This window comes from Talpa occidentalis, unplaced genomic scaffold, assembly GCF_014898055.3.
Source record: "Talpa occidentalis isolate TD23 unplaced genomic scaffold, MPIMG_talOcc4v2.1 talOcc4.2, whole genome shotgun sequence".
In the NCBI taxonomy this organism is placed as follows: domain Eukaryota; kingdom Metazoa; phylum Chordata; class Mammalia; order Eulipotyphla; family Talpidae; genus Talpa; species Talpa occidentalis.
In genome coordinates, this window is record NW_023602073.1 from 123,830,018 (window position 1) to 123,974,196 (window position 144,179).

Below are 144,179 nucleotides of genomic sequence, written 5' to 3' on the forward strand. Positions count from 1 at the left end.
AATTTTAAAGCAATCTATGCTAGAATATTGTCTATAATAATGAAAAGGAAAAGCTGCATCTAAAAGACTTTGTGATGACAGAATTAACTGGGCAGAGTATCTTGTTGCTAAAATGAAATATTACAAGAAGACACCCAAGATATCATATTATTGTTGAACCATGAATAGAAATGGAAATGAGAAAAATAAAATCCTTTAAATATTAAAGAAAGAGGGGAAAGGCAATGAAGTAGAAAAAAGAATGGGCATAGTGATAAAATTTGTTTTAATTGCATTGAAATATTAGAAAAATAAATGTAAAGTTTGGGTAAGAGAATTACTGAAGTCCTGACTATAGACTTGATAATGGGAATCCTAAGAAACTGATTTATTTGTATGAGAGAAAGGAAGGTGTGTAGGCTATGGAAGGGAACCGGTAAGAATGAAAATTCTTAAGAAGTAAATGAAAGATGTGAAACAGGAGACAATGAGTAAAGATTTCGCTATTTCAGTTATTTTAGCAATTTAAAATTTCTATAGAATTAAAATGCTCTTAATTAATAAAAAAGAAGCCCTTAAATGAATCTTTAAAAGTATCTGAACCATAAGTTGTAGTGTTTTGTTTTTTAAAAAAAGATTTATGTTATTTATTTATGCATACAAGAACTGGGGTACACACCAGAGGTGTGGGGGTTGGGGGGAGGGTGGGTGAGAGGATTCACCAGAGACTAGTAGGGAGCAGAACAGGCAGATCTACTGAAATACACTGCTGAGGGGAGCAGCAAGCGAGACAGGGGAGGTCTGCAGTGCCATGTGGGTTAGCTCCCTAGCCGGGGATTGAACTCATGTTGCAGTGACTGTAGATAGCTTAATAGTGCTGTGACCTAATCCCTTGCGCCACCAGGGAGGCCCCTAAGTTGTAATGTTTTTTCAGTGTGTTTTTAAGAAGATAAAGGATGAAGAATCAGGGAAAATAGGAAATTAAAGGAGTTCCTGAAAGAGACTGATGAGATCTTTTTTTTTTAAATTATATTGAGAATATAAAAGTTCATTAAACTTTTCTCTATTACTAAATGATGTCCTTTTTTCCCACAGTGGCACCTCAAGATAGGAGGGAGCCTTTGAGAAAGAAACAAAAAGAAGCTACTACAGCTCTCTTTAGCCACTGGACCAACTCTCCAATGTGCCCAGGAACCACTGCTGGTTGTGGAGGCGAGAGGACCAGGGAAGGTGAGTGAGGCTGAAGGATTGTGGTTTTAACTGGAAGGAGAACTCATTTCATAGAGAGCTTATTAGACACACCATTGTAGCTGCTTTTCTGTATCTTAGTGAGGTAGAGAATACTATTCTCATTCTTTGAAAAGCCACCCAGAAGTTAAATAATTTGTGAGAATTCAAACACCTAGTAAGTAGCAAATCTAGGGATTTGAGTATAACTATGTCTAAATCCAAGTCTGTAATCTTTCTCTAACTCTTTCTAAACTTATCTGTAAAATGAAATTATGGGACTAGCTATTCCTTAACAACTCTTTCAACTCTAATATCTCCACTGTTTATTTTCACTGGACAACTCACCTTATTCTTTCATCACTGGTAAAGAAGTTTTAAATTAAGCACTTTGATTTTAACTATCGAACTTCCCTTACTTTCTGAATTCCTTCATGCTTCATACTCATACTTCTTCATTTACAAATGCATCCATAACTTAGTGAACGTTTAGTAAATATGACATTTGTCATTTTGAAAATTAAATTCTGAGAGAATCTTTGTCTATTCCTTGAAAAGTAGTAGCAGAGGTTATAAATTAACTGAAAAATGATCAAGATAGTAATGAATTTGTCATTACTGAATTTCTCAATTCAGATGATATCATTTCTTCTTTTACTCCAGGGATATACCAAAGGTGTGCTTAGGAATTTTGTTTTCTGCAACAGAGTTTTTAAAATAAGTCATATCTAGGGGCCTTCCTCCTGGCCCAGGGGTTAAAGTCTCAGTGTTATCAAGCTATCAAGCTGCAGCAAGAGTTTAATCCCCAGCCAGGGAGCTGGCCCACATGGTGTAGCAGACCTTTCCTGTCTCACCCGCTGTTCCCCTTAACAGTGCATTTCAGTAGATCTGCCTGTTCTGCTCCACACTCTGTCTCTAGTAAGTCCTCTCACCCCTCCCCTGCATCTCTGACCTACACCCCAGTTCTTGTATCCATAAATAAATAAAAATAAATCTTTTTAAAATAATAATAAAATAAATCATATCTACAAAATCATATCTACAGAAATTTCATGAAAATCTACTCTGATCTTCTCATTTTACACATAAAATAACCAAGGCACAGTAACATTAGGGTGGTAGAATATTCAGTAAATGCATGGGCTTGGTTGGGGATGAGACTGTTAAGACTAAAGGTTGACTCTTATTAGCGTTGGTTTCTATGTCTGAGTCTCTGTAAAATGATGCTGGAAAGTGGGGTTAATGATAGTACCTATCTGACAGAGTGATTGATATGATTAAATAATTTAATGTATATAAGTCACTTACCATAGCTCCTATCTCAATGTTAATCTCATTAAATGTTATTGTTATTAACACTGCCATTTTTAATCATCACCAACACTATCAATAACTTCATCATAATCATCATTGTTATTTAGGGTTAGTAAAGCAACATTTGAATCCAGGTCTAATGAATCTTACCTTAATATTCTTTCACTTTAGTTTTACTCCACAGAATTTCAAGTTCATGATACTGCAAAAAACTATGGTTTGAAAAAATGCCTTCCTCTTGGGTATCAGTCTCAACACTAGAAATTCTGTTTCTGTAAATATGGCACAATAGGTTACTTTCCACAACTCTGCCCATACCACAGTTAACTCAGATGAGTATTTTGGTAAAAAGACAACAGCTTTTCTTCACAAATGCAAATACCAATATGATAGAGTTGAGTCAATAAATACACCATCATTTGAAGATACTTTGAAGTTGACATTTTTCATCAGTCTGTGGCACAACTACTCTCTAATCCTGTATTTTTTGGGTGATAATAATAATAATGCCCACTTGCATAGTACTGCAAAGCTTTTAGAAAATACTTCACTCACATATTCCTTTTGATTCTCACTCATCGCTGTGCAGTAGAGAGTGCAATTATTATTCTCTATTTATAGATAAGGATAGTGACATGAAGGAAGGATTGCTTAAAAAACTCAGTTGCAGCAGCCATGCCCACAGTCAAACACAGAAATTCCAACTCCAAGTGCAAGTGTTCTTAGCAGAGGATAAACTTGACACTATTTCAATTAAGTAAGAACACTTGCTGATTGATTTCCTACATTTACAGAAAATTATTCACAAGACTCTCAACAGTAATGTTTATTGTCAGAACAGGTTCAAGTATGAAAGAGTTGCTAAGTGAATTGTTAGAGTAATTGAAATACACTAGCATCCTGTGAAATAAATTCGTAAATTTACATAAATATTAGCCTGTCCTTTTGTAGTCACTGCACTCCTGTCAGAGAGAATTTGAAGACAGAGCTAAGACTCTTCTGTAAGGCCTGGATGGGTGCATAGCAAACTTTCTGTGAAAAAAAAAAATAAGAAAAGAAAAGAAACCCCACAGAGCAAGCAAGCAATGGTCATCTTTCTAAGTTGTTATCAAGACTTCTGTGCAACATCTGATTCTGCAATCTGTCATTGCCCAGAGCCAAGAAATAAAGAGACAGAGGGAGTCAAGTCCTCTGTAGAAAGCAGCGGAGTCGTTGGGGGCTTTGTTCCCTTCCTTCTGCCAAATGGGATGGGACTCTGGCAGCAACACTTTGAATAAATCGTGAAAACAGTTCTAAAAGCCAAGAAATTACTTCATGAGGGAGAGGGAGGGAGAATAAGAAGGAGGCGCTGGATCCCTGGAGCAATCAATTTATGTGCTGTGGTATGAGATTTGATTATCTTTATCTGATTTGTATAACTTCAAATATTATTGGTCACAAAATATACTGCATTTCTAAGATCTCTGACTCACTTTTTAACCCAATTATCTATCTCTGCGTACTGGTTATAAGTTCAATTTCCCCCCAACTAATTTAATATATATTAGCTCCCCTGTCCCTAAGAGTATTAGCTTGTCTTTTATTAAGTAGCATTGTCTTTCACTTTTTAATTCTTCAATGCTAATTCATTTTTCAATATCAAACTAACACAATAACAGCAGGTTAGAGTAAAAAAAATTGTATTTGATTAAGGGAGATGTGTATTAAAGCCCTGGTTGTGTCATTAATTAATTAATGACTTGGACCAAACTATTTTTAATCCCTCAAAACTCAGTTTTCTCCTTTTTTCAGAAAATGTTTATTTTACTTTCTATTAATTTAATATATAAATACAAATGAATTTCTGACTTTCAAGAAATCCACAGGACTCCCCACACTGTCAACCACTGAGGTGGTATTCTTAAAGTTACTATACTCTTTGAACTCTAACAGGAGAGTAAAAGAATCTAATGTTTACAGCACATAGAGCTAAGACCATGTTTATTCCAAAGTGTTCTACTCCCAGTGAATTAAATAAATTGAAACAAAATCAGTAAAGATTTTATGATTTATTCATATCTCCTTGTTAGTAACAATTAGCTACCAAAACCTACTGAACCAGCAAAAGCAGTAGTAAGATGGATGTATATAGGGCCTCCATAGTGGCGCAAGGGGTTAAGACACAACCCATGAAGCTACCGCAGCCACTGCAACACGAGTTCAATCCCCGACCAGGGAGATACCCACATGGTGCAGCAGACCTCTCCTGACTCACCCGCTGCTCCCCTCATCCCCTCAGCAGTGTATTTCAGTAGATCCGTCTGTTCTGCCCCCCACTCTGTCTCTGGAGAGTCCTCTCACCCCCTGCACCTCTGGCCTGTACCCTAGTTCTTGTATGCATAAATAAATAAATCTTAAAAAATAAAAGAGGGATGTATATAGCAATATAGGTCTGCATTAAGAAAGATCTCAAATAGTCTAATCTTACACCAAAAGAAACAAGAAAAAGAACAAAGGAAACCAAAAGTTATTGGAAAGGATATAATAAAAATGAGAGAAAGTAAAATAGAACTCAAAGAATTAAAAAGATCAGTGGAAACAAAAGCTAGTTCTTTGAAAAGATAAACAATATAAACAAGCCACTGGCTAGGCTCACAAAGCAAAAAAGGGAGAAAACCCTTGTAAATAGAATCAGAAATGAAAAAAATTATAATTATTATTTTCAAATATTTAAAATTGAATATTATATCCATTAAAATATTTCTTACAAAATATCTATCTCAATCAGGAAAACCCATGTCATAAACTTTCACACTTCCTAGGTCCTAGATCGTATTTGAAGCACTCAGGATCAGGTTACATGACCTATAAGAAATAACATATTCTCTATATTTTTTAAGTCATATATCTGACCCATACTGAAATAGCTTTTTTTAATTTTTTTTATAGAGGCATGTTTTATTTATTTATTTGTTTGTTTTTTGTTTGTTTGTTTTTGTTTATAAAGCACTGGGTACAGTCAGAAGTGCGGGAGGGTGAGAGAATTCACCAGAGCCAGAGCAGGGAGCAGAGCAGGCAGAGGGACCGAAGTACACTGCTGAGGGGAGAGCGGGCGGCAGGAGAGGTCTGCGCGCCACGTGGGACCCTCCTCCGGTGGCCGGGGATCAGCCGGGGATCGAACCGCACCGCAGAGGCCGTGAGCAGCTTCTCAACCCAGTGCTCAACCGCTGCGCCACCGGGGAGGCCCCTGAAATAGCTTTTAAATCAAGACCGGGATATTTATTGAAACGGTTTTCAAAATGAACCTCCAAAACTATATTACTACTTAGTGCTTTTGAATACGTAATCAACCCAGAAGATGCAGATCAAGCAAAACTCAATGACGATCTGGTAGGTTTCTTACAGAAGGTGTTTGCTTTGCTTTGGGCAACGTCTTATGTCTTTTCATAAAAGCTGGTGAAAACCACATGTAGACTTCTTCCCTTCTCAGGCATGAGGTAGAATTTCAGGAGAACCTACTGGGTCAAGTTTGCTTTGCAGAGCAGTGGACAACAGATGTAAGCCAAGGAGTAAAATCTACTATTATCAAAGGATTACCAGTCACTCTTAGAGAAATATTATTTAACAGAAGATCTGAAACACAACTATAAAGACAGACAGGAAATTAGGCAACAAGTCAGGAGCTAAAGAGATCATAAACAGGTCGGAAATCAGAGTGGAAGGTGGTGGCATGTAGTGAAAAATTATGATATTGCTATTGTTACAGGGCAGGGAGAGGGGCTCTCCAGACCCCCCAAACCTGCCTGCTCTAAATAGGTCTGCCATCCACCACATCAACACAAAACATGTGAGACTTTCATGGAAAGGAACTTTAATATGATTAGTAAACAATACAGAAAAGACAATATAGTTTCTAAACCAAGCACCCAAATTTACCCATCCCCTTGTGGGTAAAAGTCCACCCAAATGGGATTGGCCCAGAGCAAGGCCCGAAAGTCTGCCACAAGTCTAAAGCACCTTCCAGTGGGGATCCACAGAAAAGGATCAGAAACAACCAGACAAGTCTGGGAGGAAAAGAGCAAAATCAAAACCAAGATAAAAGCTGCCATTGTCACCTCCCCACAGGTCTCTCACCTGCATTTGTTTCAACCAGTCCATGACTAAAGCAAGCACAGTTTCTTCACGTGTCTCTCAGCTCCATGTGCCTCCTCCAGATCTCCTTCTGGCTCTCCATCCTGCTTCCTCCCTTCCCCCGTCTCTTCTCCAGCTTTTTCTCCTCTCTTTAGCTACACCCTCCCTTGGTTGGGGCAGAGAACCTGGAACTGCCCCTTTTCCTGGGCACCCCCCTCTTACATTATGTTGGCTGTGAATGAATGAAGCAAACCTGCCATGATTTTTTTTTTTTAATTTAACGGCAAGTATATTGATCAATTTAAAGGAGTTATTAGGTTGGACATTTACTATCACAGATAACCAGTGGAAAGGACAAAAGTGTCAAATCCTCTTAAGATGTTCTGGCCCTGGGGCCATCTTTGCATCATTGCTCTGACAAAATAAGTAATAGGCTCCACAAACTATTCAATAATTTAAGTTTATAATATAGAGAGCAGAGACACATCTCTGACAAATTTTGTTTGTCCATCGTCTCTCCTATTTTTTCACATCCTGTGAGGACAGACATTTTCTATCTTTTTTTTTTTTTCAGACTGTCTTTTCAAGGATGTTTGTAAAACACAGAGCCTTGGAAGATAAAGAAAGTGTTTCTCACCAAAGCAAAGGGCAGGTTTGCCTGCTGTTTTATGTGATGAAAAGTGTATTCACCTTTAGAATTGAGGGGGAGAAATGGTCACTGTCCATTGTAGAGACTCGGGTTCTCTAATCTTAGGACCCGTCTCTAATACAAGTCACTGAGTGAACAGGGAGAGCCTCATTCTTGCACTGCCTAGTGGGAACTGGAATGTGGGGAACAAACACAAGAAGACGCTGACACTCTGGCCACTGCTATTATCCAAAATAAGAGTCTTTGCTTCTAAAGCAAGAGTCTTGTGTGTTGTCAGCAACTATGAAACTATGGCCCAATAATCGTTAGCTTGCAAGGTGTATAAAACTTTAGAAGAAAAACTAAAATGACTTACTTGTAAAAGGACTATCTGGATACTTGTTCTTTTTAACTGCCTTCTTGTGAGAACTTTACCATAGGCTTTGGGAGAACTTGAAAGGTTGTCCTCACCACTATGTGTACTTATTATAATGCTTGTCTAAATATATTTTAGATACTAAAAATACTGACTTTATGTAAGTTTACTTCAGAAGCCTATGCATATGTACAGAACAGGTGGATCGACTGAAATACATTGCTGAGGGGAGCAGCAGGTGAGTCAGGAGAGGTCTGCTGCGCCATGTGGGTAGCTCCCTGGCAGGGAATCGAATTCATGCTGCAGAGGCAGCAGAGAGCTTCATAGGTTGTGTCTTAAACCCTTGCACCACCAGGGAGGCCCCCTAAATTCATTCTTACCTAAAGATACATTGAGGATATTATCTCCACCCTAAATGAGATATTCTTTTAGTTGATAAAACTTGAGTCTAAAAGTTCTATAAATTATGATCACAAAAAGGTGTAGGTCCCTCACCTACACATTTTTTTGTGATCATTCATTTTTTTATCCCTGTGGACATAGTATCTGTTCCAAAAATAAATAAATACAAGTTGGAAAAAAAATTTCCCTTTGACTTTGTGTTTAACTCAGTCATCCTTGATCTCTACTCCAATATCATGAAGTTCTTTTTTTTTAAGGATTTATTTATTTATTTTATACAAGAACCGGGGTACAGGCCAGAGGGGTGGGAGGGTGAGAGGATTCACCAGAGACAGAGCAGGGAACAGAACAGGCAGACTGACAAAATACACTGCCGAGGGGAGCAGTGGACACTACAGGAGAGGTCTACTGTGACATGTGGGACCCTTGCTGGCCAGCCTGGATCGAACCAGCACTGTAGAGGCTGCAGACAGCTTCACAGCTCAGCCGCTCAACCACCTGCACCACCAGGGGAAGCCCTAAGTTCTTTTGTTTTTAAACTTCCTTGGCATGTTCAGCACATTTGCAAGTCTCAAATGGTAAAATCTTAGAATTGAATCACAACAGGGTAATCCTCAGGGAAAGGGGAGGTTTCAGGCTCTCTGGCCCACCCTCAGGAAGGGTGGAGCTGGGTAGGGAGGTGAAGCTAGAAAAGACTGAGAGAAGGACTGAGAGGTGAGAAGACCTGGCTGAGGAGAAGCAGAGAGAGATGGTAAGGAAGAAGACTGGAGGAGCCACATGGAGCAAAGAGACATGTGAAAAAGCCATCCTTGCTTCTCAGCCTGGAACTTGTGCTGAGAACTTGGGGAACATGGAAGGAGACAATGCAAAGGGACAGAGATATGGATGATATTCCTGCCGGGAAGTTAACAATGACAGCCTTTATGTTCACTTGAATTTTGATTTTACTGTTTTCCTTCTAGATTTGCCTGGTTCCCCACCAAAAGGTGCCTTAGACTTGTGGCAGGCTTTCAGGCCTCAATAGCTCTGCTTTGGACAAACCCTGTTTGGCTGGATATTTACCCACAAGGGAATGGATAACTTTGGGTGTTTAATTGGAAACTATTTTATCTATTCTTTCTCTTCTCTTCTCTCTCTCTTTTTTAAAGATTTATTTATGCATTCAAGAGCTGGGGTACAGGCCAGAGGTGTGGGGCAGGGGGAAGAAAGGCAGGGGTGGGGAGGATTCACCAGAGACAGAGTGGGGAGCAGAACAGGCGAAATGACTGAAATACACTGCTGAGGGGAGCAGCGGGCGAGACAAGAGAGGTCTGCCTCACCATGTGGATTGCTCCTTTGCTGGCCAGAGATTGAACTCGTGCTGCAGAGCCTGCAGATTGCTTCATAGTGCTGTATCTTAACCCCTTGCGCCACCAGGGAAACCCCCTTCTCTTCTCTTTATTGCACATTAATTGTATTAAAATTCCTTTCCATTAAACTACATTTAGAGCAGGAAGGTTTGGGGATCCCAGGGTACCCCTCAACCTATTATTTTTCAATTATCAGATCTATACCACTTGTTTGTCCAAATCAGTAGTGTAAGCCTTTTATTAAAAACTGTAGAGAATATAAACCATAACTGTATGATGCTCATTATAAAGATTCCTTGAAATCTTTAAAACTTTTATAGCTTTAAAGTTATCAGAATTGTATTTCAATTGAGCAGTCACCCTGGAATATAGTTTGAGGAAGATACAGATGGAGATGATGAAGGGAATAGCTATAATATATAAATATGAGGAAAGACACAAAATACAGGAACTTGAGTAGAATGTAAAGCAAAGAGGAAGAGTTCAGCAAGTACCAGAGCAGTCCATGATGAGAGGAAACAGAAGGGGGAGAGGTGACAGTGTAGGTGGTGGCCTGAAGCAGACTTGCTAGTATTTCCCAGGCTTAGACTATTCTCTTTTATCACTTTATTGTTATAAACAACTCAATCAATACAAATACAAAACCCTATTCCATTCAACAAATCCTTGCCAACACTCAGTACGTTTCAATTTAAACACAGCACATAGATGTTTACGTTCAGTAGAGAAATTTGAGAATTTTCATCAGGATATACAAAATTTGAGTCTGGAAGTCTGTGGTCTAAAAAGTCCTCCTACTCAAAAGTAAAGGCATTATCACTAACAAGACTGTTCAAGGACTGAAATATTTCTGAGACAATGGGAAACAAGGTACTCACCCCATCTACTCTATGTGTGAATCAAGCTATCTTTTTGGCTACATAATATTGGCCAAGATCAGATTTATGTGCTTACTTCTTGGTTTCACACACACACACACACACACACACACACACACACACACACACGGAATTGTTTATTTCAATAACTGTACTTTGGAATTTATGGTTTTGATTTTTTTTTTTTCAAGACTGCCTGCAAGGGCCCTCTGTAAGTAGGTTTCTTATTTCTCTCAATGGAAGTTTTCAATTAGAATTTACATTTTAAACTGCAATTTTCCTTTTAGTTTATAATTTTTTATTTCACTATTTATGCAATAAAAGTCATTGATCACCTACTGTAGTTAAAGTATTTTACTCAGCACAGAGTACAAAATGATGAATAAAACAAAATCCCTGCCCTAAAGGACTTAAAGTGGGCAGTTATCTTTGGAAACAGACCATCACAGAAACAAACACATATTGCTACTCTAACAAAAATATTTATGTTGTTAGCTGGTTTTATCTTGCCACATTTATTAAGCGATTTGACCTATCAGAATAAAAGACATCATATATATCATCATTACTACAGTTTGCAAAGCTGAAAGTGAAGCAACATCACAAATAAGTTAGGCTCATTATTTTCATTCATTATTATTAAATTGTAAAGTACTAGAAATAGAAAAAGCAGCCTGGATCAAAAATTAGTTATAATGACATAACTGATAGCTTTTCTATTTTGACTATAATCCTGACTCTCCCGTCATGTACTTGGTTATTTTGACTTGGTCATTCTTTCTGCCTGTGTGAAAAAGTTGCTAGGTCACACTCATCTTACTGTAAATTCATTGCCTTCATGAAGTTGCATTTGTAACATGTGAATCCAAGGGAAATTTCAACAAGCATAGCCAAGATAGAGAGAAAACATAAATGTCGAAGATCCATTCTATAGTCAAGGAACAGTATATGTCATCAGATTCATTTATTGTTGAGGTTCAAGTTTATGATAACTACCTTTGTTGTTATGTACAGTATAATTCCTACATTGACTTATCAGACATATTACAACTAAGAAATCTGCATCAGATCTACAGAAGTGAATCTTGGCCATGTAGATAAAAATGAAAAGCGTTGGGCCTCTCCTGGTGGTGCAGCAGTTGAGCGCAGGGCTGCGAAGCTGCCCGCAGCCTCTGCAGTGCCGGTTCTATCTCTGGCCACCGGCGAGGGTCCCACATGGCGCGCAGACCTGTCCTGCTGCCCGCTGCTTCCCTCAGCAGTGTACTTCGTTGGTTTGCCTGTTCTGTTCCCCGCTCTGGCTCTGGTGAATTCTCTCCCCCTCCCGTGCTTTTGACTGTACCCAGCGCTAGTATAAATAAATAAATAAATCTTTTAAAAAAAAAGTTTATTTTGTACCATACTAAAATCCTATATTTGCCCGTTGCTTCAGATAATCAAGCCTCCTTACGTTCATTCATATATGAGCTGCATTTAATATTTGAAACAGCACTAAATGGGAAAAAAAAAGTAAATGAAATCTGAATATAAGCATCTAATTTTCACCATTCTTTGCAACTATTATCTCCTCCAAACTTATTTTAGTAAACTGCTAAGACACCCAATCTTTAACCAAATTAGGGTGTCTGGTCCCCTTACCCATCTTTTCTCTACTAGAGTATTAACTGGTTGATTATCCCAACATACATTGTTTCAGTTGTTTCTGTATACAGTATATGCATCCATAGCCTCACACTTTCATTATGTTTGAACAAATCCATGGTCCATGATGGTTTTGCAGTACTTACCTATTACTTGTATCAAATCTAGCTTCTTCTTTATTAAAACCCAGGAAACAAGGATACAGTTGCTTATTGTGAAAATTGTGGTCCCTATAAAATTCTGGTTTCTGGCCTCAACTAGGTCTACAATGTTGTACTTGACCCTGGCCTTTGCCCCTCCTTCCGGTTCATTATGTTAGTGACTCCAAATTTTCACATCTTTCCTTTGGCATTATGTTCTGTCCCACCAACTGCAGCCCTCACAAATGATTTCCTCCTAAAAACCTCCCTGTCTGTTTTTATTGTAAATGCACATTCACAAGAAAGCTTCAGGGAATTCAATCTTTCCCTCCATTTGCTTTGTTACTATTTTGGAGAAATCCGTGATCATTTCTTTCCTGGACTATTGAAAATTTCTAACTTATCTTCTTGACTACAGTTTTGCTTTTCCCTGTCATCTACTCCCTTGTATACAATATATCTGTTCACTCTAATCTACTTCCATACGTTGGTAGCTCCCAAACTTGCATCCCCTGTATTGACTGATCTCCTAAACTAAGATCCATAGCTCCAACTACTTTCTAGATGTGCCCAAATAGACATTCAACAAACTCAATATATGTAATATGTCAAGTACTGAATTTTTTAATTTCCTGCCCTGCAACCACCTCATAGCCCCACTAACCACTCCCACCCCTGCCCCATCCCCACCACTACCACACACACTAAGTCATGGGATCAATAATGCAAGTTTAAATCTGTTACTCATTGTAGGTCCCTTCTTATTCACCAATCTCCCCCAGGCATTAAGTACAATTCATTGCTAAGAATTGTTTTACCTCCCAAATATTTCCTGAATCTATCATCTTCTCAGTAATCCTCTTAGTAATGTCTAAGTGTTCATCATTTTTGGTTATAATCTTGGATATAGTCTACTATCCTGCTTCCTCAATCTACTCCCCATGGATGTATCTATCTTAATGACAGATAGAGCAATATTTCTAAAACATTATATATATCTATATCTATATATATGTGTGTGTATACATATATAAAATTCAGTATGAAAAGTCTGAAATTTCTGATTAAGCTCACTATTCACCATCTGAAAGAAATGAGAAGATAAATTAACACTGGGATTTAAGACTGACAGTAAACTAACACCAGATTTTAAGAACATTTAGGAGGAATCTCCACTAAATGTAAAGTCAGTGGCACTCACCATAAACAGGAGGAAAGAATATGCATTTGCTAAATACTAAACACATGTCAAGTAATCCAATTAAATCCTTTGTATAGGAAACTAATCATCACAACTCATTTGGACCAGCAGTGTACTAGCCAGGATTACCTGTAAGTCCCTGGTGGTAGGTGCAGATTTTTGAAGCTGAGAGAGAATTTCTTCTATCCACTTCCCAACCAACCATTAGGCCCTCTCTTTCTATATCTTATTTAGTACTGCAAATTCTAAGAAACAGTTTAGGGAATAGAGATAGGCCCAATAGTAGTGGCATGTTTATTTAGAGAATGTATACTTCTTACAAATATGTTATAAAAGGTGTAGGTAGAGATAAGATATGTGGAAGTGGGGTTTATAGATTATAGTTTTTAAGGTACTTATGTGCTCAAAATGACATATAGCAGCCAGTGGAATATAAAAGCAGTTGACATCTTAGTAGCTTAGTAGCAACTCCAGATAAACAGTTGCAGATAGTGAAAACTGAGAAAAACCCCCATGCACCAATCAGCTATTATGGCCAAACATCTGAGAAGTAGACCATTTTAAGGCAAACAGACTCTGAAACCAAAGGGCAATGCACATAGCCAATGTGATGGCAAAACCAAGAGTAAATAAATAGAAAAATAAAATAAAACAAGAAAATTGGACTTCTGTGTAAAACATGAATGGCAACCTGAGAAAGATTACATTAAATTTAAAGTCCAAAGGGAAAAAAGAGGATTTAGAAAAACTAATTTAAAATGTAAATATTTGGTATTTTAAGTAAAGCATACTAAGTCAGAACGTTTATAAAATGGAAGAGAAATACATAAGGGTGGGATGAAAAGGCACAAAAAGTAAGATATAGATGACACAGAAAGGATTGCTTTTTTAAGTTAAAAATACAATAATAATAAAATTTCACTTGCAGATTCACTGAGAGTTTCACTTTTCTATGTAATGTGCATTTTTTTTTTTTTTTTTATAGAGGCATGCTTTATTTATTTGTTTGCTGGTTTCTTTGTTTGTTTTGTTTATACATGCACTGGGTACAGTCAGAAGCGCGGGAGGGCGAGAGAATTCACGAGAGCCAGAGCGGGGAGCAGAGCAGGCAGAAGGACCGAAGTACACTGCTGAGGGGAGCAGCGGGCGGCAGGAGAGGTCTGCGCGCCATGTGGGACCCTCCTCCGGTGGCCGGGGAGCAGCCGGGGATCGAACCGGCGCCGCAGAGGCCGCGCGCAGCTTCGCAACCCAGCGCTCAACCGCTGCGCCACCGGGGAGGCCCTAATGTGCATTTTTTTAACCTTGGCAAACAACACTGAATAGAATTATAAAGACAAAAAGAAAAATTCATTAGTAATAATTTAGAAAGAGTTCACTATGTTTTAAATAAGTGCCTTATTTTTATGCCTCAGCTCTAAAGTAGCTTTTTTGCACTCTAAATCTTTTTTGTAGTTTCTTTATTATTGCATATAAGACCTAATCTTTTCCCTTTTCTAATTCAGGATCATTAGTGGGTTTTCTAAAGTCAATAGCTAGATCTCTGTGTTAAATGTTCCACAATAGATATGTCTGTAAGCCTTCAAAGTCCTCACCATTTATCCTTATGAAATTTTGGTAAGACAAAGAGGGAAGGTCTTTTTTCTCTTCCTTTATTTCTATCCTTGATATAAACTGTATCCAGAAGCTTATAAACACATGAGGAATAAAAACCATGCAGGATAAAGACAGCAAAGCTTGCCAGGAACACTTTCATGGATGTAAGTAGCCCATTGGTTACTATGGCAGCTACTCTTTGGCACTAAATATCTTTTAAGGAATTATCTTGACACTGGCCTTATAAGTCTTTGTAGATAAAAGTAATAGCTATGATGTGTTCAGTTCTAGATTCTTAATTTTTTAAGGCATTACTGTCCATATTCCAAGATATTCAAGCACTAATACCATCAGTTATTCATTTTAGAAGCTTCAAGAAATATTTGAGCTCAGTATGTATAAACTCAGTCAGTTAATTTATACTTCCTGGCAATTAAAAGAAAAAGAAACAAAGAAGTAAGGAGGGAAAGAAGGATAGGAAGAAGAATGGAAGGGAGAGAGGGAGGGACAAAAGAAATCTATGATACTGACACAAATCTATGACACAAATCTATGATACTGAAATACTGAGTTTAAGTCAATTCTATGACAACCTAATAAAATTTATGTCCACCTTATTAATATTGCTTATATTATGTTATATCAATTACTACCACTTACATCTTCATCAATAGTATAAAGAGTAAGCTAAAATTGAAGCTAGCTCTGACGGCAAGGAAAAGAACAAACCACACATGTTACAGGAGCAGTCAGCTGCTCCTTAGGAAAGTCTTAATGACTTTAATATTCAAAATATCCCCCTATCTTTTAAAGGCACACCTCAGACTGTAAAAGGATTGCCCAAGAAAATATAGAAACTGTCAAAAAAATCTTTTATTATGTGATTCTAATCAAAATTTTATTGTGAAAGATTAAAATACCTTTTATCTCTGTCACATCAGTAGTTTGATTTTATATAAAAACATCTCCATCCTACAATGAAGATTTAGACCTGGAAGTTAAGTTATTAAAAAATCTTTGCAGTCTACATTCTGGTTAGATAGCGCATACTCTCAGTTTAATAGAACTCCAAAAGAAGCAGTTGAGCAGAACATAAATGCAACATGCAGAACTAAATTCTGGGCTGCCATGAACTCTTACCTGAGCTCATTCTTGCAAATCATCTTTATCCCTTTCTGATACTGTATTTCTATCAGCTCTTTAACAGCAATCTTTTTGACCCTTTCTGACTCTGTAATTGGTAAATGTGCCTTCTTTGCTTCATTGCCAGTAAGATACAATATTCAGATGTAATTTTAGATGAGGATAAAGTCTTATCACTCCAGTCATCACAGTGGTTCAGAGGACACAGAATGAAGGCGTTTAGAGGAAGGAAAGTTAAGCAATTTGGATGAAGCTCTGCCTTCAGCCCTGGAGCTGAGAGGCAAGAAGAACACACCTAAGCAGAAGAGGAGGAAGGACACTCTGTCTATGCCCACAGATAAAGCCACGAGTGTTCATGTCATGATAATGTTAAGGGCATGTTGATGTATCAAGGCCCACCTACCCAAAAATTTCAACTCTACCACTAGACATTTCATCCTTCAGATGTTATGCTTTTGTGATGACCAACGGAGGAATCCACATTATACACTGATACACAAAAAGAATGAAAGGACAGCCCCTTGAACACAGAAACACAGAAAAGTTAAAATAGAGGAAGAAAGGGGCCACTGAGAGGGTAAGTAACTGTCAGAAAAGTAAGGGAAAAAAAAGAATTCCATGTATGTCACTTTTTTCCCTAGATAAAATTCCATAACTGATTAAGGAAAAGGAGTAATGAGAATCAAAGCAAACAAAACATGTATTGAGCACCTAGTATATACATTTTTATGCTTAAAGCTACATGGAGGAAATGAAATGTAGAAATCAAACTAGTAGAGAAAGAGATGTAATGACAGATATCAAAGGTACAACAATAGGAGACTGTGAAGCAAAAACTCCTAATACATTTTATAATAAATTTGGAATTTTTAACTCCACTTTGAAGATTTGATTCTGTCATGATTTGAAAATAAACTGGTAGATGAGAAAAATGATGGTTACTCATCATCATCAAGGTCTACATTTATAGGAAATTACATGAAAATGTTACACAAATCTTAAAAACAGTCATTCAAAATCTGCTGAGTAGAAACCAACTTAGAGTTGCCAGAGAACAAAATTGAAGCTATATGATTTCTTAGTAATAAATATATAAAGTACAGAAGAAAAAAAACCAAAATATTTTTTTCCTTCCTCGATATCTAAAAAGAGAATTTCTTAAAATGACTCCCGCACAAACACAAGAGTCATCTCATCATCAAGTATGAAGTCCAAGGAATTGCAATTAGTGATGAGCTCCATGTCTCCTTAAATAACTTTTCAAAAACTAGGCATTCTTTCAATAGAATTCTTTTATTCACTCTGTCATCAAATTTTGTTGAACTTCTTCCATGGGCAAGCTATGAAAAATGAAAAATGTCAAGATTAAACCACTGGATTCTTACACTTCAGAAATTTGAAGAGTTGTTGAAGAGGTAAGCCATGTCCAAAAGACAACTATAAAGCAAGGCAAAAGATGTTAATTGGCAAAAGGAAAATTATAGCAACATGCCAGGAAAGTTCAGAGGAAGCAGAAGTCATTACACAGTGTTGAGGGACAAGTTAATCATTTTAGAATTTCATTTAGAATTTTAAAATTTCACTTTTTGTGGAGCACACAGATGTCTGAATCAGGCCCTAAAGAACATGTAGGATTTCTATATAGATAGAAACTGAAGGAATTCCAAATGAAAGAAACAGGGCAGTAAAAGGGTCAAATGTTAAAAAGCCCAAGATGTATTTAGGGGAAGAACTTATTGTCCAGTGTATATTTAGTGGTGATAGAAGTAATTACAAATAAAATTCTTGACTTCCATGATTTTTCTTGGAGCTAGAATTAATAGATTTTTCAAAAGAGGATAGTGCACAAATCATAAAACTATCTTCATAAAATCATACCGTAAAAGCACCTTTAGCTCAACCATTCTCTATTTTAGCAGAATTGGAAAACTGAGTTTCAAAAGGATAAATTACATTGTCGGGTTCATACAGCTAATTTATGGCATTGTTGGAGTTTATTGTTCTAGTCTGACAGGAAGATTTTCCTTGGTCTATAAATATGCCCTCACAGCCTACCTCTCACTCTCTCCCCACTTATGCCAAAATGTGCATTGGTTCAGAGGCTGACCCAAGTAACCCGTGGCCAAGGGGAAGGGTATTTTTTTTGTAAGGTATTAATTGGTTCACCCAGGAAGTCAGTATCTACCATGTCCTCATTAGCTCCTTGTTGTAATAAACTCTTGATTAACTAACAGGGTTAAAACTGTATTGTCACCAAGAAAAGGAATTTTAAAAAAGAACCAATAGCAGTTGAAATGCATTAAACATAACTTTCTTAGATTTGACTCCCTCTAGAGTATGTTAGAGGAAAAGACTTGATCCACTGAATTCTTTTTCAATACGCATTCTAAAACATGGGAAGTTCTTAGTACAATATTTTGCTTCCCCCACAAAATCCACAAAATTCTTTCTTCTTTAAAAAAGGCAAAAACAATCGAGTCTTCCTTAATAGATAGAGCTGAAATGTTTCCATTGAATAAACTATTGATTCTTATCCAACTCACCTACTAGTACCAGTCAACTCTAAAGTGAAGCAATTAAATACTGACTGTTTGGTTAGCTTTAAAATTTCTACTTCACAGTAATAGTTTTTGTATGATATAGGGAGTGCTTTTTTTAAACAAGCTATCATTTAATAAATGATATCCAATCAAATAAATCTTTATTTCTACGATTTAAAATTCACTAACTAAACTGAGCGAAGTTCAGTTTTTGATACATAAATGAACAAACAGGCCTTCATAAATGTGCAAATGTCTTATGTTCTATTGTGAAAAGATATACACTTATGAGTTTCTATTGGGAAAAAAGGGAAATCGGGGACTGGTTTATCCTAAAATCTTGGCGCTTGAATATATTTAAGAAAGATCTTTCACATGTTTTGCATTTTCAATCTCAGGTAGAGCTACTCAACATAAAAAATTTCTCAAAATTATCAAAGCACTAAATATCATACATCAAACATAATAGAAACATTTATGAAATCCCTAATGGGAATAATACCCATCCTAGGAAAATCAAATTATGTTTGTTTCCCTTCCTATTCTATCAGGGTTCCTACAGAGAGTGTATAAATACTTTAAAAATAGTGATGATAGATAGGTAGACAGACAGATAGACATATAGAGATACAGTTATGGATATATATATTTTTTAGTGAATTTTGTTTAATGAGCTTCTGCTATCCTATGTTGGGAGATATTACTATTATAATATTGCTTTAGTACCTACCACTCCAAAATTTAAATAGTTTACAGATAGAAACTTGTAGATAATATGGGGAAAAAAGCTATAAAATCTTAATTTGAAAATATCTTAACTCGCATCCGAATTTACACAGGAATTCTACTCTGCAGGAAAACACATTTCATTTTAGGTAGCTCCCATGGTCCAAAATGACCCCCCTGTCATTCTCTCCCAGTAGTGCCTTTCCCCGTTAAACAAAAAAAAAAAAAAAAAGCTCTTATTAGACCTTGGGTCCCCAGCTATTAGTTGATAAGTAAAGTACTTTGGCTTGTCTACTAATATTAATAATTAACTTGATTGATTAATATGCTATAAAGGGGCAAAGGAAAGTCATGCTGGTGAGAACCTATAAGAGATTGGTTATTTATTTGGACACTGTGGTGCATTAAGAGTTCATTTTTAGGGCCTCCCCCGTGGCGCAGCGGTTGAGCGCTGGGTTGCGAAGCTGCCCGCAGCCTCTGAGGCGCCGGTTCGATCCCCGGCTGCTCCCCGACCACCGGAGGAGGGTCCCACATGGCGCACGGACCTCTCCTGCCGCCCACTGCTCCCCTCAGCAGTGTACTTCGGTTCTTCTGTCTGCTCTGCTCCCCACTCTGGCTCTGGTGAATTCTCTCACCCTCCCGTGCTTCTGACTGTACCCAGTGCTTGTATAAATAAATAAATAAATCTTAAAAAAAAAAAAGAGTTCATTTTTACTTCTTTGAATACTGCAAAGCAGAAGCTTACTGCCTTTCTACAGGATTGAGAAAAAAATCTTTAATTTTTCACAAGTTGCAAAATGTAATGACTAATCCGTATTATATTGTATGACACAGTTGCCAGATGGTTCCTGATGTCAAGAGACCATTTCCCATTCCACAGACTGGACTCTCTTGACTTTCTATTTATTTAAGTGACACTTGTTTGAAATTCTGGGTGCTTCTTATCCTTTTAGTCACACACTGCATCTGGGAGTCTCTGCTCTGGCACTTTTAGCACCTCATTAATTACTAACTGTAGCTAAGTCCTGCTGTTTTGCAACTCCCCTGCCTTTGTTGGGAAATCACAACCCCTTGCTAGAATGAGAAGGCCGGACAATACTTATCTGCCAAATGTCCAGTTTGGGTGCATATTACAAAGGCTAATTATCCCTAGATATGCAAACAAGATAAGATTACTCCTTTTGTCTCTGAAGTGCCTTTAGGTTTAGCACCAGGGGAAATTCCAGGAAGCATTTGCATTCAAGTAACTAATATTCAGAGAAGTTAAATGATTGTTAAAGTTATAAATGAGAATAGGTGAGGAGATAGAAAACTACCTCCTAGTTCAGAGTTCACTAAGGCACCTTGTAGAGGAAGAACCAAAAGCAGGATGCCCAGAGGCAAAACATACTCAACTTTAGCACTTACTTTCTGAATCCCCCAGTTAACTCTCAGTATATACTCAGCTCCATTGTTGCTTATTTTGTGTGCATACAAGTTCTAAAACTCCTTCCCCCAATAAATTTTAAGGCCTTTAAGGGAAGGAAGTGTTACCCTCTATTTTTTTTTTTCTGTAGCACCTAACAGATTGCTCCACACTTCTCTTTATGTAGATGCTTAAATCCATGGTGTCATCCCACTACAAAATTAAGCAAATAAAGTATAAGCAATTCTTTCAGTCAATGCAAGTTCCTCAAAGCACATTCAAAAAGTTAGTTTTGAATGAAAACTAACAATTTTTGAATAATTTGTCAAGCCAAACCTGGTATCAAGATGGCAGAAATATTGAACAGATGCAGAGCACGATCCTCACCAGCATTAGAAATGTGGTGTTGCCATTTGTATCACATTGAAAATGAAGAGTCTACATATTCTTGAAATTAATATTCCTCAATCAGGGGGCTAAATGGAGTAAAGGAATCCAAGGGATAGCTTCCCAGAGTCCTCAAGAAAACCTACTCATTTCCTCAAGAAAACCTACTCATATAGAACCTTGGACTCTCCTTCAAGTTAAGCCATTCAGATTTGCTTTCTCTCTTCCTGTAAAAGCTATTGTTATCTTCTCTGAAATGTTCCCCTTCAGCACTAGCCCTTCCCCAAACAAAGAGATTAGGAGTAGTTGAGAATCTTTCACTCATCTAGGTGCAACAGTGGCCCTTGTTAAAGATAAAGGGATGCAGGTGATTCCAGTCCCACCTTCACCTCTGATACCACCCTATCAGATATTTTGGAACCTGTATTTTCTTTTTTAAAGATTTATTTATTTTTTATTTATACAAGCACCGGATACAGTCAGAAGCGCGGGAGGGTGAGAATTCACCAGAGCCAGAGAGGGGATCAGAACAAGCAGACTGACGAAATACACTGCTGAGGGGAGCAGCGGGCATGGCAGGAGAGGTCTGCGCGCCATGTGGGACCCTCACTGGTGACTGGGGATCGAACCAGTGCTGCAGAGGCTGTGGGCAGCTTTGCAGCCCAGCGCTCAACCACTGCGCCACCAGGGGAGGCCCTGGAACTTGTATCTTATCCCACATTCTCTCCTTTCCATGTTTACCTCTCTATGTGGGTTCATTCCTTCTTGTCACTCGGTAAAATGATATAAGCGCACTGAGACCCAAAATGAGCACTTATGAGGTCACCAGGTAAAAGATATGGAACATGATATGGATTGCCAATGTTTTCCAGACTTCCTTGTTAATAAATGCCACCTCTCCCACATGCACATTATTTATCTATTTTTAGGTTCCAGGGGCAAGTATGATGAATTAGCATAGAAAAGAAGTTCGAGAATAACTTGCCAACTTGCCTAACTAAAAGAACTAGTAGGTACACGAATTTAAGAATATGCCATAGGGCCCGGAACATGAACTTTCAGGAATTGCTGCTAAATATAAATCTGAACATTCTGAAGGCATACACACACACACAGACACATTCTGGGGCATATATATATATATATATATATAGAGAGAGAGAGAGAGAGAGAGAGTGTAAATATGTGTGTTTGTATATAAATATTATATATGTAGTATATGTGTGTGTATGTGTACACATTGAAAGGAGAGAGGGGAAAATTTGAGCCTAAGTCTTTCCTTTGAATAGTAGTAACATCAGCACCTGAACTTTCCCTCTATCTTCCTCAGATCAAACTCCATTCAAGTCTCAAAGACTCGCACCTTGACTGAAATGACTTAGTTCTGCTCATTTCTCTCTAGTCTAGAATGATCTTTCTCTAGGGTTAAGAGAGTATATATAGCACAACACTCTCATTGTTAATATATTATTTTATATCATCTTCATGACCAAATTATGAGCCTCTAGTGACTTGTGTCCTGCATTCTTTTAATGTTACTTCCACAACGTTTAATAAATTTGTGCTTGCTATCCATACAGTACACACTCAGCACCTCTCACGGACTGGTGCTATGGAAACAGTAGCCAAGTGATTTTTATATATTGCAGTAATTTGAAAAAATAAATAAGTTTAAGATAGTTACTCTTTTCCCCTTAAGTAAGACTACCTATAGAAATAAAACAGGGCTAGCTTATATAGCAAATTCATATTAGACTTTGCTTTTATAAAAATAAACTTGGATTTCAGTAACAAAGCAAAGTATTAGATTTTCCTTCTATTGTTAGGATTGGTATCTCAAAAAAATGTTGACAGATTTTTTTTTTTAGCTTTTACCTATACATGTTTCAACGGCATGTGAATCCAAAGTCAATCAAAGCTCTGTGAGTCTCTGGAAAAAATGTTATCGTAACTTTAAAGAATATAAATTACCTTGGTTTAGGGACATCTCCAGAAACAACACTTTTATTAGAAAAAAACATTCTAGGGCCTCCCTGGTGGCACAAGGTGTTAAGCACAGCACTGTGAAGCTATCCACAGCCTCTACAGCATGTGTTCCATGCTGTAGAGGGAGCAACCCACATGGCGCAGCAGACCTCTCCTGACTCACCCACTGCTCCCCTCAGCAGTGTATTTCAGTCAGTCTGACTGTTCTGTTCCCCACTCTGTCTCTGGTGAATCCTCTCACCCCTCCCCCAACCCTGCACCTCTGGACTGTACCCCAGCTCTTGTATGCATAAATAAATAAATCTTAAAAAAAAAAAGGCAGGGAAGACATCCCCCCTCCTCATCATGTGAGAACCCTACCCTCTCTTTTCTTTGTAAGATTTTTTTATTTATGCATACAAGATCTGGGGTACGGGCCAGAGGTATGGGGGGGGGTGAGAGGATTCACCAGAGACAGAGTGGGGAACGGAACAGGCAGATTGACCAAAATACACTGCTGAGGGGAGCAGCGGGTGAGCCAGGAAAGGTCTGCTGCACCTGTGGGTAGCTCCCTGGCTGGCTAGAGACAAACTTGTGCTGCAGTGGCTGCGGATAGCTTCATAGGTTGCGTCTTAACCCCTTGTACCACCAGGGAGGCCCTCCACTTGGTATTCTTTAATGAACGTGAAAAATTCCATTGTTTCATCTTTCACTTAGGATCTATTGCCCACTACCAGTTAGGATCTATTGCATCTTGCCCTACAAATTATACATTACTTACTGCCTGGCTAATGCAATGATATTGTCTAACTTCTTTCCCTTATTTATTCCACTCCTGCATACATTTGCTAGGGTCTGTGATGACTGAAGGAATCCAGAATCTGATCTAAGGAAAATCTCAGTAGCCCAAAGGTTTGTTTCTCACTCATGCTGTATGTACAGCAGTCAGTAAGGGGTAGGGAGTAAGAGGAAACTTTATTACCATCACCTAGGCACTTAGTCTGATAAAGGATTGATTTTGTCATGTTCTTCTATGGTCATCACAGCATTAGAAAGGGAATGTGGTGAACCTGACCTTGCCTTTGAAGTTTTTATCTTAAAGCAAATAGTGTCGCTCCTGCTCTCATTTCTTTCAATTTATATATTTTATGCTTGACTTTAAAGGAGGTGGGGTGAGTGAGGAAATAAAGCCTTTACATGCATCCAGAAAGCACAGGGGAAACCAGTTATTTGTTGAACAATCCCATGGCTACCACACAAGGTCCTGCCAGGGCCAGCTTTATAGAGAAAGTCCCTTTGCTCACCTTTTACCCACACTTGTTATACGAGATGTCTCTAGCTCTCAATCAGAGGTATATTAGGTCCCACCAGCACAGGAAATATTTTTAGTTCATGCTCTGACCTTTGATTATAAGTTCGTTATTGGCATTTTACACAAGGTCCTACATATTCATAACAACCCTAACCCTCCTATATGAAAAGGGACATGGATGATGAACTGTCAAGAAGATACACAACTGTGAATTCTTTGTCCTACTCAACCACTCTCTTTCCTACAGTTCCAGAGGGTTTCCACTTCTTCCCTCTGACAAGGAAATCTTTGAAGTACTGATTCCTTACTACCCTATGACTTTGAGTGAAACTTTATATTTGAACCTCCAATTTTGCTTGAATATTGAAAAGAAAGTTTTGGAGTTTAGAAATCATCTATTTCAGCCTTCATTTTCTGGATAAATTTTCTTCTTTCTTATGTCACAGGGCATGTCAACTCTCAGATGGGTCTGTGTGCAGGAATTTGTAGTTACACAATCCATTGTGTAATCTTTTATATGATCTCTTCCTAATTAAAGGAGTTCAATCTATGTTTTTATTAATGCTTGATAGGGTTACCACTAGAGATCTAAGTCTGTCCTTGAGACATTTACACTTCCCTTCTGCTGTTGCTTTTTGTTGTAGCTTCTGTTTCTGCGTCACACTTTTATCTCTCATAGCCTCTTAGCATCCTTATTAGACTCAAGTCTCTCCACACTCCCATTTCATAATGTCCTGTACATATCAGACATTATTCCCTAGTCAAATGTCAGATGTTTGTTAAGAAGAAAACAGTCAAATTAAAATAACTTACTCATCCTGACCTTTTTGTAAAAGGATATTTAAAATTTAAAATAATTAAAATACAAAATAGCATACATATAATGATGTGAATAAATTCAGCAATGAGAACAACCAGATGAAAAACACATGTACACATACACAGAAAAAAGGAAAAGCAAGCTATATATAGGATTATAATTATTGGGGAGACATCCCAAAGTTATTACTTATCTTTAGAAGCCAGACAAGCCTCAAATTCTTAACTATTATACTATGAATTTTTTTTTAAAGATTTATTTATTTTTATACAAGAATTGGGGTACAAGCCAGAGATGCACGGGGGTGGTGAGAGGATTCACCAGAGACAGAGTGGGGAACAGAACAGGCAGACGGACCGAAGTACATTGCTGAGGGGAGCAGCGGGCGAGACAGGAGAGATCTGTCCCACCATGTGGGTTTCTCCCTGGCCGGCCGGGAATCGAACTTGTGCTGCAGTGGCTGCGAATTTCTTCATAGGTTGTGTCTTAACCCCTGCGCCACCAGGGAGGCCCTATACTATGAATTTTTAACAAAAAATAAAAGATAACACTTTTTTTAAAAAGATTTATTTATTTGTGCATATAAGAGCTGGGGTACAGGCCAGAGCTGCGGGGTGGGGTGGGGGGTGAGAGGATTCACCAGAGACAAAGTGGGGAGCAGAACAGGCAGACTGACTGAAACACACTGCTTAGGGGAGCAGCGGGCAAAACAGGAGAGGTCTGCTGTGCCACGTGGGTTGCTCCCTGGCCAGCCGGGAATTGAACTCGTGCTGCAGAGGCTGTGGACCGCCCGTAGAGTGGTGCCTAACTCTTGCGCCACCACGGAGGCCCGATACCACATCTTATATAATTTACAGCACAACTAAAAAGTTAGTCTAATAATCACTGATAATGAACATTTACCATAAAGTTACGTAAAATCAATGTACCATTCTTTAAAAAAAAATTTTATTGAAGTACTGTAACAGGGTGGTCCCCAGGAAAGGGGGAGGTTCCCTGCCCCACCCAAGGGAGGGTGGAGCTGAGCAGGAAGAGGAGAAGCTGCAGAAGAGACTGAGGAAGGAAGGAGCAGGATGGAGCCAGGAGACCTGGAGGAGGCACATGGAGCCTAGAGACACGTGAAGAAACTGCGCTTGTCTTTTGGTCGTAGACTGGGTGACACAGATGTGGGTGAGACCTGTGGGGAGGTGACAATGGCAGCTTTTATCTTGATGTTAATTTTGCTCTTTTCCTTCCGGGCTTGTCCGGTTGTTTGTGACCCTTTTCTGTGGGTCCCCACTGGAAGATGCTTTGGACTTGTGGCAGGCCTTGGGGCCTTGCTCTGGGCCAATCCCATTTGGATGGACTTTTGCCCACAAGGGGATGGGTAACTTTGGGTGCTTCATTTAGAAACTAGATTCTTTGCCTTTCCTGTATTGTTTCCTAGTTTTATTAAAGTTCCTTTTCATTAAAGTCTCCTATGTTTTGTGTTGATGCGGCGGATGGCAGAACCCATTTAGAATAGGCAGGTTTGCGGGGTTTTGGGCTGACCCTCTCTCTGTCCTATAACAGTACCATTGTTTATGTAGTTGTTAGTATTTTGTAAGTACAGGCTTTCCTCCTGCCAGGAATAGTCACTGTACTATAACATCACCTATAGTCTACCACCACAGTCCAATGTCCTCTCCCCTACACCATTCTTAAGTCAGGGAACTGGTTAACACAGAGGAAGTAAATTAATTAATTTACTTGCTTCCTTTCCTAACCCCTGAAGGTGAGTCTACTTCTGAGCAAAACAATTATATTTCATTAAATCTTAGAATCATGGCATTTAGTAAGATAGGGGCTTCAAGTTCCTGTGCACTAAAATGCTATTCTTTTGCCAATAAATAGTAGGCAAAAGAAAGGCCTCAGAGCAAGAAGACATTTACAGTTGTTCTTTCTTAATGAGGTGACTTCCATCTTGTATTCATAATTCTCAAGTAATTTATCTCCAGCTAAGAAAGGAAGGAAAATAATAGGCTAAATTACTCGAAATGAGGGAAGCCATTGTGACTTCCTGCAAGATCAGAATGCCCCATTTTTCCTTATGTGTTTCAAACCAGAATGGCTTTCTACTTATAGATTTAGGCCAAAAATTCATCCCAGAAGTGGCCTGGAGCTTTGCACTGATTTTATATTCTATGACCTCAAGACTAGTATTGAAACTCAACCCAAAGAAAGAACTAATCTAGAACCAGACACTCTTTACAGACAGGCTATGTGATAAACCTCAGTTTCACGCAATTCTTATTTCTATTCAGTGTCCATTTTCTGACCAATGTGAACTTTGTGTAGAAGTCAATAACCTAAGCATTAGCTCTGTGACGGGTTGAAAGTAACCAAAAATTCTTTGAGCTCCTCACATCAAAACATGGAATCTGCTGGGTATGTTCTAGAATGTGGGCTGGCTCTGTAACTTGCTTTGACTGACCAAATATAGTGAAGGTGACACTAGAGGACTTTTAAGGGGCCCTGCAGCTTCCCCTCCCATGCATCTAGAACACAGAGAATTGGTGCTCAGAGGATGAAAACCAAATGGGAAAGCAGTCTGCCATCTCTCCCAACTCAGTAAGATCCTGGTCCCAGCTGACTTGACAGATAAATGGACCTTATGAGTGATCCCAGGAAAGACTAGGAGGAGAATCAGTCAACCCATAAAAATTAAGAGAAGACAAATAGTTGACATTTTAAGGCACTAAGTTTAGGGATGGTTTGTTACACAGCACCATGGAACAAATGTAAACTCCATGAGAGAAAAGCCTTTCATTTCCTTCCATCTTCTTGCAGAATATTCACTGAGCAATGTCACCTTTAACACACACAAAAAAACCCACCTGCTAAAATGGAATAAAAGGGCAAGCATGCTAGTGTTCAAATGTCAGGATCACCAGTCAGCCAGAGTCTTTTCAATTCTTCATAATGGCTTAACATCCCTGACATCTAGGGCGTAACCCAGAGGTCATTGTGAAATAAAAATGTTTCTAGGAATCAGGGATTATCTAGGAGAAGAGGAGCAGAAGAGCAGAGCTGAGCTGAGCTAATCCTTTATCACTAATATGTCAGCTAGGAAGTTTCAGGGCAGGGAACTTCTAATGTGGTGGTGGGGGGAAGCTAGAATGTAGAATGAATGAGACTCAGCAGGGGACATTTGGTAAGGCTGAATGAACAAAACACTGGTGAGAATAGTTGCAAAGGAAAACTGGAATGTGTGGGGAATGGTAGAGCATGCGGGTGGCAAGGAGAATGACAGGCCAGACAACTGGGAAGACTGACACTCATTTTTTTGTTGGGTATGTAAATATACTCAGATACTTCTAGGAAGTAGTAGAAATGAAATGTCATTTTTCTCCCATGAGAGGAATTCAACCACAGTCTAGCTACAGCCAACTGGTCAAATCATTAACCCAACCCACGCAGACCCCCACACTGGTATCAGCCATTAACAACACTCCCACATGGTCAATACTGAACCACATTGAATTGCTGGAGGAGAAAGAGGCCTGATACAACTCTGGGAGTATGGCTGCCTCCCTAGCCAGCAGGCAGCCAGCCGTGACCACTGACCTCCACAAAACAAGGGAGAATAGAGCTTATTCCTCCACCTCGGAATCAATGCCAGTCTAAAGCAAAAGAAGGAATCCTTCTTTATCCACATGAAGCTTTACCATCAATCTTTTAAATGCTGTTGCAATACATCTTAGAGCTTATCTCCCCCACAAATAATTGTTCCTCTTTCCTCTTGCCACAACATACACATAGAATTTATCACATAGCACTTATTATAAGGAAGCTTTAGTGGTTTATGCGCCTGTCTCTTTCATTGAAAGTTTCTACTTGAGGGCAGGGCCCTCAGCACCACATTTTGTGTCTCTCAATTCTGACAGGGTGTTTGCCACATGTTCAATGAATGCAGAGGTAAGAGTAACCAGCTGACCAGAAGTAACTATCTAAGTGCATCACTAGTAATAAATGTGACCATAAATGATAGGTAAGGATGTAAAGGGAGAAAGGTGCTTTGTTTTTTTTTTTAAAATAGAGCAGCTTTGAAGTGATGTTTCCTCAAACTTGTTAAACATGCCCTTATGTGCCTCTATCTGCCATTTTATTTGTCAAAAACTATAACATTGTTTTTAACCAGAGCACCAATACAACCAGTAAAATCATTCCTTCATGACTGCTATCTTAAAGACAATGCATCAGATTTCATTTCTTTTTCCTAGCCTGGAGTTATTCATATTTAGTAGGCTCCATCCATCAACAAACACTCATGGGATAAATGGATGACTAACTGACTGAGGTGCCACATTTTACTATCCTTTCCAATAAAGTACCCTCACTAACGTGTGGATGGTACAAGATTCATTTTAGGCCTAGCAGGAAAAAAATGAATAAAAAATGGCTAAGTCAAAACATGCCTTAAGATCAATGTCATCTTTCATCCAGACTGCCTTGCTCCTTCTTTTCCTGTTTATCAACTTGTTTCTGAATTGCCTAGCTACAGTTTTGAACATGAACTGTGCTTTGCTCCTTACCTTTCTGATTCTAGTTATTTGATAAGCCTTCTGGTTTGTAACCCTTCAGCCTCACCTGATTCCCTGCCCTTCACCCAACTCAGTTTTAATCAAAGTACATTACTCTGCAAAAGCCAGATGACATAGAAGAAGCAACAATGGCTTTAAATCAGACAACATAGTTTCAAGCACCCGTTCCAACATGTATGTGTCACTTAAGGGACCTAGCAAGAATTTTTAGAAGATAATGTTACGAAAGGATTATTTATAATAGTACAGATTTACATTAAGCAGCAGGGAATGTTGAGGCACCCAAGGACCAGAAACAGTGGAAGCCATTTCTACTCTTAGGTCTAAAGAGGCAGGGAGAGCAAATATTTTTGTTGAGAGCGGGGTTCGAGCAAGAGTCACAGAAATGGGGCTGGTTGACAGAACTAGAGTCCTCCTCCCACCCCCAAAGCCACTTCCAGAATGATACCAAAGCTGGGAGGGAGCAAGAGTCCTCTTTCCTCTCAATCTCTGATCTCCTGCTGTGCTCCCATTGACTGAACTCTACCAGAAACCAAAAAAAAGAAAGCTCTGAGGATTAGTCCATAGAAGTCAACATCTAGGGGCAGGGAGGGCAGAGAAAATAAATGATGGAGGTAACACAAAATAACCAGAATTCTTTCTATATAAATTTAAGCAAGCGACTTTGTCTTTCTGTTGTCTGCTGAATCATCTATGAAATCATGCATTTGAGATTATTTCGAGATAACATAGGCCAAAGCAACTGCACAAATATTGTTCATTATAATTATTCTTCATTTGACCTTGCACTGCACTCTACACCTTATTGTGCTTTTATGGCTTTGGTAGTAACCACAGCCACTGATGCTTCATTGCTGACATGCTGAAGAGTTTTCTGGAACAAAAGCGAGAGATAGATCTTATATAAATCATCACTCGAAAATGTGAATAGGAAAACGTAAGGAGTCACATGATATGGAAAGTTCTCATTCCATCAAATCCATGTTCCTTCCTTGCATATGATTCCAGACAACAAATCGAAGTCTGCGTAGTACCTGTATGAGGTGCACAAGCCCTTTTCCCTTCTGTCTCTAGGAGCCTGCCCAAAATATGAAGCTTAAAATCTGTTCTTCCTTGGCCCAAAGTCTATAAACACCTAGAAAAATTAAACTCATCCTGGACCTATTTTGCTAGACCGGAGTCATCTAGGATTCTTGTAATGGGTTAGGCATTTCCAGAAAATCAACGAGTTTGAAAGCAGATTTCTAAATCTGGACCTATTCAATTAAACACAATTCTGTAAATGAAAGCTGTGATGTCACATAACTAGAAATAGCTTTGACATTTGCAATTACAAGTCTGTCTTTCTTTTTTGGAGATATTTTCATTTCTTTCATAGCTAAAAGGAACTCTGGAGCTCATTTGGTAGAATTCCCTCATATTTCAGATGAAAAAACCTGGAATACAAAAACAGATACAAATAAGGACCTAACCTTGATGCCCAGATTGCTAGTCTAGCACCCTTCTTACTGCAACACATATTCTCTTTATATTTAAGTTCTATAATCAAGCAAAATTTTCTGGGCTATTAAATTCTCTATATTAAGTATGGCTGGATATTCACTTTTTAAATGAGCCCAGCAATTAAATGATTTGTGAGAGAAAGAACTTTTTAAAAATAGGCACAGCAGACAGTGCTCACCACAATTTTATAAGTATCCCATAACTTCATCTGGAAGGAAGAACATTCTTTCTTGTTGACAGAAAGTAATCCATCATGGGCCTTGATTTTCTCATTTTCCTAATGCTATATAAACATTTAATCATTTTAAAAATTGCTATAATAATTGTCTCCTTTATTTCTCTCTCTAAAAATAGTAGTTGTCCTTCATGTACTCATTTCAATGGCTTTTAAATACTGCTGTCTGCTCTATATTTCAGGGATGACTTCGAGCTGTGTCAGTTACACAGGCCTGGCCAGCAGTACCCTGTTTGACTTACTCACTCAGATGTCTCCAGATCTGAGTAACTGGAGAGTTGAGCATTTTCAGGATCTGCATGTTAGCTGTGTGGTATAATGACTGATGTCAGCCCGAACTTTGCCAAATATCTCTCATCACTACTAGTTATATCCCATTCCAAACTATTGGGCTTGCTCTCTCTTTCTGGAGCACACCCCCTTTCACATATTTGCAGTATGGATTCAACAATATGACAATCATTTTCTTCCCTTAAAGTGCCACTGCTACAAAGGACAAAAATAACTTGTTACTGTTGTCACTGCCTGGTGGGGAGGGAGAGGGGAGTAATAAAGGAGAGATGAGACATTGTAGTAACTAGTCTGCATGTATTTAATCCCCTATCTTTGTCCAAACACTATTCTATTCTCCTGGCTCAACTTCCTTAAACTTCCTGGGAATTGAGTATTTTCTGGAGAACAATAACAAGCAAATGTTGACTTCTATACTGAGCCTGTGGTTTTTATCGTGCCTTTAGACTCAGGACCTAGAAACCACTGGCAATCACAAGCTTCTGTAAGTATTATTTTCTTGATTAAAATAATATTAATAAAAGCACTATGTTGCACAAAATAGGCCAAGGCAGGCTTTCCATAAGCTGCTAGGGCAATTGAGGGAATGTAAGACTTGGCTAGGCAAGTAAACAGGCATTTAATAGTACGGGAACATGGATCAGGAAAAAGTTTTTCTAAAGCATAGCATCAAGAGAGAAAGAATACACTCGCCGTTTATTTAATGTTTTCCTTATGTTTCCTCAATACAGTGCTTATTCCTTGACAAGCTTTTCCTGCCCACTGCATCTAGTACTTCTTTTCTGAGATGGCTCAAGAACTGCAGCTTCTCACTGTTTGTTTATTTATTTACACTGCCATTCCTGCTCTCATCCAAACTAACATATGTCTGCATAACACAGTGAAAAGTAAATGTCTTTCTCCATGTTCATTTCCCTGAAGTTGTTCACCAAATTGCTTTTTTACATCCCTTTTGCAATCTCATCCCATCCGGCTCAAGTATCCTGGATTAGAAAGGCCGTCTCTGGAGTCCTTTTCAAAGGGAGCCTCCCACAGCCTTTAAATCCCCCACATTTTATGGTGCAGATATTCAGGATCTGAGGCATTAAGTAAGAAGGAAAGCAAAACTGACAGGACAGGCACAGAAAAATAGAGTAGCTTCTTTTTTGGATAATCATTATTGGAATTGTTCTGCTATCTGTAACTTTTTTGGTTCAATGTGATAAACTCAGTCTTTTGCAAGTATGTCCACTAGGTAACAGATAAAAGAGGAGTGTGTGCGTGTGTGTGTGTGCGTGCACGCACACGTGATGTACAGAAAAGAGAATTCTATCACAGAAAGAGGAATGTTGCAAATGGGAATTCTTAAAAATAAGCCAAAATCATAATCTTCCCCATAATATCAAACCTAAAAAATATATCCCTACCTTCATAGTTCTAATACAGTTTTGCAAGGTTATAAATAATATCTTATGAAGGAATTAGGTTGAAAGGCTAGTGTCAGATTCTCATTTTTAGCACTGACAATAATGCACATTTCATTTGCCTTCCTCGGGCATGCAGGGCATTTCATTTCCTTCATCCTCTTTTCTGTGATGTATAACAACCACAACATTGAAGTGTTCAGAGAAATAAAACCATCTGAAGCAGTGCAAGCTTGCAAAATAGAGTGGATAGGAGATAACCCTATCTCCTCTCACTTATCAACACATAAATTGAAGCTAATTCAGTAACAGGGATTATATGGAGAAAAGAGGAAAGAGTACAAATCTTTTCTAAACCAAAATTATTTGTGCATAAGAATTAGCAAGGCAATTATGAATCAGGGACTTTTTCCAGGTGACTTCTCAGAAGTTTGTGTCTGTGGAAAACTGCAGTGCTACAGACGTGCAGTCCTTCAGATACTCTGTTAAATACAGCATGCAGAACAGCTTTATATTAAAATCACTTTGGGGGTCTTGCAACTTTCAACTTCATTAACTACTGGTAAAGCATCGACTTGTGCTACTGGCGAAAGAAGGTGGAAAGCTCACCATTGACTAATAAAAGCCAGGGTGTGTGCACCTCTCAGAAGTGCCCTCGGTTCTGCCACCCCTAGGTGGCCCAGGGAACCTTATTTTCTCCTGCCTCTGGGTCCCCACTTGTGCTAGGAACAGCAGAAAGTAACGGACCCTCCCCTCCTCCCCAAGAGGGAGAAGAATCTTACTATCACCCCTAGTCCCCCAGTTGAGAAACCAAATTACACAGCAAATCCTCTCCTGGAGATTGGGAAGCAGAGGGTGAGACAGCTCCGAGTTAGGGCAAGCTGCCTGCAGAGGGGAACTGCTTGAGGGGAGGGGGAATCTTCCCGAGCAGCACAATTGAATTTCCAAAAAGGATGACCTTAAGCTCATACACCTCTGCCTTCGCTCCCCCCACCCCACCCCACATCGCTGACCCCCCACCTCGGGCTAGTAACTCCGACAGAGCTGAGCGCCGGAGTCCGCTGAGCTTCCTCCGGACGACCAACCCGATGCCCGACTGCTGCTACTTTCATTGGAAGAGATGGAGAAAAGCAAGACAGGAAGGGTTCAAGAAACTGGGAAGAAGTACGCAGCCAGAAATCTCCCAGCCATCTGCCAAGAAGAGGGGCGAGGCGCGCGCGGGCGCGGGGGGTGGGAACGCAGGGGCGCACCGCCGCCGGGAGCGGGGTGCGCCCGGCCGGAGGCTGCGGAGACCCGGGGCCTCCGGAGCGGGGGGCGGGGGTCTCGCGCCCGCCGGACCTCCGGCCTCAGCACCCCAGCCGGAGCTCGCCCCCCTCTCCCGGCAAGAGCGGCCCTTCGGAGGGACTCCCCTCCGCATGTAGTGCTTCCCCCTCTCTCCCCAACTCGCGCTCGCCCGCCTCGCTGCCGTGCCCAGAGATGCGCTGCTGCAGACTCGGGACCCCTTAGGCGCCTCTCCGCGAACCTCCGCCAAATCACAACGCCTGTACTTTTCCAGCTCCCTCTTTCCCTCTTGAAATTGAAAGTTATTGAGGTCGCTCAGGGTTGTTGCTCCAGCAGTTTCCTTCCCCGCCCCCGAGCTCCCCCCGCCCCCCGCAGCCATCCACGCTCTCCCCCTCCCTTGCCCCATCCTCCCTCCCTCCCTCCCTCCCTCCCTCCCTGCCTGCCTCCCTCCCTCCTCCCCTCTGGGGTGCTCCTGAGAGCCCAGCCCGGCACTGAAGCGGCTCCTGCTCAGGAACGGGAGAAGCAGCTTGGGGTCTCTCCGCCGCCCCTTGGCCATGGCCGCGGCGCCGACGGCGCCCGCTCCCCTGCGCTCCCCGGGCCGCCGCCGCTGCAGCCGCCACCTCTGAGCCCACCGGGCCGCCCCGGCCGCCCGCCCGCCCGGATCCTGCTCGCGGCCGCAGCCGCCGCGCACCATGCTACCTGCGGCCACTCTGGCGAGGCCGCTCGCTGCTCCGGAAACCCTCGCTCGCGGCGTTGACAGCCACCCTCGCGGAGCCGCGGCCGCTCAGGGCTGGGACAATTTGAAAGTACAATAGTTGTTCTCCCAGTTCTCCCGACCCGCTTCGTGTGCCATCCCAGCAAGCCTGTCGGATTTAAGTGGAGAAGTCCGCTGCTCGCGCTCGCTCGCTAGCTCGCTCTAGAAACGCCTAACACGCACATATATTTCTGAACCATACAATCTAATTAACAATCAAAAGAAAAAGGAGAAAAGGAAGGGAACTATTACTGGGTTACTATGCACTTGCGACTGATTCCTTGGTTTTTTATCATTTTGAACTCTATGGAATACATCGGCAGCCAAAACGCCTCCCGGGGAAGGCGCCAGCGAAGAAGTAAGTGCAGGGTTTGTTTTTACGCATTTGCTCCCTCCCGCCGCGTTCACCTGTCGGGTCGCTTGGCCTGTCCTGAGTCAGCGCCCACGGCAGTGGTCCCCCCGCCCTCAACCCACGCCTCCAAGAGGAGGTAACAGTTTTAGCTTCTGGATCCACCGCGTCTCTCACGCCTTCCCCTCGGCGCCCCTCGCTTCTCCCGCATCCTCACGCGCGCCACCGCCGGGAGGACCCGGCGCTCAAGAGGCTCCCGCCCCCCCGATCACTTCAGAGCGCCACAAAGTTCGGTCCTTCCTGAGACTAGTTCAATGGATTTGTGTTTCCCTTCCAAGGTTCAGATGGGCTTTCGAGCCCCAAACTGCCCCGTAGCCTGGCGGGTGGGATGCCCCCGAAGGCTGAGAAAACCTGAATTGAGGGGGGAGGCACTGCCGCAGCGTGCGCTCACCTAACCTGGGTGCCCCGCGTGGGCAGACAGTGCCGGGCCCTCCCGCTGCGCCGGGGTGACGGGGAGCTAGCCCCGGGGTCCGCCCGGAGCCAGCCCCAGCGCCTGCGCGGCCTGCGCCCCTGGCCACTCTGTAGTGGATCAGAAGCGCGCGCGAGGCGCTCTTCGGGTTGGCGTGTCTGCGCGCTTGCAGACCCGCTAGTGGTCCCACTCCCGGGGGAGAGCACCGCTGAACCCAGCCAGAGGGTGGGAGCCGGAGGTGCCGGGTTTCCAGTTACAATCTTGCTTGTCACGCGTGAGCGCTTTTACCGTCTCAGACTCTTTCAAGTGGGTCCCCTGGGGTAGACACATACAGAGGGTGGGATGCCCCTAAAGACTCTCCCGTGCATCCTACACGCCCCTTACCCGGACTCCTGTTACTTGGAAGGTTAATTTGTGAAGGCTTCTTAAGAAAGCGAGTTTGCACTCCCTCCCACCCCCAAGGGCACCCTCAACTCAGGTTTGTCTGTCTGAAAGGTGTTGTCTACTAGAGAAGAGCGTGGAGAAGCTAGGAAGGCTCCCGGTAGCTCTGCGCGCTAGCCACTTTGGCGTCTGTTCCTGGGAGGGAGTTCTGTTGCAACTTGGGGGACGACCCAGGGAGGCTACATCGTGGGGGGCGCCGGTGTGGACTGGGAGGAAGAAATCTAACTTTGCGGGGCGCTGAGAGTGAGCTATTACCTTGACTCTTCGGACCTACGCGACGAGGGAGGTGGAGGCTGTCGGTGGCCTCTTGTCCCGCGCGCTGAGCAGCCTCCGAGAGCCAGCGGCGAAAGCCCTCGGGGCAACCGCGGGTGCGGCACGAAGTACACAGCACCAGCTTGTGTGAAATGGAGATTTAGCAATCGCTTCTCCGTTGCTGTTTGTCTCTGCCCTGCTCGACTTGAGGGTCCCTTGAAAGCTACCTTTGTGTCGTTCTCCTTGAGTACACAAGGTTTGATTCACCTGAAAATTTCCTTTTAAAAACGTGGCTGAGCCTGCGCGCCAGGGGCTCCGGCCTGGCCTCCCAGCCTCTAGAATCCCGTAGCAAGGGGCACGAGGGTGTCAGGGCATCCGATTTATTATTCTTGGACTCTTGAGTGGTTTGTATTCTGCATGACTTCTCCACCAACCCTTTCGCTCAAACTGTGGGGCCGCTCAGAGGGGTCGCCTGTGGCTCGAGCATCACCCGCATCCTGGTGGTCCCCGCCCCCTCTCCGTGCAGGGTCCGACCGTGAAATTGAGTAGTGTCGGTGGGGACCGGATGTTGGGCACAAGCCCAGACTCTTACTTTCCATCACTTTTTCAGCTCGTGCCCGTCAAGAGCCCACAACCCACTCCCTCTTTCACACCAGGGAGGACCCCGGGCCCCATAATTGTTGGGGCGGGACAGGGTCTTAAAAGTTAGAGGAGTCTCCGATGGCAGTGTTGGGATCCCAGTTTCTGTAAGAAGACTTGGGAAAATCTGCCATCCATTCGTTCCTACCTCTCCCGGAGAGGTGGACGGCGCGGGTAGCTGCGGGCTGACGGCTCCCCAAGACTGCGGGGAGCCATGGGATGGCGCACCCTTAGACTTGGACTAAAGAGCAATCGCGGAGTCAAAAGACAAACAGCTCTGCGACCTGCCTTACTCGTCTGAAGTCCAAGTCAAAGGCGCCCTCTGGTTGTGTGAAGAGGATGAGAGAGGGAGTGGGTGGGATTGGGTTGAAATTCCAATTATTCTGGGGGTGTGGGGTTGGGAAAGCGCTCTAGTAGTGGGGGACTTGTCTTATGCCTTCGCACTTGATTTTGCATTTGCGGCTGGATTTGCTGGTGCAATTCTGGGAGAGGGGCGACCCCTTGCGTCCTCGGAGGAGACAGACGAGACTTTTGGCAGGTGCAACATGGTTTTTAGAATTGGCAAGAGGTGGAGGGTACTGAGAGATCCTGGTTAAATGTCCAGAAACTCAAGGTCAAATTGCATGTGTTTATACTCGTTTCTTTGGAGGTCTGAGAGAAACATATAAATAAGCCTTTTCTCAATTAGGAGCTAGGAAAATGTTTTTAAAATGAAAAATAAGATTGTAGTCAAAGGTTTTATGCAGTCTTTCTTATTTCTCCTTCAAGGGACAATAAATAAAATGAGTATTAAAGAATATTACTTCTGGCTTGTAACTAAATAGCTTCACTTTCCTAAACTTTTAAAATCATAACAAAAATGTGAGAGAAAGAAAATTAAGGGATAAATAAAACTTATTTTTCATTTTAAAAAATGGTTTATTGAATGTTTTAGTAAAGTTTACCCAAAAAAGAGTCTCATTTGAAGTGTTAAACATAGTCAAACTGAGGAGTCACTGTTAATCCTCGGGTACAACAATTAAAATAATACCAATATTTTCCAGTTTCCCTAAAACGATTTCTATAAGATTTGTCTCTATATTGTTACAAACTAGTGATCTTGTTTCTTATTACAAAAACCACTTTAAGCAAGATTTCTCTAAGTTAGAAAATGACTATTAAGTTATAGGTGCATATAGACAGTAATTTTTTTTTTAACCTGTGAGGATTCATATAAAGATCCTAGAGAAGCTAAATTAAATTTATTCAAGAAAAAATGTAATACAATCTTATTCAAATTTCCCCAACCAGCAATGTTTTCAAAGGTAAACTTTAACTGTATGGGATGCAAAATCAAGAAACCCAAGTTGAGTTTTCAACTCATTTCCAGCTCAGCTTTTGCAAGTTGGTACAGTCAGCTTCTGAATACCTATCTCCTAGTCAAGCTAAAGCTATAATTACCATACTAATAATCACAATACCTTAATATTACACTGATTTTTATTTGAATGATTCACTTGGACCCCTAAACAGCATGTTGAAATATAGAGGTGGTATTAATATTTCCGTTTTACAGAGAAAGAACCTGAGAAACTGAAGCTAAGTAACCTACACAAAATTATACAGGCAGTAAGTTAAACATATCTCCTGCTATTTATAATACATGTTGATCCATAAAGAAGTATGGAATATGAATTATTACATATAATTGTCTCTAGACCATTATTTATTTGATATGTTTGAAGAATAAGTTGTTCTGGTTGACTGAGAATTTTTGAACTGTTATTTTTATGTATTCATTAATGATGGATGTCATAGAGCTAAGAACTAAGTAACAATAGTGACGCATGCTAAATACAATACATTGTTTGGTAATTTAGAAGATATTGTAGAATCATACTTTGCCAGAAGACTATTGTTAGAAACATCAGATATAATTGTAGTATGCTTTTAATGTGATGTCATCAATGAATTGGGTTTTAATTGCAAACAATTCCAGATAAATGGAAGTTTTGAAAAGTCATTGTACATATAATAATTACAAAGCACACATTGCATAATCACAAAACTTTTAAGTCTTTCATAAAGATATCTGAAAAAAGGAGCAAAGTAAAAGGCAAATAATTGTAATGTTGAAAAATACTAATTTATTGGAATATACTGTTCATTAATCATGGCATTGTTTCAGGTGTTGAGTTATTCTTGGAGATTTTGATATCTTCTTGGTGCTTGTACTGCAAATCCTGGAAAATGTAAAGTTAGGTGTAAGATGGCAAAATCTTCCAGTTTACAATGCATATTATAATATTAATTTTAAATTGAAATGTGTTGTAAATATTTGGTACAATGCAATTTTCTTTCCTGTCTACTTTTCTCACCAGTCTAACTTGTCTTTGAGAGAAACACTTTAATAGCTGGAGATGAGTAAAATATGCTGGAGAAAGTATACTTTGCAACAAACATATCATGTGATATCTTTATGAATCAGAACACATATTCAAGTTCCTAGGCAGTAATGGTAACATCTAAGGACAAGCAAAAGGCTTTTGGGAAGGGGGTTCCAATTTTATCAACGTTATACTATCAGAGTTGTTACTTAAAATATCCCTTTATTATATAAATTTAATTCTCTGTTTATTACTTCAGTAGAAGGATTTTTACTAACAGTAAGAATGATAATTTTTAAATATTATCTTTTTACTCCCACATTATTCTATGGAAAGTAATAAGAATATAAGAATGAGTGTGAAATTAACTTAGTGCCATAATTTCAATATTTCATTAAGTATGAAATATGAACAGTATTTCAACTTGTAAGGAGATCATTTTGCTAAATCATTTATCCATTCACTATTTCCCTGGCACTTAATATTCTACAAATTAGGTCCCCAGAAAGCGATGAATAGAAATTACAACATGTAGTTAAATTTGATTTTCACGTTATTATGGGGAAACCCTTGCCACACTACTCCATAATGAATTTATTAGTCATCTGATCATTTTAGACTATTGGAATCTGGACAAAGATCTCCAGATTGCTACTAAATGTTTAAAATATTTTCTAAGTAGACGCTAATCTTTTTCTTTTCAAATCTAATCATTCTTTTAAATCCCATGTATTGTGATAGAACCAATGATCCCTCTACCATAAAAAGAATGAATTATCAAATAACAAAACTGTTCTATATAGTGATTTACTAAAAGTCTTTCTCCCCTGTATCTCTATCCAAATGTTTCATTTTGGACATAGTCCTAACCTTTTTTCTGATTTCATCAGTATTCATTTACCCCATCCCCCCAAAATCCTTTTCCAAGTAGTGAATTCTTGAAATGCCATCAGAGTGGGTATTATGTTTCATGAAATGTAAGAATCAACTTTGGTTACCATTAGGAAAACATCATTCAGTTTTAAGAGCATGGTAAGGATCATGCAAGACAGTGTGTTGAAATTATGTTTTACTTGGTTAGGACTATTTCTTTCCTAACAGTGCATTATACACTGGCATTCTTTTGTGAATCACTATTTGAAAAAAAAATGTTGCATCATAAATTATATAGATTCTTTTGTTTTGCTTTTGATTTTGAGGGAAAATGTGGGTTGCTGTTGATTATTAATTTTTGTTAACACTTAAAATGATTGGATTTTCCTAAAATTTACCATGTCTTCAACACCCATTAAGTTTGAAATGCTTTACCATTATATCTTAACAAAATATGTAAAATACAAACTATTCATCTATAAAAGATGCTATCCATTTTGGCTGTTTATTTAATTCCACCCCTTACATCTATATATTCAGGAATATTACTAGCTTTCTGATTAAATTACTTAGCTAACAATACTTAAAAAATGGAGTGTTCTATTCTCAAGGTTTGTGGGGGTGCTGAGAATGTACTAAGTGCCATTTAGTACTAAGAAATCCCATTTCTGCTCTAACATGAAATATTTGAGCAATATATCTAAATTCTTTTCATGTGTGAAAAGGTTGATAACTTCATATTTTAAAAATATGATTGCAGGTGCCTCTTTTCTGATAAGAGCATTTCTACTTTATTTGTATACTTAGCAAGGAACCTAGTTACCATTTACTGTGACCAAACTTCTGGGATTTTTTTTGAGGAAAAAAATTCAATGTTACTAGAGAATATAATTCCCCCATTAAATATAAATTTAACAACTTTCAACTGTCTTGATGCTTATATAAGAATATTACCCAGTCTTCAATACATACACTACCTTATTAGGATTTCATCTGATCTTTAAGAACTTGATGAGTAACTAGCATTACAAGTTCATGGTAGAGAGTGGGGATAAGAAGCCATTGAGGAAGATGCCCCTGTGTGTGTTGAGAATGTAGACTGAGAATTAGGTCTGGGTTCTAGGTCCAGTACTGATACTTATATTTGCATATCCCAGACAAGTCTCCTTATCATACTATGCTAGAGTGAAATTAGGTAATTTCATCTGTGAAATTATATGATTGGTGAGAAATTTAGATCTAAGTGATTTCCATAGTCTCTTCAACTTTTAATCTTTCGTTATGAGTAAAATGTAAGCCATGACCTGGGTGCTATAATTGTTCTAAACTTAGCACTCTTTTTTTTTTAAAGATTTATTTATTTATGCATACAAGAGCTGGGATACAGCCCAGAGGTGTGTGGGACAGGGGGAGGTGAGAGGATTCACCAGACACAGAGTGGGGAAACAGAACAGGCAGATTGACCCAAGTACACTGCTGAGGGGAGCAGTGGGCGAGTCAGGAGAGGTCTGCTGTGCCATGTGTGTTTGCTCCCTGGCTAGGAATCGAACTTGCACTGCAGAGGCAGCAGATAGCTTCATAGGTTGCGTCTTTTTTTTTTTTTTTTTTTTTTTTTTTTTAAGATTTATTTATTTATTTATACAAGCACTGGGTACAGTCAGAAGCATGGGAGGGTGAGAGAATTCACCAGAGCCAGAGCCGGGAGCAGAACAGGCAGAAGGACCGAAGCACACTGCTGAGGGGAGCAGCGGGCGGCAGAAGAGGTCTGTCTGCACCTGGTGGCTGGGGATCGAACTGGTGCTGCAGAGACTGCAGGCAGCTTCGCAACCCAGCGCTCAACTGTTGTGCCACCGGAGAGGCCCAGTTGCATCTTAACCCTTTGTGCCACTAGGGAGGCCCTAAACTTAGTAGTCTTATTAAACTAAGTGGATGAAGACTAAGAATGCAAACAAGTACAAGCATTCACTTATTATAGGTCATTCATAATATGAAGGTTAATCAGTAAGCTGTCAAAGTCGAGAATGTATTAATTATGGTAATACCCATTCTTCACAATTTCTAGTGCCTGTAAACAATAGTCAGAGCATCAGTCAGCATTCTCAATCTCCAGCAGGTTCATCTTGTCCTTGGGCTTTGATTCACAGGAAATTGATTTGGAAAACCAACCAGAGAGATGCATCAGAGCTCTCCCAGCACGACAACCTGTAAGTGACCCAGGTTTAGAGTAATAAGACCATACGCTCAGACAGTGATTGAGCTGGCGAGTCATACAGTAGTAATTTATATTGATCAAATCCATAGATTTTGATAACTAATTGGATATGAAAAGAAAATAGGAGGAGATCACTGCTGGTTATTAAACCTTGGAGTATAAGGACTCAATGTGGGTGAATGGAAACATGACAGAGATAAATAAACAGACAAGTAGAAGCAAATTTGGTTAGAAATTTATTTTTCTTTTCTTCAAGGGCCATCGGACATTTAGTTACTCAGAATCAAAATTTTAGAGAATGGTTGCAGCTGAAATAAGTATTTTAAAGTCACTCACATAAAGGGAATAGTTGAATTCATGAGATAAAATCTAGTGGCACCTGTTTATTGTTATTAAAAATGTTTGCAGCACTGACATTGAGACTTATTCTTACTGGTATTATCAAAATGACATTAATTACATTAAGGTACTTGGTGTATTTTAAGAGTCTAGTATATCATCTACAACTGTGGATTCTCATTTTTATAGTACTCTTAATATATAAAAGAATGGTCACAAGTATAGTAAGTTACAATTTTAAATTAGCACATCTTCCAATTGAAGATTATATTTAGAAGTCTCATCTCCTTTGGGAATATAATTCTTTGCAGCAGATCAAAGGAAACTTGAAAAATTTTATCATAATGAAAGATAAGGTTTCTTAAGGTGAAGAGATGATTTTTAAAATACTCAATTTTAAATATTATTCCATTCATATTAGTAGGTCTAGCATCTACTCAAACTAGTGGCATTCAACTTACAAGCTGACTTCTCTACAAAGTGTGCTCTCTTAAAACTGGAGAATATTAGGATTGGCTGAAATTGGAAGGAATCCAGTCCATCAACACAGTGTGTGATTACCTCTGCAGCATCCCCCATTGAGTAATTGTCCAGTCTCAGTAACAGACAGGTCCCTGGCCCTTTCTTCTTCCTACTCAATTTTAATCTCTGCAGTAGAAACAGGTTATATTTTTTTAGTGTGTTTATTTTCTTCCTACTTCCCTTCTCAGTACTTGGCATAGGCAGGAGATTAGATTTTGTTACCTTAAAACATTTTTCTAAACTGAAGACACAATATTGAAATGTGTTATATTCACTCCCAAAATTTGTCCTCAGGAAACTAACTGGTAAGCATATTTATAATTATACCCAATACAAAGCACATTCCTGAAAATAAGTGTAAAGCAGCCCCCAGTTTATAACCACATAATACAAACCACCACACATAATATAAAATAACAGAATTTGTGAACTGCTTATTTTAGAATATAGTTTTCTTAACATATGCTTGATAAGCCATTAAGATTAAGAGCAGATAACTTCTTATTGTTATACTTTGCTCTCCTACCAAGGGACATCAGATTCAACACAGTCATCTCAACAAAGGCTGTCATATAAGTAGAGGAAGTAACTGTCACCTTTTATAGGTAAAATGTTTTGTCAAAATATGTGTAAATACCTCATGGTAAACTGCAACTCTATCATCTCAGAATCACTGTAATATTCACATATATTTTATCTTAATATACATTTATATGTATTTGTTAAAATGAGTGTTCTGATAATAATTAGTATAAAATAGCTGCCATTGAGGTGAGGGCCTGACCCTTACCTTTGATGTTCTTGTGAATATTATTTCATTTAGTACTCACAGCCATCAAGGAAGGAAGGTGCCAACTGTTAATTAGTTATTTGAGAACAATAATAACTCAAAGAAGATATGGCAGCCCTAGGATTCCAGCCCAGGTCTGACTCCCAAGCTCCTGTCCTATATTGATTTACTGACATCACCTCAACTATTGAGGTGCCTTTAGGCAGCTATGGGGGCATTTTCTTAAATCCCACCTGACTTTTTTCTTTCCCTTTCTCCTTCTCATTTAACAAACCATAGTCCTTTAAAATATGTGCTATAAAATTTGCTTATATTTTAGTTCTCTCCCCACAGTTTTTTTCCTCTATCATCTTTCTTAAGCCTGCCCTATTGATGGTTTCTAAACATAAAAAGTTGCTTTCCCCTGCCCCTCATTGGAACAATAGACCAGCACAGTTTATATGAAGTACTCTAAGATTATTATTTCCATCTATGGTGTGCATATCCAAGAGAAGATTATCTTAGACATGAGGATACAGGCAAAGTCTATAATTTTGCAGTTAAATATCAAAATCCTTCTTTGTAATTTACAACCACAATAGATATTTCACTGGCTAGTTCTTGTTATCCAGAAAAGTTATCTTTATGGTGCTTCATAAAATCTGTTATTTATATTACTTTTACCATGAGCATTAACAGTAACCTTCACTCAGAATTCTTGCTTTATGGGCCTTCATACAGTGATTTTCAAACTTAACTTCAAATTAGAATCACCTGGGAGATAAAAAAAAAACAAAACTGAAAACAAAGAAAGAAAGAGTCAATGCAGGACTCTACCTGAGACTAAATGAAATAATCTTTGGAGATGGAGCCTGGACATCTGTATTTTCAAAAGTAACCCTATGGACTGACTAATGTGTAGACCAGACTGAGAACACTTATTGGACTTTAATTCAAGAATAACTAGTTCAGTTGAGCTGCTGTTGAAAACAATGTCAGCTTCACGAGGGTCAGATGATAAAATAGACTTGTGTGGAGATAAGTGATAAGATATATGTCATTTAAACAGATAGTTTAAAATATAAAGAAATTGATTGCCTCATATTGTTTATCTGCAGGGTATTGTTAAGCTTGTAGCCCTAAGTAGTGCAGACAAGACTATCTGATAAAGAATTGTCTCAGCCAAAAGCCTAAGAAAAGAGAGCAAAGTACATACAGTAGGACTCTGATAGTGAGTTTAGCAAATATTGGCTTCACAGAATAAGATCACTGCTTCTAGGAGAAGGATGGTCCAGGGCACTTGGCTTGCTGCTGCACTCACATGGGGGAAGCCAGGCACTCCACTGGAAAACTGTAGAACTTAGGGTGTCAGCCACACCAAAGTTTTTTCAGAACTACTTAATAATAAACAACTCTTCATGCCTTAGCAGATAAGTGGTAATGTGCCCTAGAGTTCACTTTTCTTTTAGGGAAAAATGTAAATGAACTGCCTAACAAGACATAAACATCCTTTTTAAATTATTTTTTTTAGTTTCTACAATTCCTGACTAACCCTAGATTGACTACTGGTGATCAGTAAAACTGCTATAAATAGCATGATTTTAACTCTGTCCTAATGGGTTAAGTTTTGTGGTAGGCTGTTTATTCATGAACTTACTGTTTCTACTTCAATCGCAATGTGCTCTTCTTTAAATGGTTGTCTCCATTAAATCTTGTTTATTATTCTTTTCTAGTCCATGAAGCGTTTTCAAACCTTGTCAGAAATGAGGGAAAAGCTGCATGTAGGAGCGAGGTGGAAGTCTGGGCTTCCTGTCAGACCTAATTCTGCTTGTTAAAGGGGCTCTTTGGGAGAATTTGGGTTCTAGTGAGTCACTAGACCAAATCCCAATAACCACAATTGCCAAAAGTAATTAGACTGAGGAAAGCCAGACTCCTCGGGAGGAGGGTCATCACAGCGCTCTTGAGCCATTGCTCCGTGGTCAGACCTCGTTACTTGTCCCAAAGGATTGGGAGCAATCTTGAGTTACAGAGAGCAGGAAATCCACCAGAAAACAATGCTTTCCACCATTTTTTTTTTCCTCAATAGGTTATTCAGCCTAAGCACGCAGGAGATAGAAACTTGTGGCCAGAGTACGTGCGCAGTTCATGTTAAACATCATCTTGTAAACCTCTGTCGGTTGTCTGCCTGCGCCAGTGCAGATGCAGTGCTGTCATCGCTGCAAACTCTCCTCCTCCCTTCCTGAGTAGATAAAAGAACCCAAGGAATTTAGTCTGAGTCTTTGTAAAAGAGGTGTCTGATTAAGATGGAAAGGGAAGGGGGAGAGAACTTTGTAAACATCCTAAGGTCAATTTAGATACAATATTATGAAAGTAACATTTGGAAATAAGAGAAGAGCAGTATTTTACACCAGGAGTTCTAAAACCTCTAGAGTTTGGAAAAGACCAACAGCTAATGTGTGATTTCTTGCACTGAAAAGAATACCCTTTAGAAGTGTGGTGCTGTCAGTAGTTGCTAAGGAGAAATTCTCAGTAACTAAGTGTTGCTCAAAGTTTCAACTTTCATTGTGTAGAAATCAGAAGATTGTCAAATCTAACTATGAAAAACATACAAGAAACACAAATAGATTCATAATAACCTAAGTTTGCCTTTGAAACTGTTGCCCTGGCCTCAAACACCCAGAGAGTATACTCTGTCACTTCATGTGCTGGATCTCTAATTAAACATAAAGAGCTTCCACTTATCACTACCCTAATTACGGAGAGTTTCATAGTCCTTTATGATTCAGAAAACCTTCATTGTATTTCAGTATTCCTATGACCTTAGACAATTAATTCTCTTTATTTAAACATGTGGATGGATGACAATATTTCAAATCTATGGAGAAGCAAGCGGTTAGATTCTTTTCCTGGCCAGTCTTCTCTGACTACTGGGAATATCCAGGCAACATTTGGCTAATAAGCCCTGACTTGTGCAGTAATTATACCTAATAGTTATAATAATATACTATAAATATGATCAGTTTATTGAAGCTATATATTTGGTTTTCATTGGTCTTGAAATTGACAATGAGACAATCTAAGAAAAGAAGCAGTCTAACATTTGGAAACTTAACACCAAAATTGTGACCTGTTTTATTTGTATCTTAATGACATGTAGTTTCTGCCTGGAAATATAAAAGATACAGAAAAATTGACTATAAACTAAATGAGAACATGTTGAATATATCAATATTTATTTCTTAAAGAGTTTCTTTAGAGCCTTGTTTTCCAGTTTATAACCAATCTGGTGATCCATGGTCTAAAAAGCTCCTTCATTACTTGTTGACAAGAAGCAAAGTCCAAAGGTAGTATCCTTAGTCCTCCTGGCTGGAATTTACCCATCATTTCATTTCATCCTCAAGATGGTAACTCTTAGTCCCCTTCACATGGTCTAATATCATTTTAAAAGTGTTGTCTGTCTTTCCTATAGCACATTTCTAAGACATTCATCCAGCTTTCCAATTTTTAAAAATATTCATTTATATTATTTATGCATGCAAGAGCTGGGGTATAGCCCAGAGGTGGGGCGGGGGGGGGGGGGTGAGAGGATCCACCAGAGACAGAGTGGGGAACAGAACAGGCAGATTGACTGAAGTACACTGCTGAGGGGATCAGGGGGTGAGGCAGGAGAGGTCTGCTGTGCCATGTGGGTTGCTCCCTGGCCAGGGGATCAAAGTCTTGCTGCAGAGGCTGTGGACAGCTTCATAGGTTGCGTCTTAACTCCTTGCACCACCGGGGAGGCCCCCAGCTTCCCATTTTTGTGCAGAGCTTGATGTAGAGCCAAGCTTTACTAGAACAGTGGGATTCCCTGAAAGGCGGGTTGGGCTTGTAGGATCACATGGATGCATGCCTGGCCTAGAACAAAGCAGTAGTATGTGTCATTCTATGCAGCACTGGACCTGAAGTCCTGGCCTTCATTCATGTGTGACTTCAGACCTATGAACACTATGTGCCCTTACTTTAAATTTTTATTTCTAATAAAATAAGGGAGAATTACAGTAGAAGGATCTCTAAACCAGTTCAGGCTATAGCTGCCATCTTTAACACCCATGTAGGCATCTCACTGACATGACAGGAATTCAGCTGCTGGTCTCCAAACTTAGTATATTGCTCATACTTAAAATGGAGAGCTTATGATGCCAGAAACCTTTATGTAATAGTTTTTAACCACGGGCTGCAGGGCAGAGTGCTATTGTTCGTCAGATAAGCCCAAGTGTCAAATGAAAATTGCTAAGATTTTCCAGTGCAGGATATTTTCTCCACCCTAACTAGCCCAAATGCACTTCCTCATCTATTCCCCAAATCCTAAACTGCTACTAATATGAGTTGAACTGTATTAATTTTAGAATCGTCCAAAGAAAAAATAAATACACAGACAGCCGAGTTAACTTATAAAACACTGCTGCATTTATCTTGGCAGATTTCACTTTTCCCCAGATTTCAGTCTGACTCTTACATGCTGACTCTCTCTCTCAGCAACTCGTGGAAGGAACAAGTCATTCCTATATATTAAGCGCTGTAAGGGCCATTGTACAAATTAAGTTTGCTGTTCCTTCACATTTCTTGTATAAGTTTCTTTCTGCATATACAATTTATTTACTAGGACTTTGAAATCTAAATAATCCCTTTAGTTTAACCCAAAAGCAAATGGGGAGTCATTTTTACAAGAGCAATAAATGAAAGTGGCTGTTTGGATACTTTACTTGTATTGGTTTGCACTCTGAAGTACCTTTTTGTTAATACAATCCCATCGTGTTCTAGCCAGCAGCTCCCTGAAATTCTGGGGCTGCTTAAATTATATGACCAGTCACCGGGAATCTCCCCTCCCCCCACACACCAGCTCCCTGCTCCTGGGAGTATGCCAGCTATTTTGCAGGATTCATTCTGACAACTGTTCTGTGTAAATATTTAGAGAAATCCTTTCCATTAGAGATTAAACAAAGTGTAAGTAACTGTTCCTAAATGATAGATCTTATTAATGTTTGCAACAGCAGGCCTTATGCTATCTGATGCACATTCTGATACTGTATACTGGAGAAATGCTAAGGGAAAAAGAATCAAGACAGGATTTAGATCGAGCTGGATATAATCTGAACTGCAAAATATTATTTTAAGATTTCACATAGAGATGACATATTTTAATGTGCACAGAATGTAGGGGGCATGAGTTAATTTAGATAGAAAATAACAAAAACTTGCTATTGGTGTCTTAATAGTTTAAAAAAGGTGGACTCTATGTGCCTGGGTGGTAGGCCTAGGTGGTGTGGTAACATCCACCTGAAGAGATGTGATCCTATATCTCTGCTTCATACTACAGAGTAAATCAATGTTATCACAATGAAAAATCTTTCCAAGGCGGGGTTCAATTACAGGTCTTTTTATCACCAATCCAGTTCCTGGCTATTTCTCCATCTTCTCACCAAAATGAAGTAATGCATCTGAGATTGTCTCTGGTACAAGTTCTGGTTTCCACATTATTATTCAGGGACTACTATAGGGATAGTAGCTGGGTTTTATTGCTCATATTAAATATCACTTGTTAAAATGGGGTGTCCCCTAGGCAAGCTAGACTCAAGGAATGGAAGCTTACCAGTGTTTCACTTCTGTGTTTTCCTGTTTGCATGGCATTTTCAAGTGTTTGTTATATACTAGGGGATTATGCAGCTAAGTATCAGAAACTTCATTTACTGAATTTCAAGTGAATTCTGCTATGACTATGAGTAACTCTATTGTATATTAATTATTACTGTGATGCTTGACTAGAAAGAGGTGTACATTCTTTAAGCTAGCTATGTTTTCCTACATTCCTCTGGATGACTAAAACCTACTTAAAATATAAAAAGTTATCATGTTAATTCAGTTTATTTATTGATGTTGCAATCTAAGATTTTTCATTAGTATCTGCAGTTTTTTCTTGTTTACAGGAGTAGGATTTTGTTTTAACTTTACATTTGGGCCCCACACCCTCACACCCCCATGCAAAAACATTTTAGAAAGAAGCCGCTACGTAAATAATGTTAAAATATCTACAATGGGATTTAACTCCCCTTGCATTACTTCAGACATATAATGACAATCATTCACTGTTGAATCTCCAACTGAATCCCACTTGAATCCTGTATTTGTTCAAGATTTAGCCAAGAAAATAAGAAACAGAGATTTAAGGGAGATAAGATGGAACCATCATAAAGCTTATTAGAGGAGAATGACATCTTTCTAAATGTCTTCTTTAGGATCTAGAGCTTCTTCAGTTTTGACTATAGAGAATCCAACATTAGAGGTCAAGTCAATGACTTCTAATTAGTACTCTATGATGTATTTATACAAGTCATTTAGTCTGAGAGTCATTTGCATCCACTATAAAGTGGGACTCATAACCTTTCATTTATCTGAAAGCAGGAGAAAGATCTTAGGTCCTTCCAACAGAAAGATCAAAGGTTTTTCCTTCTGGTAGCATGCTCTAAGCTCAGATAGTTGTCTGTCAAAATTTCAAGAATGTGGAATTAGAACTTGAATTCAGAAGCATGATTTTCTTTTTGTATTTTTATTGAGGTTTTTTAGACCATTTTTTTTTTCAAAAGCTAACAAGTGAAAATGAAGTTCTGTTGAGAAAAAAGTATGGGAAATGTTGCAATTAAACTTAGCCTTAATTAAAACAACATGACTGGAGGTATTAATTTAATAGCTATTTATTGAACTAGATGTATGAATTGGGTTTACAAAAAGTGAGCAAAACACATAAGAAACTACATTTGTAGTATGTCATAGTGGCTAAGGAAAGAAAATATAAAGCCAAAATTAAACAGTTACAGCTTAACATAAATTAGAACTGTTATGTTCTCTTTGTAAACTGTGTAACATTTCTTTTTAAAACTTGTTTAAATAGGATTAAAATCAATTAGATAGTTTACAAATGAGCTTAATGCACACCCATATTTTTCTCTGAAAAACAAAGATAGTAGACATCATGTGGGGTTGAAGCAGGAAGGTGGAAGGAAGATCAACTAAAAACACTGGAATTTATTAGGCCTCCCAAGCATTTCCTTTTCTGAAAATTTATGACAGGAATAGGAGTCATCATTTGGCATGACGTTTGTGACAATCATAGGAAGTATGCTATGTACTCTATAAACGTAGTTGGCATTGTTAGGTAAAGTTTATAACAGAATGGCATAGTTTGGCTGAGTGAATTTCCATTTTTGGCACATTGGCTAATATCTGTATTGAACTTTCACACTAGTTCATTAACTGGAATTACTTTTACCAAACAAACATTAAAATATTGTATGTTTAAAAATAGTGCATTTTTGTCCATATCTGGGAGGCATTTCTCATACCTTTTATGGTAACCCCTTAACTAGTACATGGAACATACAATCCAATCTACTTAAAGCATCAGTTTGGCAAACACATATCAACAAGTTATTTGGATTTTTACATAAGTTTGTTGATCTTTCCTAACATCAATTGATAGCTTTATTTATTTTTTATTTTTAAAAAAGATTTATTTATTTATGCATACAAGAACTGGGGTATAGGCCAGAGGTGCTGGGGGGAGGGTGAAAAGATTCATCAGAGACAGAGTGGGGAACAGAACCGGCAGACTGACTGAAATACACTGCTGAGGGGAGCAGGAGGTGAGTCAAGAGAGGTCTACTGCGCCATATGGGTAGCTCCCTGGCCTGCCAGGGATCAATCCAGTGCTGCAGAGGCTGTGGATAGCTTCACAGTGCTGTGCTTAACCCCTTCTGTCACCAGGGAGGTCCCAATTGATAGCTTTAATGAAGAAAATAGCCAAAATGTAGTCTTATGATTAACTTGATTCAGTTCTTTTCTGTATATTGTGACTAACTTGTGAAGAATTTTGGGTAAAGAAAGTCAAGTATTTGTATATGTGTTATCTCTTGTAACCCTCACAACAATCTCATGCTATATTATTAACCATTTTGTAAGTAAAGAATTTGAGGAACAAAACAATTAAGGAAAAATTAAGACCCAAAATGACAGAGGCAGAAATGGTAGAGCTAAGTGTATACCAGCTCTTCTGTCCTGATACACAGCTTTCTCATGAACACTCTGCTTTTCATTAAGCTAGTGAAAGGGAAATGCCAGAGGAAGCTTCAGTGCAACAGCCTGCTCTCTGCCTCTGACATGAAACTTCTATTACCTCATTGGAGGAAAAGTTGAGTCCAAGAGAGTATACCAGGTTAATTGAAAGAAGTGGTTACTTGGAAAGTGCAATTAGAAGAGTTTAAACTGTTTTTAAAACAGGAGACTGATAAGATCATAACTATTGTTCTTAAAAGATCACTAATTGCTGAATGGTAGCAGAACTGGTGGTAGGAAATGGAAAGATTGTGAACTCTTATTTAAAGAGGCAGAAACCAGAGGAAAAGGTGATTGGACATGGTTTTGTATTTCTGGCTTTAGCAATGGCTGCCATTTACTGAAATAGAAAACGCAGGAAAAAGAGTACTTGTGGATCAGGTGTACACCATGTTTTGATAAGTAACAACATTTTTGGAAATGATGTATGCAGCATAATCCCCTCATTACCGAAGAGGAAGAGAGGCCAGAGACATAATGGACTTGAGTGAAGTCTCTTAGCAGTGGAGCCAAGAAAACAACCCCTGTGGCTGTGTCTAACACCAAACGCACTCACACATGGTTCCCAGGTCTGACATTGCAGAGAAGTGCTCTGTGGATCTTCTGCAATCTGATTTCTTACTTGTTTAATGAATGGTCTTTTCAAAGAGAATTATCTATTTATTGGCTGAAAATTTATTTTCAATCACTGGTTTTTTAAAAGTTTATTTTATTTTATTTTATTTTTTAAGATTTATTTCATTTTATACAAGAGTCGGGGTACAGTCCAGATGCGTGGGAGGGTGAGAGGATACACCAGAAACAGAGTGGGGAACAGAACAGGCAGACTGACAAAATACACTGCTGGGGGAGCAGCGGGCGAGACAGGAGAGGTCTGCTGCACCATGTGGGTTGCTCTGAGGCCAGTGGGGATCAAACCGGCACTGCAGAAGCTGCACGCAGCTTCATAGCGCTGCGCTCAACCGCCTGCACCACCAGGGAGGCCCAATCACTGTTTTTTTTAATTCCTTGAGATCCCATGTTTCTCTAATCTATCATGATGATAGGGCTCAATTTAAAAAATCACACCTTTTACACATATCCTCATTAAATGTAGTTGTTACTTTTCTCATTCTATTTCTGGTGATGGTTGATAAACTATCATTATTAAGAACAGCATAGCTATATAATTTTTTATGGTTTATAAGATGTCTCATCATTCTCTTACTTGATCTTTTCACTGCCCTTGCAAAATGGGCAGAACAGTTTTGTCACTTTACAGACAAAACTCAAAGTTGCAAAAAAAAACATGTTTATGCATCACAAAGCAAGTAAGTGGCAGAACCCAGTCTTAAATTTCTTCTGGGGAGATATTTGTTTTGTTTGATTACAAGTTCATGGCCTTCCCTTCTTTGCCACAGTCTCCATGTAACTACTGTGAAGTTCCTACTATTAGTATAATTTTTTCTTCAGGTTTGACCAGAAAGGCATGTAAATCAGGGGACCAGATAGCTAAGAAGGTAAATTTATAGATCATTAAGGTCTGTTTCCATTTGTATACTCATGTAGGAGCCCCTCCAGGACGGGAAGAAGAGTTACTACTGAGGGAAAAGTTGCTAAATAAGCTATTTTTTTTTTAAAGATTTATTTATTTATTTATTTATTTATTTATTTATTTATTTATACATACAAGCACTGGGTATAGTCAGAGGCACGGGAAGGTGCGAGAATTCACCAGAGCCAGAGCGGAGAGTAGAACAGGCAGACTGACAAAGTACACTGCTGAGGGGAGCAGTGGGTGGCAGGAGAGGTCTGCACACCATGTGGGACCCTCGCCCAGCGGCTGGGGATTGAACCGGTGCTGCAGAGGCTGTGGGCAGCTTCGCAACCCAGCACTCAACCGCTGCACCACCAGGGAGGCCCTAAATAAACTATTTTTTAAAAAGACTTATTTATACATAAAAGAACTGGGGTGTAGGCCAGAGGTGTAGGGTCTGATGGGATTCACCAGAGACAGAGTGGGGAGCAGAACAGGCAGATCTACTGAAATACACTGCTGAAGGGAGCAGAGGGCGAGACAGGAGAGGTCTGCTGCGCCATGTGAGTTAACTCCCTAGTCAGGGATTGAACTCATGTTGCTGTGGCTGGCCATAGTTTGATAGTGCTGTGCACCACCCTGTACCACCAGTGTTGCTTTAGATGCTCTCTCATGAGAAGGCTCACTGATCAATTTTAATTTGTGCATACTCTCAGGATCCTAATTCATTACCCCATATCTAGCAGAAATAATGCCCTGTCAGTGAAATAACAAAATGGGAAAGTTGTTTTTCTTAATCATGTTGTAAAATGTCAGTCTCTATTTTTAATTTCTTTTAGCTTTTAAGACCATTAGGGGAGCTACAGACTGAGAATTTTATCCTTAGATTTGAAGGGAGCAGAGGGCCCTAAATAAGCTATTTTAAAGGCTGAACACACCTATTTTCGATTCTCGCTGGCCGGCCGGGATCAAATCCGCACTGCAGAGGCTGTGGGCAACTTCACAGCGAGGCGCTTAACCCTCTGTGCCACCAGGGAGGCCCAGCTCTCCAGTATTTTAGCTGAACTTGACTTTGGAAGCAATTAAATTCCATACCTAAACTCATGCATACTCAGGTGCAATGGTTGAACTGTTTGGTTGGAAGTACTCTCCCCCAACTTTATCTCCTGAGCTCAAATAATGCATGAACAACTATTCCTAAAACTCCATCATCATTCAAAAACATGTTTCCTTGTTATCTTCCACAAAAACTTCTTAGCTGCTATTGACGCTCACCAGTTTCAGACACTTAGATTTTGTCTTAATTTGTTCTCTCCTATACTTCTTTCTATAAATTTTAATTTTCAGTCAAACCAAAAAAATCTTCAAGAGTGCCACTAATAAGTGATCCAAATCAAAGCATCAAAACTCCATTAAGTGTCAGGGGTTTTTGTTTTGTTTTTTAAGTGAGGTGTGTGTGTTTTATAAAATGAAGGAGTCTATTTTATGTACCTGTTAATATACCAAGACCTGGCTATGTGTTTGGAATACAAAGGGATAGAAAGACAAGTCCAAGTCCTCAAGTTCTCAAAATACTCATTTTACCTGCTTTTCTCCCTCGCGTTATCATCTATCTCTACTTTGGGATCTGACCACAAAATGTCATACACCTGATTTTTTTTTAAGTTGATATTTATTTATGCGTACAAGAACTGGGGTGCAGGCCAGAGTCGCAGAGAGTGAGAGGATTCACCAGAGACAGAGTGGGGAGCAGAACAGGAAGACTGACTGAAATACACTGCTGAGGGGAGCAGCCAGGGAGACAGGAGAGGTATACTGAGCCATGTGGGTCACCTCCCTGCCTGGGGATCGACTTGTGCTGCAGTGGCTACAGATAGCTTCATAGTGCTGATGCTTAACCCTTGTGCTACCAGAGAAGCCCCACACCTGATTTTTAATGAGTGCCTAGAAGTATGCTAGGTGCTTATATAATCATTGACTTAACTCCACCCCCAGCCCCACCCCGGTATCTATCAAGAAGGGATTCACATGTTAAAGATCAGGAAATTAGGACTTAAAGATGTTAAACAATGTTTTGTCTAAGTAAATAATCAGAATGTGAATTCCATGACACATATTATTGGTTTTATTTGTCTTTGAATTCTCACTAAGTAGCCCAGTGCCTGAATGTTGGATAACTTCTTTAAATGAATAGCTGGATGAAGATAGGTGTTGATGATTGGGCTAGGAAATATCAGAATTCAGTGTGAGTCCAGACTAGTTCTCCACCACCCACTCCCTGTGCTCCTCAGGGCCCCTTTCTGAAAGAGGTAGTAATACAGCAAGCTGGGCACATAGTACAAAAAATATGTCCTGCTCCGAAAGGTGCATGTCAACACTTTCTGTTCTGTCAGCAATTTTTATGAATCTAGGAGAAAAATCAATGTATTTTCTCGGCTCAAGATTTTAGGCATGATATATAAAGCTTCATTTATTTAATGGTATACCCACTATTTGCACATCTTCTTGTGCCTGTTAAAATACCACAAGTCCCTCGCCTGCTGTTTGCTTATGCTAAGGCTTCAGCCAGCAGATATGCTACTTTCGTATGCTATGTGGCAAGAAGATCCAAGTTTGTTCATAATATAACAAAGTAGAGTTTGTTTTTAGCACAAACTGAAGTTTGTTTCACTCAAGAATGCGAAGTTAGTAGTTATGGAATCACACCCATGTAGATTCATTACCATTAAACTATCACATTTTCTGTTTATGTTGATTCTAATTAGTTCTCTCCTAAAAAAAGTGGAGGGGGGGTAACTCTCTCAGCCAGACCAGCACACATAATGATTCCCACTGTTGGATGAACACTGTTGGATCTGTCTCATGAAAAATGCTGTTATTACCACCCACTAACTCATCAACAGATCCTGGCTCTCTATGGAATCTGGGTCTTCGTTACCCCCATCCACACCCTCTTGTCCTCTCTTCACCTCCATTTGGGAATATGGCCACTTGGAAAAGGGGAAGCTTTCCTGTCCTTAGCAAAAGCTTAGCAAAATCAGTATCTTAATTTTACACTCATAGCTGAGTGCATCAACTTTACGATAGATTTTTTACTTGTGATTAGGAAAAAGCAACTTATTTGTGGTTCTACAATTGCTTTTTGTTGCATTTTCGGCAGCAGAATCAACTGCTGTTATCTGTTTAGCAGCTCACAGGAAAACTAATAAGGTTTTCATTATTTTTGAAAGATGAACTTTGGAATTAGCCTACAGGTTCTTAATTTATTTTATGAAAAAAAGCATAATAATTGAGATTCTGAAGGGAAGATAGCTTTAGAAGTGAAAAAGATTGTATAGCTGCCCTAAATTAGACCGTCAATATGCAAATGGCAAGAATTCAGAATGATACAACAAAGATTATATGCAAGATTGCAAAACTTTTTCTTTATTTGTTCTTATGACCTCTTATATATTTCATAACTTGCCTGTTTCTCCTCACCACCACTGCCCCATGTACACTCTAGTAAATGAGAATGAAAATTTAAAACCCCAAGGAAAACTAAAATTCCTGCTAGAAGGAGATGGGAGGAACAAAGGACAAATGAAATGTTCCCAGGAGCAAAGAACATGTAGATGGATGCACAGTCTTGAATGTAAACTCAACTTGAATGTAAACTCCCAAGTTGTAGTTAATTAAAAGTCTCTCTTAATATTAAAAATTAACAAGAGAACATTTTTTTTCATGGACAACAAAATGCTGGATCTACTCCATGACCCCCCAAATTAAGAAAAAGTAAATAACTATCAGGTAAAATGTGTTCTATTCTTTCCTTCTGATATTTACTTAGCAATGCAGAGCCTAAATACACTTGACCTATCTTCTCTGCTATTTACGTTAGTCCTCAAAAGTCCAGAGGGCCTGGCTCTACCTCATCTAGTGCCACTCACGGTGTTGCAGCCTCATTGGTTTGCTGTGAGCTGCTTCTCATGCCCCGTTCTTTCTAACAATCTTTGCACTGCAAATGCTCCACCTGGAATACTCTCCCTCAGATTTTTATGGCTGATTCTTCCTCATTCTCCAGGTCTCAAGTCTTCTTTTTCATAAGGGGCCTACCCTGACCTCTGTGTTTAAAGGGGCTCCCCAGAGTTAGCCTGTCTCAACCACCTGTTTGTTTCCTTCACAACACTTATCACAACTTTTAATCATTTAATTCTATGTTTACTTGCTTATTAACAGATTAAAGTCACAAAGTCAGGAACTGGATGTCTTGTTCACTGCTGCATTTTCTGTGCAATGGGTAGTACTGGGCATAGAGTGAGGTCTTAGAAATTGAAGTTGAGAAACTTGATCACAGTCTCCCTCATTCTTCTACTATGGAACCCAGTTTTTGTCTAGCTCTCATTTCTGGTCCTGATTCTGTAGCCTCTGGATAGGCAAAGCACAGCCCTTGGCCATCAAGTTGGCATCTGTCTACAATAGTCATCATATCTTAGATTTTAGAATTCCTACATCTGCCATCATTTGCTAGCCATTTTCTTAATATTTCGAGCTGGCTTGATTTTAGTGGAAAGTCTAGCTAATTGCTACTTAATGTTAGGTCTGTTTTATTACTGTGGTTTTATTTCAAAGTATTTATAGAATATAAATATTAGACTCCCTTCAGGAAATTATTATTCAGTAACAGAAAAAGAAAGATTTTTCCAAGTTCTCAAAGAAATAGTTTCCATTAAAAACAGTATGTTTCTCCACATAATAATGGTGGAGCCTTGACTGGGCTGTGTTCAGCAGCTGGTGAACACATTCCTTTCTGAGACAGTTAGGAATTTGGTGAACCCATTGGTATGGGAACATACTTTCAGATTACTCAAGGTTGATTCACTGAGACCAAAGATACAACACTCTATTATCCTCACTGCTGTAAGTCAATTAATGTGTGTGCTATTGACTTTGATAAAAGGCCAAACAGAATATGTTGTCATGTGTCTATATATGTATATTTATACACATATGCATGTGGGCACACAAGTGTATTTATGCATTTTTAAATACATTGGCAAATTTTAATTAATGTAATGGCAAAAACATTGATTTATGAAACTATCAAATGATAAATAGTATTTTAAAAAAGCAAAATCTATATACATTTGTATATAAATGGCTCTTTCAACAAATTATTAGTCAAAATAATCATGAAGGAATATGAATAGACCTCCAGATAACATCATGTGAGACTGTAAAGGAGTTTTATATGCCAGTAAGTAATTTTATTCATTCAAAATAGTTTTTGTATATATTTTGTTATCTACACCTAACACCTTCAGATTGTTCAAATGGTAGTTCATGTAGTCATTGTCAATTCTGTTTTAAAAATTTTAAGTTGTGAACGAATAAGAAGCATTTGCTGTCAATATTTTCTTGAGTTGATTCAAGGGAATTTGAAAGAGATTGCCAAGTGATTCAAACTTTTAGCATTAGATATTTAAGCGTATATTGCCAACCATTCCAGAGAAACCATGAAACATGTCTTTTTGTGAATATCACACTACTCTAAACTTATATATGATTCCGTAACTATCAAGACTGAAGATATGATAGAAATGTGCTGTCTTAAACAAGAACATTTACTTTCTCTCTACATGAATGAATTATTGATGTAGATAGCACATAAAAAAGCTCTTGTTGTTTTAAGTCATCTATTTTATTATTCAACATTCTCAAAATATATATGATTTAAAACTTAATTTCTGTGCCAGAGGTTTATAGGCAGATCCCACTTAAAAATAATTACTGTTTTTTAAAACATAGTTTACATTTTATATTTATTGCCTTCATTCAATAATCAAAAACTTTTTTTTGAGAAGCTATTCAGTAAATTGAATTATCAAGAAAATAATGAAAAAATGAATTAAGACCAACCAGAATCCTATTTTCGAGAAGCTTCCAGTCAATGTGAGTGTCCCTATAAAAGAAGGGAACGTGGAAAAAAAGGGCATATGTAAAAATAACTTTTATTATAGAATTCACTAGATTTTTCTCCTTTACCTGTCTCTTAAGTTCACACCATAGAAAAGAGCAGGCAGTGAATATTGTGAATAGAAGAATGCATTAGGGAGAACATGTGTAAAGTTTGCTGGTTAAAATACTTTTATCAAATTTGTGAATTTTATTAATTTTTTTTGTTATCTGAATTATAAAATCAATACATCACTTCCATGTATTTAACACTTCCTTTGAACATAGTCAAACCTGTTTTATAAAACTGAAGTCTATTCAATTTTGTACTTCTAGCAGTACTCTAGCCACAAATAAATAAATGTCCATCAAAGGTAATTGGCAGCATGCAATCATGGACATCTTCCACATAGCAATTTACAATAGATGTTTGTACATCTGCATTTGTGTTTTAGAAAGGGAGTAAAGTCAGGCAAATCCTTGTAGCTTGGACTTCTGAGAAAGAGGGCTCAGTTTCCAATGCTGAAATAGGTTTGGTATGTCATAAGCATTGAACAAAACTAGTCAAAGATCATGCATTTGCCAAATGCTTTAGTACTGTTTAAAAACTCTATGACCTGGATGTTTTAACAAAGAAAAAAAAAAAAAAAACTTGAGTTAACTTTCAAAGAGCTCTTATGAGCCATTGCCTCATTTATGCACCTTAAGATTACCAAGTAGAGAATGAGCAGGAAAGCTTGTCTTGTTAGCAAATCTGAACTCACTTAGGGATCACTGACGGTACAGAAATTGAAATTTGGTTTAAATTATGCATTAATATAAATTGTTATACTAAATCTTCATGTACAAGTCAAGAAAGAAAAAATACTTTCCTCTTTACTAGTTTTAGGGAAAGACATACTAATTTCGCCATGCCGTTGACACTTTTTTTTTTTTTGAGAAATCAAACATTGTACAAAAATGAACAACGGGGCCTTCCCAATGGCGCAGCAGTTGAACGCTGGGCTGTGAAGCTGTCCGCAGCCTCTGCAGCACCGGTTCGATCCCAGGCCACCGACTATGGTCCCACATGGCACGCAGACCTCTCCTGCCGCGCCTGCTGCTCCCTTAAGCAGTGTATTTCATTACTCTGCCTGTTCTGCAACTCTCTCACCCTCCTGAGCTTCTGACTGTATGCAGTGCTTGTATAAGTAAATAAATAAATCTTTAAAAAAAAGAACAATGATGTAAAATATATATAAATAAATATTAAAAGTTGACATATTTGGAATCAGAAGTTCCCAATTTAGTTTCCATAAATTCTGCACTTTTTTCACTCACCTACTCATATTACACACCTAAAGTTCATATATATGTATACATATATGTGTGTGTGTTTATAAAGAAATTGGTATCAGAGAGCAAAGATCTTGGTTCTAAACTTTGATATAAACTCACTATTTTACAGCCTTTCTTTGAGTCCTAGTTTGTGATTTCAAAATAAATCATTGTGATAGCTTGTCCCCTTAACAAATACCAGTTAGTATGCTTAATTTAACTTTTTATGAGATGCATCTTTTGAAAGCAAACATGGTATAGAAAGTGCAAAGTATTATTAAAATCAACTGATTTTTTTTTCTCTTTTACCAAATGTCTCTTAATTTGAACTGTGCTTTCCTTTGGTGGTAAATAGCTACCATCAGATTCACATGCACCTAACTTACAACCATCCCAATATTAACCTTTATTTATTAAACATCACTTTCTGTTTATTTCATAAAATCTGCAAAGTGAGTTATCCCAAAATATGATTATATTTTAGACTTTTTTATTCTATCTACCTTTCCCCAATCTTCCAACTATAGTTTCCCCCTACCCTCAGCCCACTCCCCAGTTGAACCAGTTGACTGTGTTTATATTTTCACATCTGTCCTAGCTAAAGTTATATCATAGTAACAAAAGTGTCAGGTGCTTAAAATTATAGTTGTGTGTTTCCTTCTATTTGTTAGCTGGATTAGAAATACGCCTCTTTCTTGTTCAGGTCATAGTCAATTGATTATCATATTTGATTGACTCTACCTCCTAAATATCCCTGGAATATGCATCTGCTTCTCATGGTGTTATATTGCCTGTATTATTTTTTAAGCTATCACCAGACTTTTCCTTTTACCATTTATGAGTCTTCTCCTATGTTCTATGTCTGCCGTCCTGCCAAGGAAATTACCTTTATAATACAATTGTGAGCATGTCATTCATCACACTGAAATCCCTTTGATCTACAGAATAATTTCTTTGGTTCACCCCAAGGAAAAATTTCAATCTACCTTTTGTTTACAGTCTCTTGCCATTTCACACATCTTTGTTAGCCACTACTTCTGCGCAATCTGCATCTAATTGATGTCAGTCTCCTTGATATGGGTGTCCCCTCCTATTGTTTGCCGTGAACACATACAAACTGATACCTTCAACTGATTTTCTAAGATAAAATTCCAATGTTAGCTATACTGTGACTCTTCCCTATAACTACCTCCATCATTTATAAGAGAACAAAAATATTATTTGAAAAAAGTGATTCAGAAATACAAAATGAAGTTATTGTTAGAATCCAGGAAAAAAAGTGTGACAAAGTAGAATTCCATTTTTTATTTTGGTATCATAAGTCCTTAAGGCATAATGGATTGTTACAGTCAGCCCAGACCAAAGTTTTCTGTGGTTTCCATATAAAAAGTAAAAGTTCATGTCTTAAAATGAAGTCTGGGAAATTTGCATCTAGTTGTATAACTCTGACTGTATAATCTGAGTGATCCTTTACATCATTCAAGAAAGCAATCATTATGCTATTCAGCTGCAAAAAAATCTAGAATCCTAGAACATGAAATTCAGCATCTCAATTTTTCTCACTTCCCACTGCATAGTACTTACACCTTTCTGAAGAAATTAACTTTGTCATCATTTGTACATGCCCACATACAAATTCCCTTATGAAAAACAGATAAAGAGGAATTTATCTGTTTATAAATAATTCCCAGCTTAGACAATTATATCTTCTTTGCTTTTCCATAAGTCTATTTTGTCAAAAACTTTTGACTATAAAGATAAAATATGAAAAAAAAAAAAAACAACAACAAGCAAAAAGAATGTTTGTAGCACGATGTATGAATTGACTGGGCTACAGTTAATCAGTAAAAATTTTAAAGAGGGAGTTGAGTAATGTACTGTAGCATATTTCGTAATTTTGGTGGAAACTGTTACCAATTATGCATGGGACACATACAGAATTCTGAGCCAGAGAAGTTTCTAGACATCTAATACCCACATTTTAGTGAAATTAAAAAAATATATTTATTGAAGATATATTGGTTTTTGAGGCTTTAAACATATGAATTATGTTTATATATCTTCACATCTGACCTAGCTAAACTTATATCATATTAACAAGAGTGTCAGGTGCTTAAAATTATAGTTGTGCATTTCCTTCAAGCAACTGCCCTTCAGAGGGTAGGAGGAGTTTGGCTTAGACCAAGCCAATCCATCTTCATTTAAACCCAGAGTTACTTAAAGTTCTGAGCTTGGAGTGATTTTATTTCAAATTGAGGTCCGCTTTTCCTTGGGCAGCTCTTATGACAATGTTTTACACATTTTTACCTTCAACTCTCATTTCTTCATTTGGGTAAGTCAGAGTCTGAACAACACATGTTGCTGTCTTCGTCCCTTTTCTTTCTAGTGTCTTTCTCTGCGTAAAACTCGCACACATTTCCTGTAAGTCTCCAATGCTGACTTAGTAGCTTAAAAAAATGACCCTGTAACTTGGAAAGCAGTTTTCCCTTACAAGTCCCCCAGGCCCAATAATGTCTAAACCTGCTGTGCCACTTTACATGATCACCCCACCCAACAGAGGAGCATGGACCGGAAAAGCAAAATTCCCTTCCCCCACACATTTCCTCAGTTTATTTACAAAATGTCTTGGAATGAGAATGAGCTGTTTGTGGTTCTTGTGGCTGATCCAGGGGTGGTTTCCTCTAGGCAAAGGATGCTGGTCAACCCAATGACCTCTCTGTAGCTACCCCATGAACCCCTGTGGTAAGGCTGTTTCAGCTTATGGGCGCCCCTCTAACTAAGTCTAGTGGGTTTTGTTTTTGTAGTAAAGAACTTACCAATAGCCAAAATTTATTGTGAAGAAAGCTTTAATAATAGCAATCTCCATCACACCCTATCCCTTTCACCACCCACAAAAGAGGTCAGAAATCCACTGGGATGCCTTTACACTCCTGTGCATCAACTTTTGCTTCTCATAAGGATCAAGATTTCTTCCCTTATGGATGCCTGAAAGAATAACCAAGCTATTAATGTTGTTTTTGATTAGAGACTACATTAAGATAGGAAATCATCCCAAACACCAACATCATGAGAGTTGTACCTTAGCAATTTTCTACCAGTTCACACATAGGTGTTGATGATTGGTTAATAATCATAAGAAATTTTAGAGTTGCAAAGATCTCAAGTAAACATAAATGTTCCAAATATCTGTTTAAATTTGTTCATACTTCCTGATGAAGAGTCTCAACATCCCCCTATATACATCCGTGACTCTTGGAAACCTTGGCCTTCTCAGGAATCTGTATAAGAATAGTCCATAGAGTGGACCGGTTGCATCCTCACCAAGTAGACATCTCACTACAGTAAGTGAAAATGAGGGCACAAAAACTATAACAATTCTCTCCTAAAAGGTAAAATGTTAAATGTGAATTATTATATATGCTCACATATGATCCACGTGGATATACTGGTTAGATAAATGTCATATTTTCATCACTATGTCAATTTGAACTTGTAAATACTAAACTCATATGAGAAGAAATACTTCAGGGAAGCAATATGGGTATATGTGAATAACTATGTAGTTTCAGAATCAATTTGTATTGGATCAAAGAGCAAAATTGTGTTTTATAGTAGACCATAGTTGAAAAAGATATCCTAGAACATAGTGTTCTTAACTGGAGTTAAGCCGCAGTCTATGGTGTCATCATTGCTGAAGAAATTAGAGACATGGAGACATGTGCCTATCATCCACCACATAAATGAAAAAAATCAAACTAATATGTATTATTTCAATGAATGAGCGCAGAATTACCCAGTGTCGAATCTGCCTGGCTGCTAGTTCCATGGTGTGTGTGTGTGACTTATAAATAATTGGAGACAATATATGTTTTAGTTTTTAAAAGATCAAATTCAAATAACTTTAAAATTAAAAACTCTATCTGTATGTATTAAAGATCACAGAAAAGAGAAGGGAAAAATCGCAACTCATACAACCAAATTCAAAGCTATTGAGAGAAAATGTATATCCTGGCCAGAAAGTGACATTGAAATTGTGTATCCATGATTTAATTTTTGTTTTTGTCTTTTCACATTTGTCCCCCCAGTGCATCCTAATGTTAGTCAAGGCTGCCAAGGAGGCTGTGCTACGTGTTCAGATTACAACGGATGTTTGTCATGTAAGCCCAGACTATTTTTTGTTCTGGAAAGAATTGGCATGAAGCAGATTGGAGTGTGTCTCTCTTCATGTCCAAGTGGATATTATGGAACTCGAAATCCAGATATAAATAAGTGTACAAGTAAGTGTCTGCACAAAATGATGTTTTATCTCATCCTTGGGGACTTTCCAGATTAAAGATGACCCCTAGCATTTTCGGAATATTCAATGTTAGGTAAATAATGACATTTACCTGATAATGAGTCTAAACCATACTTAGATTAAGCTGTCAGGGCAGGAAATTTTTCACCACTTGCAAAAAACACTCAAGTTTCATGTTGTTTTTCATTGTTAAAGCAATACTGAATAGTTAGTACTCGTTGAACCTATAGAAAAGTTAATGTAAGCATTAATGCCTTCTGAGTTCCTATTAAGATCACAAGATTCAAGTATATAGTGACTTAAAGAATATTCAACTAATTTGGCTTCAAGGAAGATTCCACTACAGCAACTGAAACATCAGTTTCAAATCGATGTTGGAAGCAACCTCACATCATGTCTCCTCCAGACCCCAAAAGTCTACTCCTAACATTGTAGACCAAGTAATCTTTCAAAACTTTAAATTAGGAAACACCATCTCCTGCCTGATGCACAGATAGCCCTGCCTCTCTCTCCTACCTCACATCTTATGACTGTTCCTCAACAACTCTTTGCACTAATCTCACTGGCCTTAGGCTATCCCACCTCAACACTTTTGCCATTATTGTGCTACACTCACTGTTTTGACAGCTTGGAAAACGTTTTGCCCACTCCTTTGCTTGTCTGTATTGCTCCTTTTTTTTTAAATTCAAGATTCTGCACATTTGTCACCTTTTCAGAGAAACATTCTATGACGATCTTAACCAAAATAATCAATCTCTTCTCCTTACAAGTCATTTTTCTATATCTTTTTCCTACCTTTTTATTGTTGTTGTAAATTATTTTTTCCATCACACTTGTCACTCTGGCCCACCTGCTCTGTGGTCCTGGATGGCAACATGACCTCCTTTTAGTTGACACAAAAGTTGTATGTGTTTGTGTTGGAAGATTACAGAACTGCACCCACAACAGTTTACTGAAGATCATTAAGGCGTGTTTCTCCTTTCTGTCTTACAGAATGCAAAGCTGACTGTGATACTTGTTTCAACAAAAATTTCTGCACAAAGTGTAAAAGTGGGCTTTACTTACACCTTGGAAAGTGCCTTGAAAATTGCCCAGAAGGGTTGGAAACTAACAACCATACCATGGAGTGCATCAGTATTGGTGAGTGAGGAATTCTAAGATTTAGAAAGGAATGAGAAAGACCTCAGATGACAATGTTAGGCTCTCGGGGCATGCTTCTTTAAGTCCTACTTCTAAAGAAGCTGAGGGACTGTCTCTAATGTTCTCTCCATTCTTCTTTACAGAGATGTCATCTTAGTGGTGTCCTGTAGCCTTGCCCACCTTGTACAATTTAGCTCCTCTTGTGCATTCCATTATTTCTTAGAGACTATCCTTAATTGTTTCAATTATTCAGATGGCATTATTTAAAAGTTTTCTTTATGGAGATGTATTATATATATTGGCATGGATATTTTTTCTGGGTTTGAACTAAATTTTCACTTTAGGGCAAGAATTTAACAAAACACATAGGTCAAAATTCAACCAGGGACAAAAATTATTTTCCAAGGGGAGGAGACATGTTCTCTTGATAAATCCATTAGTGCCCAGTAGGTGGAACAGACACTTAGAAACTGAAACTGGTATAGTTAAAAATCTCACTTTTTTTCTTTCATATTGCTTTGCCAAAATGTCTTGCTTACATAGGTTTTCAGACATAAGGAGAGGATTTGGACTTACTCAAACTAACAGAAGGACACAGTCTCAGGATCTGATTAATTGCAGACTGAGTTTCCTGGAGGGGAGGTCCCTCAGACAAGTTGTTTGTCTAAATAACAGATCACTGTCAGGCTATATTTTCCCTCTTTTAAATGTTGTGCAGCTACTACAACTACGAGTTTGATGAACACTTGGGAAGCAGATGCTAAACCAAATGGGAAAACAGCATGCTAAATCTCTAAGTCCCCTGGGCAAGAGCTACAAGACCCTTTGATGCTGCACTGGTGCTGGCATATGCACACAAATGTCCTCCTGATTCAGTACAAGATAGTCTCCAGGACTCCCCTGGGGTTCCCACAGACAGATCCATTAGAATCTAAAGTGCTGGAGTAATAACTCTAAAATGGTGGTGTAGCCATTTCAGGTCCATCACAGAACCTTTACTTCTAAATGAAGTTTTTGGGAGAATAAAATAAATAGATGACATTTCAAAGATAATTCCAGAAGCATCTGGAAAACAATCCTGAATCAGTTCATGGATAATTTTGTTTAGTCATTTTTTTCCTCTAGTTAATAAAAATACAGAAAAACAGATTAGAAACAGGGTAAAAGATACCTAAAAAAATACTTTGAATTGATCTCTTTGCAGGTCCTGAGGGCTGATAAGTAGAGGTCATAAGTTCCAAACTTGGGAAAATAACTGTAATATTCAAGGATAGAAAGTCAGAATGAGTTGCAGAAAGTTGGTGGTATTTCTCCATCCAGGGCGAAGGACACATATTTAGATTTTCTTAATTGTTGAAGATGCAACATTCAGGTTATTTAGGTCTTAAATATGTTAATACTTTCCTGTCTGAGAAATTATTTAATACCTGATTCTGCTGGATTAGCTATTAAAGATTATTGGCATTCTATACTACTGTTAAAACAAGTAAATTAAGAACTATATGTATTTTAGAACAGGGGCAAGCAATCTAATGGATGTTTAGTGAATCTGACTCATTAAAGAGGTCATAATAGAGCTAAGACATAATAAAGCTAACCAGCACTTTTGTTCAGAGCTGGCTCTTATTCCTTGCTTCATAAGGGACATCTCCTATTAGGCAGTGCATAACCTACAAACATTATGCAGGTCACGCCCATCAGCTTGCCCCAGAGTTTCAGGAAAAATGATGAACTATTTGATTATCACAAGGAACAATAAAGACTATTCCTTTAACAAATATTGAAACAAGGACCCAGATGACCGAAATGATCCCGAGGACACATTGTGAGTGACTGTCAGTGCTATAATTAGTACCTTCACTCTAAGCTCTCTTGTGCTCACCCAGAGGTTGAAGAATGTCACTCTCCCTTTGCTAAAATCTACACTGTATGATTTCAGTCTTACTCAGATTTTTAAATTGAGAAGAAAGTTCATAACCAGGAAATCCATCCTGATACTCCATCAGGAACCCTAGTTTGGTATCAAACCCTAGTTTGGTATCAGGTTTGCAGGTTAAATTAAACATAATTGTCTACTGAGCCCAATTCTACAGAACATATATAGTCCATTTTGTGCTCCAAATATTTGCCTTTCTATCTCTTTTCTTTAAATTTTTTTAAAAGATTTATTTATTTATACAAGAGCTGGGGCACAGGCCAGAGGTGCAGGAGGGCAAGAGGTCTCACCAGAGACAGAGCGGGGAGCAGAACGGGCAGATGGACCAAAAGCACTGCTGAGGGGAGCAGCGGGTGAGACAGGAGAGATCTGCCGCACCATGTGGGTATCTCTCTGGCTGGCCGGGAATTAAGCCAGCACAGCAGAGGCTGTGGACAGCCTGACAGCACTGCGCTCAACCCGATACACCACCGGGGGCCCATTTTTGCCTTTCTGTCATGTCATGCCTTCATCCTCCTGCTCCTCTTGGAGATCTGACCTTGTTCAAGTCATCACAGGAGGAAGATGCTCAGCTCCAAACACTGAGTTGCAAGGAACATGCCCTTGCTGTGTTCTCTATGGAACCGTGCAGCTAGTGAACAAAATGAAGAGCAAGTGAAAATGGTGTGATAAGGCCCTTACTGGGGGAATATCCAGTTCAACTTTCCTGATTCAAGAATTCCTTTTACAGCATTCCAGACTGATGATTAACCACAGCATAATCACTTCCAGGGAAAGATAGCTAGTTACTTTCTTGAGACACTCGCTTTGTTAGTGAATATGTAATTAAAGATTTCCAGTGTTAAGATGGTTCTTAATACAGAAAATAGAATACAGAAGCTGAATAGTTCTGTTTTTTCTTAATTACCTCTTAACCAAATAGTGCCGCAGTTCTACATTGTTCATTTAATGAACTAATACTTAATTCATCCTTTTTACTGTTTTTTTTTTTACATGTTTCTCAAAGTTTTCATGTTTTTCTCAAAAATATTTTTGGGGCACCAAATTTATAGGTTTATTCTACAGACTTTCTCTAGAAAAAATTCTCTACCTCTCAAGGCTTTTTAACTATTCCGTCTTATTAGAGCCTTTTACACCCTGAACTTTTAAGTTTTTAAATATTATCTTCCTTCCTCAATGAAATTATCTAAGATTGCAATTAAAATTTCATTTTTAGAACCATTCATCACCTCAGTAAGGACCCATAGGTACCGATGCAGTAACATTTTTTACTGTTTTTCTAAAGCCTAGGTATACTTTTGCCTAGACCACCTTTGCTATTGTGAAAAAGCACCAAAGTTTTAGTAACTTCCACATGTTTCCTAATATAGTTCTCTTAGTTCTGGCATTATAAAGAAGACAAAGTGATAGACCACAAATTTTAATTTTCCTAATTGCATTACTGGACATGTTTTATTTGTATATGCTAAAGATAAACTGTTTTTTAGTGACTAACATAAGATTGGGAGATATAGCTTTAATTGGCAAGAAGTTTATGCTATTATTAAGTGACTTGATTGTTCTATTCTTTTCTTTTTTTTTAAAGATTTATTCATTTTTATACAAGGGCTGGGGTACAGGCCAGAGGTGCAGGAGGGTGAGAGGATTCACCAGAGACAGAGCGGGATGCAGAACAGGCAGATTGACTGAAACACACTGCTGAGGGGAGCAGCAGGCGAGTCAGGAGAGGTCTGCTGCGCCATGTGGGCTACTCCCTGGCCGGCTGGGGATCGAACTCATGCTGCAGTGGCTGCAAATAGCTTCATAGGTTGCCTCTTAACCCCTTCCGCCACCAGAGAGTCCCGGTTGTTCTATTCTTTAATCAGAATTATAATGATAACTGAACATGAAGATTGTTTTGAAAGTGGTTCAATTAAGTTCATAGAAACTTAAGTTCACTTATCTAATCATTTCTATCTAACTGCATTGCATTCAGATACCTGAAAGTGAATGAAAAAACGTGAAAAATATAGAATAATTAACTCTAAATTTCTAAAACATTTAGGTCATATTTCTTGAGGTTGAATGAGGGATAACATTCTCATAAGGATTCTTTAAATTATCAGGCAGCAAGAGTTATTAAAGAATTGTTGTAATGGAAAGTCATATTATTTTAAAGAGTTATTATTGCAAGCTGTTTCATTTGTTGTATGCTAGGATGTTTTATTGAAATAATGTAAGGATAACACCTTGCAAATATTTCTTTCATTAGAAGGGCAAAAATGTGTTGTAAGACCTTGAAACACATGGTTGAAAAGAAGAGATTTGTACATACAGTAAAAGGAAAAAAATCTATATAAATATCTATATAAAATATCCATCTTAGAAATCACTAGGTCCAGTTAATTCTAGGAGCAGAGTTCACTTAAAATAAGAGTTACTATGCCTGAACCATAGTCATTAATAAGGGACAATGTTTAAGTACATGATAGCACAAGAAGTAGAAAAGACAGTGAGCTGCAGGCTAAAGACTCACTCTCAGTACACAAGTTCTCAAAGTGTGTTCCCACTACCTACAAATCAGCATCACTTGTATTGTTAGAAATGCAAATTCTTAGATACTACTACATTCAAGTGAAGTGCAAACTCTGGGTTTTAGCAATCTCTCCAGGTGATTCTATTGCACACTACAATTTGAGACTCAATTCTTTACCACATAATAATGACTACTCTAGCAAGTTGAGATCAAGATCAGATAGTAATTTATCAGTGCTTTAGAAATTGTAAAATATTGGTTAGTTGTGAGTAATTATATTAGTAGCTGGGAAAATCAAATCTAGAGTAAAAAGTGATCCTAATACAAGACTATGTCCGATAATATGAGCACTAAACTGAAAACATTCTATACCTGCCTTTCTGTATTTTTTGGTTTATTTTTATTTTTTTATTTTTTTTTTAAAGATTTATTTATTTATTTGTTTATGCAAGCACTGGGTACAGTCAAAGCACGGGAGGGTGAGAGAATTCACCAGAGCCAGAGCAGGGAGCAGAGCAGGCAGAAGGACCGAAGTACACCGCTGAGGGGAGGAGCGGGCGGCAGGAGAGGTCTGCGCGCCATGTGGGACCCTCCTCTGGTGGGCGGGGAGCAGCCGGGGATAGAACTGGTGCCGCAGAGGCCACGGGCAGCTTTGCAACCCAGCGCTCAACCGCTGCGCCACCGGGGAGGCCCTGGTTTATTTTTAAATCATCTTACCCAACCTGGTTCTTTAGGATACCAGCTCAGAATTTGGGCAAATATTGGTAGAAGCAAAACATTTTGTTTATTTAATAATCATGGCAAAGTTTGGAGCCAGCTAAGACTGTTCCTGCTATTCTGTTTCAGTGCACTGTGAGGCCAGTGAATGGAGTCCTTGGAGTTCATGCATGAAGAAAGGAAAAACATGTGGCTTCAAAAAAGGAACTGAAACCCGGGTCAGAGAAATAATACAGCATCCATCAGCAAAGGGCAACCTATGTCCCCCCACCAGTGAGACAAGAAAGTGTACAGTGCAAAGAAAGAAATGTCAAAAGGGAGAACGAGGTACAGTCATGCTAACAAAATGTATTTGTTGGAATCCTCATAATTTGATGCAAATTTCACTTTATTTCTTAGGAAATATCGGCTATTTTTACTCATATCTAAAATCTAGAATACATACCTGTAGGGTAAGTGGAAAAACTATCAGGCTTTTCCACCTTCCCACCATTAGCATTAATGATTGATCCCTGCGGCGCTGCATGCATGCCTGATGGTGGGCACCTGGGTGTGGGCAGGCATAGGTGGGCACACCTGGGTTGAGACTGGGCTTATAAGGGCAGCATCACAGGGACGCCAACAGAGAGAGAAAGAATAGCAGAACGAGAGAGGAGAGAACGCGAGAGAGCCCAGAAAGAGAGAAGATTCCCTGGGGGCTGGGAGGCCTGTCTGCAAGCCTCACAGGCCCCCCTGCACCCCTGCCTGCTGTGTACCTGGTAAAAGCTCAATAATAGCCTGAAAAAGCCACTGAGGGCTCCAGGGCTCTCCTTTACCCGTCTGCTCAGAACATAGAGATCCTGCACGGGACCATCCTGGCACTACAATACGAAACCAATCATGTTGGCTGTGACAGAATAGAGATGTGATAATTTCTTTAAATGAAGACTGGTATCAGAACTTCACTATTAAAAATGTGCTAACCCTGACCAAGGGGCTGCACTGCAGGTGTTTGGTCCTATATCTTTCTTTGGGGCCATATTTCTTTTATCATCCACATTCCTAATGACTAGAAATCTATTGGAGAGACTCATAAACATAAGACCTAATGCCATTTGGTACAAGACCATTAGCAACTGTCATCAACTTACTCCTGTCTTCATTACCTACAAACCAAAGTCTTGCAAGTAAGTGGTAAGCTTTTGTGGCTAAATATATATGTAGCTAATGTGACTTAGGACTTTTAAAATATTTATATGACTTAGCATAATCCCTTCCAGCTCTATCAATGTTCCCTCAAATGGCATGAGTTTGTCTTTTTTGATTACTGAGTAGTATTCTACTGTGTATATATATCACATCTTCTTGGTCCAAAATAAATCAAAAGGAGAAATACAAATACAGGATGGTGTCACTTATAGGTAGAAAATAGAGAAACCAAACAAAGGGTCAGATAAGGCCAAACTGAAAAACTAACCCTTGAATATAGACTGTAGAACTGAGGAACCAAGGGAGGAGGGTTAGGGTGGGGTGAGAACAAATTGGGAAGGAGTAATGACTATGGTGGTGGATTACAAGGCTTTGGTGGTGGGTGCACTGTAGTGATAATACCTGAAATGGGGAAGAGGCAGAGGGGTATCATATGTTCTCAAAATACAAACATGATTTAAACCAACATCTCAATAAAAAAATAAATATTTAAATAGATATGTTTTTAATATTGACCTTACATTTAAGGTAAATTATGAAAGTCATATTTTATGACTAAAATACAGATTACAGAACCCATAATTAATATTTAAAAACTATGTTAATATTAAATAATTTTTCAGGGCTTGTTCTGAAGTCTTATGATTTCCAAGAAGAAATATGCCATATAATATGATGCTTTAGGGTTATTAAATTTCTACTTAAAAAGTCTTTAGTTGTTGACCTTTAAAATATAATTTTTCTATCTTTCTCTCTTTCTCACTATTGTCCTTGGTACCATTACCAAATCATAGGTTTTGAACTCATATAACTGTTGATAGTTAGCTGGTGAGCCAATAAATAATCCTCTTGACTAGGTACAACTTCAAAAGAGCTTGGCTGCCTGTGTATTGAACTTCTTTGCTTCTTTTATTCACTCATTCATTCATCATCATTTTAAGTCTTGTTAAATGGCCACAAATCATGCTAAGTCCTGAGGATTCAGCGCTGAATAAGATACTGTTTTTGTTCTCAGAGACCAATGAAGTGTTGAGATGTTCAAGCAAATAATTATAATTTCATATAGTAAGGGAGATTAGAGGTGTGTGAGCAAAGTTCAGTGGGAACAGAGGAGAGTGGTGTGCAAATGTGAACATTGCTTATATAAGGAAAAGCTTGGTTTCACCTGTATTTTGCTGTGTTTCCTAAACCAAGAGAATTGACTGTCTTCAAAATGTCTAAAGCCTGTTGCTGCAATTAGTAATCAAGTAGTTAATATGATAAAATTCTTGAAGAGATGGGTTAATTTAAAGGAGTTTTTGTAAGTTTGTAAGCGGTTTTGATTAAAATTACGTTTAAAGAATAAAAGTTGGCAAGTGAAAAAGGTCTTTCTGGCATTTGTTACCAATTAATTTAAAACATCTTAGATTTTAAAAGTTGGATTTAGAAATCAAATATTTCATCACTCTACTTGTTGGTAAGTTCCCCTAGCCGTACATTTACTTATGTTTACTAAGTTTTCTTGAGATTTAATGACTTACAGGTGGTCTTCGCTGATATTCTTTCCTTAGATTCTACATTACTAATTAGCGTTCAGTACAGTTTGCTTTTAAAATATAAGTGAATAGAATTCAATTGAAAATTAAATTATGTTACTAATTAAGTTTATTTCTTTTACTTGAGAATGTAGTCTTCTAATATATTTTGTTAGCACTTGAGTTATACATTAACACTGAAAATGCCAGTTTTTAAAAGTAGCAAAAAGAAGAAAAGTGATACCATAAAAATATTAACATAGTAACCTGTGACAAAAGCTTGACTTAAAAGTTTCTTTCTGGTATTTTTTTTCTACCACTCTGATTGGAAAACAGTGGTGTTTTACACGTACAAGAAAAAATTTATACAACTAGGAAAATGTAGGTGCTTTATTATTTTTCAAATCTGATAATCCATGGACTTGCCAAGTAGGAAATGTGGATCTTATTTATAATCAAAATCAGATTTAGTTCCACTTTTATTTAATATTCTTTCAACATTTCACGTCTGACAAAAATTTGTCTCAATTGCCTACAAATTTAAGATAGAAAAGAAATAATTTCTACCTTTATTCTCTACTTCTCTAACCTAATAACTATTTTAATGTAAGCTTATCAGAAATCAAAAGTCCTATTTAAAACATTAAGAAACCAAATGGAAAGTATTTAAAAAAAAACTCAAAATGTCACTTTGTCAAATGTAACATCAAAATAATAACATTACCCAGAGTACTCTCTTTGAAGTTTTAAGATATATGCATGCAGATAAACATAATAAAGTGAAGATATGATTTCTCCGTACTCCTATACTCCACTTGAATAGTTATAGCAAGAGTTGCTCTCAAATACTTATTGATTCATAAAATAAGATCGTTCAGGTTCATGACATGACCATTTAGATGAGTATGCTAAGAAATAATAATTTTTAAAAAGAAATTTAGCCTAAAAATCTTGAATTCTTGAATTTAAACTTATATATATCATCCCTGCCTGAAAGATTAATAGGTAGATACCTCATATTTGGAAAAGGTATAGAGCTTGTGTTCAAGCTTTTTTTTTTTTTTTTTTTTTTGCTGTGCTATAATTGCCAAAGGCAAAGTCTCTGGGGGAAGAGTGATAAGATCCAGAAATGACTTTCCAAAATGTTCACAAAGAAGTTGAATAGAAGGAAATAGTTTTTAGTAACAGAATGGATCATTCTAGTTGTGAGATGCTTTTTATAGGTCTAAGTTGGAGAATTCAATTGTAAAATTTTACACACACACATGCTTTACTAACATTCCTCTCATAGTTATGGTAAATGAATTAAAGATATAAATGTAATTTTCCCCTAAATCTAAATTTTTATCTAATGTGCTATTTGTTCACACACTTAGGATTATTTCACTCTGTCTCTTATTTGTTTCCAATTCTCTATACATTACTAGCCTTATTAAGAAGTTAGTGCTATTCTATTTACAATAGCTAAGTTTTGGAAACAAATGCCCAAAAATAAATGACTGGATCAAGATGATGTGGTACATATATACCATGGAATATTACTCAGCATTCAAAAAAGATAAACACATGCAATTTGCAGCAACATGGATGGCACTGGAAGGGATCATGCTCAGTGAAATAAGCCAGAAAGAAAAAGAAAAATACCAGATGGTCTCACTCATAGCAGGAATCTAGAAAACTTAAATAAGGGACCAGGAAAAAGAATAACTATAAGAAAGAAAATATCAAAATCAACAAACAACTATGAACAAGAGACACTCTATGGGGGGTGGGGAGCGGGGAAAGGAGGGATTGGGGTCAAAATAAGGGGGTTGTAATTGTATGGGAAATATAAAAATAAAATTTAAATTAAAAAAAAAGTTACAAATAAACTAATATCTAAAACTCCTTAAAATGTACTGATATAGAATTAAACAAGGGAAAATGCACTTATTGATTGCCAACATATTTATTGACTTTTTTGATATACTGTGTGTAACCATTTTAGATAAGGACAAGTGAAAAAGAATAGAGAAATATATTATATTACATGTTTATATAATATACAAACCTGCATTTGAGGGAAATGGGTAGTTTTTGGGAGGTGGGAGGACAGCAAAAGGAGGATCACCAAATATGTTTCTCATTCATTTGTATATTTATTTATGAAGAGAATTTATTTCCTGTAGATACTGTGTTTTAAGGAAAATCGTAAAGAATGAAATCATTTTGTTCTTTGGCTAACTGCATGAAGAAGACTGATTAATTACATGTAATGCTTATTTTTGTGTTTTTATAAAGATTTATTTATTTATGCATATATTAACTGGGGTACAGGCCAGCAGTGGGCGAGACAGGAGAGGTCTGCTGCACCATGTGGGTAGCTCCCTGGCCCGTCACCGTGCTGCAGAGGCTGCAGATAGTTTCACAGTGCAGTGCTTACCCCCTTGTGCCACCAGAGAGGCCCTGTAATGTTTATTTTTGAAATAGAGAGGAGAGAGAAAAGCAGAATCATGGAAGTAATGGGACAGGATCTACTTTGTTGGTGTAAGGAAGAAAGAGCTTTCTTCCTAGCAGAGAAAGAGAAAAGGAATCCATTAAAATATAAACAAATAAAAGGTCCAAAGACATTTCTAGGAAAGAAACAAATGTGGGAACTCATTTATTACTTGATTTGATACATACTGTAGGTCACTCTATGTGACTTCCCTAATTTAAGTAAAAGATAAAGATTTCCTTCAGTCTGTATTGCTTCAAAAAATAAAAATGATACATGATAGCTTATAAATTGCTATTAATCCTGCCCTGAAAGACTAGTATTATAAATATGCATTATGCTTATAATGAGCACAGTATTTTAAATTACAGCAAGCTCAGTTCTTAAAATCAAGCAGATAAGATGACTCTGATTTATTCCTAGATTTACTCCTGAGTTTTAGTTGTGCCCTAAAATCTTTGGAACAACAATTACAGTGATGAATGGCTACATTTTCTACAGGAAGGATTTATATTAAATATTGATTCAGATTCAAAACAAAACATTTAGCCAAGATTTCCAGAACAGTTCATTAAAATCCAAGTAGATGGATTCATTAGCTCAAAATTGTAAGATGCTAACTGGCTTACAGCAGTTTGATAATATGCTCTCCCCACCTTCACCTCATAAAGGCAGGCCAACTGACCTAGAGACACCTATTTTGTTTAAACTGCTTAGAAGATGTGCACTTTATGCTCTCTCCCTACACCTAATCCATAGACTAGCCATTTGACACAGGCCAGATAAAATTCAACAAAGTACAGAACTAAGATAGTAAAGGCATTAGACACTGTGGCTTTCAACCAGGCATGATTTTGCTTCTCAGGGGACATTTCACTGTATCAGAACTTAGGGAAGATGAATGCTACAGGCACCCAATGGGTGGCACTCCTAAATAGCCTATCATGCACAGTACAGTCCTTCATAACAAAAATTATCTACTAATAGTGCAACGAATGAGACCCCTTAGTATAAACTCAATAGTCTCTCTTTGTTATTCCTTCCTGGTGTATATTTTGCTCCTACACAAATGAGTAGTTTGTTCAAATTCTAGGAAGGACCACTTGAAATGAAAAATTGCACATGGTGCAAAGCTTTGGTAACAAGGACAAGATGGTGGAACACAGGGGGAGATTTTTTTCCCCTAATATAAAGGTGGTAATCACGTTTATTAACAATCAATGTTCCTTTAATTTAAAATATCTCAATACCAGGCAAAAATATTCAACAGTTTAAAACCTTTTAGAAAGGTAGTCTGTTGCAGTAAATAATACCCTTCACTCTTAGAGGAACGATCCTTAATGTGAAAATGTATTTCCTCTTAAAGGCTAAGCCCAATTTTTCATTTAATGTCCTCCGTGAAGAGACCTGCCAGTTGTTTAATCACTGTATTCCTTTCTCATCATCAAGACTAATTGTGTGGCTACAACTTTCTCTTGTTTTTTAATGATCTCCTATCTTTTTAGGTTGAACCAAATGAAACAGCCATTTTTAGGTCATAAAAGACCAAATTTTAGCAGTTTATGTGGGTCAACCTAATACTTCAAAAATGTTCCCTTTAAGTTCTGTAAATAGTAAACCAGATCTAGAGTACAGCTGTTACTGATAGAAAAATTACAGTTTTTAAGATATCACATCTTAATTTAAATATTAGGCTTTTAATAATACAACAAGTGTATTACTATTTTTGATGAATGTAAGATCCACCAGTATCTAAAGATCCCCATAAAAGCATGGTTCATCTTCAGATCTTTTTCAGTCATGTCCACTGACTTTATTTACTTTTCTCCTTAGTTAGATTGCTCAATTCTTATTCTTTTTTGTTTCATTCCCACCAACTCCAGTTTATTTCTTAAGACATAAAATCAGCTTACAAATTCGATGAATATGTGTCTGAATGTATTGTCTTAGAGATAAAAGAATAGCATACCCTCTGGGGCAGACCCCAGACTCGCTCATTGTTTCCTCTGACAGTGACTTTACAATGGCAGAATCTTTGTGAGGATTCTCTGTTGCCTAGGTTTGTAGGTTAAAGACCATGTCAATTTTACGTACCTTGTATGTAAAATTTACTCAGCAATGATAGAGCAGGATTACAATCAGCACCTAGATAGTTTTGTAAAAAGTGAAATAACAGTAATTAGGTTTCTTGCCTCTGACACATTTTCAATCCTATTGTATGTTCTTGAACTTCTCTATGTTAAAGAAAAATCTCTGCATAAAATATTTTTTTTTTTAATTCATGCCTTGCAATCAGTGGCATAGTCATTTAAAAAATAACTTAACCAGCAGGTATTGTTTCTAGAATTAATACCAAGTTAACATCATGCCATTTTTGTAGACTGTAAGATTTTGGGGACATTATTCATGATGGTCATAATTCATGTTGTACATTAATCATAGTGAGAAATTCTGCTATGTAAGTAGTTCCTTGTTATGGTGGCAGAAAAATTATATTTAATGTTTTCAAACTCTGCCAGTGTGTTGATAATGTGTCCCTCAGCATTCCCCTTCTAAATCAATCTTTACAACAAATTATCTTTGAGAATGCCTATATTTCCTAAGGGTTTTTTTTTTTTTGATATTTATAAATCTAATGCTTTCATCTCATTAGTGTGTGTAATATAACACGCCCTCTTCAGGTTATTGAATGGAGCAGTGGCTGTAGTATACAAGCATTCTCAGCCCCTAAACATTGATGTTGCCCTTTTTTTGATCTTGTACGTGAGGTCAAAGTTATTTCAGTTATCTCTGACTGCATAACAAGTAACCCGAAAACACAGAAACTTAACGCAACAATCATTTATTAACAATAAATGTAAGTAAGCAATTTGGACTGAGACTCACTGCAGTTCTACAGGCTGCCTTGTGTGGTTGACTGAGGACTAAGAAGATTGTGCTGTTTCAGTCATCACCAAAATGATGAGGTGTTCTAAGAGAAAGGGGGGTACAGTTCCTCATGTGGGTCATCTCAGAACCAGCACAAATTTATGTTCATCTTGTTCTGCTAGCCTATGGAAGTCACAAGGCCTGTCCTGATTCAAGGGTTGAAAAAATAGATTATACCTCTGAATAGGAGAAAGCCAAAGTTGCTTTGTAAATGGCATTCATTTACAGGGATGAGTGGAGAACTGTAACCATTATTACAGTCTACCACAGAACTCCTTCTATTGTTTGTCATTGGATGAGTGTAGTTATTCATTCAACAAACATTCTCTTACTGTCTAGGGTACTGTCCCTTCCTTTGTAAAAACATAGTGAGTAACACAGGAGATGTGTAAATTATTTCTGTTGTACTTGTCAAATTGTAGAGAGAAGGATAAGAAAAATAAATCAAAGGCTAGGTCAAGATACTGTCATACATTCAATAGATATTATTATTAAAGTGCTATCTATGTGCTGGGCACTCTTAGAAACTAAGGATATAGGAATGAAACTGAAAGATAAAAGTTCCTTTCATCGTGTATCTTACATTCTAGATGTTGGCATCATGGTTTTGTTTGGTCCTCAAGGTAATGACCATTGTAGGTACACCCAAGTAAACACGTTTTTCTTTGCTGTATGCGCTCAGTAGTTGCAGTCTTCATTAGAGTTTCTAACACATACAACAACCTTTGTTTCCCATTTCTTTTTGTTTGGGTATCAAGGCAAAAAAAAAAAAATATATATATATATATATATGTATATGTATGTATGTATTTTTTTCTATGCCACCATGTTGATATGCTAATATGTGTTTGTAAGATGGCTAAGTAGGGTTAAAGGTACAACTTGTGGCTCTGGAACAGAGCTGAGTTAACCGGCTCTTTAGAGAAATGATCCCAAGACCTTGGCTTCATTTAGAGCCTGTTCTAGCCAACTGAGATCCCTGCCAATTAGGAGGGTTCCCTAGAGAGAGACTCAGAAAGCATCAGCATAAATTTAAATTCTGGACCCCCAAATATAGTTTCCAAAAAGGCCTTCTTGTCCTTTGCTAATTACAAAGTAAACATTTCTCCAGCAAAAAGACACTTCCTTCTTTCAAAGCTCCTGTCCTCCTTCCCACCTCCCTTACACAGTCACTCCTTGAAACTGCTAGTGTTGCTGAAACCTCTTTGGCAGAGAAGACATCCACATTTGAAGGCACAAAAGAATTATTCTTTTCAGAGATTGTTATCTTGTTCTCTTTTTATCTACTCCAGCTACTTCTTCATAGAAGCATTACAGACTAACTTTGTAGATTGTTACAGCCTGACAGAAAGGACTGGATACCTGTCCTTAGGCCTCCTAAGTCCAAGCAGTTCTGACCAGGTTGCAATTAAATGCTGTGACATCATTAAAACAAAAATATTTTCAGACATTTTTTTTACATTAGAATCATGTCATTTTTAACATGATGAATGCAATGCACCACTCAAAAGTTTTCATTCTTATATATTGCTCTAAAGCCAGATCTCCAATAGAATGAGGTGTACCTGTATATGTTTTCTCTGTTTATTAGCCTTGTTGTCTCTTGCTGAGTGTCCCTTCCACTCAGGGGAAAAGCTGGACCTGGGTAGCCCTTCCTTTATATCTACATTGCTCCTGATGCAAAAGTATAGTTGCTTTCTCTCTTTCAGTGTCCAATCTGAAGAAAGGACTCAAATTGACAATATGTGCGTCACATAGCCATGCCTTAAACCAATCACTGTCACAGGGGCACTCTGTCTAAGTCTATCTAAGTCATATACCCACTGTTGAAGCCAAGAAACCTGGGCCATTTTGATTGACACCTAAAAATAGGAGTGCTATGCTGATAAAACCAAATGTAAATGACTGCATTCTAAAACAAAAAAAGGAGGGTTCAAAATTTGCAAACTCTAGTTTATCCACTTTTGTGTGGTAATCCCTGTCTAATATTACTTACAGGAAAAAAATTTAAGTGAGGAAGAAAATTTTGCTACTTTAGACTAGGGAGACATGTCTAGCATAATGCTAATATTATTTTCATTTAATTTTTTTCTGCTTTGTCAGAAACATTTTTATGTGGCTAAACTGGCTCTTAAATGAATAGCAAAAGAATCCACTACTCATATGAATGGTTTCTGGGATTGATTTGTATGAACTTAAGTAAAGACATGTCCATTTCCATTTCTAGCTGCTGAGTGTTCTGTGTAAAATGTCCAGTGTGGGTAATGACCTTTTGCTTGATTAAGCATCAGGCCACTGAAACTTTAAAATTAACTCAAACCTAATTACTGGACTTTTGTGTTTATACTGTGTATACACCACCCGGTCATAACTCCTGTCTCTGTGAGCCCAGGCTGCCATAATTGAGAAATAAGCCTTGTAAAGGGTTGTTTTGTTTATTTGTTGTTTCTGCTCAAAAAGCCTGTTTTTGCCATTTTTGCAAAATATCAGATTTAAGAGTTTCTGGACAGAGTACAATTATTTTTTTTACATTTCAATGCAAAACATATTTTTCAATGAACTATTCCTTTTACTTTTGCATTACATAAAAATCTAATATTCTGAAAGAACCATGACACTTTTTCACTGATGTTTTGAATAACATCACATTTTAGGAAAGGAAATATTAACATAGCAAACTGACTCTTGGGAAATATGAAAAATTGCTATTTCCAAAAATAAAACACATGGAGATATATGTATACATAAAGTCAGCAGTTAATATCTAAATATTATAACCTGTGAACAAAAATTATCCAACAGAACCAATAACCAGTTTTTTATAATGTAATTAGTAGAATGCTGTTTAGACAGAATTATTTTTATGGATTATGGACATATGGTAGTGAAATTCCCCTTAGAGTAATAAGTGTAATCTATAAATATCTTATGTGATATTCATCTGGTTTTGAACCAACATCAAAATCATAAAGGAATTTTGTTTTATTTCAATTTTGATTTGTTTTCAATTGCAAGGACAGTTTATTAAGGTATTTCACTAGCAAATCTGTGATGGATTTACACTTGTCCTATTGTCAAATTTAGTTTTGAAACATGTAGGAGAAGGGAGTTTTTATATTTAATTTCTCTGCCCCTGCCCTTTTGCCTCCTACTGTGTTTTATGCCGGGAGACCTCTTCCTCCTGCCTACTATCCTGCCTTATCATCCTCCCCCTACCCCATTCCTGCAAGTTTCCTAAATTTTCAAAGATTTATCTGCTTATAGAATCACTGTTTCTTTTCTTGCTTCTAGTCTTCAAGATATGATGTTAAATATTTGTGTCAGTTTAATGAAGTAAGAAAGTACTGGATAGTTTGAAAAACAAAACCATCTCAATTCAATTCTGGATTTGCTATTTGTTTAGTCTTCAAAAAAGCAATAATTTTAATTATCAAGTACTGCCTCCATACTATGGTACTTATGAATACCTTAATGGTGCACATTTGTATACCATAATGGTGTACAGGGATAATCAACATTGGTTCCCATTTTTTGCTTTCACTGCTGTAATAAAAATCTCTATAACATAAATAAATGAATGCACTAAATTTCTGTCAAAAGGAAAAGAGGTGATTCATCAAAGTATTTAGAATACAGATTCTGGAGGCATAGTACCTATCTTCAAATCTCAGTTGTGCTTTTAACTAGCTATATGACTTTAAGCAAATTACATAGCCTTTGTGTACTCTATTTTCTCATCTGTAAAATGGGGATATAGCAGAGTTATAGTGAGGACTTAGGTAGTGTGGAGTCAAAACTTAGACTTGTGGTTGGAACATGATAAGCACTCAATAATTGTGAGATGTAGTATAAAATGGAGTCCCATTTTGGCTGGATGAATCAAAGTCTATGAATTTTTAAACATGAATGCATTCTGCCAGATTATTTTTTTTTAAAAGGTTTTAATGGTTCATATTTACAGTATATCAGAAATGGCTAGTTTCTTATGTTTTTGCCATTACAGATGTTATCAGTCCTTTAAACTTTGCCAATCTGATGGGTTAATAATGGCATTCTCCTGTTTTATTATTGATATTTTTCTAACTATTAGTAAGGCAAATAATCTATATAGGATACTTACCTATTTACATGTTTTCCCTATTTTTAGCAATTTCTTTTCTGAATCGGTTGTAGGAGTTTTTTGTATAGGAGGGCTATTAGCCTTTTGTCATGTGTTTAGCAAATAATTTTCTTACTCTATTATGTTTTAGTGGATTTTTCCTATCTTTTAAATAACACAATGTTTCCTTCTTGGTTGATCATTTTTTTAAATAATTTATTAGATACTGTAATCGTATATATGCAATAAACATGTATTGGACAGCAATTATTGCCTGACATATTGATAGCTTGGCACACTAGCATAAATGTATTTGTGTGTACATATGATAATTGATTTGTCTATATCTATATCGATCTATCTAAGCTATCTTGCCCTATATCCCTTAGAAACTCACTACTCCTTTGCATAGGTAATTATGAGGACATGTGTATTAGGACTAATTTAGCCCTTTTGTATAGTGATAGCAAAATATGAATCATCACAATGAGAAAAGCCAAAATGATCTAGGTATGTGTAGTTCATCACTTCATCTTGTCAGTCCTCCTTTGGCAATAAATGATACCAAGACCTAAACAAATTAAGTGATTTTGCCCACATGTGACTTTATCATGAGATAAGTAGAAAGGAGAATAACTAAAATGGGTCTTTCTCAGTGAATTTGTCCCTCTGCAGGGAGAAGGGGGAGTTGTGGTCAGATATTCTGGAAAGTTAGGTTTGAACTTTAAGCTAAGAGAGTTTTCCCTGAAAAGACATTCTAAGAAAGGATACTAAAAAAGTGGACCAAAAATGAAGAGAAACAAAATGCAAATGGGGAGAATTTTAAAGGGAGAGTGGTGACTTTTAATGGCACTCTAACTGAATCTTGCTTTGCTACTGATAACAGATTGTAGGATTATCTACAGATGCTTACAAAAAGAGGGAAATGAACTAGCAAAGTTGTTCTAAAATGTCTTTTTGTAATAGAAACCTCTACATTAATGAAAGCTTATGTAAATCCCAATATATGTAATAGGCAAAATGAGATGTGTTTATTGTTAGTGAGGATATGAGTAATTAGAAATTCAGTACAGTGTTGGTGGACATGTGTAATGGCCAAGCCATGACAGAAAATAATATGGTGGTTTCTCAAAAATTTAAAAATAGATTTGCCATATGATTCAGCAATTCCACATCTAGATGTCTCTCCAAAAGAATTGAAAGCAGAGTGTGGGAAAGGCATTTACATACCTATGTTAATAGCAGAGCCATTAGCAATAGCCAAAAATAGAAGCAACCCAAGTGCCCATTAACAGATGAACAGATAAGCAATATGTGTTATGTACATATAATGGAACATTACTCATCATTAAAAAAGGGAAAAGATTCTGACTGTGGTACAACATGGATGAATCATTAAAATATGATGCTAAGTGGAGTATGCCAGTCATAAATAGATAAATACGTATGATTCCACTTAGAAGTTATTTACAGGGGCCTCCCCTGGTGGCACAGCAGTTGAGCGCTGGGCTGCAAAGCTGCCCACAGCTTCTGTAGTGCTGGTTTGATCCCCGGCTGCCCGGTGAGGGTCCCACATGGCGCGACAGACCTCTCCTGCTGCGCCTGCTGCTCCCCTCAGTATTGTATTTCATCCGTCTGCCTGTTCTGCTGATCCCCGCTCTGGCTCTGGTGAATTCTCTCACCCTCCTGCGCTTCTGACTGTTCCCAGTGCTTGTATAAATATATAAATAAATCTTTAAAAAAAAAAGAGAAGGAATAAAGGTAAAGCAACAAATTAAAAAAAAAGTTATTTACAGTACTCAGATTCATAAAGAAAGAAAATAAAATGTAGGATCCAGGTGGGGGATTACGGAAAAGAATGGACAATTGTTATTTAATGCACACAGAATTTCAGTTTTGCAAGACAAAGGATTTCTGGAGATGGATGGTAATAGTGATTGCACAACAATGTGAATGTACTTAATGTAACTGATTTGTGTTCTTAATCATGGCTAAAATGATAAATTTATGTATTTTACCACAGTATAAAATAATAGAAATACATAGAAGTGCTTTGTATTGACAGGCTAACCAACCAAGAGTTCCTTGCTAGAGTACTACATATGAAAACTATTAAGCAAGATGGTTTCTTAAAATCTCTTTTATGTGTTTCAGTTATATTCATGCTAAAACCTGAACTTGAGAAAATCATATTTTTTGTTAGGAAAATTGCTCAAAACTCAGAAGGGAAAAATAGGTTGGTAAAAATAGGTTGGTATGCTCCCCCAAGGTATCAAGCAAAGGTTATGTCAGGTATCATAGTGTAATAGTATGCTGTAACTGTAGAATGTAAGGTGACAAGAAATAAGTAGCTATAGATAGTAACTCTCTCAAGATATATTAACATGCTGAGCTTTGTGTTTCTCACATTTTCCCCCTTAAATTTATGGAAATGTCCCGCATTTGTCATGCAAAGCAGTAAGATTATGGAAAAGACTTGAAATTTTGTAACATTCCTAACTTATAAGACTGTACACATCATCTTTAGCTCATAGTAATGGTAAACGTATGGCCCCGTGTCATTTTGACCATTGCTTCTTGTTATTTGTCCCACCTAATCCCCTAGCACAATGCTGGATTCCGGGTTTCTGTGATTTATCTCTCCTTTCTGATTGCTAAATGCATAATCTAAAACACTAGATTGCAAACTGGCCTTAAATTGGCTACAGCTTAGGAGAACTATTCTGAACACTTTTTATATAAACTCTAAAGAGGTCAGATTTAGAAAAATCTCAGCTGCTGTACTTGGATCCCATGAGCCACTGACCATTTATAATTAATATTAATAAATGGCAGATGACAGATGTTTATTGCTTAACTAAAAATGTGTGTGCAATACTAAATTTTAAAAAAAATGAGTTAGTTTAAGACCCAATGGACTTGAATATATGTATTTGGAATTGTGAAAGGATAAAACATGTGATCCAGAATCCTCTAACTGCAAACACCTAAGCTCCGAGGGATGCTTAAAAGTGTTTTTAATTCACCATATTAAATATTTGATTACCATGAAACTCTACTCCTTTAAACTAAAATGCCTATTTCACAAATTTTTATTTCTCTGGAATGGAGACTTAGAAATCTTCAACATGCCCTTAACTATTGATATCACATGTGAGATCTCAGAATTGCTTAACATGTACAACTTTTGTCATCAAAAAAATATATATTTACACACACACACACATCCATCTCCAAATACTGGGTTGCTTTAAATTCCAGTGTTAGCCCCACTAGCTATAACTACAGGCAGAGAATTTATTTACCTCTAGACACTAAGGAGTTAGGACACAGCAATTTAGTTACCTACTTATGTTATTCTGAGAACTGGGTAAGATGGATAGAGATTAGACTTCTAGTTGCTGAAGAGGGAAAAATAATTGTTTTCTGGGAGAACAAAAATGGGCCCCAAATCATCTTATATAAGGCTAGAATACAGGAATATAATTTGTTTTGGTTGTATGTTGTCCTTACTCAAATCTAATAACCATACCCATTACCATATTTTTTTCAGTTGGTTGTGATTTAATAATATGATTTATCTAAATATGGCAGTTCTATATAATTATATCATGTAGTTCTTTAAATATTCTGGCCATATCTGCATTGTGGTTATCAACTCCATGAAAGATAAAGAAATTAAGACTTTGAATGTGAGTAGTTGACTCAAAAGCACACACAGAAAGAGGTAGACCCAAGACTCTAGCCCAGCCCTGACTCCAAATCTGGTGAGATTTCAGGTCACTGAGACCCAAGAGCTTATAACTGTATTAGCGTGTAAACAAGTTAATCAGGATAAGAACATGGATCTTTTGTCTATTAATCCAGTCTACATCCCATGTTGTCTCTTTCAACACTTTTGCCACATATTCCAGATGAGCATCTATTTCTATTTGACCTTTTCTAATTATGCCCACCATACATGTGGTTGGCATTAGCCATTATTGCTTATTATTGTCATTGTTACCGATAAAATTAAGAACATTCTATTTCTACCACCAAATCCACTAAATCTTTCTGGTTTACACCCATTCTGTTGTTCAAAGAACAAACTTGAATTTAATGAACAAATTAGGCAATGATTCCCCCCTTGCTACAAATGACATGGGTGTTTTAAAGCAAAATGGTTTTCAGAAATTGCCACCATCTTATTCAAATGCAGTAAATGATTATGTTTGTGACCTCATGTTGCTTAAACAAAGATAATGTCAGCCAATAGAGTATGTGACCTTCAGATCTGCTTTATAGAGTTTTCACAAGGTTATGTTTAAATATGAATCCTTGTTTGACTGCTTTAAAGTTATGAAAATTAATACCCCATCCAACTATTATAACAGTGAGGACATAAAACTCATTTAAAAATACATTTCAAAAGCTCAGAATTTCAACTCAATTTATGAAGTATATATGGTCTCCTAGTGTCGTGTGAATCAGTATGCCAGACATAAAGCAAAGTTCCCACCCCGGGAGGCTTCCAAGCCTGAAGCAAGCTGTAAGTGGATAGAGTTCCAAGAGAGAACACAATGTGCATGTGCGAATAAAGCAGATGCAGCATGACTCTTGGTTTGTTCTTTGGGAACTCACGACTATATGAAAAAATCACATGCTGCTCTCAATTGCTGTAGACATCTGTTGAAGGCACGTGAGATTGACGCTAAGGCAATGATGCAAAATTCCTCCTAGAATATAGTGGCTTAACTTAGGAAACAAGAGAATCTGGCTCTTAGCAGAGTAATAGTTTTGCTCTAACATAAATATACAGCATGCTCATCCAAGTAGGCAAACAGAAGGTGGTAAGCTATTTGTTTGCAGAGAGAAGTGAGACTTTATTTTTTTCTAGTGGTATTATTAGGTATCTAGTTACAGCCTTCACTTTGGGCAGTCAGATCAGCCCATCTCTAACAGCACGTGTGTTTGTGATACCTTGCTTTTGGCAAAGATTTAAAAATTGAAATAGGCTTTTAAGTATTTTTTAGACGTGAAATTAAACTCACAAAATGAGCTTAATGGCAAGTTAGTCAGAAACACATGGATATGTTTCCTTTAAATTATATACAGATTTTCAGAATTAAGATGTGGTAAAACCTACTAGTGGTCTATTAAACCTTCTAAAGCACTTAAAGCATAATTAGAGATTTTCAAATTCAAGGAAGGCCTAATGGAAATAAGAACAAATTGGTGGTTGCCATTTTGGCATTGCCAGTATATTTTTACAAACACTTCATTTAGCCTAGTTTTGAAATAGTGGATATGTTCCCATTAAGAAAAGATCAAGAGGTGTGAGGAGAGCAAAGGAAACATGGGATATTAAGAAATTCGGATTGTAGATACATTATGAAACTTCTGCTATACAGGACTGATTTGTTGTGCTGTCCTATGGGAAAATGGGGTCTGTGGTTTCTCAGGTTGACTTCACTGCCACCAAAGTTGTAGAACCATTAGAATGGGATTAGTCTTACTTCATTTCCCTCGAAGTTTAAGAGAGAGAGAGAGAGAGGGAGAGTGTGTGTGTGTGTGTGTGTATGTGTGTGTGCATGCGCGCTACACAGTAATTAAAAATAATGCTTATGGAGTCAGAAAACTGGACACATAGTCACCAACACATTATTTAATAAAATCAATTTTATGATCTACTTGTATTGATTCTCAGTCATAGAATAGATTTCCATTTGAAGTACTCAGTAAGATTTTCCTAAGTCAGTTTGCAAGGATGTCTGACAGAAATAGTGTTTGGCTTATGGAGAAGCTTTCTGCCTTTGGGCATCTTTATCTAAAGTGTTTGAACTAGGCATGGAATCATACCAGTGAGGAACTCTTAATCTTCTTTTGTTTCTATCCTTGCTGTCAGGCACAGATGTATGAAAGTGTATTCCATTTGAAAACTGCTCTAAGGAATAGATTTTGTAGCACATTTCAGAGTGAAAAAGAAATGTTTTCCCCAGCTATTAAAAATTATTCATTGCTCATCTCAGTCTCTTTACATTCTATAATTCTTGTCCACTGTCCACTAATGTGTTCCCAGAGTAAGATTTTTTTTTTACTGATTTGTGGATGAATCCTTTTTATTTGACCCTTTGTCTCTCTTACGGACACTTTTTCTTTGCTTTGTTCATTTGTCTATCTTTGCAAATGAAATTCCTTTAGTAAAGCCCCAAGGCATATCATTTAGGGTTTTTTTTTTGTTTGTTTATTTGGTTTTTTTTTGGGGGGTGGGGTATAGAGGAATAGGTGGGAGGGACATATCTCACTGAATGACGAAAACCCAGAAAATCAAAATAAAGAAAAGTTTTATTTGTGTGAATTACAGAACATATTTGAAAGACATAATTGTGTTACTTTTGTCAGTTGCATAAGGTCAATCTATTGCTGCCATGTGGAAATCAGTTAAGTGACAGCTTCAATTATCAAATAATAATTAGCAATTTTTTTTTCATGAGCATAAAGTATTGGAAAACTTTACATTTTTGGATAATTTATGTGCCTCAAAAACTGCTGTTTAATATTAACTTGCTTCACAAATCTTTTCTCTCCATGATAATTCTTACAAGTGTCAATTTTAGCACGTTTAGCACATTCTTCTCTAAATCATAGATTCCAAATCCATGGACTAAAGCTGATTTTTTTATTATTAGTCTCAGTTTTGTATTTTCTTACTAGTCTTAGTCTGGAAATTTGTAAGAACTATTTAATATCAAACCTGACTATTCTTTAAGACTATATTCCTAAAGACTGGCTCACCAAATATTCTAGTACTGGTACATGAGGGCACATTACGTGGTAGTATTGTTAGCGATATTCTCAACTAAGTTTTATCTAAGTATAAGCTTTGGGTATTTATAAAAAAAAATCACTATTATTTTAAAACACTTATAAAGTGCCCATCTGAAAATGATATGCTGTTGGATGCTTTGTAATGTTAAACAGATGCAGACATAAAGACAAAAGCAAATTCCAGAGTATTTTTGCAGCCATGAAACCACCATAAAAAGAGGTTTGTGACCCTAATGTTACCTTAACATTGTCTTCAGCATTTCATATTTAATTATAGTAGATGACTCACCATTATAATAAATATAGATTTATGAGATACTTTAATGTTCTTAAAACAAATGAAAACCACCCAAGAGGAGCCTCACCAACCCTGAGGTTGTCCAGATTGCATTGGCCAAGATTAAGTGGAAGATCATTCATCTCCAAGGGTCATGCAATTAATCTCAGAGTGGGAGTTAAAGCAATGACTAAGCAGAAAAGGAAGCTGAAGTACAAGTCTGTAACAAAAAGGGTTGGAGCTCCAACTTCAGGGAAATTGTTATTTCCTTCTTTTTTTTTTTTTTAAATAATAAATTTTATTTTTATATTCCCCATACAATTGCAAACCCCCCATTCTGATCCCAATCGCTCCCCTCCCGCCCCCCCCCCCCCAAAAGTGTCTCTGTTTCATAGTTTTTTGTTGATTCTGATTTTCACTTTCTTCTAGTTATTCATTTTCCTGGTCCCTTATTTAAGTTCTTGTGAATAGACCTAAAATACTCTTTACCGTCAGCTTCTTTGGGTCCTAAAATCCCACTTGTTTAGTTCAGCAATTAGTCATGATTTTTATTAGTATGGTCAAGCAGACAATGAGAATATGCTGTTAAAAGGGAACAACAGTGTGTCTTCATGTCTAAGGAGAACAGAACCCCACTATTTCAGGAGTCACAAGAAAGAAACATAGGATGAATTTATGACATTCCAAGATTTGGAATATGAAGACACACAAAGTACAGACTATTTCTTTAACAGTATTCTATCCAGGGTTTATGTACTTACATAGTATTGAATAAAAATCAAAGTCCATCTTCATTTAGCTCAAGTGACACCTGTTGCAACATATGGTTTCCTTGTAGCTGACTTTATACATTCATGGTAATTCTTATGACTCCCTGTGGCAGCAAATTCTTATTTCAAATAAACACTACCTGTCCCCCACTCTACTATGGGGAGATTCTCAAACCTTTTATTGTAAAACAAGAATTCTTTTGATCTTGGCCCTTCCTAAATGACAGGAACTTCCTCTAACTGGGGAGAATTCTAGCCCAAGTTTTGCCTGCCTTTGGGGTCTTTAATATGATGTGCCACGGCTGACAGCCCATGAAAGTGACGGCAGAGTCTACCGCTCATGTCAGTGTTTCCTCTGGATTCTTTGCTCATTCCTTGGGAATTTAAAAGAATAACAAATAACCAACAAATCATCAAAAACTATAACATGTTACCCAATTCTCGGGAATAAGCCAATAAGACTGAAATCTGCTCAAATATCACAGATGTGAAGTCCAAGCCTTTCAAGCTACCAAATTGCGTCAAATACTCACCAATGACAAGCTCGTGTTAGCTGAACAGAAGACACAATTTGAGGTTCCACTACTTCTTAAATGTAGCAGGCCATACAATGGGCATGTGCTCGTGTTGACCCCTGCCAAAAAGAAGATGAGGATGCAAATGTAATCTGGAATCAATCTGAGGTTGACACTGAATGTTTCATGCCAATAGAAAGTTCTGGTCTCAAGAACTTTACTCTCTTCAAATTACTGATAAGGTGTGAACATAGTATGTCACAAATTGTAAGAACAGATAATCAGAGCTGGGTGGAAAACTAGCATAAACACCAAGTAATGTCAAACAAGAAATGAAAAGAAGTTTTGAAATATAAATCAAAAATGCTGTGTATCTACTTTCTCTCCTTTTTATAATGAGTAAATGAAATGAAAGATGAAGGGAGAAAGGACTCACAAGCAGCCAAGCTTTTCTACAAATGTTTGTTTCCTCAAAAGTCGTTGTAACCACTATCCAGGGAAAGGGTCAGAGAGAGCCAAACAGTGGTCTTAAAGTTTTGTTTTTGTTATTTGGTGGTGCTGGTTTTGTCGTTGTTTTCAAAAGTAGAATAGTGAAATAAATTTTATGACAGTATTAGTCTCATAATCTCTGGGATACAATCCTTCTTTTACTCATTTCTAAAATAGAAATGAAATGTGAAATGTGAAAGAGACCTAGCATTCATTGAATATTAGTAGATTCTTACTTAGCTTCTTCTGTAGGGCTGAGCAAACTATCAGAGGATCTTTCTTGAAATCAAATATCAAAAAGGTAAACGTTTTACTGCATAGATTTTTTAACAGTAGCCTATATAATATTGTCATTTTGTAGAATTGGGCTGGATAACAACTATAAATGCCACAGACAGACAACTCTAAGATAGGCATACAAGGGTTTTAATTACTAAACTCATAACAGAATATATGCCTTAAAACAGCTTTAATTTGAACTGTATTTTTTCATGTTATCAAAAACAAAGGATAAGTAAAATAATTTAATTTGGGGCAATTTAGTTTTATCTATGTCTTCAAAGATTTCCCTGAAATGAATGGAAGTTTGATAAATAAAAATTTTCTCTATGCTATAAAAAGTGTTCATTTATAAGTCAGAACAAATAGTGGGATATCAGTTCCCTATCAGTTTTCAAAGAAAAACACAGTGGGCTAGAGCAACATCAACATGATATAGCATTTAATGTCTTAAATTACATATTGCATGTAATATTATATTTATTTTATATGTATAAAATCTTAGGCATTTCCAAAGGATGTTTATGTTTTGCGAGCTTTTATAAATGAAAATAAATATATCTGTGGATGTGAAAAATACATATTGTTCTAGATTTTAGCTAGGTTTTTTCATATATACTTTCACCAGCATGAAAATATTACTGAGAAAGGCGCATCTGTGTCTTTTCACCTATAACTTTTCCTGATTATTTCTAGGAAGGCAGACTAAACATGCAGTTCTGACATAATGCAGCATCCCATTTTGATTTCTGGTTAGCTCAGGAGCATTTACCAGCTGAAAAAAGCCTCTAAAAAGGGCAAAACTCTCTGACCTCAGAAGTTCTGATAGGAAGAAATGAAGCAATGAACACAGAGTAGAGAAAACACTGAAATAAATTCCCCTAAGTTCCTAGCCACATTGGTGTGGTACATGGAGGAAGGCATAATTTCATTCTTAAGAATCTTCTTGTTTTCATGTTTTTTTTTTTCTTAAAGCTGATTTGCAGATGATATAGTCCAGATGAATTTCTGCTTAATAGTATATTCTTGTTCACAAACTGACATTGAAAATGTCTCCATCTTATGTATAAAAGTAAGATGAGGAGGATCCAAGCATACTACAATACCATGTTTCACAATTTGGTTAATAATCAGATCAATTTTAGCAAAAGCAAATTTTGGTTCTCATAGGGACTGGATGAATAATAGAGCCATGAACGTCTAAAAAATTTAAGATGTGGTTTCTTTCTCACACTAGGCTGTCTTTGATCTATCATTTTGCAACTGGCCATCAATAAAGTCAATTTCTCCACATTTCTTGGAATAATATTTCCAGAAAGTAAATTGAGGTATTTATGTTCTAACAGCTGTATAGATCAGTTAAGTGCCATTCATAGCTAAGATTATTCATTCATGTTACTTAGAATATTTGAATAATGGGATAGCGGTCTTCAAAACTGTTTTTAGCATAAGTTTATGGACTGAACTTATTTATTAGATAAGAAATCTAATATAAAGTTTGAGCCTGTGATGGTTTTCTAATACTGCCAAAATTACAAAAAAAATAGTTTTTTAAGCAACTCAAATTTATCATCTTATGGATCGATAGGTCAGAAAACAAACACAAGTCTTTAGGCTAAAATCAACCTATTGGCAAAACCATATTCCTTTCAGGTGAGAATCCATTTCCTTGCACTTTACAACTTGTAGAGTCTTGTATTCCCTGGCTCATAGCTTCTTCCTTGTCTTCAAAGCTACAAATGGCAGGCATTTCTGCTTCTTTGTCTGCTTTTAAGGACCCATATAACCAGATTAACTCTCCTAATCTCAAATAATCGCTCCTTTTTAAGGTCAGCTGATTAGCAACCTTTACTCCATTGGCGATCTTAATTGCCTTTTGCCATGTGCAGTAACACAATCACAGGTTCCAGGAGTAAGACCTGGTCATCTTTGGGAAGCTGTTGTTCTGCCTACCACAGGGCTGTTCTAGAAAAATAGGTCATGCTTCTTGGAAATTTGAAGGACACCCACAATTTACACGGTAGTCTCTTAATGGACCCCAAGTAAGTGGTCACCAAGCCAAGGACAAACACTGATTGGCACTGCTCATTTTTGTGAAGTGGACACTCATAGGGATTTTTTTTTTTCCTATGAGAATTTGTTGACATATTTAGCTAGGTCTATCCAGTTCCTTCATTATTCTCTCTGTTTCCCCTTTAACTGTCTTCACTGGTTTAGAAAGTTAGTGCTTCTCATAAACAGACTTGAAAAATATGACTAAGTCTATCATCCCCACCTCATGCATGCATGTGTTGTGCATATTAATCAGAGGACAGACCAAAGCCTAGAAATTGGAAGCTGGATGTGATGGTACCGTGAGTAGGACTTGTATCTTTACTGCTCCCAGCTGGGGTGATGTAATGATGCCATGCCTCATATAGAACGATTTTATTTACTGCATCACATCATCGCCAAAAACAAAAATTCCTTTACTAAGAACAGTGTAAAGAAACTGACAAAGCAGTACAAATGTGAAAAAGAAATAGTAAGTCTAATAAAATTACTTGATGTCCTAGAAAATTAGTTTTTTTGTGAATAGAATTGACATTAAACTGCATAGTTGTTTAAGGTTGGTGGTGCTATCACTTATCTTGTGTTGTATGATTCTGGCATTGAGCATTCTGTTTATTCATCCTTTCATTTGACTTTCTATATTGGATAACTACTACATGTCAGGAGCCATGCTAGTTGCTAGAAGTGAAAATTACAAGGAAAGTCTACAAATATGCATGGGATTCATTTGAGAATGAATTCATAATTTGGATTGGATTTGAATGGATTCATAATTTCATAGGAGAGGTGGTTGAAAACAAATAATGGCAAAATGGATAAATAGATATGGTTTCTGTAAACAGAAGAAGCAAATTGTTATTGGTTCTATAAGCCAAGTAGAATTTTCCAGTTAAGGATGCTTTCCACTGACAAGCAGGCTTAAAGGTCCAAATGCAAGAAAGAACTAGATGGGATCACATAATTGTAAGAAAAGTAGTATGGCTGAAGCGAAGGCTAAAGGAAAGAATAATGCTTTCTAAAAGAGGCTGAAATCAGAGTCTGACTCCACTCTGGGATTACAGGCGCCAGAGAGCTTCAACATCAAGAGACCAATTGGAACAACAAGCCAGTCCTGTGCTTTAAAAAGATTAAATGGAGGGCAAAGTGGGGAAAAGGAAAAAAAAAAACACATGTTTCCCCCCCGCCTTTTTTTTTTTTTTTTTTTTTTTTTTGCAAAACTACATTCTAGAATTGATAGAGGCTTGGAAATTATGAGGAAATAACACATTTGAGAGAGAGATAAAAGGTAAAATTTGGAAAATTTTACTAAAGCAGTTTGACTTGAATAGCTTAATGAAGTTCAAAAAAGTCTTAGAAGAATTAAGCCTCTTGAGGTTTTACCCTAGTCAAATTTAGACTTTTCTATTTTAAAAAGTGACAATTCACACAACTGTTTTATATTTTCTTAGAAACCATCTGATGATAAGCAAGGAGTGATCTTCAAAATATTTAACAACTAGCATATTAAAATATGTAAATATTAATTCAATTATAAATCAAAGACATTAAACATTAACATGTAAAGATTACAACTGCTTACCATGTGTTGTAAATGGCAGTGAGAACCAGCTGTCATATTATAAGGTTGATCTCTGAAATACTTGTTGATTTTTTCAAGTCATGGGTTATAATTTTTGTTGTTTAGAGCAGCTACACAGATACATGCCCAGACCTATTCACACTTAAGGAAGTCAGACCAGAGGATCTTTTGTACTCAAGGCCTCTGCAGCTAAAAAGTTCCAACAGAGTTTACAGGCCCCCAAAAGAGCTTGATTAAGAGTGGCCAAGGTGTGATGGGGTACAGTGGATTTGTCCTTCTCTCTCTCCCCACCCCAGCATAGAAGAGAAATAAACATTCCAATCTGACTTCTATCTTCCTTAAACATTTTTACTTCACAGTATTTTTCATCACCTTCTCACTGCTACCCATTTTCCTAAAAACTCCCTGAAAATAAGGAAGGACTTCTATACATTGATCACATATTTCCCCTAGTACTTTAATATGATCTTCAGACACATAGGAATGATTCACTTTGCTTAGAAAAACCAAAAACATGGGTTACTGAAAACTACTTATCCTTTTGAAGTCTTTTCCCCCCCATTTAATTTGGCCTTTTTATTTTCAGAATCATCTTATTTGATTTTTAAACACTCAAATAATAAATATTCATTTTTCTAGCGGTTGAATAAGACAGTTCTTTTCTTTAGAAATTGTCATAATTTCTTTAATTTTCAGCTCATTTGCTTAAGTCTTTTCCTAGGACTTTCCCCTCCCCATTAATTGTATTATACATGTCATCTGTTGCCCTTGCTACACCTCCTTAAATTGGAATTTTCATCATTCTACCCAAAAGCCCTTCATTTTGGTGGAATTCCACTGAACACAGAATTCAATGGATTACAACAAAAGCCACAGTCATTTAAACTCAGAGGGAAATCAAGCCTCCGAAACTGTATAGTGCCACTTCAAAAGCCCCAAGGCTGGGCTAAGATGAGCCAGGGTCAAGTTTCATTATTTTGAAAGAAGACTACATCCCAACTCCACCAAACAAGCCATCTTTTATCCTGCTATTGAAGATAATTTAAGGAAGAAATGGTTGTTTTTTCATGTTTTGAGTTTTCACAATCATTCAAAGTCCCTTTCTCTTCTCCTTTTTTTCTTTCTGTCCCTGACCAACTCTTACTCATTTTCAGAAATGTTTTGTTTAAATCAATCTGCCCCAGTTTTGACTGGATGAGAGACTCTGGCCCATGCTCTCACTCTCAGTAAACTATTAAGCCTCCCAGCCTCTAAATCCTTGAAATTGCTCTAGAATTTGAATTCTCTCTCTCAAAACAGCAGAGTAAGACCTTCTGTAACATCTCTGCTGTGATCCAGGCTTTCTGGGCCCTCTTTTTGAGGCAGCCTTGGGGCAACTTAGTATTCATCTTTGGTTTTCCTGAAGATAATGTGGAGTATGACATTATTTGACAAAAGTATTTCCTTTAGGCCATGATATAGCTCTCTGGACTGGGCTGTAGCCTCTTGAAGTTAGGATTGCAATAGAAGTGGCTAAGGACTCCATACCAATAAGTGGAACCCACTAAGAAAGCTGTTCAAAATATTTGGTGATCACAGAATACTTTGTATGTAAGAATAACACCAGAGGCATCTGTATGTCTGTCCCTCCTTACCTATCCCTCAGATGGATGATGGACATAAGATCAAGGAAAAAAGACCATTTTCCATCTTTTCGTTTAATTTTTTTAGTAAATATTTATTGAGTAGCTACTGTCTACAGTCTCTTCACAAAGAGAAAGGCAAAGTTACCACATTTTGGGAGGGGGGGTGGAAACAATGATGCTATGCTTCCCAGTGTACCAAGTATGTGACCTCATACATCTCTAAGGTTCTCTGTACACAAAATTATGCAGATGAATCAGAAACTCAAACTGCCTGAAATCTCAGATTATCATCCCACCCCATCCCCAAATAACCCTTCTTGTGAATTGTATTTCCTTCTTAAGTATTTATATTGGAAAGCAAAATTTGGGTTGAGTTTTCTATAAAGACAAGTTCATATTTGCAGTTATTATCACATTGTTCTTCTGTGGTTCCATATCATCATGGCAAATTATAAGAGTCTAGAAATATAGATCAAAATTCAGTAGTTGATATATATATATTTTAAAGATGTATTTATGCATATAAGAACTGGGGTACAGGCCAGAAATGTGGGGAGAGGGGATTCACCAGAGACAGAGTGGGGAACAGAACAGGCGGACTTACTGAAATACACTGCTGAGGGGAGCAGTGGGCGAGTCAGGAGAGGTCTGCTGCACCATGTGGGTTGCTCCCTGGCCGAGGATTGAACTCATGCTGCAGTGGCTGCGGATAGCTTCATGGGTTGTGTCTTAACCCCTTGCACCACCAGGGAGGCCCAGTAGTTGATATTTTTAAGAACACAACCCAAAACAGTTGAAAGAAAGGGAACTTGTTAGAAAGAGAAGAGAAATTGGTTTTCTAATGATGATGTTGTGTTGGGAAGGAAAGTTCATGTATAGAGTGCTGAGCATTCAAAGAATTAAAGTAATTCTTTTATTTCTTTTGCATTAATCAGATTCTTATTAGAGGATCATAATTTAATTTCCATCACAACATTTTGAATATTTGTGAAAAAAGATGAAAGTATAAATTTAACATGGGGAATAATGTATTTGATAAGAAAATATTAAAAGTCATAACCTAGCAAAGTCTCAAGATCAAAGTTTCTGAACGATTCTTGTAATAGGATATTTTTATTTCAGACTCATTGAAAATTAAATTGGAAAACAGGCTATCTTTGGATTGATATTTTTAAATCCACTAGAAAAGTTGAACTTTTCCATCTGTGGTGGGAAGGGACCTATAAATAAATACACACACACATACATACGTGCACAAACATACAGACACATTTGTTGCACATGTGTCCACCCTCCAACTCTCCTTCTCCACCCTAACACGCATCATTGAAATGACAGATGAAGCACAGTGTAAAGCTATAAAATGAGATACAGTAAAATCTTACTAATTTTGCTTAATTATAAGGTTGAGATATAATGAAGGCCTCAACTACCAAAAAAGTTTTAAAGAAATAAAATCAGTTGTATTCCACTCAGGTGTATGTAACCAATATTGATGAAGTGTAATTACAAGGAGCTATCTTGCCAGTTATGGAAACAAAGATGGAAGGTAATTCTAAATAAGAATATATATTTTCACTAAGGAAAAAAGTGGAGAAAAAGAATTTGAAATAGCTTTCCATATCTACCATAGGTGAAATATGCATCTTATGGTCTTATTACATTGTGAATAAAATTTATTTATTACCTACTTTGATATAGTAGAGGCAAAGATAGGTTTTGTTTTCCAAACTAGCTAAGAAATTAATAGTTTGGAATAGAGTCTCTTACCAAAAGAAATATTGAAACTAAGTGGAAACATTTAAGAATGTATTGAAGGAAAATAAAAATTAGCTGTACACTGTCATCAATAAGTAGCTGAAAATATGAAATTATAAAACTGTATATCTTCATTAAAGCATCATGAGCCAGCATACACTAAAGGAGAGACTTGATAGCTGTGTTTCCTCTTATGATGCAATTCCAGATTAGAGATATTTTTCCCCCATAGAACAGTAAAAATCTCCAAAGAAAATAGTAGATTTGTGGGAAAATGAGGATTAGGCAGCATAATCAAGTAGTGCATATAATGATGAAAGAGACTAGCATAATATCAACATTTCTTGTATAATCAATCACTGCAAATGTGTCATCAAGTAGGAGGCCATCCCCTCTGTCAATACAACCAAGCAGACAATTTGGGTAAGGGAGGAAGTATAGCACAGCCAAACATGGCTATCAACACTTCTTTTTTTGTCTCATAAGAACTGAATTCTAGACAAGTTCTTGGAGCAAATGGAAATTTATCCAAATGAAAATCAAATAATAAATGCCAAGAGAATATTCTTTCTTTGGAATTATTTCAGTTCTTCAATTTAACCAGCTGGAATGAATTTTCAAGTAGCATTCTGTTCAGCCTTTTGAAATAAAGGACTTTCCTGTTAATTGGAAAACTATATTTCATCAAAGATGAAGACAGTGCTCTTGGCCTAGTGATTCCCTTTTTTTTCTTTAAAAGAGGCATTTATGGATATTTACCATAAACATATTCCAGAACATATATTTCAACCATGAAAGACTGAACTGTTTGCCTATGCACCTAACTAAAGGAAAATGGGGAAAATTCAAATACTCATTTCAATCTAAACTATACACTGTAAACTTGCTATTACTGTGCTCCTTCCTGAGAGAAATATGTAAGGATGGAAAAATATTTAAGAAATAGTATTAGCTTTGAAAATCAAATATTGATACAACTGAGGTTTCTGATTTTCTACCATAACTGAACTGGGTAAATCAACAAATTTAAGTGTTCTTTATTGTGTTAGTTAAATATGTGTTAGTGGAGCTGGGTTTGCAAGAAAATAAAAATTCACCAGAGATAAATTGTTTTTAAGATTCAGATTTTCAAAGCAATCTGCATTGTAGGCAGCATATTAGTGATACATCCAATAAGGTGGTTACATTTAAATTTTAAATTGATACACAATTAGGCACATTCACTTATCACAAAAAAAATGTGAGAAGTTTTCAAAATGAAAAACTATAATAAAAGTATTAAGTAAATAATTTTCCCAGACTGCTTAAAGAAATCACTTAATAAGTTGTCTGAATGAAAATTGTATATTCTACTTTAAAATAAATTTATTGGAAAATCAATCTGTGATACTATTTAAATATTTTTGGCAATATGTGTATGATAAGAATTTTCAAAGAGGTTATTTCACTGGTGGTGTAAAAGTATTTCAATTGTTCAGAGGAATTTTTTTAAAGGATCATGTGAAAGAAATATTTGACATAAACATTCCATAGACTCACACATACTCTCAAACTTTGGGTATAAGAGGTTGATCTGTCACAGTAGCCAGGCTGAACAGGGATAAGCAATGAGGAAGGAAACATGGAAGAGTATGAATGTTACCAAAAAAAGTAAACACATCAGTTATTTTTTTGAGATAATCATTTATTGTTTGAGAAAACTGGTTCTAACTGAACATTGTGGGTAGAATAGTAACAATGGTACAAGATAAGATTTAATTGTTTTTGAAATGTTGCAGCCAGGGGCCTACCTGGTGATGCAAGGGGTTAAGCACTGCACTATAAAGCAATTTGCAGCCTCTGCAGCATGAGTTCGATCCCCGGCCAGCCAGGGAACAACCCACATGACACAGCAGACCTCTCCTGACTCACCCACTGCTCCCCTCAGCAGTGTACTTCAGTCAATCTGCCTGTTCTGTTCCCCACTGTCTCTGGGGAATCCTCTCACCCCCCGCATCTCTGGCCTGTACCCCAGCTCTTGTATGCATAAATAAATAAATCTTTGAAATGTTGCAGCCAGCCAACACCGTTGTCTAAATTTCTGAATATAAGAAATAGATACATAAATCCTCCTATTATAAATTCATAAACAGTATGTAAAAAATCAAAATATGCACAGAGGCATTTTTTTTCTTCTTAAGAGCAGTAATATTCACCAACTAGTCATGAATTTAATGGCCAAAGTAATAAATAAAATTTGACTAGACTTAATAGGCACACCAAAATACCAACACACCCTCTAACAGCAAGGGATCAGAATTAATGCATTTTTACACCACTGACACAATTTTATAAGACCCAAGACTGACTTAAAAAACATGTTATGCACACAGATTTAGATCGAGAAATTTTCAGCATGTAAATGAATGGGTATGATTTAGTTTCCAAGACTTTTGTGAACTAACCAAGTATGGTAGATAGAATTTCAAAGTCAAGTTAAGAGCTTTTACATTGAAAAAAAAAACAAACAAAAAAAGCCTGACATTACTAATTTTCAATGGAGTTTAAATGAAAAGGTAGTCGATTCAAGAGAAATATGCCCATATAAAAGAATACTAAATTTAAAATAGCAATTTAATATAAATGGCAAGTCCTTGCTATGTTTTTTTAAATGTTATAAAATAAAATATGAGATATTTTTTACTTTTATAATGAATTACTTGCTTTTATAATGAATAGATTATTGCAAACGGTAAAAAAAATCTGTGGGTAATTTTTCCTCTCTGCACTTTTTTTTTTTAAAGATTCATTTATTTATTTATACAAGCACTGGGTACAGTCAGAAGCACGGGAGTGTGAGAGAATTCACCAGAGCCAGAGTGGGGAACAGAACAGGCAGACTGACAAAGAAATACACTGCAGAGGGAAGCAGCGGATGCAGCAGGAGAGGTCTGCATGCCATGTGGGACCCCCACCCGCTGCCTGGGATCGAACCAGCGCTGCCGAGGCTGTGGGCAGCTTCGCAGCCCAGCGCTGAACTGCTGTGCCACCAGGGGAGGCCCACCTCTCTGTACTTTTAACAGTTATTTTTTTAAAAGATTTATTTATGCATACAAGAGCTGGGGTACAGGCCAGAGGTGCAGAGAGTGAGAGGATTCATCAGAGACAGAGTGGGGAACAGAACAGGCAGATTGACCGAAGAACACTGCTGAGGGGAGCAGTGGGCGAGACAGGAGAGGTCTGCTGCACCATGTGGGTTGCTCCCTGGCCAGCAGGGGATTGAACTCGTGCTGCAGTGGCTGCAGATAGCTTCATAGGTTGCATCTTAACCTCTTGCACCACTAGGGAGGCCCTTAACAGTTATTTTAATTATGATTATTTATTATAGGAAGTCACCCTAAATAGTAATATTCAATAACTTTAGCAGTCCTTTTGGACTCTACCTGATGTCCTCTCTTAAATGCAAGGCACTCAGACTACTGATTCTGGGCAGCAAAAGCAATGAGGTGGAATAGAGATACCTTAGGTGAAAGGACCAGGGAAGCTTCTGTCATGATACACAGCCAAATTTCAAAATTTCAAGTCCTGAGTCTTCAATGAGTAATGAAATTAAGCAACAGAAGAAAAATATACATAAAGACCTACTGACAATAATAAACTCATAAGAAAAATATTTGATTTGGCAAAAGAAAATTCATTATGTAATTAGAGCCCCCAAATTATGATTATTTATATTTATGATACTTGCTATAAAATAAAATGACTTATAATGACTGCATTCAAACCTCAGTGTATGGTTGACTTAAGAGGCTATTGAGTGGATGAGGAAATGAATAGGCACCAGCTCAGGGGGAACAAGGCACCTGAGTGCCCTCATGTAGGAATCTGGGTTTATCTGCTTTCACCACCTTAATTTACACTCAGTGTCTTATAGTCAGGACATGCTTATTTCAGAATTCTCAAAACAATGTGACACAAATTGATTATGTCTCAAACTGCTGGCAAATGCTATTTCAGTCTCTTTCTCTCTCTCTCTCTCTCTCTCTCTCTCTATATATATATATATAATATATATAGCTATATATAAATGTTAAAAAATATATAAATATATATAGCTGTATATATATTTTAATATATATATTTTAGGATCTATTTATTTATTTGTGCATACAAGAACTGGGATGTAAGCCAGAGGTGCGGGAGGATTCACCAGAGAGAGTGGGGAGCAGAACAGGCAGATCCACTGAAATACACTGCTGAGGGGAGCAGTGGGCGAGGCAGGAGAGGTCTGCTGCACCATGTGGATTGCTCCCTGGCCGGGGATCAAACTCGTACTGCAGTGGTTGGCAACAGCTTAATAGCGCTGTCTTCAACCCCTGCACCACCAGGGAGGTCCCCAGTCTTAATATATTTTCATGATGAGAATTGTCTTTGCAAAAATGAGTTCAAAGTAATTTTTCAAATTAACAGCATTTAGCAGAGTTATATTAATATGTCATTCTTTTCTTTTGCATAATTAATGAGGAGCATCTCGGAAGTTAAATAGAGATGTGGTAAATTAATTCATGTATTTGAATACAGAGTAGATAATTCAGATAACTTTAAATTTCAATTGGGATAAGTCATCTGCCTATTTACCAAAATAAGCTATTCAGGTTTTCATATTTTCACTAAATTGGCTGTCAATTCCTAGGTTAAAACCATATCAAGGAAATAAGTGTTTCTAATTCATTAAAACAAAGACAAAAAGGTTGGATGTATTTCTCAAGTGACTTTTACTTGATAATAATAATCCTGAGAAGAAATTTAGCCTTGCTGACTTTGAGCCACGTTCTCCACTACTGGGAAGAGTTGTCCTATATTTACATAACCTACAAATTTTATGGCCTTAAAATATGTATCTACACATTAGGTCATAATTGCTGAAGAAGTTATACTGTGGCAATTTCCTCTCCTTTTCAATTTATCTCCAGTGATATCTTAACTAAAAGGAAAATAGGTTGGAATTTTCATTCCCTATATATAAAAGTCAGGTCCAATTCTAGATTAAAAATCATCAAATTCACACCATTTGTGCTTTTTTGAAGGTATAAAGGCATGGGTTTCCAACTAAATTTCATTTCACACCCAATAAAGAGAAAAGACCTAGAAATAAATTTTATATCTTAATTGGATATTTATTTAATTGGTTTGAGTCATAGACTCAGTGGTATTTAGTCCTCAGGCTACAGTGTGAGATACATTTTTAGCTTTTTTGTGAAAATTATAACTCATTTTGTCTTGGGAAGCGGCATTGCTAAAGCTCAATGGCTCCCCTTAGTGGCCTCTTTGGAGAAAATCACCAAGAGGCAGTTTTTATAGACCTAAGCTGTTATTTCTAATGTCAAAAAATTGTGAACTTAAAACTTTGAGTCATTTTCAATAAATAAATTCTATTTGTGACTTTAAGGAGGACAATTATTTTATTCATATTGCCATTACATTTTGAAAGGTGACTGATCATTTTCTGCAATTTATATATTTACCTTAAATATGTAATAATAATTAGGAGAAATCAGGATTACCTTCTCTCTTTGGTTTTACATGTTTATTCTTTTTTAGTACATATTTAGATTTGAATAGATTTTAAAAATACAACCTGCAACTGATTTTCATTTTGTATCTAGGTATCTATTTCAAATATACCTAATCAAAAACTTGATTTTAAAAATTAGTATGTAGGGACCTCCCTGGTGGCACAGGGGGTTGAGAACAGCGCTGTGAAGCTGTCTGTGGCCTTTGCAGTGTGAGTTCGATCCCTGGCCGGCTGGGAAGCAACCCACATGGCACAGCAGACCTCTGCTGTCTGGCCCTCTGCTTCCCTCACCAGTGTATTTCAGCACATCTGCCTGTTCTGCTTCCCGCTCTCTCTGGTGAATCTTCTCACCCCCCATGACTCTGGCCTGTACCCCAGTTCTTAAAAATAAAAGTTGTAAAAATTAGTAGCTACAGTAAGTCCAAAAAAAAAAAAGTTTGATATACATTGGGGGGAAAACTAAGTGATGTGGAATAAATGTTTGGAGTATATGTTTAAGGAAAGTAGATCTTCAATGGATCTACAGCTGTCATTCTAAATGTAGCTGTACATCAGAATATGCTAAGGATGAACTTACTATTAACTGAAGGTTCCTGGACCCAACATAAGTACAACTGAATTATAAGCTCTAGGAGTGGGGTCTCAGCAGCTGTATGTCATTTATGCTTGGAAACCTGGTCAGCAAAAGGCCCTAGGAAGTGCTTATATAAGTGACCATATATTTTTGTGTTTAATAGGAAATAATTTCGGAATCTCAAAAATGTCAGTCACCTATTCAATTATCACTCTGGTTTTCAACAAAATCTTAAATAATATGTTGTTATATGCACAGCATAGAGATTTTAGCTACTCTTTTAGAACATAAAGCTCAAAAATAAATATGTCACTGCCTACACTCCCTTTATGGATTCTTCTTACTTACAAAAATGTTTCCAAAATAGCAAATAAGGTCACATGTCAGACTATTCGATTGAATTTTTCTAAACTATTCACAGAAACAGCCCAATTCTGCCCTGCTCTCAGATTCTGATATGTGCCCTTCTGCAGTTTTCAGTCCTGCTGGTGCTCAGGACAAATTCCCAATATGGCAATTGAGTCTTGCATATCATTCCAGCTTCTTGGGGTAATATCCTATATATAGACTCTGATCAAACCAAGGAAGTCTACTTTCAGTTCCCCAGATTCACCATGTCCTTGCATGCCTTCACGCCATTAACATATTGTTCACTGCTGGACATGCCCTTTTCCCTCATCAGCCTGGCAAGCCCTCACTCATTCTTTAAGCCTCAGCTCAAACATCACCCCATCTGTGGAGTCTTTTTCAATATCCATTGACAGAGTTCAATGCTTTCCTTGATGTGTGCTCCAGAGGGTCCTGTGCATGTCCCTGTTTTAGTGTTAACTTATGACTGCTGTTATTATGTCTATCTCCGTATCTCACTTGTACCCCCAGGTTTTAGCACACATTTTGGCACGGAGCAGGGACTTAATTTATGTTTGTGTAATGAGTTAATGATGCTAGCTTTCATTCTCTTGTGATCATCGTGTGCCAGACTTTATGCTAATGCTTTACAAGCATCTCATGCAAGCCTTACAAAGTTTAGCATGTAGTAATGATGACCCACATTTTAAATATCAGACAATTAACACCAAGAGATTTCAACATCTTGCCAAGAGTCACCCAACTAGATGGTGGCCCACCTAGAAGAATTTGAACACTGTGTTTTTCTGATTCTAAAGATAGTGTTCTTAAATGTTACAGCCTAGTGCTTCCTTGCAAGGGCTCAAATTGTACTTGAGTGCTAATAGCAAGTTCTCTTTGATAGTTTATCTCCAAGCACCACCCTCTCAGCTGGAATACTGAAGAAGAAGAATAGCATTCTTTTAATGATAGGAATGCTCTACAACCCAGTTCTGGCACATGTGTGCACAGGCACACATGCACAACAATGAATGACAGAAAAGACAGACAGACACACACACACACACACACACACACATACATATACACACACAAGATTGTGATAACTGGAATGCTTAATTTGCAAAAATACCCTAAAAATCATAAAAATAACTATTTACCACATCAATGAAAAGTCACTAAGAATAAAAAAGTCCCCTTTAATGAAAACCGTATAAAATTTCCCAAATTGCACGTGATTTTTAATGGGCTACAGCCATTCTTCTGCACTTCTATTTTATTTCCTGAACAAGAGGAAAATATATTATTTATGCAAAAGGGTAGTTAGGATTTCCAACCACTAACACATGGCCTATAAAAAATAATAATCCCATTTTTCTATTGTGCAATAACCCTCTGTTGGGCAATAGCAATGTACAATGTGCTAGTTTCCTGTTACTTTACTAGAGCCTCTCCTTTCACTCACTGCCCAGACTAAATAGTTATCCCTTGGATAATAAAACTATAATACTGAGTTTCAATCTACTTCCAAAAATGTTTCTGTCTGTCTTTAGAAATAGTCATATCAGTTTGCTAATAAGCAGAAATGCACCTTAAGTTGAATATGTTGTCACATGTGGCTACAAAACATATAAATCTTTCTGTGACCAAGAAACAATATATTTCTTTTGTATCTAAAACATTATGTGCGATCACAGCTGTAAGATGTTGGACCATCATCAAGAGAACAATGTCAAACACTGAACTTCTGGAGGATTTCCATAAAAATAACATTTTGTTTGGGGTCAGTAGTTTTTATGGAACTTTGGAATGAATTCACTGACAATTTTTTTATGGTTGAACTTGAACACCTCCAAAATGTTCCTAAAAATGGAAATATTATATAATCTAACTTTGCAGCCCTGTCCTTCTGAAAACCAACTATATACCATGTAAAACAGTATTTCTCTTTCACTTTGTGTAGTTTTATAAAACTTAAATTACCCTACACATTCACTAAAGTAAATTTATGCTTCAGTTTTCTCTATTTAGTTACTAAGTTCAAGTGTGTAGTAATTCAAATGGGTAGTAATTAAAGCCAGCATGAGAAAAACATAAAATAAAAACTCAACCCTGGATTCCTTCCATAGAAATCTTACCAACCCAGCAATATTCTTTTAAGGAACAGTTCAAGGTCAGGGGCCTCCATCAGTTTACAGCTAGGTCAACCTACATATGCAAAACAATTTGATTAATATTTGCTTTATATTCTTCCAAATTCTCATTTGTGGTAATTGTACTTTTTTTTGTTGTTATATTTTTGTGGTTGTTGATGTGACATTGGTTTACAACACTGAGTATGATAGGGATACAGTTTATTCCTCTTCAGATGTATGTCACACCACACCCAACCACCAAGGCACCCATATCCTCCACCATAGTCCAATAGGCCCTCTCTCCCCTTCTCCAGAATCTGCTCTTTCCCTCCAGTAGCCTCAATTCTACAGTCAGAGTGAGCATGAGAGAGAGAAATAGCAAATGATTTCACAAACATGTGGAATATACAGAAACCAAACCAAATGAACCTTGCAAATCTGAAAAATTGTCACTTAAAAATCTAGATTTTGGAGATGCATTATACTAAGGCTTACAAGGCAAATTTTTATAAAGTAACTGAAAGGTTTTGTAAATAAAGTCTCAGACAAAGCTAGTTGTGGTATAATATCACTAATCCAAGGAGACTGTATTGGCTGAGGATATCTATGCAGTATTAATAATATTGTTCACTAAGATTCTGTAACCCGATCTCAAGAAAAGGAAAGCCAAACCACCAAATTCAATATTTGCAGCCTATTTCAGGATGTGAAAATATTTTGGTTCTCTCATGCAAAAAAAAAAAAAAAAAAATCTCTATTACACATTTGTCCAAACTGACTTTTTTTTTTTTTTTGGTGGGACCCTCGCCAGTGGCCGGGGATCAAACTGGCACTGCAGAGGCTGTGGGCAGCCTCGCAACCCAGCGCTCAATCGCTGCGCCACCAGGGGAGGCCCCAAACTGACTTTTTGTAGGCAGAGACTAATTTCAAATTTTACATGACTCAACATGGGGATAAGTATTATCAGCATTTGTTCCACATCAAGTTTTCATTTACTATGACATAGATTTAAATTAGTATTTTCTAATTGGGATATGTATTAATGGATGGTAATGGAGCCATGCCCTCAGAAACTATTTTACACTATAGATTGTATATATAAAGTGCTTAGATGGTAACAAAACATCTGTTTAATTCATTATTTAGAAATAAATAAAAACAATCCATCCATCCAACATTGTCCCAACACATGCACTTCGATCAAATTTTTCTTATCCTCTAAAACTCTCACAGTTCTCCAGTGCCAACAGAAGGAAATTCAGTTCTTCCTCTCAGCTTCTGTCTACCTTGCAGTATGACTTTCTACATTGAAAGCTTGAAAGTTGTGCTGGTTTGGGTCTCGTTGGTGGCTTAGGGGCTAAGTCTCAGTGCATGCTAGCCTGAGTTCAATCTACCCACATGGTGCAGCAGACTTCTCCTGTCTCACCCACTGATCCCTTCAGCAGTGTATTTCAGAAGATCTGCCTGTTCTGCTTCCGACTTTGTCTCTGGTGAATACTCTCACCCCCTGTACTTCTGGCCTACACCCCAGTTCTCCTATACAAAATAAATAAATAAAAATCCTTATATAAAATAAAGTTGTTCTGGATCCACTTTTTTAAATCCATCATAGGGTAAATCTGAATTAAAACCTATGTTTCATACCCATTTCAATTCCTCCATGGAATAGGTATATCCAATGAATATCTACTTATTTGATTGGTAGAGACACAAAGTCCCTGCTCTTATAGCTCATGGCATAGGATTATTGAGAAGTTATAGTCACTGTCACACTTGAATGTAGGAAAATTGCAGTGGAAAGTAATTTCAACCTTAAAATATTTGTGATAAATTACAGTTATCCTGGTATTCCTCAAGGACCATTATTTGCATATTATAATACAAATTAGTTATCTTCTAATAGATGGTATACTAATATATTCAAAGATTACAAATATGTAACTGCTCATAGAAAATCTGAATATAAAATGGTGCCTTAGGTAAGAGTCACAGAACATATACACTTTAATAAATGTCTATGTCAAAACATCCATCAAAACATTAAATATCTGTAGTAGCTATCATGTGAAATTATTACCAAACTTATAATTTTTTTTTAAAGAGGCATGTATTTTATTCATGTATTTATTTATTTACTTTTGTTTGTTTGTTTGTTTATACAAGCACTGGGTACAGTCAGAAGCGCGGGAGGGTGAGAGAATTCACCAGAGCCAGAGCGGGGAGCAGAGCAGGCAGAAGGACCGAAGTACACTGCTGAGGGGAGCAGCGGGCGGCAGGAGAGGTTTGCGCGCCATGTGGGACCCTCCTCCGGTGGCCGGGGAGCAGCTGGGAATCGAACCGGCGCCGCAGAGGCCGCGGGCAGCTTTGCAACCCAGCGCTCAACCGCTGCGCCAGCGGGGAGGCTCCCAAACTTATAATTATAGAACCTGCTAGAGTTCAGAACTATAGCTTCATTATATTTTGTTTGTATTTCATGTTTACATTGCTTGAAATATAACACAGACTTAAATAATCAAGTGAGCATTTCAAATAGCAGGTATTTCATAGCAAAAGGTATGGTATGCAACCTAAGAGAAATTTAATCCATTTTTTGAAACTTCAAATAATCAAATAGAATGTGATTGAATTCATTTCTTAAAGGTGTATCCTTTCATTTCAGGAAAAAAAGGAAGGGAAAGGAAAAGAAAAAAACTTAATAAAGAAGAAAGTAAGGATGCAATACCTGATAACAAGGGTCTGGAACCCAGCAGAGAAACTCCAGAACAACGAGAAAACAAAGACAAACAGCAGCAGAAGAAGCGGAAGGTCCAAGATAAGCAACAGAAATCGGTATCAGTCAGCACTGTACACTAGAGGGTCCCGTGAGATTTTGTAGACTCATGATGCTGCTATCTCAACCAGATGCCCAGGACAGGTGCTCTAGCCATTAGGACCACAAATGGACATGTCAGTTATTGCTCAGTCTAAACAACATTCCAAATAGTTGCTATATTCTTCATACAAGCATAGTTAACAACAAAGAGACAAAAGTTCAAAGAAGGGATGCTTTCTAATGGTTATCATATGTGCTTCTGTGCATTCTTAAAAGACAAGAAATTTTGTACATAATTATCAATAGGCTATAAGATGTAACAACATAATGATAACATCTAGAGAAGCAACATCTCTTCCCTCTGAAAATATTTTTTTCAAGCTATTGTTTTAAGGAGCAAAAGATAACTCTGCCATTTAAAGATTCAATATCCCTTCAAAACAAATAAGACATCAGGGGAGAGAAACATCTTTCAAAGGACTGTGTTGTTTGTCTGGGAGATCTAGAGAGTGCTCAGATATTAGGGCCTGGCATTTGGAATCATAGGAATGATCATCACAGAAACAACTGTTTTAAGATCGGTTCTATTGCCCTCATCCTGTCCCTCTGCAAGAAGTGTGAGCATGCACACCAGAGTTAAATATACTGTATGGGATTGGAGAAAGGCAAAAAGTGGAAGAAACCATAGAGTTGGAGATGACTTTTGTGCTTTACAAAGCTGTGAAAGGTTGTGATTACCTGGAACAGGTCTCCAGTCTATGCCAGCACTGTGTGGTTCAGCCTCTGCTACCCCTTGGGTTATATAAATCTGTAAACATGTACCTGTAACTTACTTCCAAAAAAAAAAATCATACTTTTTAGAAGAAAATTCTGATTTCATAGAAAACAAAAACTAGAGCAAAGTGATATAACATGTTTGCAAAGTCGTGTTTTCTTTTGCAAGGAGGGAAGAACAGTTTTATTACCTGCTTTTGGTCCACCTGGAACTAAAAGGGACACTACTTTCTAACAAGGTGTATCTAGTAGGGGGGAAAGCCACCACAATAAATATATTTGTTGATAGTTTTTAAAGTTTTGTTCATTTTCCTTCATTTGTTGGAAAATTGTTGCTCTTAGAAACTCATGAATTTTGAAAGAGGATACTGTATGCTGTTACAACTCACGACTTACTACATTTCTCAGTGTTTGCTTTTTGAACTCATCTTTCTCTAAACTAGTAGAGATTGACTGAAGGGTATTAGGAGATATTTATTCACCTTCTTCTTATTTTAACCAATAAAATTCTAGTAATAGATAATTGGGCGTCCCTAAAGATTTCACTGCTCCCTCTTCTTTGCTTAGAAATTAGCTTATCTTTTCTCGTGTGTTTGTTCCTCCTGCATCTTGAACATTTGGGCTTTTCTTCTCCATATTTTCTCAGTCTATGGATCTCTTTTGGGGAGTGAAGTCACCCTAGCTGAAGGCCTCGCCAGTATTGCACAGAGAACACAGCCAACCCAAGGCAGGAGGAGACACCTCTAAGCTTGCAGCACAGAATCTCATGACCCACCTTAACCTTCCTGTTGTACTGGAAGGATGCAAGGCTTCCCTGTCCCCCACGCTTCCTAGTCCTCTAAAGATCACTGCTTTCTGAAGAATTTGAAATGAATCTGGCTTCTGACTACCTATCTCTGGACACTCTTTCTCAACTACTGTACTGCTCATGCGGAATACTTAGTTTAATTGGTTTTCCACTTCTTTTCCCCTTCCAAGATATAAAATTTTTGAATGATGTATTCTTGCTTCTTACTTTGGTGTTTTCTTTTCTTGTTTGTATGAGATAAGTGTTTCAATTAACTAGGTCTATTCCCAACGTGTGAAAATAATTCTATCTTCAACTACACCTTTGTCACCAAGGGGAAGTAAACCTTCTCCTATGGAACTATTTTAGGTGGAGGAATAGTCTCAGACTCTAGAAATTTGAAATGATTTCAAACACAATCTTTTTCCCTCAATCTTATCTACAGGAGCATCATGAACACTTTTTTTTTGTATGTTTAGCATGTCTTCATTCTTTCAACGGGTTATTACTGGGAAGGTCTATGCCTACATATACAATGCTGGAAAAAAATAAATAAAACAGGACACAACTATAGCAAACGACTACCATGAATTCCCATGCATTTTAACTCAGGCTTTTTTCTCTCGTGGCCCAGCTAGACAATCTAAATACATGATGTAGTACTTAAATAAATGTAGATCATTTCAAGGGAAACAAAAATTAAAGCTAGCATTACTAATATTCACTCATTAGGTGAAATATGAAGACAAAGATAACATCAACTTTAATTCCAACTCTTAATCTACCTGTAATAGAATTTTAGGCACATGGAATCATTTTGATCTTCAAATAAGCAGTCTTCTCAATTTTGAGCAAAAACTCCATGATCAACTTGGGATAAATTTCTTGCACTAGTTACAGCATTAACTTTCTGCTCTGATTTTGTCTCTAAGATCTGTTAAACTGTTGATGGTAACAGATTTTGGCAAATTCTTGATTACAAGAGAATAGAGAAAGTGGGGCCTCCCCGGTGGCGCAGCGGTTGAACGCTGGGTTGCAAAGCTGCCCACAGCCTCTGCAGCGCCGGTTTGATCCCCGGCTGCTCCCCGACCACCAGAGGAGGGTCCCACAAGGCACGCAGACCTCTCCTGCCGCCCGCTGCTCCCCTTAGCAGTGTGCTTCGGTCCTTCTGCCTGCTCTGCTCCCCGTTCTGGCTCGGTGAATTCTCTCACCCTCCCACACTTCTGACTGTACCCAGTGCTTGTATAAATAAATAAATAAATCTTAAAAAAAAAAAAGAATAGAGAAAGTGCAGCAACATAAATCTGTCTATGTATGGTCTACACTCCAGCTCCAGTGATCAAATTCTGCTTTGTAACTCAGGGAAGGTATCTGCTCTATTGACAGAGTTAGGTTCCAGTCCCAGGTATTAACCACTGGCAAGTCTAACTACTCTCCCCATTTCTTATGTGCAACATGAAAGCGATAGGCTGGGGATGATCACTGTATTTCCAAGCAAGAGCATGTATGACTTCTGTTAGTTCAGGCTGATGCCCATAATGAGTCTTCGTTATGACACTGTCCTTTGAGTCCCCCAGTCCTTCATTTTCCAAGAGTGCAAATATATAGACTCCTACAGGACACAGATTAAACTCTGCTGCTCTGACGTTACTGAATTAAAAGTTGTTCACATTAATAGTTACTAAAATATCAAAATGAATAACAGTGAGAGGGCAAAATAATATGACTAATGCCAGGAGTCAAAGCTGACTCCACAAAAGGAGATAGCATCATCACTGAAGTCAGAACTGTAGATGAGAGCACCGTAGCTGGGTGAATAGCTCGTGTGACCTTGGGTAAATTGTGTGATCTCTCAGAGCCTCCACTCTTCATCTGCAAATCAAAGCAGAAACAATTGTCTTGTTATGAGAATTCAAATGTTCTTCACTCAGTAAAATGATAAGCAAATATCAAGTCACAGATATTAATCAATTTCATTTCTTGATCAACAGTATGATAATATCTATATAAATGTACACATATCATAATTTCAAGGGAAAAGTGGATACGTGAGAATCATGGAAATGAATAATGGCAACTAAAATGTAAATACCACTTTGTCTCAGATCCTGTTAAAATATGAAAATATTTGTTTTTTAAAGTATGCATGTTTATAAATGGGCATAAATAAAGACATTCTGCTTTAACAGCAGAGGAACTTATTAGAGTCTCAATACAACTTAAATGTCTGAAAAAATGGAGAGAAAGAAATCTTTCTAAAATTAATTTGTTAGAAAGAGGGTGTTACTTCTTATAATGCCCAGAGACAATTTGTCTGCAGGCCAATGAAAGTCCATCCTTGGTTGAAAGAAGAGTAAATAAAATGAGTGAAAATATCAATTGAGATTTTCCCTATTGCAAACAATGACACCTCACCTCACGAACTTAGTAAAATCTGTTATCATTCTTATTATATTTCTAAATTTATTGGAAATATAAACAAAAAATTGTCCATACCTCCATTATGCTGGGCACTTACTCTGACTAAGTTATGTTATGTAATTATGCCAAAAGCTCGTTGAGGGAGTTGATTGATTTTGTTATTGAGAGTCATTGCTTCAAAAATGAAGAATTGAGGTACAAAGAAATGCCCAAAGTCACACTACTGACAGCCAGGGAAACTGGGAAGTCACTGCCACCTCTGGCTAACACTAAAACCCATACTCCTTTTTTAATTTTTTTTTAAGATTTATTCATTCATGCATACAAGAACCGGGGCACAGACCAGAGGTGCGGGAGGGTGAGAGGATTCACCGGAGACAGAGCATGGAGCAGACTAGGCAGGCTGACCAAAATACACTGCTGAGGGGAGCAGTGGGTAAGACAGGAGAGGTCTGCTGCCCCATGTGGGTTGCTCCCTGGCCAGCCCGGGATCGAACTCGTGCTGCAGAGGCTGCGGATTGCTTCATAGTGCGGTACTTAACCCCTTGCACTACCAGGGAGGCCCCAGAACTTATTATTTTTTTAATTAATGAAGTACCATTGTCTTATGTCTTTGTTAATATTTTGACAATACAGTATTTCTCCCTTCAGATGTGGGCATTGTAGCTCTCCCACCACTGAAACACTCAGTGTCCTCCAACATAGCTATGCTTCGGTTTCCATTACCCCTCCCCCCAAGTTTTACTTTTAGAATAGAGAATTATTACTATTAGAATCAATAGATGAATATCACATAGTGACAAGATACAAAATCAATGTAAAAATTCAGTCCTTTCGTATATACAAAGAACAAACACATAACAAAAGAAATTAACAAAATAGCTCCATTTATAATTTTTTCAAAAAGTATATTAAATACCTTGGAATTAACCTGAGGAGGTGAAAGTTCTATATAACAAGAACTACAAGATTTTATTAAAGGACATAGGTAGGGACTTGAGGAGATGGAAGGGGTGAATCAATTTAATTAAAATGACTACCTAAAATGATATATAAAATGAATACAATACACACTAAAATTACAGTAATATTTTTTAAAGAAATTGAACAAAAAATATTGCAATTGAAATATTGAAATTTACATAGAACCACAAAAGGACTTGATCTGCAAAAGCAATCCTGAGGAAAAAAACAGGAGAAAGATATCATGTTTCTTGATTTCAAACTTTATATAAAGCAACAGAGTTAAAAATGATATGATATTAACACAAAAGTAGATACATGAATCAATGGAATCGAATTGAAAGAAAGCTCAGAAATAAAACCATGTACATTCCAGCACCTAATCTATGGTACAGCTGCTGTGAACATAAGTGGTGCTTAGGAAAATTGGAAAGCCAATATAAAAGAATGAAATTGGATTCTTTGCTGACCCATATGTAAAATAAAGTCTAAATGGATTAAAGATTTTGATATAATACTTGCAACAATAACGCATGTAGAAGAAACATCAACAATACATTCCATGACATCAACAATAACAATGTTTTTGTTCAGTCGAACTTTATGGCAAGGGAAATAAAAACAAAAATAAACAATTAGGATTACCTCAAATTAAAAAGCTTTTACACAGCAAAAGAAAGTATAAGAAGATTAAAGACACCCTTTTGAATGGGAGAAAATATTTGCAAATTTATATAATTGACAAGGGGTTAATATCTCAGACATTCAAAAATCTTACACAACTCAACAACAAAAAAGCAAATAACCCAATTAAAAAATCATCAGCAGAAAGAAAGAGATAATTTACCAAAGAGAATATCACAGTAATCCTGTGAAAATTTTTTATCATCATCTCCAATAAGAGAGATGCAAGTTAAAATCACAATGCAATACCGTCTCACTCCCAGTGAGAACAGCACATATTTAAAGCTCACCAACCAGTGCTGGAGAGGATGTGGAGAAAGAGGAGCCCTGTTACACTGTTTGTGGGAATGTAAACTGGTGCAATCATTATGGAAAATAATCTAAAAATGCAAATACTGTATGACCCAGCCATGCCACTCTTGGACATCCATCCACAAAATAGGAAACCATTGATGTGAAAAAAAATGTATCTTCCTATGCATACTCTTGTTTGGTCTCAACTTTTCAAGATGTAGACCTGTCTGCAACAGCTCAGTCAACGATCTGGCCATGACAATCTTAAAGTTTAAAAAAAAAGAGAAAAAGAAAATTTCTGATCTCTCCCAAAATGGGAGTCCTTTTACCCTGATAGCTACTCAGAGATAATCAACTGAATGACTCTTACCCAAAAAGCTATGCTAAAATAAAAGTCATGCTCTTAACCTTGGGACCTTGGTTCTCCTTGGTAGTAATGTCAATCATCTGGCTTTTGGCCTCTTTGCTACTTTGGCCCTGCACTTTGTTTATTTACAGCTTTTGGTTGGTTTATTTGAGAAATCATTACTACCTAATGATTTAAAAATTAATCTAAGAATACATTGGAGATAAAATAACTTAGTAAGTTCCTCTATTTTTAATACAAAACTAAGGAAAATATTACCCATACTTTACCAAGCAGTAGTCTAGTAAAACATAAAGAGGTAAGAAAAACAGAAATAAAAACATGGTATTTAACATTCAAGGGATTGTCCTCATGTGGTAACTATCTAAAACAGATTCTATTTATCACTAAGTATTCCCCTACTGATCTTTTTCCCATAGTAAAAAGTGGTAATGACTCACTTTAGGAACACACGCAATGCTACAGAAAAATAGATTTTAGTTTTATCCAAACCAGCAGAGAGAATTTTATTCCAAAAAGACTAAAGCAAGCAGAGTCCATTTAGGAAAACAGGTAATTTTGATGCAAATGAATTCTAGCTTTTTTGATGGCCATCCTAGTCTGCATTTAAATGTTGGAATTTTGGGGGAAGAGGGAAGAATGAATAATTTTGATAAACCAGAATTTGTACTTGTTGACTGTGAAATATTTAAAGCATAGATTAATGTGAAAGGTCAAGAGAATAGGGCTTAATATTTATATACATATGATCCAAAATGGTATTATTTATAGAAAGGAAAAGACCATTAGAATGTTCTGTTCTAGGGTCTCCAGATTTTCCAAATTTATTATGAAAATTATTTTTTTCAAAATCATCAAAATAAATTGTTTGGTCATAGACATTCCTGTGGGTCTAAGCAATCTGAAACTCAGGGCCAGTATCAGTTTCCATGTCGTCACCCTTTCCACCCACTCAAAACTACACACAATTAGATAATAAATTAAAATTGACAGATAATAAATTAAATTGACAAGCAATTACAAATTAATAAACTTAAAGAGAATTGACTGTCAAAAAGCATCATTTGTTTCAGGTGTAATACAGCTACTTTGGGACATGAATATAAAACAATCATTACAGAATGCCTTGGTTCATTGAGGCTGCTATACAGAATACCAGAGACTAGATAGCTTATAGCAACAGTTCTGGAGGCTGGTAGCCCAAGATCAAGATGCTACCAGATTTGTTGTCTAGGAGAGCCCATTTTTTGGCTCCTAGATGGCATCCTCTCATTGTGTCCCCACAAGAGGAAAGGAGTGGGAGCTTTCTGTAGCCTCTTTTGTAAGTGCACTACTGCCAATCAAGAAGGCTCCAGGCTCATGATCTAAGACCTCCCAACAGCCCTATCTCCTAACACACTCACATCAAGCATTAAGATTTTAATATGTAAATTGAAGGATAGGAGGAGTAAAACATATTCAGACCATAGCATCACCCATTAATGAAGTATCATTTAAGTGAATATATAATCCAACTATAGATTCTGCATCTTTCTTGCATAGCTAACTAGCATCAGTGCTTGGAGGGGGCCAGTTGAGCTGCCCAATTGGACCTAGTATTTTCATATAGAGAGTCTACATAAATATTCTCCCCAAATTTTCTAATAGGTCTCCAGGTAGAGGATAAAACTTGAGAATTATTTTGTAATAATTACCAATAATGGCATCCATAGTACATTTAATGTTTTCCAGTCTATAAAACATTTAATATTTTCCAGTCCAATAACAATAAACTTATTATTGTTTTCATATAAGTTTTGATATAAAAAAAGAAAATGCAAAAATGCAAATGCCTAACTTTATAAAGAGTTAACAAGGGATTTATTTATAAATTTGAAGGGAAACAACTCTCTCTTAAAAAGCAATCATGAGTAGGGCCTCCCCTGGTGGCGCCCCTGGTGGCAGTGGTTGAGTGCTGGGCTGTGAAACTGCCCACAGCCTCTGCAGTGCTGGTTCGATCCCTGGCCGCTGGCGAGGGTCCCACATGGCCCGCAGACCTCTCCTGCCATGCCTGCTGCTCTCCTCAGCAGTGTATTTCGTCAGTCTGCCTGTTCTGTTTCCCGCTCTGGCTCTGGTGAATTCTCTCACCCTCCCGTGCTTCTGACTGTACCCGGTGCTTGTATAAATAAATAAATAAATCTTTTTAAAAAAAAGCAATCATGACTAAACTTGCAAAATGAAGGCCTTCATCAGCTACCCACACAGTGCTGCAAGGGACTGAAACACATAAAATATGTCTTTGAGTAGCATTTCAAGTAGCATTTCAAGTAGTCAGAGGTAAGATTACTCCAGATCCTCAAAGAAATAGCAGTGTATTGTCTTGCTTTCCCTGTGTCACTTCAAACACTTTACAAAGCCCAATCAATAAAAATGGATTGAGGAAAATACTTTAGAAAACAAATTCATTCTCAAATTACTAATTAAGTCACAGAAAAAAAGATGAGGTAAGTTAGGGCAAAATAATTAAAAGTGGAATAACCTATGCATTCTAATTCACAAGAGGAAGGTTCAGTCTCACTGCAAAGTGTTGATTATAGTTGCAAAGACATCACACCAGGCCTTTTCCAACACTTTCCCCTGTCTTCACTGAAAAGCAATTCCCAGCTCGTGTTTTGCAACAACTTCAGTGCGCTCTTACAAACTAAGTTCTGGATCTCCCAAAAGAAAGGCCGAGCACACTCTGAGGGACTCAGCAAAGCAGGGGTAAGGAAACACAATGAGGGGAAGGGGACTGTTGTTTCCTATTACACAACAGTTTTTGAAAAGATTAAAAAAAATCTCTTCAATATTACCAAAGTAGCAATGATGTAATCAAGATGGGAAAAATTAGAATTTGTGGAACTTTCTCATACTGGTTTTACAATTTAATATTGCTTTATTTTTCAATATTTGAAAGGAAAGGCTAACAGATTCTTCGAGCACATGAGGCTTCCTCCACAACCTTGTGGGAACTCTAGGCACCAACAACCACCCCTACCCCACCGGCTTCTCAAACCTGGTTTGAGAAGCACCCACAATCCCATCACAACAGAGCAAATTGTTCTCTATCCTGGGTGCCATGGGAAAGAACATTTTCAGCTTTTCCAGTTTCACCTTTGACAGGAACCAGGTTTGTAGCAAGTGTGCCAAGGCCTAGTCACCCACGCTGCCTTATGTTTCTTTTCCTGTGCAGGGTAACAGCTTTCAAACGGGGTAAATCATGTAAAGCCTTAGAGAATTTAAAGAAAGAGAAAAAGAAAGAAAGCAGAGTCATCATCATGAAAGGAAATGAAAAGGGTATTGAGAATACATTGGAGGCAATCAGCTCACCCATGTCTTTCTCTGCTGTTTAGTTTACCCCTCACCCACAGAAAATTGTCTTCACTTCAAGAAGCTGTCTCTCTATAAATAAACTGACCAATGCATTGTTAAAACATAAATGGTCAGACTGTCATAATAAACACTGCAAAGTAAATACCAAATAACATCTGGTGGCAAGGGTTGGATGGGGTGGGGTGAGAGAGAGTACTAACTTTGCTTAGTTTTGATGATAGAGTATGGATTTCATTTTTTTAATTTAGGAAATGCTTTCCCCTTATTAACCAAACACAGACCAAGGACCAACTGATTTTATTTTATGGTAAAAATAAACATAATACTGTTTTACATAATGTCTTTTCACAAGTTGGGCTGTTCTCCTTAGTGATGTTTTTATTTCTTGTTTTCTACTATTTGAAACTGGGATAACTGTGCAGTTACTAGTCCAGTTCATCTGGATATGAAATAGTTTTTATTAAACTTTAATTATTATTGGTACATGTAGACAAGGAAACTCTCCTCTTTTTGCCTTGGAAAGCCAAGATCTCTAATGTAACATATTAGGAAAAGCAACATTTCCGTTGTGAAAGAATATTATAGCAATTATTACATTTCATTGTTATTTGTCATTGAAATGACAACAACCAAACCCATGTTTCATGTGTTTCTCATATGCATTCAATTGGTGTGTAGCAATCACATTCAATTAATATCAATTAATATTTGTACCAAGCCTATGACCACTAGTCAGATGCTTTTCCTGTATAAAATAATTACATGGAACGCTTGAGACTCTCTTGGTAAATTTAAAAAAGGTCATGTGGTCACTTTTTTTATGTAGTGCTCTGATAAAAATTTTTGAAGGTAATGTAATACATGCCATATGTCCAATGCCAAAGAGACAAAAACATTAGAATCTTATGTTACTTGTGAGTAAATCACATAATCTCCTAAAAAAAAAAACATGTCTAATTTATAGCAAATGATAGTATCAGTCATTATAAAATTATATACCCTCAGTTATTCCTTGTTCTCAGTTCATCTTTTTGATGAAATAAACCTGTTAACTACTAGTTGGAAACATATTTTTCATTAGTCAGATAATATGTAGGGATATTTACATTCATGTAATTTTTTTTTAATGTACATTTTTCTCTTCCATAGGGAGTGGAACATAGGAAAACTATTGAGATAAATTCTTATCTGCTAACAGTCTGCTCCTGATGACACAACATTTACTTTATTTGGTCTAAACTCATATGGTCTAAACAACACAGCAAAATATAGAACTCAGTTTTCCTTTAAAAAAAATTCTTTTTAGGGCCTCCCTGGTGGCGCAAGGGGTTAAAACGCAGCACTATGAAGCTATCAGCAGCCTGCAGCACAAGTTGGATCCCCGGCCAGGGAGCTACCCACATAGCACAGCAGACCTCTCCTGTCTCACCTGCTGCTCCCCTCAGCAGTGTATTTCAGTCAGTTTGCCTGTTCTGTTCCCTGCTCTGTCTCCAGTGAATCCTCTCAGCCCTGAGGTCTTGTACTCTAGTTCTTGCATGCATAAATAAATAAATCTTTAAAAAAATAATAAAATAAAAAAATTCTTTTTAGAAAATAGCAGCCATTTTCTTCCTCTCTTTCTTCCACTCTCCCACCTTCCTTCCTTCTTATTCTGATTAATCCAAATGCCAGTTGTACCAGGTTACATTTAAAGGATATTCTAAATTCCTGTCTGTTTCATCAGATACTGCAAAAAATAGAGCTAGGTGAAGTTATAAGTTGTAGGGAATTTAAGAAAATCATGTTCAGCTAGAGTGATGAACACTTTCCTGTCCTTCAATGAATAAAAATTTTACAAGGGAAAAAAAAAAACAAAAATTCATTCACATGGTAAATTTTTTTTAAAAGAACATTTTCTGTTCATTCTACAAGATTTAAATGTAACAGAATAGGACATACTCAGTCAAAAAGAAATATTTTGTAACTCAACAAAAAGCAGGGAGAGGATTCCAGACATGGTGCACATAGTGCTAGCTTTTTAAGCAGCTCTCTTCATCCAGTCCTCTGGAGGCCTTCTTCAGTGACTCCTGACTCAAGTCTCTCTCACGATCAGTAGACTCCATTTGCCTGCATCATGTGACAATCCAAATGCACGCAGAAGAAACAGTCAAGATGAATAGTTAGCTGGAATCACTGGGGTTGTCTTAACAAGTGAAAGTTAGTGGAAAGGGAATTAGCTTTGGAGACAGGAAGATTGTGTTTAAGTCCATCCACCACTGAATAACTGCAGGCTTAGAAAATTATTAAGTTCTTTGAGGCTCCTTATCCTCATATAAAATGAGTGCATTACTATAGACTATATAGAGATGTAAGGATTAAAGATCACAAAGAATATGACATGCCTGGCATGTGGTGAGTGCTCAGTAAATTACTGCTATCAGCAAATTTTATATGTGCTTTATTCAAAATATTCAGAATTTCCAAATCACTCTGAAACATTTGCTTATCAAATATACATATATACACACATAGATATATGAGATAGACATATATGCCCCGAGTAATTAATAGTTCTGTAATATTCAATTTAATCAATGAGTATTACTATAGCCTACTGTTTTTCAGGCAACATTCTTGATGCTGTTCATACAAATCCACAAGACAGAATTCTTATCTTTGAAACTTCCTCATGGGAAAATCACATAAGATGCTCAAATGCCATTTATGTGTTTTACCTAAATATATACCTATTGGTGTGGGGGCCAAGAGGAATGAAACCCTAACTCTGCCTTGGGAGCAGGCAAGAGAGGGCCAGTAGTCGGTAACCTCATCTGATTCCTCAAGTATGAGTAGATCTTTGCCAGTGAAACCAGGTGGGAGAGGACTGATGGCATCACAGGCCTTGAGAAGAGTCTGGCATAAAGAGCATATGCTGTTTGGAGAACTGAAAGTAGCTTTCGTGTTCTCTGGCAAGGGATCTGGGACGTGTGTGGGCGGGGAGCAGATGACAATTGGCGTTATATGCTGTGTGAAAGGCTTTGGACTCCTATTGCTTTACAGAGGTGCCTTTAGTATCAATGAAGGGATGAATATTTTAAAAGAAGGTAGAAAACAAGACCTAGATGAGCATGAGTTTTAAGTTTAGGGGTGTTGAATTATATTACTCAACTCCAAAATAAGCAAAGCCTCAATTAATGCAAAGAGAAAGGTAAAAATTGGGGGTAGATGTCAGGCATCATTTGGCACAGGCAGACACAACATGTGGTGACTATTAGGAAAAAAGACATGACTGGGGAGAATCTTTCTTTTCTGTTTGATGAGGGCCTTGTATCTCCTCAGAGAACAGAGCACAGGCAACAGTGGGATTGCTTTTTGATTTGTTGATCTTGAGACTTGTAAGATATTCAATGGAGATAAACTTGTGGGAGTCTAAAATATAGCCGTCTCTGATTAAACTGTATGAAATGTACAGACATTGATTTAAGACCTAATAAGCATGAGTGGGCCTGGGGATAATACAGTAAAACAGAAGAAAAGAGATTCAACACAAATAACATTATTTAAAGAATGAGTAGAGGAAGGACGTTATGAAGGAAAATGGAAAAGTCAGAGTGATAGGTAAATAGATAAAGAACAAAAAAAGTGGTAATAGAAATGTTGGGGGTGAGAATTCAAAGAAGCTGTGATTATACCATATGCAAAGCAAAATCAATCTGAAGACCCTCTGTTCCCAGCCAGTCTGCTAATCGTTCAGAAGTTGCCTCAGCAAAGTTGTGAGGCTAGAATTCACATCTCAATGTGTTGAGAATGAATAGGAGGTAGGGAATTGCAGATGTGAGATGTAAACAATGCAACATAGCTCTTCTATTAGCAAATGAGAAAGGAAACTTAAAGTAGGGTTCAGACACAGTCAATGGTGATTTACTTCTCTGCCTTATGAAAGAAGAAATTGGACTACGGCATGTTAATCTGCTAAAACAAAGAAGGAAAATAATTTTCTTGCTTAACAGACAAAGAATATGCTAACATTATGCTAACCTGTAATAAAATTAAATGTGCAAATAAAAAATATTGTGTTGTCCAATATTGATTTAAATAATATTTCCAAACCTGTTTCTCCCAATTCATCTTCCAACTGGCTCTCAAATACTGTGTCACTTCATAATTCTCAATGACATTTTTGCTTTCTCTATTGGTCTCTTTTTCCATTTGGTGATACTATTTCACCTTAACTTTTTCAACTCAAAACAATTGATATCGTTGTCCTCCTTTATGCCTAGGTTAAGATTCTCAACTTTAAGGCAGTGTTGCCTCTCAATTTTGCCCAAAATGCATGTACTATATAACTTCTATTTTTTAATGTGAAACTTTATTTTTTAAAAATATTTATTTATTTATGCATATAAGAACTGGGGTACAGGCTAGAGGTGTGGAGGGGTGAGAGGATTCACCAGAGACAGAGCGGGGAACAGAACAGATGGATTGACCAAAATACACTGCTGAGGGGAGCAGTGGGCGAGACAGGAGAGGTCTGCTGAGCCATGTGGGACAGCTCCATAGGTTGTGTCTCAACCCCTTGCACCACCACGGAGGCCCTTAATGTGAAACTTAAAATATGAATTTTAAATAAAATTAAAATGGATGTTTGAGTTTTTTAAAATGTAGAATATGAAGTATAATAAAATTTATAAATTACATAATTAATTAAAAGTATAGTAATGTTATTATCCATTTAAGGATGCCTTATCTTCTTTTTTTGTAATCTAAATTAATTCCTTTATTTGATTATGCAACAGATTTTTTGGCCTTTGGTAAATTATAACATCTTCATGGACAGGAACCATGAACTTTTTTTAAAAATTTATTTATTTATTTTAACATTTATCATTTTTTAAATTTTTTTAGACAATATTTGCTTCCCCCCACACCCTAAGATTGAGTCTCCATAGAATTTCCTTCCCAAGGGCACCCATGTACCATTACCACAGTCCCCTGTGCTCCTCCCTCCCTCCCTCTGATCCCTCTCCCTCCTCCTGCCCTGCAGTATGTCTCTGATTTATAATTGTCTGTTTTTGTACTGTTATTATTTTTTTTTGCACTGATGTCTTATTTGGTTTCCCTATATTGCTGTTATAAGTGAAACCATCTGATATTTTTCTTTTTCCTTCTGGCTTATTTCACTGAGCATAATTCCTTCTAGCTCCATCCACATTGCTGCGAATGGCATGAGTTTATCTTTTTTGATTGCTGAATAATATTCCATTGTGTATATATGGCACATCTTCTTGATCCAGTCATCTATTTTTGGGCATTTGGGTTGTTTCCAGGTTTTACCTATTGTAAATAATGCTGCAATAAACATATGTGTACAGGTACTCTTTTGAATCACTGTTTTTGTGTCCTTTGGGTAGGTCCCTAATAGTGGAATTGCCAGATCGTATGGTAGCTCCATTTTTAGTAGACTGAGGAAACTTTAGCTTTCCACAGTGGTTATACCAGTTTGCACTCCCACCAGCAATGTAGGAGAGTTCCTTTTTCACTGCATCCTTGCCAACATTTTGCCTTATCTTCTTAATCTTAATTGTAAGCCAGTGTTTGAATCATGAGTACAGATCATTGACAAGAAAAGTGGTTCAAGTGAATTTATCACAATCTAGTAGAAATATTTTACTAAAAAAATTTATACCTATGAAATATATTTGATATGAAGCAGAAATTTTTGTTCCATAGTTGTTTTCATTTTTTTTTTAAATTCATATAGCAGCAGTCTGGTAGATAAAACCTGATACATATTGAAACAGTTTGTAACTCTGTCTTACCCATATTGGCAAGACTTCAGCTATTCAATTAAAAATTAGATGTTTTATTAATGTATTCAGTTGCTAACTTGTGCTTAGTATATACTCAGCAAAAACAGGGCTAGATTGTTTCCATTAGCTTATCATTTAATGTCTAAAATTAGAAAACTAATGTAATGCTTGAGTCTAGATCAAATGATAAATACAGAATTCTAGTTTTCTACCCTCAAGAAATTCAGAAAACAAGTAAAAATCACATATTTGTGCAGTTTTGCCTATTTAAAAGGGAAAGAAAGAGAAACTCTTGCTTTCAAGTCCAGTCCTAAGTCATAAACTCAGGTATATAAGAATAAGAAAATCAAACACTTTTCTGACAATATTGAACAACCTTTTGGAAAAAGAAATACGAATTATGTTTTATGATCTCCTCAAAATTGCTCATTTTAAAAAATTATGTAAAATTTTCTAACATAGTTTCTTTTGGCTAAATAATAGGCCTTGTCCAGAAGAGCAAATGTAGACTCTGAAGACTACACTAAAGTCATGTATTTATATCTAATAGATTCTAAAAGTAATATGAAGCTGTTGAGGTAGACACAGGAAGACTGGACTTTGCCACCAGAAGAGACTGAAAGTCCATCAAGAATCAACACAACCTCGGACACCAGGCTCTGCCTTGCAGGTTGTATTTTCCTGTTTTGTTTTTTGGCTTGGATACCTCAGAGAGTTTTTAAAATAATAATTCAGGGAAATTTCATAGCCTATTTTTTTTACATTTTTATATTGAAGTGAAAATTAACATAATATTAATTTTGGGTGTACAACATAACAATTCCATTCTTGCACACTCTGCAGTAGTAATCACAATAATTCTAGTTATCTTCTGTCCCCACAAAGTTACAGAGTGGTGTGTGTACGAGTGATGAGAACTTTCAAAATTTACTCTCTTGACAACTTTCAACACAATATTATTGGCCATAGTTACCAGGCTGTCCATTCTGTTCCATAACATATTTATTTTATATCAGGAAGTTTGTGCCTCTTGACCCTCTTCACACCTTTCACCACCTGAGATGCTGATCACGTCTTTGTCCCTGCAGTTTTCTCAGTGAGTACCACAGGGCGTGTTACTACTCTAGACATTTCAATTTCAGTCCAAGGCTGGAAGCAGGCAGCAAAACGCTTTCTCCTTTCAAGTCTCTTTTTTTATTTAGGAAGAAAATATTTCTTACAAGTTGCACACAGAATTAAAAAAAAAACAAACCTGTATCTTTAATTTAAAGAATTTGACAGATTTTTTTAATGCATAAAATTGGAGTGACTACAATTACATGGCCCCATATCTGTGTCAATCTGCAGATCCTATAGTGGCGTGACAGAGCCATCCTGCTTCCTCCTCTACCGTTACTTCATCTCAATACTTGCTTAGCTAGATTTGGGGGGCGGGGAGGGGTAACGCTGAGAGAAATAACTGATGCTTTGGATGGGAAAATTAAAATTGTAAACAGCCAGACTGGAATGCTAAGCGAGGACTGAAATGATATAATCAATAAGAATAAAAAACATAGTTCTCCACTTAAGCACTTCAAGCTCCAAGGGACCAAGAGAATTATTAACAGTTAGCATAGGGAAAAAATAGACCTTTAAAGATTTTCCTCAACCACAGGCTTAATAGCCACTGAGGGTCTGCTATGCGGCCTAAGGGAGCTAGTGAAGCAACGGTGCTCTGTAGGGTATGTTCATGCCTGCGGTGGCTTCCTTTTCCACCTCAAGGTCAGGTCCTAGGAACTAGCTGATCAAGTGTCTGCATACCTGCAGGGACTAGAATTCCTTCAGAGACCCGTAATAAAATCCCCATATCAGTTAATTTGGAATCTTGAAAAATGATGATTTCCTTGTGTCCTCAGCCACTGCCTGCACAGCCTCACCCCTGGGATCTATCAGAAAATATGAGAACATGTGCAGGAGTGGGGGAGGGCAGTTCACAAGAGGGGAGAGGAATCAGGTTTGCCTAATTATCCACCAACTCCTCTCTCCAGGCCACCTGTGTGTTTGAAAGAAATGCTCAAATTTCAGCTTCCAGTAAGGAAGAATTTGGTAATATGTTGGATTCTAGGTCACAAATTGGGAGAGGTAAAAGTCAAGGAGTGGATGGTTGAGACTTGAAGTTCTACAGATTAAATAGGAAAAACATCAAATTTGGGGAAGGGGTTGACAAAGGATGAAGATTGGATGTGCATGGAGAAATGGACCCAGAGAAATGAAATACATTTTTTATGGTTTTTAAACTTTAAATTCTCCTTGAAGCCCAGGGCATCTAGCATAGTCACGTTCCACATGTGCAGCTGCCTTTTTCTGACTCCCTACACATCTCGAAGACGTGCAGATGAATTATAAGGTCAGCTTCCACCCCTTTTTCTACTGAATGTTGGATGACTTCCACTTCTGTGCAACCAGAGTACTCAATATTCCAACCTCACTCTGTCTACCCCTATATGGACACCCTTACCCATGCCACATCCAGAATTCTTTCAGTTCTGGATTTATAATTCTGGGTCACACCACTTTGTCCACACTCTCCTAAATTTTCCACTCCCTTAATCTGTTGGTCCAAGAGTCTTCACTCTCATTAAGGATTCTAATATGTGGTCCTTAAATTTATCTTTGATGTCTCTTCCTCCTCCTGGCTTCATAACAGCATTCAGTGGAGCTTGAGTTTCCTTATTTGTATATGAGAGTAGTAATACCCACATGACATACTTGAGAATTAGAGATAAATTATGTAAAATACATAATGTTCTTGCTAAGAACAGGCACTTAATTTGTTGTTACCAACCTCAGTCCACCTAAATTTCCTGATTTATCACTTAAAAAATCCTCTTACCATGACCATCAGAATCACTAATTTCTAGCCTGAGAATAGTTTTTAGGAGACAAAAATAATGGTAGCATATATGATAATGTCATAGAATTGGGTGGTAGCAGCAAAACTGGTAAACTGGTCAGAGAAGGTCAGAACGTGAAACCATTTTGAAAATAGAGCACCATCTTTACTCATAGATTTTAATTGGGATGTGAGAGAAAGATAGAAGTTAAGGATGACGCAACATTTTTTGGTCTAGCAATTAGGGCAGAGTAGCCATTAACTGTGATGGGAACCACCATGGGTTAGGTTCAAGCATTTATTCTCTCTCTTTAAGCTTAACCTTTCTCCTCAATGAAAAAAATTGTTATTGTAAATCAAAATGTTGAAAAGTCATCTTGATCCCTAGATAAAAAAACTCAAAATCAAGTAATCTCATCTCAAATTGTACAAAGTAATAATGACAAGTTGGATGGATCAGTGTGTTCTAGATACTCTGCTATTCCATATGGTCTAATGAGTAGTACAATCCAAGCTGCATCCATAATACATGAGCCAGACAGAGAAACTGTCTAAGAATTACAATAACACAATATAAATACCAGAGTAGATTTCTAAACTAATTTTGAAAACTCTATTTTTCTTTACTTTTATTTTATAACCCTCCTACTTTCCTTCTTTCTCCTCTCCTTTTTCTACAATCCTCTATGTTGTTATTCTTTTCTCCTTTCTAAAATTGCATTTTCCTTCTTGGCTTCTCTTTGACTCATTAAATTTTGAAAGCATTGGTTTTATTCTGCAGTTAAAGTGCAACTTCTGGAGCATGTGTGAATAAAAGTTCATCCAAATCCATTATGTTTTATCATAATCAGCCTCTTTCTATTAGCAATACAAAAGCACCCTACTACAAAGTCTAGTTGGTAAGAGGGTTGATGGTGACTCTCTCATTGTATGTGAAATGGGAACTTGCTCATGATTTGCCTGCACAAAATACACACATTTCTTTAAAAATAGAAAGTGAAGGATGAGGAGAATCAAATATTGTAAGTCTGAAAAAAAGGCATAAATTTCAAGTCAGAAGATTTGGGAGCCATGCCTTATATCTTGTAAACTGAGTAACTTCAGTATGGCATTTAAGCTTTCTGAATCATAGCTTCCTTGGTGATTGGGCATTATTATGTAGTTTTTGTCTTTTGTCTTATTTTGGGTAAAGATTTATTTATGTATGTATACAAAAACTGGGGTACAGGCCAGAGGTACAGGGGGTGAAATTTCACCAGACAGAGTGCGGAACAGAACAGGAGGACTGACTGAAATACACTGCTGCGGGCGAGACAGGAGAGGTCTGCTGTGCCATGTGTGTAGCTCCCTGGCCAGCCGGGATCGAACTCATGCTGCAGTGGCTGTGCATAGCTTCACAGTGCTGTGCTTAACCCCTTGCACCACCAGGGAGGCCCCTTTTTCCTTCTAGTTTCTTACTTTCCTTTATTTTCTTTTACTCCTCTCTTCAGCTCTCCATTCTTCTCTCTTTTCCTCTCTCCTTCTACCCTCCTTCCCTTGCTTCTTACTGTGTCTCATGACACAGGATTTGAGTGAGATTTCAATAATTATAATATTTCTAATAAAATAATAGAAAAATGGAAATGGGGTAGAAAGTCAAGAGTGCAAATAAGCAGCCTAAAAAGCACTACATCTGTAATCACTGACCTGTAATCTATTTGAAAGTTAAAAAGGTGTCTTTTGAAGACCTTTGTTTTTTTTTTTGTAAAGATTGATTTATTTATGCAAACAAAAACTGAGGTATAAGCCAGAGGTGTGGGGGTGGGAGGATTCACCATAGGCAGAGTGGGGAACAGAACAGACAGACTGACTGAAATACACTGTTGAGGGGAGCAGAGGGCAAGACACGAGAGGTCTGCTGCGCCTTGTGTGTTAGCTCCCTGGCTGGAAATTAAACTCATATTGCAGTGGCTACAGCGGCTGCAGATATCTTCATAGTGCTGCAGCTTAACCCCTCGTGCCACCAGGGATCCCCCACCTTTGAATACCTTTGAACTAAGGTATTCAATCAACGCTGTCAGCTGCATGGAAGAAATCACACCACTTTACGGAGATGTCTGCAATCTCAGCTCTTAATCTGCTCCATCACCTGCACACAAGATATATTTCTACCCTTAATATAACCTTTGTAAATCTCTCCCTATTCCTCTATTTTTATAGCAATATACAACTGCTACTCTTATTTCAGTTTTTGAAGATAATAAAACTGATTTCAGAGGGGTTAAATAACTTGCTAACATTTATCCACCTAGTAAGTTGACATGCTTAAGTTTTAGAAGTCCTGAACACCAGTTCCAATAGCAGAATTCAATGCATTAAAATAACAAATATTTCTGTACATATGTTAAGATTTTGATATTTCCTCAAGTTTAATTTGAGAATAAGATGTGTTTAAGGGACTTTTTCTTTTTTTCTGTGGGAAGCTCTTGATTAAGAGAAGAAGTTTACTTTGTCTAGTTTTATAGAAAGAAAACAATTTTCAGACACTATATTTCTGGGCTCATATAAGTGAGCTAAGCTTTTATCTGTTGTATGTTGCATAACCCTGGCTAGTTCTTCCACCCAGCTGCAGGAGAGCCAAGGAAGCTCCCTTGAGCTCCTCTCTTAGCCAACCCCCAAAACACAGGATGGGAATCTAACCAGCTTGCCCTATGCCTTGGGCCAAAAGCTTTCTTAGTTGTCTGTGCTTTCTTCTACTGTTGTATTTCCTTGACTCAAAGAGTGCTGACATTCAGAATTTAGATTTGACCTTGGGAGTAGAAGCAAAGAATGCAAGAATACTTCCCACTGGATTTAGGTCTAGGCATCTTAAGCCCAATTTGCCAAATCAAATCAATCAGTATGCAGTTAAGGTCAGCCTAGTCTACTGCAGCTCTCCATGGAAGTTTGAAGTCTACCTCAGATAACAATAAAGTGTCCCTTTGTTTTGTTTTATTTTCTGTGAATTTTTTTTATTTGTGAGTTTAGGAGACTGCTAAGAATAGGGAAAATGCTTGGGATACTCTGTCCCACATATCTTTTTATAAAAAATCTCTTTCACATGTACAATATGAACACTCACACACTCATTTATTTTGTCATAACTAAATAAATGTATGTTGGGCTTTGGTATACTTATAATAATAGGGTCCTAAAATAGACTTATAATTGCTTTCTACTAAGGAGCTTATGAAGATACATAGTATCTGTATTATTTCAATCTAGAATCCTTTCATATTCTCTTCTGTGACTGTGACAGTTTCTAGCAGGTCACCTACATTGGGATTTGTACTTAAAATCCCTCATTACTATTTTCAGAATAGTCTGGTGCCTTTTTTATATCTACATGTTAATATTTCACTATCAGTTGATTTCTACAGAGATTTGACTCTTCTAATTTGTTCTATAAGATACTTTCAGCCTGCTTTACTTCTTAACCTTGAAATGTTCTCACCAACTTGCTCTCTATCTCTGTCTTTGTCTTTGTCTCTATCTCCCTTCTTCCCACCTGTTTTGTCTCTTTCTCAGAAGGATGGATGGGTGGGATGGATGGACGGATGGATGGATGGATGGGTGGATGGAAAGGATAGAAAGGAAGAAAGAAAGAAAGGAGAGAGGTAAGAAAGAAGGGAAAGAAAGAAAAAGTTCTCCAAGAACACTAGTACTGGAAGGGATAACAACTGTCATGTTGACTGAAACATAATCATCATGTGGGACATGTCCTATATCAACACCAACTACAAAGATTGGATATTTATCTATTTAAAAATTTCATATGCAGGACCAAAGAAGTTATAGTGGACATAGTTAAAACTTAGTATATCTTTCCTTCTCTTTGGGTGCAGGATAACCACAAAGGCAGTAGACTCACAGGAAGTCCCAGAGAGGGTAAAATGTTTCAGAAGAGAAGGACCATGGCTGCCAAACACAAAACTCTCTGCTCACTTTCCTTTCCCGTACCTTAGCAATGAGTGAGGGAAAGCCTTCCAGGAACTGAGTGGTATTAAGGGTCCATTGGGCACCTCTGCAATCAGGGAATCAGTAAGAAACAATTTCTTTATGACTCCCATTGTATCATGGTAGTTTGGGTCAGATAGCCAACAGAAGTTAGCCATTGCCACCTCATTTACAAGTCTTGCTGACCTGAAAATGTTAATGAACCTGGGATATATGGTAACCTTGGAATGACTCCTCTTCCCTTACATCATTACTTGTGTCAATCATAATATAAGTAAAATGAGTTTCAATTAAGGCACAGGTATACTGTAACCACCTTTCTAAAAAAAAATCTCTTTTCTTAGCTACTCAGACATATACCTTGTTCTCACATAGAAGTAGAGCAACAAGAACTTCCTGCTATGTGTTAAAGCACCAACACTTAAGAGGTGTTTTTTTTAAGATTTATTTTACTTATTTGTGCATACAAGAACTGGGGTCTAGGCCAGAGGTCAGGGGCATGTGAGAAGATTCACCAGAGATGGAGTGAGGAGCAGAACAGGCAGATGTACTGAAATACACTGCTGAGGGGAACAGCAGGTGAGACAGGAGAGGACTGCTGCACTATTTGTGGGTTAGCTCCCTGGCAGGGGGTCAAACTCTTGCCTTAGGGGCTGGCAATAGCTTGATAGTACTGAGACTAACCCCTGCACCACCAGCGAAGCCCCAGCTTATGAGGTGTTTTTACAACTAAATTTGAACCAATTCAAATTGCATTCCTAAAATACAGTCACTCTCCTTTCTCATATTTTCATGTGTGTAAGGTCAGAAATACTCTCAGTATTCAGCCTACATCTGCTTGGATCCCCATTCCTGACATGCCTTCTACCACTTTTAATCCTGAACCTGAGACTCTTGAATACAGCCTGAGATGATGCTGTTTTACCCACATACTTAAGCTGAAAGTAAAGTAGCTGAAAGTGCTTGAGAGTTTATGTACCTCCCACGAGCTCCCAGCCTTAGGCCAGTTACTCAGAAATATGAACACCCAGTTCTTTCTCCCTCACTAAGGACAAATGCTGAGGTGAATTTTACATTCCAAAGAACTTGACATTCTCCCAAAATCAGGCTGCAGCTTCTCCTGGCCTCTTCTGCTTCCCTATCCTCCTAACGCTACTCCCTTCCTGGTGTGTCCTGAGAGCAGTTTCATTATAAATCACGTATCTGGGGGTTGATATGTTTCTGAGAAAACTTGCCTACGACATTATGCTGTCTAGAATAAATGAGAAAGTGATAAACATGGAGATGTTCTTTCAGAAATAGTACAAGGTTCCAACTCCACCCACAGAAGTGTCCCTCATAGGATGTCACTTCAGATGTACCCCTCAAAAAAAGTTTGAAATCTCTCCCTAAACTAAGCCTAGATGAAAAATCTTTTTTTTTTTTAATTTAGTCATCCTTTGTATCCCCAGAGAGAGAAACAAAAATAAGGCAATGTCCATAGATGTTTAAGAATTTAAAGATTATGGGACTTTTAAAGAAAGAGGAATGTGGCATAATCTATTCACCTTTTAAAATTAGAAATGGGGGGGGGGGCTCCCTGGTGGCGCAAGGGGTTAAGCACTGCACTATGAAGCAATCCGCAGCCTCTGCAGCACGAGTTCGATCCCTGGCCCGCCAGAGAGCAACCCACATAGCGAAGCAGACCTCTCCTGTCCCACCCACTGCTCCCCTCAGCAGTGTATTTCAGTCAGTCTGCCTGTTCTGTTCCCCACTCTGTCTCTGGTGAATCCTCTCACTCCCCACATCTCTGGGCTGTGCCCCAGCTCTTGTATGCATAAATAAATAAATCTTTTAAAAAACTTAAAAAATCCTTTAAAAAATAAAATAAAATTAGTAATGGGAGTGTTTAATTCTATTAAATACCCCCAAATAATTTTCACTTTGGATACTTTCCCAAAAAAGGTGAGAATTAGAAGAGAAAAAGAACAGGGAATAGGGAATGGAGAAAAGGAAACACAGTAAGAATCAAAACGTCTCTGAAAGCATGCTTGTATTGTCCAAGCATTATTTGAATATACACACTTGTGTGTACATATATACACATACACATATGGATATATACACACATATGTATACATAAATATTTAATTACCTAACAGTTCTACAAGTTGGGAACTTTTATTATCTTCATATTTCAGACCGGAAAACAGCAACACTAAGATGTTTAAAAAATATATCCACAGTCATCACACAACATGTGACAGAGTTGAGGTCTTGAACCAGACAATCTTAGCTCTAGCATCTATAATCTACTCTGCTCTACTACCTGTCCTGGAAGAAAGAAAAATAAGAATATGAGAGACTAAAAAGAAAAGTGGAAAGTTAATCAAACATTTAAAAAATGACCCATCATGGGGCCTCCCTGGTGGCGCAAGGGTTTAAGCACTATGAAACAATCCGCAGCCTTTGCAGCATGAGTTTGATCCTGGCCAGGGAGCTGACCCACATGGCACAGCAGACCTCTCCTATCTCACTCTCTGCTCCCCTCAGCAGTGTATTTCAGTCAATCTGCCTATTCTGTTCCCCACTCTGTCTCTGGTGAATGCTCTCACATCCCCATCCCCCGCATCTCTGACCTGTACCCCAGCTCTTATATACATAAATAAATACATCTTTTTTAAAAAAATGACCCATCATAAAGATAAAGGACCGGGCAGATATCTTAATAGAGAGGAGCACATACATATCCCTCAATGATAATGGGAGCCTGATAATAAAGACTCCTAATGTAAAACAACTACACAGAGAGATCCTTACTCTAAAAAGGCATGCATAATTTTTAGAGTGAGCCAAATACAATCCAAGGCAGGAAAGGATATATATGCAGACCTCAAAAAGAATGGGACGGGCCAGCTAAAGGAGACTGAGAACTGGAATTCAGATATTTCAATATTGTGGGGATGGTTTTAGTGTTGTGATCTGAACAAACGGCCCCTCTTCAGGGATAAAAAGAATGGACATGAACTATTCTATAAGGAAAAATGAAGTCTAAGATGCAGAGTATCCATTTGTTTTTATGGCCTACTGCTATATAAAAATTACTCCAAAACATAATGGTTTAAAACAGAAACCATTTTATTATATGTCATCATTTTGTGATTCAGGAATTCTGGCATACTCAGTTGGACTAGTGTTCTACCCTTCAGGGCGCTGACTCACTGATTTTTCACCTGGAGGCTGGACCTGCCTGGAAGAGCTAAGGTGGCTTCACTGGAGTGCATATACTTTGTCACAGTGAGCTGGAAAACTAGGCACAGTTAAATGTCTTTCTCCCTCCAAGTATTCTCAGACCTCTCCAATGGTCTCTGGGGCAGCAGGGTCTGACTTTTTACTTTGTGGCTTAAGGGTTTGGGACATAAAAGCAGAGACTTCTAGTCTCATAAGAACTATCGCAGTCTATTCCACAGAACTCTACTGGTCAAAACTGCCTCACCCCAGCACAGCCCAGAGGAGGCAAATAGACCCCACCTGCTGGTAGAAAGAGTGACAGATGAGTTGTGGCTGCCGGTCTTCTGCCAAAATCATTCAAGCAGAAACAGGCTAGTAGGATGTCGGAGAAACCAACAAACAAGGGCATAGCCTTAGATACTTTTCAGAAGGAGGTGTCCTTGAGAGCTAGAAACTGTCTCTGAGGCATCTAGTAAACCTGAAGGTTGAATAATTTTGGAAAAAGAAAGGAAATAAATGACAGATTGTGGCTATAGTCACATAGTTTATTTGGAACTAACTCAGCGTGCTATATTACATAACCCAAAAGGTTGTCTTCATGTCCTGGATCCCATGTGTTTATTGTCCTGACTTCCTCCAGGGTTTTCTTGTCCAGATTTTAGTTTATAGTTTTAAGACTGTAACATTCTGTTACTTTTCATTGTTCTTTATGTTTCTAAAATATCTTCTACCTATAAATATACCTGGGTATATGTAATTTATTAATAGACATAGTTCTGGTCAGTATCACGCTCCAGTTATATTTGCTAATCAAGACACACACACAAAAGCAGTAGATAACTGCCTGCTGATCAGACTGACCATTAAGTAATTATTTCAGCAATATTATCTTCTTTCCAGGCCCAAATAGAATAGTTGAAAACAAAACAGGGGATGTGGGCAAAGCATTCATTCTGGAGTCAAGTAGAAATCCTCCATGCCTTTTGCAAGATAAGTGACTTGTTCAAGTGTATTTAATATGAAATTAGTACTACGTGTTTTATAGGATTGTTGGGTTAAGAAAATGTTTATTATGCAGACAGTACATAATATTCACTAAAAATATAGTAATTTAAATATATCTACTATAATATTATAAAGGAATTAGGGAACTAGAATAAAAGAATAAAACCCAGAATTTAGCACATTGATCAGGTTAAATTGTATGACTATAATTTTAATTTTTTTAAAAGATTTATTTTTATTTTTATTTTTATTTTTATACAAGAACCGGGGCACAGGCCAGAGGTGTGGGAGGGTGAGAGGATTCACCAGAGACAGAGCAGGGAGCAGAACAGGCAGACTGAAATACACTGCTGAGGCGAGCAGCAGGCGAGACAGGAGAGGTCTGCCGTGCCATGTAGGTTTCTCCCTTGCTGGCCGGGAATCGAACCCGCACTGCAGAGGCTGTGGACAGCTTCACAGCGCTGTGCTCAACCCACCACAGCGCTGTGTGCACCACCAGGGAGGCCCTATAATTTTAATTTTTAAAATACAGAAAGAATCCAGGTGTAATCCATTTAATTATGTATTATTAATCCTGAAAATACTGTGACATTATGGTTTTTTTTTAACCAAAAATCTAATTTTAGAAATAATGTTCATTGTGTTGTTTGATTCACCAGACAGTCTGATTTGACAAATTGTTCATTCATTTCTTATGAGCATGAAAACTTAGAAGATATTGATAGAAATGGAAAGTAATAGACTTAACAGTGACACTTTTGTCATATATTTTAGTTTACAAATCATTTAAACTGTACAGTACATTATTATTCTTGCTTTAAACAATCATACTTTAAGGGTACTAAAAATAAGTTAAAAATAAGATAGCTGTGTTCCACCTATTTATTATTTCAGTTGCTTATCACCCCTTGACTTAAGTCAAAATTTCTTTCTGGTATAATTTTCTATCTGCCTGAACAAGTTTGTTTTGTTACTGTTTTTTGTGTTGTTGTTGTTGTTTTTTCTTTCTTTTTTTTTTTTTTTTTTTTTTTTGACAACTCTTGGATAGCCTGGTGGCAATGAGTTCTTTCAAGATTAAGGGATAGCCTGGTGGCAATGAGTTCTTTCAAGATTAAGGGAAAAGGGAAATGAAAAGTAAGAAAGATACAGATGAATGAAATTAATAAAACTCAATGTTGAAGTTTTTAATCTTAGTAAAAAGAAACTAAGGGCCAAATTGAAATCAGAAAAAGAGCATGAGAAAACACAAGTGAACTGAGTTGGCAGAAATGGCTTTCCTCTGACATTAAAGAAAATTTGGATAAAATATTAAGTGACTAAATACAACTTTTAGTTTCATGCAATGACAAGAAAACCCTGGAAGTCAATCAGAAACACAGAAATAAAGCAATAGTAGATAGGGAAGGTTAAGCCGATGTCCTGGTTCGTGGAACATTGAACCATATCTATCAATAGGGGTTGGGGCTTTAAGGCAAATAGACTGATATGTGACAAATAATTTACATCGTGGAGCATTTTTAACACACTCTCAGAAATGGGCAGTTAAAGCAGATACATTTTTTTTTAATAATAAATTTTATTTTTATATTCCCCATACAGTTGCAACCCCCCCTTTCTGATCCTAATCCCTCCCCTCCCGTCCCCCACCCCCCAAAAGTGTCTCTGTTTCATAGTTTTTTTTTGTTTTTTTTTCAAATTCTGTATTTATTTTTATTTTTTTATTTTTTTATAATAAATTTTATTTTTATATTCCCCCATACAATTGCAAACGCCCCATTCTGACCCCAATCCTTCCCCTCCCGCCCCCCACCCCCCAAAAAGTGTCTCTGGTTCATAGTTTTTTGTTGATTTTGATTTTCACTTTCTTATATTCATTTTCCTGGTCCCTTATTTAAGTTTTCTAGATTCCTGCTATGAGTGAGACCATCCGGTATTTTTCTTTTTCTTTTTGGCTTATTTCGCTGAGCATGATCCCTTCCAGCGCCATCCATGTTGCTGCAAATTGCATGTGTTTATCTTTTTTGAACGCTGAGTAATATTCCATGGTATATATGTACCACATCTTCTTGATCCAGTCATCTATTTTTGGGCATTTGGGTTGTTTCCAAAGCTTAGCTATTGTAAACAGTGCTGCTATAAACATAGGGGTGCAGGTGCTCTTTGGAATTGATGTTTCTGTGTCCTTTGGGTAAATACCTAGGAGTGGAATTGCTGGATCATATGGAAGCTCTATGTTTAGTAGGTCCAGAAATCTCCACACAGCTCTCCATGAAAACTACCATGTTTCATAGTTTTTTGTTGATTCTGATTTTCACTTTCTTATAGTTATTCATTTTCCTGGTCCCTTATTTAAGTTTTCTAGATTCCTGCTATGAGTGAGACCATCCAGTATTTTTCTTTTTCTTTTTGGCTTATTTCGCTGAGCATGATCCCTTCCAGCGCCATCCATGTTGCTGCAAATTGCATGTGCTTATCTTTTTTGAATTAAAGCAGATACATTTTTGAAAGATTTTAGCAATAAGATTAATAATAGAGAATAATTAGGTAATGCACATTCTTTGCCACCTTAAATGAGATATTTTCAAGTTGATCATGTTCTGTATCACAAAATGTTCCCATCAAATGCCAAAAGGTTAATAACATATATAACTAGTTTGGTATAAAATGAAAAGGCAAATAATGTACAGTTTAAGACATAAATAAATCAATTAAATCAGAGAAACAAATATCTGGGTATTTAAAAGAGTACAGTTTTAAGTAAGCCATGAGTCAAAGAAGAAATTATAACAGACAGATTTTATTACCAAATATTGAGTCATGTATTACAATTTAACTGTCATAAGGCAAAACTTATGAACGTAATTGAAACAGTTTTTAGGGGGAAATGTATTGTCTTAAAATTTATACAGATACTCCACAGAGATAATTGCAGGTTTGGTTTCAATATGGAGAATATCAGTTTTTTGGGGGGTTTTCCTGTGTATATAAATTTATGTTAACACTATACTATGATATATGAGGTGTACAAGAGTATTATATCTAAAAAGTAATGTGTATACTTTAATTTAAAAATACTTTCTTACTAAGAAATACTAACCATTATCTTCTCCTTCAGTGAATTGTAATCTTTTTGGTTGGCAGATGGTCTTATCTTGATGTTCATGGCTACTAATTTATCAGAATGGTGGTTGCTAAAGACTGGGTTAGCTGTGGCAATTTCTTAAAATAAGATGACAATGAAGTTTGCCATATCAATCAATCTTCCTTTCACAAAAGATTACTCTGTAATGTGCAATGTTGTTTGATTTATTTTACGCACAGTAGAACTTTTTTCAAAACTGGAATCAATCCTCTAAATCCTACCAAAGCTTCATTAACTCAGTTTGGAAAATATTCTAAATCCTCTGTTGTCACCTCAATAAAGTTTACAGCATCTTCATCAGGAATAGGATCCATCTCAAGGAACCACTCTCTTTGCTTATCCATAAGAAACAACTCCTCCTCTGTTCGAGTCTGATCATGAGATAGCAGCTAGTTAGTCACATCTTCAGGCTCCACTTTTAGTTCTAGTTCTTTCCTATTTCCACCACATCTGTAGTTACTTCCTCCACTGAAATCTTGAACTCTTTAAAGTCATGCATGAGGGTTGGAATCAACTTCATACAAACTCCTTTTCATGTTGATATTTTGATCTCCTCCCATGAATCAAAAATGTTCTTAATGACATCTGGAGTGATGAATCTTTTCCAGAAAGCTTTCAAATGCCTCTCCCTATCCATCAGAGGAATCAATATCTGTGGTAGCTATGACCTTATGAAATATATTTCTTGAATAATAAAACTTGAAAGTCAGAATTGCTCTTTGATCCATGGGCCACAAAATGCATGTTGTGATAGCAACCACGAAAGCAACACTTATCTCCTTGTGCATCTCAAACAGAACTCTTGGGTAATCAGGTGCATTGTTAATGAGCAGAAATAGTTTGAAAGTAGTCTTTTTATCTGAGTACTAGGTATTAACAGTGGGCTTAAAATATTCAATAAATCATGTTGTAAATAAATGTGCTGTCATCACAGTTTATATCTCCATTTACAGAGTACATGCAGAGTAGACTTAGCATAATTCTTAAGGGCTCTAAGATTTTCAGAATGGTGAATGAGCACCATCTTGAAGGTAAAGTCACCAACTGCATTAACCCCTAACAAGAGAGTCAGCCTGTTCTTTGAAACTTTGAAGCCAGACATTGCTTTCTAATCTCTGGCTATGAAAGTCCTAATGGCATGTTCTTCCAATATAAGACTCTTTTGTCTACATTGAAAATCCATTGTTTAGTGTAACCACCTTTATCAATGATATTAGCTAGATCTTCTGGATAACTTACTGCAGCTTCACAATAACCCTTGCTGTTTCGCCTTACATTTTTATGTTTCAGTGATAGCTTCTTTCCTTAAACCTCATGAACCAACCTCTGATAATTTCAAATATCTCTTCTACAACTTCTTTACTTTTCTCAGCCAACACAGAATTGAAGAGAGTTAGAGCAATACTGTGGCTTAAGTTTTGACATAAGGGGATGTTGTGGCTGGTTTGATCTATCCAGACCCCAAAAACTTTCACCATATCAGCAATAAGTATGTTTCACTTTCTTATCACTTATGTGTTCACTAAATTAGAGCTTTTAATTTCCTTCAATAAATTTTCCTTTGCATTTGTTTGGTGCCAGAGGTCTAGATTTTTGTCTAGCTCAGCTTTCAATTTTCCTTCTTCACTAAACTTAATCATTTCCAAATTTTGATCTATAATGATATATGTGTGACTCTTCCTTTCACTTGAACATTTAAAGATTATATTGTAAGATTATTAATTGGTCTAATTTCAACATTATTATATCTCAAGGAATAAGAAAACCCAAGGAGGAGAGAGACAGGCCCATCAGTGGAATTGTAAGAACATACACATTTATCCATTAAGTCTTATATGGGCAAAGTTCATGGTGCTCCCTATTCATTACAATAATAACATCAAAGATCACTGGTAACAAATCACCATAATATATAATATTAATGAAAAAGTTTGAAATATTGTGAGAATTACCAAAATAAGGCATAGAAACATAAATGAGCACATGTCATTGGAAAAAATAGTGTTGATAAACTTGCTGGAGGCCTTAGCTTCTGAAAAACGCAATATCTGCAAAGCAAAATAAAATGAAGTGCAATACAAGACGGTATTCCTGTATGATATAAAACGAGAAAACTAAAATAAAAAATAATGAGAAAATCATCTTCCTCCAAAATTTGCAAAATAAAAATAGGGTAAACATTAAGAATGGAACAAAGAGAATAATAAATCTAAGACTAAAAAATCAATTAATATAAGAAAGGAATATATAAGCCAGATAACCAAAAAATCAAAAACTAGTTTTGGAAAAAAGCTAATGAAATGGGGGGGGAAATCCATAACAAGTTTGATGAGATGGAGAGACAAGAAGAGAGGGACAGTGAGGGGGTGAGAGAGAAAGAGAGAGAGAGAGAGAGAGAGAGAGAGAGAGAAGAGAGAGAGACAATTCTGCTGGTAAACCATCTCTCTCTGGGGTGGGGAAGATAACAATTTGTGAGGTTTCTGATTTCTATAGCAAGAATTTACCCAATGTTACCTGTATAAATCAATTAACATGATGTAATGATATGCAAACTGGGAAGAGATGCATGGGAGACAAGTCACAATAATTATTATTAGGACTCAAAATAAAACAGAACACAATGAAGTTTTAAATATAAGGTAACATTCTACATAACTGTCAAAAGAATTAAAATTTTGAAAAAGTAGACTATTTCTTAGAGAATATAAGTCATCAAATAGACTAAGACTAGAACTTGGTCATGAAAGTAATGTTAGTAGTCTAAAATTCACCTATTATTTAAGAAAATGAAATGAAGGAAACCTGGCCCATCAGATTTTATATATTTTCCATTAACTATTTTAAAGCATTTGT

At 37.3% G+C, this 144,179-nt stretch overlaps 1 protein-coding gene across 1 annotated transcript; it reads left to right on the top strand.

Annotated features, from left to right (window-relative positions):
* Positions 1 to 35,122: 35,122 nt before the first annotated feature.
* RSPO3 (R-spondin 3) lies at positions 35,123 to 112,760 on the top strand. Its single transcript, XM_037520362.1, has 5 exons — positions 35,123 to 35,520; positions 65,391 to 65,582; positions 66,596 to 66,742; positions 72,040 to 72,237; positions 111,540 to 112,760. The coding sequence occupies exons 1-5, from the start codon at positions 35,424 to 35,426 to the stop codon at positions 111,731 to 111,733; spliced, it is 828 nt and encodes a 275-aa protein (XP_037376259.1). The 5' UTR covers positions 35,123 to 35,423; the 3' UTR covers positions 111,734 to 112,760.
* Positions 112,761 to 144,179: the final 31,419 nt, after the last annotated feature.

What these genes read in the sequence shown, in the direction of transcription:
- RSPO3 (XM_037520362.1), top strand. Translation starts at nt 35,424, where the DNA reads ATGCACTTGCGACTGATTCCTTGGTTTTTTATCATTTTGAACTCTATG. An exon ending in AGATATAAATAAGTGTACAA is followed by an intron (nt 65,583 to 66,595) that starts GTAAGTGTCTGC and finishes TCTGTCTTACAG; the next exon opens with AATGCAAAGCTGACTGTGAT. An exon ending in CATGGAGTGCATCAGTATTG is followed by an intron (nt 66,743 to 72,039) that starts GTGAGTGAGGAA and finishes ATTCTGTTTCAG; the next exon opens with TGCACTGTGAGGCCAGTGAA.